Source organism: Chlorocebus sabaeus, chromosome 2 (assembly GCF_047675955.1).
Source record: "Chlorocebus sabaeus isolate Y175 chromosome 2, mChlSab1.0.hap1, whole genome shotgun sequence".
Classification (NCBI taxonomy): domain Eukaryota; kingdom Metazoa; phylum Chordata; class Mammalia; order Primates; family Cercopithecidae; genus Chlorocebus; species Chlorocebus sabaeus.
This window is the reverse complement of record NC_132905.1, coordinates 43172219-43316397: the sequence shown is the minus strand read 5'-3', so window position 1 is coordinate 43316397 and position 144179 is coordinate 43172219. Positions and strand designations below refer to the sequence as shown.

General features: G+C 43.2%; 2 protein-coding genes and 1 pseudogene across 16 annotated transcripts; 2 read left to right on the top strand and 1 right to left on the bottom strand.

Moving 5' to 3' along the window:
* The window catches only part of LOC140708620 (general transcription factor II-I-like), a 24265-nt pseudogene extending 11670 nt beyond the window's left edge, over positions 1-12595 (top strand).
* A 42998-nt stretch (positions 12596-55593) lies between these two features.
* On the bottom strand, positions 55594-56644 carry LOC119621511 (uncharacterized). The gene has a single exon (XM_037990886.2). The coding sequence runs from the start codon at positions 56197-56199 to the stop codon at positions 55594-55596; it is 606 nt and encodes a 201-aa protein (XP_037846814.2). The 5' UTR covers positions 56200-56644.
* A 17730-nt stretch (positions 56645-74374) lies between these two features.
* LOC103247538 (uncharacterized) lies at positions 74375-115811 on the top strand. 15 transcript variants are annotated; one of them, XR_012089943.1, is made up of 15 exons: positions 74375-76760; positions 77349-77446; positions 86553-86702; positions 97038-97167; positions 100591-100711; positions 103517-103637; positions 105539-105632; positions 106592-106695; positions 107031-107171; positions 107494-107557; positions 110192-111354; positions 111484-111590; positions 111702-112265; positions 113410-113472; positions 113844-114019. XR_012089943.1 is itself a non-coding variant. In XM_073008336.1 (12 exons), exons 6-12 carry the CDS (start codon positions 103576-103578, stop codon positions 114744-114746), a joined length of 693 nt encoding a protein of 230 aa, XP_072864437.1. In that variant the 5' UTR covers positions 74375-76760; positions 77349-77446; positions 86553-86702; positions 97038-97167; positions 100591-100711; positions 103517-103575; the 3' UTR covers positions 114747-115811. The 15 variants fall into 15 exon arrangements, 8 of the variants coding, with proteins under 8 accessions (XP_072864437.1, XP_072864429.1, XP_072864432.1 ...); XR_012089940.1 differs by having other exon boundaries at positions 106633-106695; positions 111484-112265; XR_012089945.1 differs by lacking the exon at positions 111484-111590 and having other exon boundaries at positions 112085-112265.
* The last annotated feature ends 28368 nt before the right edge of the window (positions 115812-144179 follow it).

The following is a 144179-nucleotide window of genomic DNA, read 5'->3' as shown; positions in this document are numbered from 1 at the left end:
GTGTGTGTGTGTGTGTGTGTGTGTGTGTGTGTTTAGATGCAGTCTCACTGTGTCACCCAGGGTGGAGTGCAGTGGTGCGATCTTAGCTCACTGCAACCTCCACCTCCCAGGCTCAAGTGATTCTCCTGACAGCCTTCTGGTAGCTGGAACTGCAGACATGCACCACCGTACTCAGCTAATTTTTGTATTTTTGCTAAAGATGGGGTTTCACAATGTTGGCAAGGCTTGTCTTGAACTCCTGAGCTCGAGTGATCTGTCTGCCTTGGCCTACCAAATGGCTGGGATTGAAGGTGAGAACCACTGAACCTGGCCACCTCTTTACTTTAAAAAAAGCCTATCATCTGCATAATTACAGTGAAATATTGAGTACTGATTATGTAGTTTTGTATTTTTATATTACTATCATGGCAGTTATACAATTAATTTACATTTTTATGGGTATATGGCTGGAACTAGTATTTATTATAAAAAGTATCAGGCTTAGGTATTTTCTATTTTTTTTTTTTTTTACTTTTTTTTTTGAGAAAGGGTCTTACTCTGTTGTCCAGATTGAAATGCAGTGGTGTTATCATGGCTCACTGCAGCCTGGACATCCTGGGTTCAAGTCTTCCCACCTCTGCCTCGGAGTAGCGGGGACTGTAGGCATGTCCTATCACATCTGGCTGCTTTGTTTTGCTTTTTAATGGGGATGAGGTCTTAATATACTGCCCAGCTGGTCTCTAACTTGAGCTCAATCAGTTCCGTCTCTGCCTTTCAAAGTCCTGGGATTACAGGCATGAGCCACTGTTCCTGGCCTATCTAATTTTTAAGATTTTTTAATAGAAACAGGGTTTCTTTATGTTGCCCAGGTTTGTCTTAAACTCCTGGGCTCAAGCAGTTGTCCTGCCTTGGCTTCCCAAAGTGTTGAGATTACAGGTATGAGCCACTATGCACGGCCTTAGGTATTTTCTGACATATTAAATGTAAACATTTTAAGCAGGAGGAGCTATGCATTTTCCTCCTCTTAAGTGGTTGAAAAGTATTAGGTGGTGCTTAAACTCACAGCTCTGTGTGACATAGTTTGTGGGTGCTTTTTTTTTTCTTTCATTTTTTTGAGACGGGATCTGACTCTTTCCGAATGGAGGGCAGTGGCATGATCATAGCTCAGTGCAGCCTTGACCTCTTGGGTTGAAGTGACCTTCCTGCCTCAGTCTCCCAAAGTGCTCAGATTATAGGCTTGAGTAACTGTGCTTGACCATCTTTTTTGTTTTCTTATTAGAGCATTAAAAGAAAGTTTTAAAAACTTTATAAAATTATCTCCCTAAAGAAATTTCAGAATGGTTTGTTATTAATCCATTGTTGTTTTATGAATGACTTGTTTCTTCCTTGATATCATAAAATCAGCCAAACTTTGTGACTGTAAATGCTAAATAAAAATTTGGAGATGAAATGCGGTTCTGTTGATAATAAAATCATTTTTTAAAATATTGATCTCTGCAAAGAGTACCATAGGGCCACGTAAGACCCAGTCACTTCCTTAGAATTTCTTTACAGTTCCCTCATCTTTGGCATAGTCATTCCACTATTCTTAGCCTTTATTTCTTCCTCCCCAGCATTAGTAAGACTATTTCTTCTCCTATTTCTACTTGTATATTACACACTATAAGTAAAGGTGTAGAAACTGCTGAGATCTTCACTGGCTTGAAGTGAGTGCTTCACTGGCTTGAGTGCTAAACAGATCCAGGCTGACTTTATCTCTTCCTTGGCTGGTAGACTTCCTTTAGCTAATCTGTGGATAGTACATGAATCTTGCTTTACTCTTTCACAAACATTGCCATTGTTAACAGGATTGTTTTAAGAGTGCGGATAGTGAAGCAAGAATGTACCCTCATTTACTGCAAGGTAAGTAAATAATAGTTCCTTACAGGAGAGTAGTCACAGCACATGTCATGTAAGTGCAATGGAAGGAAATTACTGTAGCCCATCATTCTTCACTCTGGGGCAACTGTCGGGCCACCTGCAGGTCAGAAGTTCTCTACCATGGCTTTATTATAGCTCAAAAGATTTCTGATCCCCTCACTAACTGCTAAATTAGTTACCGAAGATAACATTTTAAAGCAATATTATGCAGAAATAATCTCCATTTAAAAAATTAAAGGGCAATTATTGTACAAATCAAAAACAAATAGTGGAAAGCTTATAGTTTTCAACAATTGATACTGAGAAAATAGGCTATTTGGTAAAAAGTAAAAATTTTGGTAAAAACAAGCTTCAACAGTCTTCATTGTGTAATGAGTTAAATTCTAGATGAGCAAAAATAGTTTTACTGAGACAAATTTTAAAATCAAAACAAAATATATGTAATTATTATGTAATTATTTAATTCCATAAATGGCTTCTCTATGCCTAAAATAAGTGATGTATATTTATGGGTCAGTCAGAGATACACTAACACATTTGATAAATAGACAAAGGATATGGTAATTTGCAGAAAATTATGCTACGATGCTCTTTAATTTTGACACCAATCAGTGGAGTATGTTTATTATACTAAGATACCCTTTATCAAGAAAGCAAATTTTAGTGGATTTTGAGTGTTTGGAATATTGACTCTCAATGGTTTTTTTTTTTATTTTTATTTTTTAGTTATACAACTAATTATGTACTTACTTATTTTATTATACTTTAAGTTCGAGGGTACATATGCACAACATGCAGGTTTGTTACACATATACACATGTGCCATGTTGGTGTGCTGCACCCATTAACTCATCATTTACATTAGGTGTATCTCCTAAAGCTATCCCTCCCCCCATCCCCTCGCCACAATAGGACCCGGTGTGAGATGCTCCCCTTCCTGTGTCCAAGTGAATCTCATTGTTCATTTCCCACCTGTGAGTTGGAACATGCGGTATTTGGTTTTCTGTTCTTCCGATAGTTTGCTGAGAATTATGGTTTCCAGCTGCATCCATGTCCCTACAAAGGACACTAACTCATCCTTTTTTATGGCTGCATAGTATTCCATGGTGTATATGTGTCACATTTTCTTAATCCAATCTGTCACTGATGGACATTTGGGTTGATTCCAAGTCTTTGCTATTGTGAATAGTGCCACAATAAACATACATATGCATGTGTCTTTATAGCAGCATGACTTATAATCCTTCGGGTATATACACAGTAATGGGATGGCTGGGTCATATGGTATTTCTAGTTCTAGATCCTTGAGGAATCGCCACACTGTTTTACACAATGGTTGAACTAGTTTACAGTCCCACCAACAGTGTAAAAGTGTTCCTATTTCTCCACATCCTCTCCAGCACCTGTTGTTTCCTGATTTTTTAGTGATTGCCATTCTTACTGGTATGAGATGGTATCTCATTGTGGTTTTGATTTGCATTTCTCTAATGGCAAGTGACGATGAGCATTTTTTCATGTGTCTGTTGCCTGTATGAATGTCTTCTTTTGAGAAGTGTCTGTTCATATCCTTTGCCCACTTTTTGATGGGGTTGTTTGTTTTCTTCTTGTAAATTTGATTGAGTTCTTTATAGGTTCTGGATATTAGCCCTTTGTCAAATGAGTAGATTGCAAAAATTTTCTCCCATTCTGTAGGTTGCCTGTTCACGCTGATGGTAGTTTCTTTTGCTGTGCAGAAGCTCTTTAGTTTAATTAGATCCCATTTGTCAATTTTGGCTTTTGTTGCCATTGCTTTTGGTGTTTTAGACATGAAGTCCTTGCCCATGCGTATGTCCTGAATGGTATTACCTAGGTTTTCTTCTAGGGTTTTTATGGTTTTAAGTCTCACATTTAAGTCTCTAATCTATCTTGAATTAATTTTCGTATAAGGAGTAAGGAAAGAATCCAGTTTCAGCTTTCTACTTATGGCTAGCCAATTTTCCCAGCACCATTTATTAAATAGGGAATCCTTTCCCAATTTCTTGGTTTTGTCAGATTTGTCAAAGATCATATGGCTGTAGATGTGTGGTATTATTTCTGAGGGCTCTGTTCTATTCCATTGGTCTATATCTCTGTTTTGGTACCAGAACCATGGTGTTTTGGTTACTGTAGTCTTGTAGTATAGTTTGAAGTCATGATGCCTCCAGCTTTGTTCTTTTGGCTTAGGATTGCCTTGGCAATGCGGGCTCTTTTTTGGTTCCATATGAACTTTAAAGCAGTTTTTTTCCAATTCTGTGAAGAAAGTCATTGATAGCTTAATGGGAATGGCATTGAATCTATAAATTACCTGGGCAGTATGGCCATTTTCACAATATTGATTCTTCCTATCCATGAACATGGTGTGTTCTTCCATTTGTTTGTGTCCTCTTTTATTTCACTGAGCAGTGGTTTGTAGTTCTCCTTGAAGAGGTCCTTCACATCCTTGTAGGTTGGATTCCTAGGTATTTTATTCTCTTTGAAGCTATTGTGAATGGGAGTTCATTCATGATTTGGCTCTCTGTTTGTCTGTTGCTGGTGTATAAGAATGCTTGTGATTTTTACACATTAATTTTGTGTCCTGAGACTTTGCTGAAGTTGCTTATCAGCTTAATGAGGTTTTGGGCTGAGACGATGGGGTTTTCTAAATATACAATCATGTCATCTGCAAACAGGGACAATTTGACTTCTTCTTTTCCTAACCAAATACCCTTTATATCTTTCTTTTGCCTGATTGCTCTAGCCAGAACTTCCAACACTATGTTGAATAGGAGTGGTGAGAGAGGGCATCCCTGTCTTGTGCCAGTTTTCAAAGGGAATGCTTCCAGTTTTTGCCTATTCAGTATGATATAGGCTGTGGGTTTGTCACAAATAGCTCTTATTATTTTGAAATACGTTTCATCAATACCGAATTTATTGAGAGTTTTTAACATGAAAGGCTGTTGAATTTTGTCAAAGGCCTTTTCTGCATCTATTGAGATAATCATGTGGTTTTTGTCTTTGGTTCTGTTTATATGTTGGATTACGTTTATTGATTTGCGTATGTTGAACCAGCCTTGCATCCCAGGGATGAAGCCCACTTGATCATGGTGGATAAGTTTTTTGATGTGCTGCTGGATTCGGTTTGCCAGTATTTTATTGAGAATTTTTACATCGATGTTCATCAGAGATATTGGTCTAAAATTCTCTTTTTTGGTTGTATCTCTGTCAGGCTTTGGTATCAGGATGATACTGGCCTCATAAAATGAGTTAGGAAGGATACCCTCTTTTTCTATTGATTGGAATAGTTTCAGAAGGAATGGTACCAACTCCTCGTACCTCTGTTAGAATTTGACTGTGAATCCATCTGGTCCTGGACTTTTTTTGGTTGGTAGGCTATTAATTATTGCCTCAATTTCAGAGCCTGCTATTGGTCCTTGGTGCAGCTGCATCCTGTTCAGCCCTTTGCCTGTTCATCCATACCTGCCTCCCATTCCTGGGTGCTGTTATTGACAGTGGTCTCCAGCAAGCCTGCTTGAGAATCTGACCTATAATAGATTACAAGGGATTTGTGCATTTTTTTCTTATAAATTTTGTGTTGTCTTTTGTTTAAAATCAGGCAGAAATCTATTTAGAAAGAGTGATAACTTAAAAAATGGTATTAGTTTTTTTTTTTTTTTTTTTTTTTTTTTGCAGACAGAATCTTGCACTGTCACCCAGGCTAGAGTGCATTGGCATGATCTCGACTCACTGCAACCTCTGCCTCCCAGGTTCAAGCAATTCTCCTGACTCAGCCTCCCAAGTAGCTGGGATTACAGGCATGAGTCACTACATCTGGCCTTTATTTATTTATTTATTTATTTATTTATTTATTTATTTATTATTATTTTGCTTTTTTTTTTTTTTTTTTTTTTGAGATGGAGTCGCGCTCTGTTGCCCAGGCTGGAGTGCAGTGGCACGATCTCGGCTCACTGCAGGCTCTGCCTTCTGGGTTTACGCCATTCTCCTGCCTCAGCCTTCCGAGTAGCTGGGACTACAGGTGTCCGCCACCACACCCAGCTAATTTTTTGTATTTTTAGTAGAGACAGATTTCACCGTGGTCTTGATCTCCTGACCTCGTGCTCCACCCGCCTCAGCCTCCCAAAGTGCTGGGACTTCCAGCATGAGGCTTTCTGCCGAGGCTTGTGTTAGATTTTTTAATTCATCTAGCAGAAATGGTGCTTTTAAATGTCTGCCTTTAATATAATGTTTAAGCTGTTCTTATTGTAGTTTAAAGAACTGGCCAAGTTTAAGGTGAAAGTGACCTGCATCACAGATTATAAAGAGGAACTGAAGGACAGAGGACACAAGTTTTTCAATACCAGAAAGAATTTTCAAATAGACTTTGTAAAATATTGTAAGCATTGTATTTTTATCATTTTTATTTCATTAATTTTAAACCTAAATTTTTATAGATAAGACTAGTCATATTTTCTTCTAAAGCAGAAAGAAGTTTAAACTGTGTGTGTGTGTATGTGTGTGTACATATATATATATATATATTTTTTTTTTTTTTTTTTTGAGATGGAGTCTCATTCTGTTGTCTAGGCTGAAGTGCAGTGGTGAGGTCTCGGCTCACTGCAACCTCTGTTTCCTGAGTTCAAGCAAATCACCTGCCTCAGCCTCCTGAGTAGCTGGGATTACAGGCACGTGGCACCACACCCAGCTAATTTTGTTTTTCTTTTGTATTTTTAGTAGAGATGGGTTTTCACCATGTTGGTCAAGCTGGTATTGAACTCCTGACTTCAAATGATCCACTCACCTCGGCCTCTCAAAGTGCTGGGATTACAGGTGTGAACCACTGTGCACAGCCTAAACTATGAATGATTTTCTGAAATGTTTGTGAAGACATTTCACAATGCTCAAAAGGAATCACTGAGGTGGTAATATGTCAGGGTAGATACTGAAGAATTGAGGAAAATGGCAGGTGTTTATTGTGCGGGGCTCCTTGCTTGACTTCCCTCTGGATTGATGAGACACATGAGAGAGAAAGTAATGAAGGTCGGGAAATTGTGAATAGATTAAAAGTTCTTACTCAGATAAGGAGTTCTAGATAAAGATGGTGAACTGAAAACAAGAAATTCACTGTGCAAATGAGTTTAAGCATGGTACAGAATTAAACAGTTCTGAACTCACTGAGTGGAATCACCTTATCTGAATCTTCAGTGGGTTTTGTAATCCTCATTTAAAGCAGTGAGCTTATTTGACATTGGAACACAGTATTTACTATAGGGTGTTAACACTTACGGCCTTTCACAGCATGACAGGTTTCATATCTGTATGTAACCTAACACTATCGGTAGGTTTCATGTTAACTGAGTGATACAGCATTTTCTTAAAAACACTGAAAGGGAACAAAAAAAGGCGGGGCATCTATAGGCACAGAATACATATAGGCATAACTCATTTTTTTGAGCCCTGCAGATACTGCAGTTTTTACAATTTAAAGATTTGTGGCAATCTTGTGTCAAGCAAGTCTGTGGTGCCATTTTTCCAACAACACACACTCACTTTGGTTCTCGGTGTCACATTTGGTTACTCTTAGAATATTTCAGACTTTTTCATGATTATTATATGTGACCTCAGGTGACCTGAGATCAGTGAGCTTCAATGTAACTGTTGAATTTGTTTTGGACTCCCTGAACGCACCCATATAAGATGGCAAACCTCATTGGCAAATGTTGTGTGCTCTGACTGCTCCACCAATCAGGTGGTTTCCCATCGCTTCCTCTCCTGAGGCCTCCCTAGTCCCTGAGACACAATATTGAAATGAGGCCAGTTAATAGCCCTCCAGTGGCCTCTAAGTGTTCGTGTAAAAGAGAGTTGCAGTCTGCTCACTTTAAATCAAAAGATAAAAATGATGAAGCTTAGTGAGGAAGACATTTTGGCAGCTGAAAGCTAGGCCAGTTTGCCAGGTGGTGAATGCACAGGAAAAGTTATCAAAGGAAATGAGAAGTGCTGCTCCAGTGAACCCACAGATGATAAAAAAGCAAAACAGCCTTATTGCTGATAGAGAAACTTTGGTTTGGAGAGATCAAACCAGTCACAACATTCCAGTAAGTCAAAGCTTAATCCAGAACAAGGCCCTAACTCTTCAATTCTGTGATGGCCGAGAGGAAGTGAGTAAGCTGCAAAAGAAAAGCTGAAAGCTAGCAGAGGTTGGCACATGAGGTTTAAAGAAAGACACAGTCTCTGTAATATAAAAGTGCAAAGTGAAGCAGCAGGTGCTTGGTGTAAGAACTGTGAGTTCTTCAGAAGATCTCTCTAAGATAATTCATGAAGATGGCTACACTCAAAAAACAGATTTTTAATGTAGGCAAAACAGGCTTACATGCCATCTAGGACTGCTAGCTAGAGAAAATTCTATTACTGGCTTCAAGGCTTCAAAGGACAGGCTGAGACTCTTGTTAGGGGCTAATGCAGCTGGTGACTTTAATTGAAGCCATTGGTCATTTACTATTCCAAAAATTCTAGTGCCCTTAGCTATGCTAAATCTGCTCTGCATGTGCTCTTATCAGTGGCACAATAAAGCCTGGATGACGGCACATCTCTTTATAGCATTGTTCACTGAATATTTTAAGCCTACTTTTGAGACCGACTGCCCAGAAAAAAAAAGTTCTTTTCAAAATATTACTGCTCATTAACACTGCACCCAGTCCCTCAGAGCCCTGAAGGAGGTGTACAAAGACATGGGTGTCGTTTGCATGCCTGCTAATGCAACATCCATTCTGCAGCCCATGGATCTAGGAGTAATTTCAAGTCTTATGATTATTATTTTTTTCTTTTTTGAGAAAGTCAGCTCACTGTTGCTCAGGCTTGAGTGTAGTGGCACAATCATAGTTCACTGCAGGCTCAATCTTCTCAGGCTCAGGTGATCCTCCCACTTCAGCCTGCTTAATAGCTGGGACCACAGGTGGTGCACCAGCACGCCTGGCTAATTTTCGTGGGGTTTTTTTGTAGAGATATTTTGTTTCCATGTTGCCTAGGCTGGTTTCAAACTTCTGGGCTCAAGCAGTCGGCTCACCTCGGCCTTCTTCAGTGCTTGGGATTACAGGTGTGAGCCACTGCACTCAGCCTACAAGTTTTATTCTTTAGGAAGCATATTTTGTAGGTCAGGCGCAGTGTCTCATACCTGTAATCCCAGCAATTTGAGAGGCCAAGGCAGGCAGATCACCAAGTCAGGAGATCGAGACCAGCCTGGTCAACATGGTGAAACCCCATCTTTACTAAAAACACAAAAATTAACTGGGTGTGGTGGTGTGCACCTGTAATCCCAGTTACTTGGGTGTCTGAGGCAGGAGAATCACTTGAACCAGGGAGGCGGAGGTTCCAGAGAGCCGAGATCGCACCACTGCACTCCAGCCTGGCAACAGAGCAAGACTCCGTCTCAAAAAAAGAAAGAAATACATTTTGTAAGGCCATAGCTGCCAGAGATAGTGATTCCTCTGAAGGATCTGGGCAAAGTAAATCAGAAACCTTCTGGGAAAGATTTACTGTTCTAGGTGTCATTAAGAACATTTTTGATTCACGGGAAGAGAACAAAATATCATTAACAGGACTGGAAAAAGTTGATTCCATCTTTCATTGGTGAGTTTAAGGGGTTCAAGATTTTAGTGGAGGAAAGAACTGCAGATGTGGTGGAAATAGCAAGTGAACTAGAATTAGAAGTGGAGCCTGCTGGCTGGACACAGCGGCTCATGCTTATAATTCCAGGAGTTTGGGAGGCCGAGGTGGGTGGATCACCTGAGGTTGGGAGTTTGAGACCAGCCTGACCAACATGGAGAAAGCCCATCTCTACTAAAAATACAAAATTAGCCAGGCATGGTGGTGCATACCTGTAATCCCAGCTACTTTTGAGGCTGGGGCAGGAGAATCACTTGAACCCAGTGGGTGGAGGTTGTAATGAGCCGAGATCCTATCATTGCACTCCAACCTGGGCAACAAGAGTGAAATTCTGTCTCAAAAAAAAAGAGTGGAGCCTGCAGAGGGGTCTGAACTGCTGCAGTTTGATGATCAAATGTGAACAGATAAGGAGTTGCTTCTTACAGTGAGCAAAGAAAGGGGTCTCTGAAATGAAATCTACTCCTTGTGAAAATGTCGTGAATATTGTTGAAATGACAAAAGATTTAGAATATTCCATAAATTTACTTCATAAAGCAAAGGCAGGCTTTTGTAAGATTGACTCCGATTTGGAAAGAAGTTCCACTGTGTATAAAATGGTATCCAATAGCATCATACCTCCCAGAGATCTTTTGTGAAAGAAAGATTCAACATAACTTTTAAATGCATTGGGAAACGAAGACATTTGTGTAACTTCACTTTATACTTCCATGATTGTGGTGGTCTGGAATGAACCTACAGTATCTCCCACAGATGTCTATATGCCACTAAGGTTTAAACTTAAATTTCTGTCGTCAGATTAGATTCAATTCGTGATAAATTGAGCAGATTACTAGTGTATTAAAAATTTTGCCAATTCACTATTTGCCAATTCCTATTCTGTGTAGCATTTTTTGCCAATTCCTATTCTGTGTAGCATTTTTAGTTTCTTAAAAAAGCTATCCTTGCCACTGTAACCCTCCCCTCACCACCTGTGATACAATCTTCGAAGCTTTATGGTAGTAACCTATTTTTTAAATTTTGCCAATATTATAATTTTGAGAAATGTGAAGTCCGTGACTGTGTGTGTCTTTATACTAATAATGCTATTTTGATTGTGTATGTATCACCTGCCCTCTGACCCACAAATCCCACAGTCTCGCGGGCAGCTGTGCTTGCTCTCCTCTTCCTGTGCTCCATGGTTATACATGGTTCTCCATTGGTTAGAACTAAGCATTAGGGGAGTTGTTCTCGTTGCGAGTTGTAGTCCCGGTCTATTGGTATTTGTAATTTGTTTACATTGCTACTAATTTGATAGCATGAAGAATGGTTTTTGTACCTAATTCTCAAGTACCTTTTATTTATTTGCAATAGTGTTCTTCTGAAACATGATCAATAGGTTCATGAGGAAGTTGTAGAAATTCTTCAGGAGAATTCTGAGCCCTTCTCTGGGATTTAGTGAAGTGCTATTGAATAGAACTAAATATAATGTGAGTCATTCACATGATTTACAGCTTTCTAGTTATAATATTATGATATACAGGGAAACAAGTGAAAATCATTTTAGTGGCAATACTTTAAAATATTTCAATGTGTAATCAATATAGAAATTATTGATGGGATATTTGGAATACATTTTGTGCTGAGTTTTCAAAAGTCAGTGTCTGTTGTTCACTTACAGAACATCTGAATTTGGACTGGCCACATTTCAAGTGTCACGCGTGTCTAGTGGTTGTTGTGCTGGACTTCATAAACCTAGAATTTTTTTCTTGATGATAGTCTTCCCATATTTAAGTTTATAGCCAATAAATTACTCTTATGTTAGGTTTTTATTTTAAAAGCTCCCTTTAAAATCTTCCCCCTGCTTTTTTTTTTTTTTTAAACACAGGGTCTCTTTCTGTGACCCAGGCTGGAGTGTAGTGGTATAATTATAGCTCATTGTAACCTTAAATTTCTGGACTCAAGCAATCCTCTTGTTTCAACCTCCAGAGTAGTGAGGACTACAGATACGCACCACCACACCTGATTTTATTTGTCTTTTTATGTAGGGATAGGTTGTTTCTATGTTGCTCAAGCTGGTCTTAAAATCCTGGGCTCAAGCAATTCTACTTCAGCCTCCCAAAGTGGTGGGATTATAAGTGTGGGCCACCTCATTTTACTTATGTTTTGTTTGTAAAACAGATCACAAATATTGAAACACAGGAAATACTATTTTTATTAAAAGCCAAATAAATGCTAAGAGAATAGATATGCACCTTAATATTTTTTACAGGTGTTGAAGAAGAAGAAAAGGTTGCAGAGATGCATAAAATGAAGTCTACAACCCAGGCGAATCAGATGAGTGTAGAAGCTGTAGAAATGGCAACACTCAGAAAAAAGAGTTGAGGACGATTTCTGCTTTTGCTAGCTTAAAGGCAATTTTATAAAAGATACATGATATAATAGAGTTTTCTAATGTTATGCCATTGACTTAACAGTCATATAACACACATTTTCACAAAATGAATGGATGAGGAATAACCTTACTTTTTCCACTTCTAGTTAGGAGGAACCCAAGAAATACGCCACAGTAGGACCATCTTAAAGACAATAATGCAAGAAATCAGACATTTCTCTCCCTTTTGTGTGGTTTTAAAAGTCATATATTTAGTATACTTTTCTTTTCAGCCCTTTGGATCGGTGTCAGGTTTAGAACTTCTTACATGTGAATAGGGTGCTGTAGTATTAAGTAATTTTAAAATCACATATTACAAATGATCATGTATGTCTTTATTAAGCCATAATAAGGTAGTGATGGTTTTGTTTTTTAATCTTACAATTTAATGACATTTATCTGCTTTTCACCTGCCCCAGGGGAAGCTTTACAAAACCCCACAGAGGTGCCTGTACCATATGAGAAGATGCTACAAGACCAGTCAGCTTTGATAGGACGGGGCTTCCAGATGGTTTTGCCTTTAAACACCTTGAGAATTGTGATCTTGCAACCCTGAAATGGATTTTGCAGAACACAGTCGGGATTTCATTTATTATCCTTAGATATTTATATAAACCAAGAAGAGTTCATTGAGCTGAGAAAGTAGAGACTTGTTTTTTGTTTTCAGATCAGCTGCTTGTTTCCTATGTAAGGTCATAGATCTGCCCCACTTCCAAGCATTATGAGTAGGATTAATTGACCTCATGTCACTGAATAGGCATGGTGCTTTTGGGCACAGTTTTGGGTGTTCATGCACATGAACACACACATTTTGTTTTCTGTTAACCTTTGTTTTATTCTCATTGTAGTGAAAAGATTAATTTTTAGCAGCTTTATTGAGGTATAATTGATGCATCATGAAAATCACCCATCTGAAGTATTTAATTCACTGATGGTAAATTTACAGTTTTAAAGTTTTTAAAAAATGATTTTACAACCATCCTCACAATCTAATTTTAGGATGCTTTTATTACCCCTGTCTCTGAATTATGATACAGAAATTGAATATATAGTGTGTTTCTATTGAAATTAGTTTTTTTTCACTGAGCGTAATTCACCTCAGGCTCATTGGACTTGTTGCGTGTATCAGTAGCTCCTTTTTATTGCTGAGCATTAAGTATTCTATGAACATACCACCTGTTTATCTCATCATCACTTGATGATTCTGTTGTTTTCATTTTTTGCTGTTATGAATAATACTGCAGTGACCATACTTGAGCAAGTTTTTGTCTGGACATATACCTGAATATCTCTTGTATGTATACCTAGGAGTATAATTACCAGGAATAGGGTACATTTGCACTGAACTTTTGAGAAGCTGACTAGTTGTTTTCCCAGGTGGCTGTACCATTTTATATTCCATCAGCACATTATGAGCGTTCAGATTCTCCACGTCGCTGCCAACTTACTGTCTTCTTGATGTTAGCCATCGTAATAGGTGTGAAGTGGTATCTCATTTTGGTATTTTTTTCTTTTGTTTTATATTTCTCCAGTGACTCTTGATGTTGTGTTACCTTTCACTTTTTCTTTTTTAAACAAGGTCTCACTCTGTCACTCAGGTTAGAGTCCAGTGGCATGATCTGGGCTCAGTGCAGCCTCAACCTTCCCGGCTCAGGTGATCCCCCTGCCTCAGGTCTTGAGTAGCTGGGACTACAGATGTGTGCCATCATACCTGGCTAATTTTTGAAAAAAAAAAATTTTTTTTTGAGAGATGGGGTTTCCTCAACGTTGCCCAGGCTGGTGTCAAACTCCTGGGCTCAAGCAATCCACCTGCCTAGGCTTCCCAAAGTGCTTGGATTACAGGTTTGTGTTATCTTTCAGTGTGCTTATTGGTCATTTACGTATATTTTTTGGAGTAATGTCTATTTAGATCCTCTTCCCATTTTAAAATTGGGTATATCTTTTTATTATTGAGTCAGAAGAGTGTTTTACATGGTCTCGATATAAGTCCCTAATTGATTGATGATTTAAAAAAAAAATGTGTGTGTGAGACAGGATGTCACTCTTTCATGCAGGCTGTGGTGTAGGATTTGGGAATATTTTCTCCAATTCTAATAATTCTACATTATTCTTAATATATAAGTTGTCTTCTCTCTTTCTTGGTAGTATCGTTTTGAGGCAGAAAAGTTTTTAATTTTGAGAGAAACCAGATTATTCTCTTGGCACTTGTGCCTTTGACTTCACTTTTTTTTTTTTTTTTTTTCCTGAGACGGATCTCGCTCTGTCACCCAGGCTGGAGTGCAGTGGCGTGATCTTGGCTCACTGCAACCTCCGCCTCCTGGGTTCAAGCAATTCTCCTGCCTCATCCTCCCAAGTGTCTGGGACTACAGGCATGTGTCTCTATGCCCGGCTAAATTTTTGTATTTTTAGTAGAGATGGGGTTTCACTGTATTAGCCAGGATAGTCTCGATCTCCTGACATCGTGATCCACCTGCCTTGGCCTCCCAAAGTGCTGGGATTACAGGCGTGAGCCACCGAATCCAGCCTTGACTTCCTATTTAAGACACCATTGCCTAACCCAAAAGCATGAAGATTTTATTTTGTTTTACTTTTATTGTGTGTGACATGTCTATATAAGTGTCTGCCCATTTAAAAACTGTGTTCTTCTTTTACAAGTTATAGGAGTCCTCGATATATTCTGGATGCAAGTCTTTTATCAGAAATAAGAGTCTGCACATATTGTTGCTGTCTGGCTAGTTGTTTCATTTTCTTGGTGGTATCCCTTATAGCTCAAAAGCTTTTGCTTTGGTGAAATTCAGTTTTTCAAGTTTTCCTTTTATTACTACGCTCTTGGTGTTGTATCTAGAGAATCTTTGTCCAACCTAAGGTCACAAATGTTTAAACTCAGATTTTTTTCCTGAAATTTATAGTTTGATCTGTTATGTTTAGGGTAAGATCCATTGTAAGTTATTTTTTGCACATATTGTGAGGTAAGAGTTTAAAGTCATCATTTTGCACGTGATGTACCAGCAGCATCTGTTGAAAAGACCATTCCTTTTCCACTTACTTACCATAAAACCCTTTTCAGAAATCAACTCGTGGGCTCAAGTAATCCACTCAGCTTGGCCTCCCAAAGTGCTAGAATTACAAGCATGCAGCACCGTGCCTGGCACTAGTTTGTATATTAAGGGATTTATAGCTTATATGTTCCTTTAAGCGCTTTAACCTGTCTTTAGGTTATATGTGGGGTCCAAAAATTTTAATCTGTGAAACACAATTTTACATTGTTGAAAAATAGTTGATGTCTCTGGGCTTAACCTCTTGCAGAGGATGAGAGCCAGTTGTTGGTTGTGTTCTATCTGAATTTTCACTGTTGCAGATCCTGGCATCGTGGGGCTTTTAACTGTGCTTTCATATGAGTTCAAAAAATATCTTCCGGCTCAGTGTGATGACTCATGCCTGTAGTCTCAGCACTTTGGTAGCCTGTGGCATGTGGATGGCTGGAGCCAAGGAGTTAGAGACCAGTCTGGGCAATATAGCAATACTCCACCTCTATAAAAAGTACAAAAATTAGACAGGTGTGGTGGTGCATGTCGGTCACCTCAGCTACTCAGGAAGCTGAGATAAGAGGGTCACTTGGGTTCAGGAATTGGAGACTGAAGTGAGCTAGGATTACACTATTGCATTCCAGCCTGGGCAACAGAGCAAGATTCTCTCTTTAAAAAATAAAAATGTATATTCTACAGTGAATTTCAGGTTTAAGATTTATCCAGAAACACAGGATAATTTTATAAAAAATCTTAATTCATTTTCTCATATTATTGAACTAACTAGAAATAATGTATCATCTGGGTATCTCATGAAAGCAGCAGAAATCCTTAATATAATTGGTTGCAATAATATTATTGCAAATGCCAACCCATTATTGTCTAATAGTGAGCCACTAGAAGCATGCTTCATATGAAAAAGATACACATTCCCCTCAGGTACTCATCAGTTTCCTAGATGTTTAAACCAGTGCAGATTACTTGTAAATAATTAGAAAGTAAAGGGCACATCTTCTTTTGCAGGTTATATGATTATATATGTAGGAAACCAGTCAGAATCATTTAGAAAATGAATAAAATCCAAACATTTATAATCTGACATTACTACAAGAAATGTTAAAATCCAGATATAATAAGACTTTAGATTAAAAACAGGTGAAAAAAAATACACTTCAGTTTCTTTAAATGTATTCTGTGCACACATTTGACCAAAAATCTAAATGTTTTGTATGGCAAAACCAACTAAAATGTGTCAAAGGCCATGTAAGAGAAAGGGTAGGCTATTTGCAAGAAGATGACAAAGGGTTCGATTTACAAAGAACGAATCCAGGCTGGGCACAGTGGCTTACACCAGTAATCCCAGTGCTTTGAGGGACCAAGATGGGAGGATTGCTTGCACTCAGGAGTTTGAACCCAGCCTGGGCAACAAAGGAAGACCCCCTCTGTATAGTTTTTTAAAAGAAGCAATCCACAAAATAAATGAGAAGAGACTCAAGAAATTCTCAATCTAGTTAAAGAAGTGGAGCTAAAAATCTAAGAATTAAAATGTTTGACACCTAGTAGGTTGGCAGACGGTAAATTTTGCTTATGCTCAGTCTTGGCAAAGGGTTTGGATAAAAGGCAGGTGAAGACATTGTTTATGTGCATGTGGACTATAACTATCTTGTGGATGGTACTTTGATGAAATCTGTTATTTTCAAGATATATATATTCTTTAACCCATTGCTGCTTTATAAAAAAGATAATTAACCTATAGTTCCATTCTGGAAATTCTATTCATGTTGCCAGTAAACACGAAGTGATGGCTCTGTTTATATTCATATGGAAATACCTGTAAGATAGACTACAAGAGAAAAGCTTGATATAGAAGAGAGAAATAATATTGTAATTCTTTTACATTTTTGTTGTAAAATCAGTTAGTTTGAAACAATTTCAAGCAAACAGAAAGCCCCCAGAAAGCATCTATGTACATGGTGCAATAAACTTTTTCCTGTACTATTTGACAGTAAGCTGCCAGCACAATGCCCTATCTCTCAGCTACCTCCATGTGTAATTTTTATAAACAAGGACATTGGCCTGTGTAACCACAATACAGTCAGCACAATAAGGAAAATCATCTCGTGCATGCACACGTTTACATCTGTATTTATCTGTATTCTTACACAGGTTGAAGGCCAAAAGCTCATACTTGTATCTTCACTTCTGTTCTTAACATCCAGGGCTTGTTTTTTGTTTGTTTGTTTCTTTCTTTTCCTATTTATAATTCTTTCTTTCATAAAACCATACCACCCAGATATTCTCAGCCTGTTGATTTATTCCATCATTTCCGCAATGTTTATCTTGTGTACTAATGCCACCATCAAGCCTCCCGCTGCTTGACCTATGTCCTTTACTCACATGGAACACTCCTTGGTGGGCTGTTACCACCTTGCCTGCCCCTCATCTGCCTCTGTCTGCCCAGGGCCTTGGCAACTTCTCCTGCTCCTCCTGAACCTTCTCATCCTGCTGTGCTTCCTGGGGCAACCACCTGCCACACTTAGCACCATGTAATGGCATCTGGAATGAATTGCTGGGGAGAGGGGAAGGACTGTGATAACATGAGTGTGTGCATGCATGTGAATGAGCTTTTATGTATGTAAGTGTATTTTGGGAGAGCTGCAAGAAACCATAGAAGTATTATTATTTTTTGTTTTGTTTTGAAACAAACTCTCACTTTGTTACCCAGGCTAGAGTGCAGTGGTGCGATCTCAGCTCAGGGCAACCTTTGTCTCCCAGGTCCAAGTGATTCTCCTGCCTCAGCCTCCTGAGTAGGTGGGATTACAGGTGAGTGCCACCATGCCCAGATAAGTTTTATATTTTTAGTAGAGACTGGGTTTCACCATGTTGGCCAGGCTGGACTCATACTTCTGACCTCAAATGATCCACCTGCCCTGTCCTCTTCCAAAAAACTAGAATACTAAGGTGTCTTAAGGAACAACTCTAGGCCATGGCTGCCACTGTGCCCACTCTCCTTTTGACTTTGGAGGTGGGATACTGTGTGGCTGGCACTGGCGGCTTTGGGGCATAGTGAAGCTGTCGGTAGTGTCAGAGGCATTGCCAATCAGATGCATATCTTGTTATTGGAGGGCCTTCCTTCACCAGGCAGAATGAGGGTACCAAGGAGTGACCTTGATGGGATTAGGGTGCAGACAAGGAGACAAAAAGAAGGCACAGATCCCTCTGCCTTCTCTGGCCTGTTGTCTCCACATAGTGTGTTCTTGTGGCAGAGACTCACACAAAGCCAGTTGCTGTGCAGAGCGCAAGCTTCAACAGAAACCCAGAGGATGGGTTTGCAGCTGAGAGACATCAGCTTTGATGGCTAGCCACGGCTACCCTCTTTGGCTACTCAGGAAATATACACACCCTTCCCTGCACATGTGACTTTCTGTACAACACAACTGTTCCATCCAACAAAGTGCAACTTCCTAGAGATAAATCACTTTTTACCATCTACTCAAAATGAGGAGATGTAGTGTTCCAACAGCCACACCCATCTCTGGGAGACTGACTAGTCATGAGGCGTATCACGTACTCTTCAAATTCAATCCTAGCCTATTTGAGTAATCTCTCGTTTAATGGACAAATAGAAAAGAAACCTCCAATAAAACTTCTGTAAAATATTGCACAAAAGAAGGGAATAGTTAATATATGCAAATACATAATCTGCATACAAACACATTCATAACAGGAAAGGAAGAAAATATGTATAGTTGCTACAGCCTATGTTTCTGCAACTTCCAAGACTTTTTTTTGGATTTAACCTTTTTAATTCATACATTTGTACATATTTATAGGGTAACTGTGATATTTGTTGTATGTATCATCTGTGGCATGATCAAGTCAGAGTAGTTGGGGTGTCTATAACCTTGAGTATTTATGATTTCAAGTTCTGTCTTCTAACTAATTTGGAATGTATAATGCAATGTTGTTAACTATAGTCATTCTAATCTGCTGTCAATTGTCACAAAAATTTATTCCTTATTTAGTTTACTACCTTACATTAACATTTTTAGTTGTTTTTTTTTTTTTTTTTTTTTGAGATGGAGCCTCGCTCTGTCACCCAGGCTGGAGTGCAGTGGTGCAATCTTGGCTCACTGTAAGCTCCACCTCCCGGGTTCACGCCATTCTCCTGCCTCAGCCTCCCAAGTAGCTGGGACTATAGGCGCCTGCCACCATGCCTGGCTAATCTTTTGTATTTTTAGTAGAGACAGAGTTTCCCTAAGTTAGTGAGGATGGTCTTGATCTCCTGACCTCGTAATCCACCCACCTCAGCCTCCCAAAGTGCTGGATTACAGGCATGAGCCACCGTGCCCGGCTTTTCAGCTTTTTTTTTTTCTTTTGAGACAGTCTTGCTCTGTCACCCAGGCTAGAGTGCAGTGGCACAATCTCTGCTCACTCCAAGCTCCACCTCTGGGGTTCATGCCATTTTCCTGCCTCAGCCTCCCGAGTAGCTAGAACTACAGGTATGTGCCACCATACCCAGCTACATTTTTGTATTTTTAGTAGAGACGGGGTCTCACCATGTTGGCCATGCTGGTCTTGAACTCCTGACCTCAGATGATTTGCTTGCCTCAGCCTCCCAAAGTACTAGAATTGCAGGCATGAGCCACTACACCCAGCCTAGATGTTCAATAACAAGGATTTTGTTTGCCTATTTTGACTTTCAAATGAGAGACATTACCCAGTATGTACTCTTTTGTATCTGGCCACAAAAGTCCGTTTCAAATTACCTGTGCTAAGTGTGGACAAAGCTTTATGCAGAAAGATGTGCTTTGTCCTCTTGTTAATAAAAGAGATTTATGAGGAGGAAAAAAAAAAGCAACGTATCTCGTCATTGAAATTGCCAAAAATTATACCATCTCTACTCTGGAATATTGAGTTTTTTGTTTTGTTTTGTTTTTTGTTTTGAGACGGAGTCTCACTCTGTCGCCCAGGCTGGAGTGCATTGGTGTGTTCTCACTTCAAGCTCTGCTTCCTGGGTTCATGCCATTCATTTTCCTGCCTCAGCCTCCAGCCTCCCTAGTAGCAGGGACTACAGGCACCTGCCACCATGCCCAGCTAATTTTTTGTATTTTTAGTAGAGACGGGGTTTCACCGTGTTAGCCAGGATGGTCTCGATCTCCTGACGTCATGATCTGCCCGCCTCAGCCTCCCAAAGTGCTGGGATTACAGGCGTGAGCCACCACGCCTGGCTGAAATATTGAGTTATTAAAACTGATGTATATAAGGGTTTTTCAATGGTTTTAATAATAGTATTTTTAGTATTCAGTGAACGTGGATTGTGACTGAATTTTCTTTAATTCTAAAGATAAGAATTTGCTGGAGAAAAAAAATTAGCAAGTAATTGCAGAATATTAATATGTGGCTAAAACTTTGTCTTGGTTGGGACTGTAGGCGATTCCTACACTCTGCTACCTAGCAAACTTTTGTCCTTTCTAAGACTTTTAAAGTCTTTATTTAAAATGGGTATACATTGCTGTATTTATAGGGAGCATGGAGAGGAGTTCCCTACACAATCTAGCTGAAAGCCCTGACATGCAATCATATAATTTCATTTGCTTTTATAGGCATTTCCCTGGAAGTGGCAGCAGTGACAGTAAAGGAAGAATCAAGATCCTGATTATGATTTATACCACATTCAAGGTAATAAGGGTTAATGCAATTTTTTTATAAAAAATATTTGTGGTTAAAATTAAAGTTTATCAGTTGCTTTAACTTCTAAAGTAGTATTTTATCGATTAGTTCTTGATTGACATGTGTATTTGAAAATCAGTCACTGGGATAAAATATTTTTAAAATGTGGATATAAAGTCAACTCGCACAATTCAGAGGATATGTAAAATAGTCATTCATGTTTGTAAAAGTGTAAACAGAAGTTGTGGCACAATTTAGAATTCAATCCCAGTCTCTAGTGTTGCAAAATAAACCTATTAGGCAAATGCCGATATAATCAGCTTAATTTTTTGTCAATGCTTAATTATAGTAAATTAAATATTTAAAGTATAAAATCCAGTTAGTTTTGAGATGCACATACCTAATAAACCATCTTCATTGCAACCAAGATACTGAAATATCTATACCCCCAAAAGTTTTCTCATGTCCCCTTGTAATTCATGACCCTGCCCAGTATTCAGGCAACATGCTGATTTTCCATTTAAGCTTAGTTTGCATTTTCTAGAAAGTCATATATATGATATATGATATGACAAAATGTGGACTATTTTCATGGGGTGGAGATTATTGTGGCTTCTTTTACTTCACATAGTTGTTATGAAATTCATCCAGTGTTGCATGTATCAATAGGAGATTCCATTTTGTCATTGATTAATACACTGTTGTATACCTGGGCCAAAATTTTTTCATCCATTTGTCTGTTAATTGCCATTTGGGTTCTTCCAGTTTGGGGCTAATGCAAATAGAGCTACTATGAACATTTGTGTACAAGTTTTTGTGTGGACATAGGCCTTCATTTCTCTTGAGTAGATATCTGGAAATGGAACAGCTGGGGTCTATGGTAGGTATATAACTTTTGAAGGAAGTGCCAAACTGTTTATTTTACATTTCCATCAGCACGGTATGAGAGTTTTGGTTGACATTCTTGTGAATACTTGTATGGTTAATCTTATTTTTACCATCTTAAGTTGATATGCAGTGATTGCTCATTGTGGTTTTAATTTGCAATTGCCTAATAGGTTTATTTTCTCTCAAAGGATAGATTTATGAGGTCTAGAGAACACTGAAAGTGTTTTGAGTAAATCTGGCTCATAATTATGTGAGTATGTGTATAAACATATTAAGCCATGTCCAAGTGAATTTCATGTTTTTAGCAGTTTTCAGTAATTTACTGCTTGTGACATTAGGAATTAATTACATTCTTTTTAAAATAAGTTGGTAAAATATGCCAGTGAAACCTTCTGGGCCTTGAGGTTTCTCTGATAGTAAGTTTCCTAACTCCCTTTGTTACAAAAATTACCCTCATCTGGGTGTGCACCCTATTGTCCCAGCCACTCCCCAACCTGAGGTGGAAGAATCACTTGAGCCTGGGAGTTCTAGGCCAACCTGGGCAACATAGTGAGATTCCATCTCTTGGGAGGCTGAGGTGGGTGGATCATCTGAGGTCAGGAGTTCAAGACCAGCCTGGCCAACATGGTGAAACCCCATCTCTACTAAAAATACAATAACAACAACAACAAAAAATTAAACCAGCATGGTGGCAGACACCTGTAATCCCAGCTACTCAGGAAACTGAGGCAGGAGAATCACTTGAACCTGGGAGGTGGAGGTTGCAGTGAGCCAAGATCTTGTCATTTCACCCCAGCCCAGGCAACAAGAGCAAAACTCCATCTCAAAAAAAAAAAAAAAAAAAGTTTTAATCGATACAGGGCTATCAGTTTTCTCTTCTGTGAATCTTGTAATGAATCTCAAAATGGATACATGACACATTTTCCTATTTAAGGTAAAGTGCACATTTATACCTTAGAATAGTCAGAAGTCAGGTTCTTATTGTATGATTAGTAATGCAGATATTGATAAGGTCATGTTGATACTTAGTATTGAGAAGAATTCTGAAATATTCACTTGTTCATCTGTAAGTTTCATGAATTGATTACCTTTTTTGGAATTTTTCCTAGTGTTCCCAAACTTGATACTTACAGGCTATTTGTAACAGCTTTTACTTCGATCTGCTCTGGTTTTTAGCACATGAAATGGATTTTCATTAGGTTCAGCGTATAACATATATTCAGTTGTTTATTTCAGATTTTAAAAGAACAGAAAGGATCTATGGAATCATTGCTTACTTTGAAACCAGCCGGGTAGTCCCATAGGATAAACAGAAATTTAACCCTGCTGTTAAAGCTTGAAACTTGTATTTATCTGCCTTCCCTCAAAAAAAGACCTTCAGGAAGTATCAAAGAGCTGAAACTCACCAGATCACAGTGCCAGATGCTTCCTTGCTCTTCCCTAATTCCTGTTTTCTTATACAGTGTTACATTTCTTCCTTCCAAATAGACTCCCAGTTTTAGTCAGTGAAGGAGACGGATTTGAGACTGAGCTTCCCTCTCCTTGGCTGTACCACCCGGGTTACAGCCTTCTTCCTTAGCAATACTTGTCACTGGGTTTCTGTGTGGTGAGAAGCAGGACCCAGACCAAACCCCTTTTGTTTCGATAACAACATGAACGACCATCTTAACTGTTACTCTTTACTGAAAAATTTTACTTTTCAACTGCTGGCTCATTTTTCACTCTCTCTCCTTCCTTTGACCTCACATCTCTTTTTTCTTTTTGATTTTACAGTCCAGAATTTAATGCTCCATAAATTCAAATTTTAAGGTTAAAAAAAGAGGAATAACTAATTTACACTCCCAGAAAATGTAGTGCATATACACCATAGAATACTATGCAGCCGTAAAGAGGATGAGTTCATGTCCTTTGCAGGATGAAGCTGGAAACCATCATTCTCCACAAACTAACACACAAACAGAAAACCAAACGCTGCATGTTCTCACACAAAAGTGGGAGTTGAACAATGATAACACATGGACACAGGGAGGGAAACATCACACACCGGGGGTTGTGCGAGGTGGGGGGCTAGGGGAGGGATAACATTCAGAGAAATACCTAATGTAGGTGACAGGTTGATGGGTGCAGCAAACCACCATGGCACGTGTATACCTATGTAATAAACCTGCATGTTCTGCACATGTATCCATTTAAAAAAAAAAAATCTAACTCAGGAGATTGCTTTGAGGATTATATAAGATAATGCACATTAGAAAGGGAAAGAAAGTGTGTGTAGAGAAAGTATATTTTTTAATGAACTAAAGGTTGATTCATAGGTATATGTTTATAGATTTACCTAGAGTTTTGAGTTCATGTGCAGTTTTACAATGTAAGTGGAAAAGAATCTGAAGGTCATTGTGACATAATAAAGCTAGATATTGAAAGCCAAAAAGATTTGGCCTCAGTATGGCACTTTGAATACTAATCGCTGATTGACAGTTTTTCAGACTAATCATTGCTCTTCAAAAATTAAGAGGAAATATATTTATAACATTTGTATTACTTTTATCACAATTTCTGAATTTAGCTATCAGTAGATAAGACAAAATAGATAAGCATCTGCTTCCCTGCATTCTTACTAAGATGTAATATATTTTTATTCATACCTGAAGGCAATGTTTTTCAATCTTTTCCATGTTTGCAGCTCAGGTCTTTAAGGACAGAGGATGCATATTGGGGCAGCTTGCATTCTGAATCCTAAGTAGCTCTCTAATGTCTTAAGTTCTTTCTTTCCTATTTGTGAGAATTCGGGAGATAATGTATGCAAACTGCATGTTACTAGTATTGTTGGTTGTATTAAGAATCTGCTTTGTAATGTGAAAATCTCCTTTGTATTAAATAGTCCTGGCAGATGATCCTTGACCCTTATGTGGAAAGTACCCATTGTCTAGTGAAAACATGTACTGCGCGTTCCTAGCTGTGAGACTTTGAGAAAGATACTTGACCGTTTTGAGCTCCTACCTCACAGACATTCATGGAGCTCAGTGAGATAATGGCTATAATGTATCTAGCACAACTGATAGGTAATATATGCCATTCCATTTCTCTTTGGTTTTTAGAAAGGATTGACTTAAAATGTGTAAAATTCAGTGGCATTTAATTACATTCACAAGGTTTACAAGCATCATCACTATGTATTTCCAGAATTTTCCATCATCCCAAACAGAAATTCTGTACCCAATAAGCAATAACTTTCCATTCTTTCCTCCCTGACACCCTGGTAACTTCTTAATCTAATTTGCATTTCTGCAAATTTGCTTATTTGGGTACCTCACATAAAAGGAATCATGCAATACTTGCCCTTTTACGTGTGGCTTACTTCACTTAGCCTAATACTTTTGAGGTTCAGCCAGGTTGTAACAATATGTCTGATAGCATTGATCAGAACTTCATTCTTTTTCATGGTTGAGTAATATTCCATTGCATGTATATGTCACATTTTGTTTATCCCTTCATCTATGGATGGACACCTGGGGTGTGTCCACCTTTTGGTAATTGTGATTTAATGCTGCAGTGAATACTGTCCTCAGACTTCCCTTTTTTCTCTTGTCTCCAGCCAGCATCAGCAGTTGCATGTCAGCACTCAGCATGTTTCTGAGTTCATTTTTGCAGTTCTTTTGGGTATACACCTGGGAATGGAATAGTTTAGTCATACGGTAATTCTGTGTTTAACTTTTTGAGAAACTTCCAGACTTTCACAGTGACTGTACCGTTTTACTTTCCTACCAAGAATATTCAAGCGTTCTAATTTCTCCACTTCTTCGAACCAGCACTTGTTATCTTTTAATTATTATTATAGCCACCCTAGCAGGTATGATGTGATATCTCATTTTAGGATTGATTTTCTTCCCCTAATAATGAATGATTTTGAACATTTTCTTATATGCTTATTGGCCATTTATATATCTTTGGTGGAATTACTATTTAAGTCTTTTTTTTTTTTTTTTTTTTTTTTTTTTTTTTTTTTTTTTTTTTTTTTTGAGACGGAGTCTTGCTCTGTCACCTGGCTGGAGTGCAGTTGCTTGATCTCGGCTCACTGCAGCCTCCACCTCCTAGGTTCAAGTGATTCTCATGCCTCAGCCTCCTGAGAAGTACTGGGACTACCGGTACACACCACCACGCCCAGCTAATTTTTGTATTTTTAGTAGAGACAGTGTTTCACTATGCTGGCCAGGAATGGCCTCGATCTCTTGACCTCGTGATCCACCTGCCTCAGCCTCCCAAAGTGCTGGAATTACAGGTGTGAGCCACCATGCTTGGCCTACTATTCAAGTATTTTGCCTGTTTTAAAGTTTAAATCATAAACTCTGGTCAGCTATATGATTTCTAAATATTTTATCCCATTCCATAGAGTGTCTGTTCTCTTACATTTTAGAGACAGAGTCTTGCTGTATTGCTCAGGCTGGAGTGCAGTGGCACAATCATAGCTTACTGTAATCTCAAGCTCCTGAGCTCAAACAGTCCTCCCATATCAGCCTCCGGAGTCACTGGACCTACAGGCGCACACTACCCTACATGGCTTAATTTTGTTTGTTTTTGTAGAGACAGAACTGCCTCTTTCTTCATAGGTAGGGGAGTGTTCTGTAGTAAATATGACCTGGTGATGGATGGATCCAGCTCCCTATTGAATCCAGCAAACATTTGAGGGCAGTTGCCATATTGTGTTCTTTCTTCCAGTCTAAAGTGCTCCCAGTTCCTTTAGTCCAAGGGTTAACACATTAAAGGGCCAGATGCTAAATATTTTAGGCTTCAAAGACTAAGAGATAAAACCAAGAATAACATGTAGGTATAATGAGATAAAACAAATTTCCACAAAATTTTAGTGAATGAAATTCAAAATATAAATGAGTACAGCGTTTTGTAATATAGCTCCATTATGGAGAAGAATTGGGTTGTTTGTGGGGGATGGGGTAGGAAGTAGGGGGTAGGGAGATCTACAGGAAGATCTTGTGCTAGAAACCTAGGACTAAGACCAAATATTAAAACAAAAGATGCTCCTATCACTTCTATCATTGAGGACTTTATAAGAGCTTTAGAAGCTCTGTGCCAGGACCAGGGGCAGAGACCAAATGTGTCTTCCTCTTCGTTTGTTTTTTGTTTTTGAGACAGAGTCTCACTCTATCACCCAGGCTGGAGTGCAGTGATGTGATCATAGCTTACTGCAGCCTCAAACTCCTGGCCTCCAGCAATCCTCCTGCCTTAGCTTCCTGAGTAGCCAGGACTACAGGTGCATGCCACCTACGCCCAGATCATGTTTGTATTGTTTATAAAGATGCAGTCTTGTCAAGTTGCCTAGACTGGTCTCAAACTCCTGGGCTAAAGCAGTTCTCTCATCTCAGCCTCTCATGTAGCTGGGACTGCCTGTGCACATCACGACGACTGGCTAAATTCATTATTACTACCATTTCTGTAGAGGTGGAGTCTCACTATGTTGCCCAGGCTAGTCTTGAACTCCAGGCCTCTAGCATTCCTCCCACCTTGGCGTTCCAGAGTGTTGGGATTACAGGTGTGAGCTACCATGCCAAGCAATCACAAGGGTCTTTATGATAGCAAGAGGGAGGTAGAAGAGTCAGAATTGGAGGAGATGTGATAATGGAAGCAGAGGTGAGATGCTCCGCTTCTTGCTTTGAAGATAGAGTTAGGAGCCATGAACCAAGGAATGTGGGTGACTTCATGAAGCTGGAAAAGGCAAGGGAACACGTTCTCTCTAGGCCCTCCAGGAGAATGCAGCCCTGCTGACGCCTTGACTTTAGCCTTGTTATGCCTATTTTGGATTTCTGAGCTTCAGAACTGTCAGATAGTGGACTTGTGATGTTTTAAGCCACTCAATGTAGGGTAGTGTGTGAAAGAAGCAAGAAGAAATGAACACAAAGCCAGGCACAGTGGCTAATGCCTGTGATCCCAGCATTTTAGGAGGCTGAGGTGGGAGGATCAGTTAAGCCCAGGAGTTAAAAACCAGTCTGTACAACATGGTGAGACCCTGTCTAAAAACAAAAAACAAACAAACAAAAAACAGTCATGGTAGCACACACCTGTAGTTTTAGCTACTAAGGAGGCTGAGGCAGGAGGATTTCTTGAGCATGTGAGTTCAAAGTTGCAGTGAGCTGTGATTGCACCACTTCACTCTAGCCTGGGTGACAGAGGGAGTTCTTGTCTTAAAAAAAAAAAGAGGAGAGAAAAGAAAAGAAATGAGTAAGCATGGTGGGAATGGGGACAGATGACAATATTAAATAGAGTGTTCAGGGTTGTCCTCATAAGTGAAAACTGAACAAAGGCTTGAAGGAGGGAAAGGAGCTGGCCAAGGTGCTTAGGGAAGAGCATTGCAGGCAGAAGCAACAGAATGAAGATGTTAGGAGGGAACTCCTTGGTGTGTCTAAGGCTCAGGATGGAGTCCAGTGCAGCAGAGAGAAGGAGGAAGAGAAGTAGGGGAGGAGGCCAGGGAGGTGTTGGGCTGAGATGACTACAAGTTGTGTAAGCCCTGGGAGGTTATTGCTGGGGCTTTGACTTTTACTCTGACTGAGATGGGAACTACAGGAAGGTTCTGAGCAGAGAGGTGACATGATCTGTCTCCCTATTTAAAAGCACCCCCTGGCCGCTGATTTGGGAAAGACTATCGGGAGATTTTGGTAGAAGCAGGGAGGCCAAGCTGTCACAACATCCAGGTGGGAGATGATAGTGGTTCTGACCAGGGTCGTGGTGGCGGTGAGAGATGGTCAGAACCTGGATACATGTTGAAGACTATCAACAGGATTTCCTGAGAGACTGGACGTGGGGTGTAAGAGAAGGCAGGGGTCATGGTTGAGTTTGATTCAAATTGAATTATTAAGTAATTTAAAAAAACACTACTGCCTTTCCCAACCCTACTAAGTAAAGGATGCTAGATGAAAGAAATCTCATGTCAGGCCAGGTGCAGTGGCTCACACCTGTAGTTCCAACAGTTTGAGAGGCAGAGATGGGAGTCTTTTAAGGCCAAGAGTCAGCAGCCTTGGCAACATAGCAAGACCTCCTCTCTACAAAAATAAAAGAAATAAATTTAGTAAAATAAATGTAGCCAGGCTTGGTGGTATATGCCTGTGGTTTCAGTTACTCAGGAGGCTGAAGTGGGCAGATAACTCTTGAGGCTAGGAGTTTGAGGCCAGCTTGGGCAACATAGCAAGACTTCTCTCTCTACAAAAATTAAAAAAAAAAAATAGCCTGGCATGGTGGAACCTGCCTGCATTCCCAGGTATTAGGGAGGCTTAGGCAGAAGGATCTCTTGATGTCAGTTGGTCAGGGCTGTAGTGAACTGTGATTACACCACTGCACTCCAGCCTGGGTGATGGAGCAGAACCCTGTCTCAAAATACAAATACAAATAAAATGAAATCTCAAGTCAGACCAGTCCCATCTAGGCTATGCAGGCCTTTCAACTGCATAGCCACATGATTGGGTTTGTGTGGCTGTGGATGAGAAGACCGCTGCCCAATTATTGTTGACTGTATAATCAGTTTATTTTTAAATGTAGTAGTAATGGTCTTGATGGTCTCAGATATGTGTGGGTTTTGGAATTCTCCTTGGGACAAGTTTTAACATCTAATTGGTTCCATCATTTCATACTTTTTATCGGATCAATTTTTTGTGTTTGTTTTTTTTGAGACAGAGTCTCACTTTGTCACCCAGGCTGGAGTACAATCTTGTCTCACTGCAACCTCCACCTCCCAGGTTCATGCGATTCTCCTGCATCAGCCTCCTGAGTAGCTGGGATTACAAATATGCACCACCACTCCCGGCTACTTCTTTGTATTTTGGAGTTTTACCACATTGGCCAGGCTAGTCTCGAATCCCTGCCCTCAAATGATCCACCCACTTTGGCCTCCCAAAGTGCTAGTTTTATAGGAGTGGGCCACCATGCCAGGCACTTAACAATTTTTAATAAAATCAGAGTTGATATTACACTACCTAATCAGTTTAGATTAATGAAAAATGAAATTGTATTGTTTGCGCTTTATCCAAGATTGGGGTCATCATTGGCTAAATCAGATCAACGCTTGAAGAGAGGCAAAATTAGAGCTTCTTTATCACGCAACATTATGTTGTTCTTGAAGAAGATGCCATTTCTTTTTTGTAGTCTTTATAATAAACAGCTGCTATCATTGCAAACTTGCTGTTTAGGCACTTAGGAATTTTTCACTAGAAGGCATGTGAAGAAAGACCAAGACCATTTGTAATGAATTTAGCATTCATTGTTTGACTGCATGACTGCCCTGGAGCTGTAACTTTACTAATGAATTTTTCAGAACCCACTTGGCTAGCAACTGAGACTAACCAGTCACTCACCCTCATTATTCAGTGTTCTTTTATTCTTATCTATTCCTTCTCAGACTTGGCTACACTCACAAAGTGATAAAAACTTGCATTTCTTTTCTTTTTTATTTTTATTTATTTATTTATTTTGAGATGGAGTGTTGCTCTTGTTACCCAGGCTGGAGTGCAGAAGCGTGGTCTGGAATCACTGCAACCTCCGCCTCCCGGGTTCAAGCGATTCTCCTGCCTCAGCCCTCCTGAGTAGCTGGGATTACAAGAATCCACCACCACACCTGGCTAATTTTTGTAATTTTTAGCAGAGAAAGGGTTTCACCATGTTGGCCAGGCTGTTCTCAAACTCCTGACCTCAGACGATTCACCTGCCTCAGCTTCCCAAAGTGCTGAGATTACAGGCATGAGCCACCACACCCAGCCCGTTTCTTTTCTTTGTACAGACAGGGTCTTGCTCTGTCACCCAGGCTGCAGTATGGTGACATGATCATGACTTATTGCAGCCTCAAACTCCTGGGCTCGAGCAATCCTCCCACCTCGGTCTCCCAAGTAGCTGGGAATACAGACGTGTGCCACCATGACCAGCTGAATTTTTTAATTTTTTATTGTAGAGGCAAGATTTTGCTAGGTTGCTCAAGCTGATCTCAAACTCCTGACCTCAAGTGATCCTCCTGCCTTACCCTCCCATCGTGCGGGGATTACAGGCGGGCATGACTACCTGTGCCCAGCCCCTTATTATTATTTTTTTAAATAACGGCTTTATAAAAATATAACTCATGTGTCATGCAATTTATTTGCTGAAATCTGCAATTCGGTGGGTTTTAGAGTATTCACAGAGCTGTGCACCAATCACCACAGTCACTTTTAGAACCTTTCCTTACCCTGTAGAGAAATCCGCACTCCTTAGCCACTGCGTCCTACTCCCTGCCAGCTGCCTTTGCCCTCAGCCTTAAGCAACCATTGATTGGTTTTCTGTCACTGTATATTTGCCTAATCTGGACAAATAGAATTGTACAATACGTGATCTTTTGTGGCTGGCTTTTTTTCCTTCTTAGTTCAATGTTTTCAAAGTTCCTTCATGTTGTGGCTTTTATCAGTAGTTCATTCGTTCTATGGCTGAATAATATTCCATGGTAGACACACTGCGTTTTGTTTATCCGTTCATCAGTGGTGGACATTTGGGTTGTTTTCGTGTATTGGCCATTATGAATAATGCTGCTATGAAGATTCCTATACAGATTTTTGTATGGACATACGTATTTTTTTCCTCTGAGATACATGCCTAGGAGTTAAATTGTTGCATTATGGTGATGACTACACATTTAGGCTTTTGAGAAACTGCCAGACGTTTTCTAAAGTGGTTAGACCAGTTGGGTACGATGGCTCACACCTGTAATCCCAGCTATTTAGGAGGCTCAGTTGGGAGGATGACTTGAGCCCACGAGTTCAAGACTAGCCTAGGCAAGATAGGGAGACCCTGTCTTGATTTAAAAAAAAAAAAAATCAAATTAAAATAACAAGAAAAGAAATTCCCAGTGTGGTTATGCCATTTTATGTTCCCACCAGTAATGTATGTGGCTCCAATTCCTCTGCATCTTCACTGACATTATTTTTTTCTAGACAGAGGATTACTCTGTCTCAGGCTGGAGTGCAGTGATGTCATTACCGTTCTCTGCAGCCTTGAACTCCCAGGCACAAGTGAACCTCTCATCTCAGCCTCTTGAGTAGCTGGGAATTATAGATACACAGCACCATGCCTGGCTAATTTTTATATATATATTTGTAGTGATGGGGTTTTACCACGTTGCCCAGGCTGGTTTCATGCTCCTAGCCTCAATGATCTGGTCAGCTTAGCCTCCCAAAGTTCTGGAATTACAAGCTGAGCCCCTGTGCCTGGCCTTCACCAACATTTGTTATTATCTGCATTTTTTTCCTTTTATACCTTAAAGCAGTATAAGAACAAGTGTCTTCAATAATAGTAAACAAAAATATAATCCCAGAGCATTGGGAGGCTGAGGCAGGGGGATATCTTGATGCCAGGAGTTTAGATCAGCATAGGCCACCTAGCAAGACCTTGTTTCTACAGAATATTTAAAAATTAGCTGAATGTGCTGGTGCCTGCCTATAGTAGTCTCTCTCTCTCTCTCTCTCTCTCTCTCTCTCTCTCTCTCTCTCTCTCTAACTTTTTGAGACATGATCTGCCTGTGTCACACAGGCCAGAATGCAATGGTGCGATCATGGTTCACTGCAGCCTGAAACTCCTGGGATCAAGTGATCAGTCCTCTCACCTCATCCTACCAAGTACTGCGGACCACAGGTGCATGCCACCCGGGTCTTGCTATGTTGCCCAGGCTGGTCTTGAACTCTTGGCCTCATGTGATCCTCTCTCCTAGGCCTCCCAAAGTGCAAAGATTACAAGTATGAGCCACTGTGCCTGGCCCCCACTCTGCTTATTGAGAACCGAAAGAAGGAACTAAATTCTTCTTAGCTCAAGTCCAGCCATTTCCTGATTTCTTCATCAGGAAGGAACTGGTTATGGGGCTGTCCAGGTCTCTCAAGCAGCACGGGAATGAGGTGAGTGCGTTTTCCTGCTGCTCCACTCTGCAGAGAGTTGGAGTATGTTTACTCATTTGCAGAGAGAGATGCCGTGTAGGAACCTTAGGATGGAGAAAGCCCTGATTCCAATGTCCTATATGTATATATATATGTATACACATACACACACACACACACACACTTTATGTTCTAGGGTACAAGTGCACAACATGCAGGTTTGTTACATATGTATACATGTGCCACGTTGGTGTGCTGCACCCATTGACTCATCATTTACATTCAGAAACAGGGTCTTGCTCTGTCACCCAGGATGGAGTTCAGTGGAGCAATCACGGCTCTTTGTAGCCTCAAACCCCCAGGCTAGCAGTCCTTCCTCTGCCATTCGAGTATGTGGGACTACAGGTAAGCACCATGACGCTCAGTGAATTTTGAATTTTTTGGCTGTGTTGCCAGGACTGGCCTTGAACTCCTGCACTCAAGGGATTTTCCTGCCTAGGGTTCCCAAAGTATTGATATTACAAACATGAGCCATTGTGCCCACTCTCTCTGGTGCTTAACTTCCTGCCTCCCTCTTCCATATTTAAAGAACCCTTGTAATTACATGGGCTCACCCAGATACTCCAGGACAATCTTGTTTCAAGGACAGCTGATTAGCAACATTAATTCCATCTGCACTCTTAATATCCCCCTTCCTCTGTAACTGCGCTATGTAACACAGGACTTGAGCAATTGGTAGGAGGCATTACTTTGGCCACCACAGTGACTGAAGTGATTGGTGTGGGACATGTTAAAGATACAGGGAAGTTTGAGGAAGAACTGACAAGTGAGGTTCCAGAGAGGGTAGGAGAAGAGGATTCCCATAGGGGGATTAGATTAGCACTTTCTTTTCTTTTTTTTCTAAGACAGGGTCTCTCTCTATCACCACCACTGGAGTGCAGTGGTATGATCTTGGCTCACTGCAGCCTAGAGTTCCCAGGCTCAAGGCATCCTCCCACCCAGACTCCCAAGTTGCTGGTACTACAGTTGTGCACCACCACCATTCCTGGCTAACTTTTTTTCTTTTTTTGGTAGACACAGGGTGTCACCATGTTACCCAAACTGGTCTCCACCTCCTGGTACCAATTGATCCTCCTGCTTTGGCTTCCAAAATTGCTGGGATTATAAGCCTGAGTCACTGTGCCTGGCCTCTGCTAGTTGTATATTCTCTAGAGTTGTCTTTATTTGTGCTATGGTGTCCCTCATCGTGCTGATCCCCTGTTACAATTAATATTTCTTTATATTAAATTTTACATATATATTACATAATTAATTAATTAATTTTGAGACCAGGTCTCACTCTGTTACCCAGGCTGGAGTGCAGTGGCACAGTCCCGGCTCACTGCAACCTCCACTTCCCAGGCTCAAGCAATTCTCTTGCGTCAGCCTCCTGGGTAGCTGGGATTACAGGTATGTCCCACCATGAACGGCTACTTTTTGTGTTTTTTGTAGAGACGGGATGGGGGTGAGTTGCTGTATTTTCCAGGCCAGTCTCAGACTCCTAAGCTCAAAGTGATCCACCCACCTTGGCCTCCCAAAGTGCTGGGATTTCAGGTGTGAGCCACTACACCCATTCCAGTTTAAACATTTGAGAGGTTTATGTCTCCTGATTGAATTTGGGCCTAGGTTTTGTTATCCAAGGAGCAGTGCCCAGCTCCTTCCCAGCGGGATATGGAATGCTGGTGATTTCCAGGAAGTGACCTCACAGTGACTCAAGCTACCATGTGTTGATAGTGATGAAATGCCAGCTGAGGCATATTCCCTGGGAGCTACAGGGTGCTACACTTGACCACTGCAGCAGTAAAGATGACTCCGAAGAATGGCATGGGATGGATCCTTTCAAATGAACTTGAGCAGGGGTCTCCAGCCACAGGGCCACAGAGCTGGAGGTGAGCAGCAGGTGAGTGAGGGGAAACTTCATCTGTATTTACAGCCCCTTGCCATCACTCACATGACCACCTGAGCTCCATGTCCTGTCAGATCATCAGGGACATTAGATTCTCACAGGAGTGCGGGGCCTATAGTGCCCTGCGCATGCAGGGAAGCTAGGTTGCACAGTGTTTATAATAATCTAATGCCTGATGATCTGTCACTGTCTCCCATCACCCCCCCAGATGGGACAGTCTAGTTGCAGGAGAACAAGCTCAGGGATCCCACTGATGATACATTGTGATGAGATCTATAATTATTTCATTATATATTACAATGTAATAATAATAGAAATAAAGTGTATGATATAGGTAATGCACTTGAATCATCCTGAAACCATTCCCTCCACCCCCAGTCTGTGGAAAAATAGTCTTCCACAAATTCACTCTGGTTTTTTTGGTAGAGACAGGGTGTTAATATGTTGCCCAGGCTGATCTGAAGTCGCTGGCTTCGAGCAATCCACCTTTCTCTGTTGGGATTCACTCAGGATGGCGGCAGAAATGTTAAAGGGAAATATTAGGGAAAGTTAGAGGAAATGGTCACAAACCTTTAGGAAGGCCGAAAGGTTACCTAGCTTGTAATAATTGAACAGGCTGAAGGCAGCCAGTTCTTACCTTAGAGCATTAGGTCATAGAGTAAATACTAGGGATGGTAGAGGCTTCCCCAGTTAAGGCTGTTTACCCTACCTCCATTAACTAACCTTTGAGCCAAAAAGCCCTCTCAGGGGGAGGTCGACCCTGGAGATTGCCCCCTGATGGTATTTACTTTAAACCACTGTACCTGAGCTGTAATCATCCTTAGAACTACTCTCTTAACCATGTTAATTATCCAAAAGTGTGTTGACTCAGAGCTTCTGTTGTTAATCGTATACTAAATAAATGTCTGGAGTGTGAGCTGCTCAAGGCCAGCCACAGTGACAAACCTCTCTTGGTGTACAGGCGGTCAGACACTCAGCTGGACTGGCACAACAGAATATCTGTGTGTTGGTGTACGTTTTATTCATCTGTCGTTTGGGTCTGGGTCTGTGGAGAGAACCCCACAGCTAATACCTTACCTTCTGATGAGGAGCTTTACCTCAGCTGGTGCCCTGTGTGAGGAGAAATACAACACTTCTCAGCCTCCCAAAGTGCTGAAATTACAGGGATAAGCCACCTCACTCAACCAAGGCTGAGTTTCCTAAACCAAAGAAAAATTAGGTGAGATTACTTGAGCCCAGAAGATCGAGGCTGCAGTGAGCCCTGATTGCACCACTGCACTCCAGCCTAGGTGACAAAATGAGACTCTGTCGAAAAACTAAAATAAAATAAAAATTAACCTTCTATGGCATTCTAAGTAGCTCTTTCCCTTTGAAGTGTTCCCCAGAAGCCTTTGAATTTTGTTTCATTTTTACATACCAGTAAAAACTTTCAAGTACTGATGTTTGTCTGTGTCATTCCTTTTTTTTTTGTTTGTTTGTTTTTTAAGAATGTGTTTGTGTCCCTCCAGCTGGATCAACCATGAAATACTTCAGAGTCCAGGAAGAGAGACTGACTGGGCAGTATGTTATTCAGGTATTAAAAGACTTGGACAACAACTCAAAAATGGTCAAATAATAGTGTATGCACCAAATGCAACAGGAAGCTCTTCTGGAGTGTGAGAGAAGCTTCCAGATAAGGGGACATTGAAGCCGAGTCCTGAAAGATGAGGAAGAGTTGTATGAGAGTGGGGAGGGAAAGTGGCGGTAGAGGGTGGGGAATGGGCTGGGATGGAGTGAGCTGCCCAGGCAAGGAAACCAGCACTAGAAAGACCTGGACAATCAAGGTGGCACATTTTGTTCAGGGAATGATGAATTAAATGTGGCAGGAATGCTTTGCAGAGAGATTAATTTGCTTGTATGGAATTTCTCACGAGACCTCATTACAGTTTCTAATCTTTGATGTTATCATCCATCACCGTCCTTGTTAAATAGTTTGAAATAGTTATGATAATCACAATAACACCAAGTGTAATATTTCACTAATCCTCAAAAACACAGGTAGGGATCACAGTTAGCCCCATTGTATGAATGAAGTGATGAAGACTTGGGAGTGAAGAGTGATTTGCCCAAGCTCACATGGATACTAAGACTGAGTCAAACATTGGGTCTTGTCTGACTTTAATGCATGCTTTGTTCATGAGCACCATGTATTGTCTCTACTTTGCAGTTAAGCACGTAGACAGGTAAAAGAAAAGCCTGTATTTCTGTCTGGGCGCACACTTCTGACTGAATGTGTGTTTGGAGTTTCTACACGAAGTTCTCCAATGCTCTGGATATTAAGTGGGTATCCCCCAGTTTTCTTCTGATGCTACCTGGAGTTAGTGCAGACCACACCCATCAGGGGCTCAGTCCCACAAGACCACCCTCACTTCAGATGCCAATGGCAAGTCCTAGGTTGTCACCTGTACTTTTGACCAACCGGTTACAAGTCAGGGGTTCCCGTGACTCCCTTTTTGGGTTTCATCATTTGCTAGAACAGCTTACGGAACTCATAAAACAGTTTATTTTCTTTTTTTCTGAGGGACAGAGTCTCATTTTCTTGCTCAGGTTGGTATACAGTGGGGCAATCATAGCTCACTGCAGCCTTGACTGCCTGGGTTCAAGTGGTCCTCCCGCCTCAGCCTCCTTAGTAGCTGAGACTGTATGCTTGCACCAATGCATCTGGCTAATTTATTTTTTTTTATAGAGATGGGGTCTTGTTATGTTGCCCAAGTTGGCCTCAGATTCCTGGGCTCAAGCGATCCTCCCACCTTAGCCTCCCAAAGTGCTGGGATTACAGATGTGAGTTACCACATCTGGCCAGTTCATTTCCTATTACTGGTTCATGGTAAAGGATACATCTCAGAAACAGCCAATGAAAGAGACGTACATGCTGGATGCAGTTGCTCATGCCTGTAATCCCAGCACTTTGGGAGTCTGAGGTGGGCCTTACCTCAGGAGTTTGAGACCAGCCTGGGCAACATGGTGAAACCCTGTCTTTACAATTTTTTTTAAAAAAAATTACTGGACACAGTAGTGTGCACCTGTAGTTCCAGCTACTGGGGAGGCTGAGGTGAGAGGATACCTGCAGCTGGGGAGGCTTAGGTTGCATGAGCTGAGATTGTGCCACTGCACTCTAGTCTGCACAACAGAGCCAGATCCTGTCTTCATAAAAAAGAAAGATGCATAAGGCAAGGCATGTGGGGAGGGGCACAGAGCTTCCATGCCCTCTCTCAGGCTCAGCACCCTCCCAGCACCTTCTTGTGTTCAGTAACCCGGAAGCTCTGCAAACCCTGTTGTTTTGGTTGTTTATGGAGGAACAAATAAATGTGACCTTTTCCAGAGAACTTCAGATGATCCCACTGTAGGCATCAGATCTTGAAAACCCAATGCAAGAGGCTGTATTTTATGTCATTATCCTGGTGCACCCAGCAGGTGTGGGTGGCGTAGCACAGCGGGACAGCCACCCTTTCCATATACTGACAAGCAAGAAATGTTCCTGAGCCACCGTTTCTCTATCTAGAAAACTATTTCACACTATAGTTTACTATAATCAAACTGAAATACTGGGAGAGCTTGTTACCGAAATAAATCATGATGGATTTGGTAAAAATAAATATCCTACTCCTAAAACATTGGGAATCCAAGTGTATATTCATGTGTACAATTTACTTAAAGTAGTATTTACCCATAAACTAATTGTCTTATACTAAATGTTAGGACAAGAACTACCTACTTTCGTTTGCTGTGGATATGCTTTGCACTTGATTTTTCCTTTGGTTTGTTTTTTAGGTCTGTAGAAAAACATCCCATAGAGCTATAGTGACGATATGCCTGTGTTGTGGAAATTTTAAGGAATCAGAGAGACCAATGGGGTTCAGGAGGATATTTGTTTAGGTGCACCAGCCCAGTCGGATTAACATCCAAAAGACTGAGCCCCTAACAAAGAGCAAAGCTCCCTTTTAAGTGTTTCGTGGCGGGAGATACATGCAGGGGGAATTGCGCTAAAGAAGCAAGAAACAGGCAGTTAATCAATTGAGGCACGCATTACATCATTTCTTGTTTTCCAAGGAAAACATGTTTTGTGACTGAGGCTTATCTGTCTTGTGACATTTTAAATGTATAGCAAGGGAAACAGGGTCCTCACAGAATGCCTGGGAAGGGAGGAGAGATAAGGTTCACTAACTACAGAAAAACAGGCAGTTAATTTTTGAAAGACTTTAGCTCTCTCTCTCAGGGGGTTGGTTTCAACATGTAACTGAGTTTCTGCTGAATTTATGATTTATACACTTTTTAATTTCCTATTTCACCTGTAGTGGAGATCTTAATTCTGTTCTTCTACTGTTTCTATTCCTCTCTTTTTCTTTTTTTTTTTTTTTTTTTGAGATGGAGTCTCGCTCAGTCGCCCAGGCTGGAGTGCATTGGTGCACGGTCTCTGCTCACTGCAAGCTCCGCCTCCCAGGTTCATGCCATTCTCCTGCCTCAGCCTCCCAAGTAGCTGGGACTACAGGCACCCACCACCAGGCCCAGCTAATTTTTTGTACTTTTTTTGGTAGAGACAGGGTTTCACCATGTTAGCCAGGATGGTCTCAATCTCTCCTGACCTCGTGATCCACCCGCCTTGGCCTCCCAAGGTGCTGGGATTACAGGCTTGAGCCACCGCACCTAGCCTCTATTCCTCTCTTTCCCAGTACCTTCCACCAGTGGATACAGTATGTTCAGTTCAGTGTGTGGGGGGCTGGAGATGCTGGTGTGACTTCATATGTGAATGCTGTCTTCCAGCAGCTGCCTGTGCAACCTGGCCTCCCTGAAGGAATTTCCTTCATCTGTCCTGTTTGGTATGATAGATAATATATGTCTTGCCTGAAAATTGTTTTATGCTTTTTAATTGCTTTCAGAATTGGCTAAAACTTGCCATAACTAGAGGCAATTTAGTAGCTTCTCAAATCTATATAGATGTGTTGTTCATACTCACACATTTTAATAAATCTTCTGTTGTAATAAATTGCCTGTATTACAGATAGACTTGACCTAATGTGATTATTGAACTCCAGAGTTATTCTCAAATTACATTCCATAAAATTGCTAACATACTTGATATTTTAGAAATATGCTCCAGCCTGGGCAACACACTGAGACCTCATCTCTACAAAAAATACAAAAATTAGCCAGGCATGGTTGCAGGTACCTGTAGCCCAAGCTACTCAGGTGGCTGAGGCAAGAGGATTGTTTGAGCCCAGGAGTTCAGGTCTGAAGTGAGTAGGGATTGTGCAACTGCACTCCAGCTTGGGTGACAGAGCGACACCCTGTCTCCAAAATATATGTATATTCTATCTCAGAATTTCATAATAATGTGATAGTAGCTTATAATATGGCAGTAATTTTGAGAGTATACCATGTATAATATGTTGTACTTATTTGTTGTAGAGATCCTGGTATTGCTAGGCCAGTTTTTTATAAACAGGTTTAAATAGATGATTTGTTCGTAGTTACACAAGCAAGACAATATTGAAGCTGAGTATCTGTAGAATTGTAGCCATGTTCACACACACACAGTATTCTAAAATAGCAGTGTACACAAGGTGCTCATATGTACATCTGTCGAGGTTTGTGTGAAGCAGTAAAATGTTTCTAACAGTGTGTTTCTTTTCCTTCAGTACCATGCTGTTTTGGTTACTGTGGCCTTGTAGTATAGTTTCAAGTTGGATAACATGATACCTCCAGCTTTGTTCTTTTTGCTTAGGATTGTCTTGGCTATATGGGATCTTTTTTGGCTCCATAGGAATTTTAGAGTTTTTTTTTTCTTTTTTCTAATTCTGTGATGAGCAGTTTAATGGAAATAGCATTAAATCTATAAATTACTTTGGGCAGTTTGGCCACTTTCCGGGAAATGTCACTTCTGGGCATGGAGTTTCAGAGGCTGTACGTTTGTGTGTTTTGATCGAAGACTGAGAGTACTTCTTTTTTTTTTTTTTTTTTTTTTTTTTTTTTTTTTTTTTTCTTTTATTTTTTTTTTTTTTTTTTTTTTTAATTTATTTATTATTATTAAACTTCAAGTTGATACTTCACGGTATGGCCAGCTATGTTTCCACTAGTATTTAAGTGTCATGTTTGTGATTGGATGTGAGCTCTGACTCTGTAGTGACCAAATACAGTGGCAGCAGCTGAGGAGTTAAACCTGAATTTTAGGTGAGGTTGAAATTTCACATCCGATCCATTCACAGTGCCTTGCAAGGAGTGCACTGTTGGTCTGCATGGATAGAGAGCCAATTTATGCTTTACCTGTGGCACTTTAAAGAGCACAAATGTCCTAAAATCCCTTCACATTCTTGGAAGAAGCAAATTCACCATCATTGCTGAACATTTCTAGCAGCCTTTGCCCAAGTATTCAAAGTAGAATGAAACCCTTGAGATAGTATTGACCCAATCAGAATGCCGAATACTGCTTATAAGACAGCCATCATATCTTACCCAGAGCAGGAGTTCCTGATGGGAACTGATTGTAGAAATTGAATTAGGAGGACCCTCGTCAAATAGTGCTCTGTGCTTGAGCTACAATTCTTTAAGCAAAGCACAGTGTGGCATCCCACTCAGTCTCTGCATTGTCTTCATACAGTGTAATGGATCACTTAGCATTTATCAGCCTCTGAAGCTCCATGCCCAGAAGTGACATTTCTCTGGATTCAGAGCCTTTGAAAGCTTCGCGGAGTGCTCGATGAGATGGGTGGGTGATTTGTGAGACCTCTGGGCTATTTGGAGTTTCTTTGACTGTGGAGCAAATGTTACGTGGTGCCCTGGATGAGGAGAAATGATGGTCTCATAGGAGCTTAATCTCAGAGAAAGTCTGTCTCAGTTTGGTGAGCTGTATAAACTCTTTGGTGTTGGGCAAAGTTCTTAATATTTTATTTTTTGAGAGAGAGTCGTGGAACTCTTGAAAATTTGATAAAAGCTTTGGACTCTTGCAGTAGAAAAATGCATTTGCACATAATTTTTCGTATGGTCCCTCATAAACCCTTAAGTCCATGGGCTCCAGACTAGTAATTGCTAACATCGAACATGAATAATGCATATTGGAGGAACTAGGAGGCATCCTATGCCTAAGAGGCTTGTTGAATAATGCAGTTTCATGCCCTGCTTTTGGCTTTTCTGAGCATACATTCCACTGATACTGGAGAGGTGCCAAAGGCTGTGTATTCATGGTCAAAGCAAGTCAAAGTTTGTGCTCAGGCGAAAGGCCTGAGAATTTTTCTCATCTGTGGCATAGCCACATGGGTGATGTCTGGTGTTTTTCTATTTTATTACAAACATTGCCATGTAGCTTCTTTTTCTGTCACTGCATAGAAACCAGTCTTGTCAGATTTATCCACATCCTCAATATTTCCAAACCTGACATTTTATTCTTCCTCTTCCATGGCAGCTTAGCAGCATCTGACATAGTTCCTTCCTTGAAAGTCTTCTCATTCTTGGCTTCCAGTAGGGTTTCCCGCTGCTTCTCTGCCCTCTTCTCCTCAGTCGTCTTTGTAGGCTCCTCCTAAACTGCCTGCAACATAAAGGTTGCGGTGTCCCAGCCCTTTGACCTGAGATATTACTTCATCTCTATCTTTATTTATTCTTTAAATGGTTCCATTGCTGTGAAAATCTCCTGGATGCTAGTAATTCCAGCCCGGACGACTAAACCGAATTTTAACTCATATGTCCAGCCACTTACTTGAAAACACCACTTGAGTGAATAAGCATCTCAAAATTGATTTGTCCAAATGAAGTTCATGAGTGCCATTTTTGTGAAGTGCCATTTGGGGTTCAAGGAGAGAGGTGACAAGCTACCATCTAAACATTTACAGAACACCCTTGATATATTTTCCTGACTTTGACCATCCGATTTATCTGAAAATGCAGTCAGAGCTTCATCTCCAATATAGATCACCTTTGCATTGGCTTTCTCTGTTTTTGTTTTTGTAGACCACATTGCCTTTTGCTTTTTTTATCTGGTGTAAGGCAGTAGCTTCCTCAAGGGTCTCTCTGCTTCCTCTTTCACCCGTTCGTGTCATTCTTCCACTGGCAACTACAGTGACTTTTCAGGCTTTCATTTCCACCTAAACCCTATCGGGGGATTCTGACTTCAGAATGAATAGGCTCTTTACCATCTTTGGCCCTTCATTGGCTCCCTGTCTCCTACCCTCAGCTTCCACGCTATGTTGTAGCCAGGCTCAGTGGTTTTCTTTCTGTTTTCTAAATATGTGAAGCTCTTTCCTTCTTTGGAACTAGAGGAGGATTGTAGAGAAAATATGACACAAATTAATTTTTACATCTATGATTCATTATCTGACTCAGATTACAAGCTCCTTGAGAGCAGAGACCCAATTTAATGCATTTTGTCTCCAACATTCCTGCCTTTGTTTCCAGCCTCCTCCTCTGCTGTGTCTGGGACAGCAACTTGTACTAATTCATTTGACACTGTCTTCTCTTCTCCTTTACTCCCCTCCCCTCCCCTCCTCTCCTCTCTTTCCCTTCTCCCTCCCCCTCCTTGCCCTCTCCTTTCCTCCCCTCCTCTTCTGTTTCCTTTATCTTTTCTCTGTTGCCCAGGCTGGAGTTCAGTGGCATAATTTCAGTTCACTGCAGCGTCCACCTCCTGGGTTCAAGCGATACTCCTGCTTCAGCCTCCTGAGTAGCTGGAATTACAGGTGCACGTCACCATGCCTGGCTAATTTTTGTATTTTTAGTAGAGACAAGGCTTCACCATGTTGGCTAGGTTGGTCTTGTACCAACTTAGTGATCCACCTGCCTCGGCCTCCCAAAGTGCTAGGATTACAGGCATGAACCACTGCATCTGGCCTGACATTTTGTTTCCTGAGCTTTCTATGTATCAGGTTATGATTAAGTGCTCACAGTTTAATAGATGTTAGATTTTGAGGTTGCTTCTCTCTTAGTTTAGAATACAAGCCATCACCGGATGAGGATGGGAGTAAGGAGACACCTGTGGCGAAAAATGAGAGGTGTGTCTGTGCAGATTTCAACTTGGGTAGAACTTCATTGTTCTAATGAATTTTGAAAACTATTATGGGCTAACATTATTGCTTTGGATTAGTAATTGACTAAATAGTGCCTTCCTTGCTTGTGAGAGTAAATGTAATTTCCCAAAGTGATCAATTCAGTCCTAGTCTGTAGCTGAGAGAATCAAACCTAATGGAAACTAATGATATTCCTAATAGAGTAGACAGCAAGCAAGGTAAACCCTTACTAATCTTCCTCTCCCCGATAAACATCATCTACTAAGTTTTGTCTGAAATGCAGTAGAACAGTAAATCAAAGCACATTAAAGAGAGAAATACTACCCTTTTAGCAATAGACTACTTTCAGATTTAAACACAACTACTGCAAAGTGTTAGGTGTGAGGTTACGTCTGTTCAGGTGTTAAACTTAGATGTGGAGAATATACTGTTTATCCTTGCTTCAAGGCTTTGTCTCAAAAAAAAAAAAAAAAAAGGACCATTTAAAGCAAGTCTTGCTAGGTCATCACCGAAAGCTTCTTTGCTAACGCAAGTGGAATTAGGTACCAGATATAAACATTGCATAGAAACTTGGCTGTCAGAGTTGAGTAAGCAAGCTTAAACATTTCCTGTAAATTTTAAGTGATAAATTATAAAAGAGCAGAGCAACTTGCCATCTTAGGTGGAGTGAAGATATTGTATTCTGATTAAAAACCGTAAGGGGCTTACAGAAATGAGTGGCATGGTGTTAGTTATTTTGAAAAGTATGTGTTTTCGTTTTCTGCTAAAAAATGTAATCAGAGGAGAAAAATATTCAACAAACATGAGTTTTTTTATTTTGTTTTTCCTGTTAGAAGAGTGAAGACTGTATACCCAGGACCTTTCTCCCCCCCTACAATTTTTTAATTGTGGTAAAAATATATATAACATAAAATTTATTATCTTAGCCATTTTAAGTTTCCCATTCAGTGGCAATAAATACATGTATAATGTTGCACAGCCATCACCATCATCTATCTCCATATCTCTCTTCATTTTCTAAAACTGAAACTCTGTACCCGTTAAACAATAACTTTCCATTCCCTTCTCCCTCAGTCCCTGGTAACCACCATTCTACTTTCTGTCTCTGATTTTGACTAATGTTTTAAGTATCTAATATAAATGGAATCATAAAACATTTGTTTTTGTGATTGGTTTATTTTACTCAGCATAATGTCTTCAAGTTTCATCCATATTGTAGATGTGACGGGATTTTCTTTCTTTTTAGGATGGATGATCCATCGTCTGTGAAGACCACATTTTGCTTATCCATTCGTCTGTCAATGGACACTTGGATTGCTTCCACATTTTGGATATTGGGAGTAATACAGCTGTAAACGCGGGTGTACAAATAATCTCTTGAAGACCCTGTTTTCAGTTCTTTTGAGTATATACTGAGAAGTGCAGTTGCTGGGTCACATGGTAATTCTATTTTTAGTTTATTCGAGAAACAACATACTGTTTTCTACAATGGCTGTACCATTTTACATTCCCACTAACCATGCAAAAGGGTTCCAATTTCTCCACATCCTTGCCAACACTTGTTATTTTCTATTTTTATTTTATTTTATAGATGTCATCCTAATGGGTATGGAGTGGTATCTCATTGCAGTTTTGATTCACATTTCCCTAATGACTAGTAATAATGAATATCTTCTCATACTTATTGGCCATTTTCTGTCTTCTTTGAAGAAATATTCCTTTTAAGTCCTTTGCTTATTTTTGAATTAAATTGTTGTTTGTTGTTGAGTTTTAGAAGTTCTTTATATATTCTGGATATTAATCACTTTATTTGCGAGTATTTTCTCCCATTCTGTGGGCTGCATTTTTACTTTGTTGATAATGTATTTAGATGCACAAAATTTGTAATTTTCATGAAGTCTAGTTTGTCTGTTTTTAAAATTTTGTTGCCTGTGTTTTTGGTGTTATATTCGAGAAATCATTGCCAAATGCAACGTTGTGAAGTTTTTATCTTATCTTTTCTTCTAAAAGTTTCATACTTTTAGGTTTTACATTTAAGTCTTTGATCCATTTTAACTTTGTATATGGTATTAGATAAGGATCCAATTTTCTTCTTTGTAATGTTGATGTTTAGATTTCCCAATGCCATGTGTTTAAAAATGACATTTTCCCTATTATATGGTCTTAGCACTCTTGTTGAAAATCATTTTACCATATATGTAAGTATATATTTTGGGCTTTGTGTTCTGTTTCATTTGTCTATATGTCTGTCTTTATGCCAGTGTCACACAGTATTGATTATTATAACTGTAGAAGGTTTTGAAATCAGGAAGTGTGAATCTTCCAGCTTTGTTTTTTGGTGGTTTTGTTTTGTTTTGTTTTTTGTTTTTTGTTTTTTTTCAAGATTGTTGTAGTTATTTGGGGTTCCTTGAAATTCCTTATGAATTTTAGAATAGATACTTCTATTTCTGCAAAAACTCATTGTGATTTTTATGGGAATTGCATAAATCTGTAGATTGCTTTGGATAGTATTGACATCTTAACGATATTGTCTTCCAAGCCGTGAATGTGGATTGTGTCTCCATTTACTCATGTCTTCTTTATAGTGTTCATTATACAAGTCTTTCATCTTCTTGGTCAAATTAATTCCTAAATATTTTATTTTATTTTTGGGAAACCCTGTGATGAGTGGTGAACCAGGACTAGAGATCAGATTCCCAACTATTCGTTCCCACACCTTGACTGTTGCTTAGCTCAGTTGATTCACTAGATTCCAGTCACTAGCCACAAGTTTCTGTCAGATGGGTCAATTTTAAATTACAGGCAAAAAGCAGAAAAGAAAATTGGATAACTACTTTGTAGCAAGCGGGATTTTATTCATAGTTAGATTTATCTTTTCTTTGTATTTGCTTCTGTCTGTGAATTCTGTTTCAGTGGAAAGGAGCTGTATTAAGTTTTGACCTAGTGTCAGTATCTGAGTAATTGACCTAATGAGATTTGGATTTGACTGGGAGATTAGCTGCTGCACTAAATATGATGAACAAATAAAGGCAACTTTTCTCCTCCTGAAATTTCTAAAAACAATTTCCTCGCTCAATTTTTTTTTTTTTTTTTTTTTTTTGGTTTTCATGTTTCATTCACCATGTGAAAGGCTGTGACTCCAGTGTTATGAGGAACCCCTTGTCCGAAGCAGTTGTTGCTCATGGAACAGGCAGATCTCTATACAGGAGCACTCATTTCTACAGAGCAGCCTTGTCATTGCTGTGAAGGAAAATCCTAATGCTCAAACCAGGGGCTACTTAGGCTTTCCCAGAATGGCCCTTTCTTAGATTTTGTAATTAAATTGAAGAGGTAGATACTCTGTCCTTAAACTAGGAAATCACATCCTCTGAATTCTGTCTAACTTAATTGAGTCCTGCTGTGTTACTAATCCACGTTAATATGGTCTTTTTCCTTTAACATAGTTTCCCTGGATGCTGAACATGGAGCCTTACGGTTTCTAGAATGGCTTGGCAGAATTTCTCTTTGGGAATTGGTGAAGATGGGTGAAGTATAGATCCAGGAAGGGGAAGGGTCCCCACAAAAAAAAAAGAAAGTGCCCTCATAGAAGACTGTGCACTTCGTGTCCTTATATACAATGGGCAACGCACACAGGCCCCTGCTATTCTTTTATGAGGGACAGGTTGGGAGGGTCTCTGCAGGTGGTGCTTGCTCACTGGCCACCAGCCTCTCCCCTGCTCTCTCTGCCTCCCTTATCATCCACACTCACCTTCATGGTGCAGGACACGTTGACTTTGTTCTTTGACCTCATTTCATTCTGAATTTTTAAAGCTTAATGTAGCTGGCTTTATCCCTTCAATTTGAAAAATTATTTTAGAAATTGAAATAATTATTGCCACATTTTTCTTAGATGTTTAAGAACGTGGTTACCTGCTTTATTTGTAGACATTGTATAGAGATAAATGCTGGGGATGAGGGTGTTTGTTTTTAACCTTAATGTGTTTGTCTGATCTCTGAGTTCTAGGGGTTGTGGAAAAGGAAAGTGGTATAAAGTAAAGGACACAGTGACAGAAGAATTCGACCTAAATAATGAGATTCCGGAGTGTGAATGCTTTGGTGAAGAATATAAACCAAAATTTTATGATCAAGGTAAGGATATACAAATGGATAGCTTACATTAGTTTTGGTTTTTAATTTAATTTTCTACAAAATTGGAAGTAGGATTCTTTAAATTAAAAATAGAATAGACTTTTTCTGGTACTGCTGCTCTAGCTGTAGAACCGTGAGTAGGTGGGGGAGGGGAGGTGTACGGTAAAGTAATGAAATGAGTATCCAAGAGACACTAATAAATAAAGAAATCTAACTTTAAAACTAGTTTCAGAAGTGGTTGTCCACTAAAATCTTCAAATGTCTGTTTCACTTACATAGGAGCATAATTAATTAGAGAATGTATTTTTTAGCACCTGTACTTTTAACACCATATTCATTAGTGTGGCAAAGCAGTCTTTACCTCCAATCTCCCCACTCCCAGGGCAAAAAAATATATATATCAGGAAAAGTACATCAAAAACCCAATCACAGTTAGCTATTTGAAAGCATTTTGCAGAGATCTTAGCATTTCTTAGCAAATAATTTTGAGATATTCTAGGGGCATTTAGAAATTTCTTCCTGTATTAGATTCACGATATTAGAGTTCTATATTATATTATGCCACTGTAATCATGCATTCAGTGCTAATTTTTAAGGGTTAAATAAAGTATTATTGCCAGAATTCACCCTAATATCAACCTCCAAAGGAGGGATTGATTTTATCACCAGAACTGAGGTCCCCTAACTTCCACTCTAAGCAGTAAACTATAAAAAAACCCTCCTCGTTTTACTTACACTTTGCATTTAACACATTTAGTGAGTAGTTACTTGCTGGATTCTCGGGCCCTTTGTTTTAGATTGTCAAGACAAGAAAATCTTTTTTATTTAGACTTCTTAATGCTGTGCTGTAAAGCAAACACATACACTTGTGTATGTCAATGATATAATCCCGCATGCTCTTCCACCAGGAAGGTCTGATGAGAATGCCGGGGGTCACCAAAGAAGACTCGAGTTAGCTGTGTACAGCAGGAAGCTGAGGACTTCTCACTGTAAGTTGCTTTTCAATTGTGAATACAGAATATCGGAGACAGGTCTCAATGAATTTGGAAAGTTTAGTTTGCCAGGGTTATGGACGTGACACAGCCTATGGAGGTCCTGAGGACTTGTGCCCAAGATGGTTGGGGTACAGCGTGCTTTGATACATTGTTGGGAGTTGTGAGACATCAATCAATATGTGTAAGATGTACATTGGTTTTGTCCAGAAAGGTGGGACAACTCGAAGCATGGGTGGAGGCTTCCGGGTCATAAGTAGACAAGACAAATGGTTGCATTCTTTCGAGTCTCTGATTAGCCTTTTTCTGATTACACAATTTACATGTGAGAGGACGGTAAAAGAATCTTCACGTATGCCTTAGTCTAGCTTAGTGAAATGATACAGCAGAAGAAGCAGTGAGATGTGCATTTGTGTCAGGTGAGCAGAGAGATGGCATTGTGCTCTGTTCATCCTTTGCCCACAAGGAAATTCCCTCAGGGCAAATGGTGAGGGAGTTACGAAGCTTCCTTATCTTTGTAGCGTCTTATTTAGTAATATATTGGGAGCAAGTTTGCTGGATGCAGTTCCCAGCTGTCTTCCTTTTGGATTAGTGAAGATTTATTTTATTGCATACCAAAAACTTGCTGTGTGATTTGGTAGGTGTTAGTGTGATATTTGAGAATGTAGTCTTTGGGATTTGAAGATAATTAGCTAAACTAGAGAGAAATTCCTAAACTAATTCTAAAAGGAAAATAAATAAATCCCTTTTCTTTATTATTGCTTCCTGGTCATTATTTCCTTGGCAATAACTTACTTTGTATTTAGAAACATGCACATAAGTTAGTGCCTTCTAGAATTGAGATTTTAAAAAAGTGTACACTTGAGGTTCTTTTAAACATGTTGGTGTCATTTATTGAATTCCACTTCGTGTCCAAAACACAGCACTGTGCCGACACTCTCAGAATATTGTCGCTCTTTAAAGACCCTGCTGTCAGTGAATTTGCCTTTTAATATATTGTATCAGGAAAGTATCTGATTTACTTTTTCATGTAAAACTGTGTTTAAGTATAGGTTATTATGTTTGAAAACTTTGTTCAATAATTATTATGAGACTTTGCATGTGTGGCTCTAAAATGAGTTTCACTGCTCTTGAATGGTCGTAATGGCTGGAAAAGAAACCTCACAATAACATGCAGGAAGAATTGATTTTCCTGCTTCCTAAGTTATGGTACTCAGTTTTAAATCCCACATGCCAGTTAAGTTAAAATTTGTCCTGCAAAGTTTTAATTTTTTATAATGTTACTCGGTTCTCCAAAGTAATTGAAATATACTTTTTATTTATTTAATTAAAACATTATTATTCTGTATACTGGATGAGGTGCAGTTTGATGTTTTGACACAAGTAACACATTGTATCATGATCAAACAATTTAAGTCTCATATCCTGTTCATGTGAGTTTGGCAAGTTTTAAAACTACTAAAACAATAGCCAGTTTCTGTTAGACAAAGTTTTCTGATCCTATCTAGTCAGCTCCATCTTCAGCAATTTTTATGTCAGTCGTCTCCTTGGTCCCATGGGCCTGATAATGCCTGGATGTCTGTTCTAACCCAGCTGATTTTAAAAGGCAAGAAGAAATGACTATTTGGAGAAAATGCCTGTTGGAATATACTAGGTAAGAATCCTGTGAAAAATTCTAAAGGGGAGAATTCAGGTAGATGTCAGAGTGTATCTGGTAGATCTAGAGGTACTCCCACTGGTCTTTTTCTGGATTAGTTGTAGGCTGCAGAGATAGGTGTAGAGCTAGTGCTAAGGACACAGATGCGAATCCACACCAAGATTGGCCAGCACCATCACTGAACCGCTGTGTGATGTGAGATGACACCAATAAACAGAGGCATGGGGACTAGGCAGTAAGGAAGTACCTTGGTGAAACTAACTTATCTGGTGAGAAGAACAATTGAACACTCATAATCATTGGGTAAAGACTAACATGGTGATGATAGACATTATTTATTGTATACCTCCTCTGAGCCACATGCTTTAAGCAAATCTTCAATTCTGAAAAGACTCGTGGAGTGGTGGGTTGTTATTTCCATTTTTCGGATGGAAAAACTGCAGTTCAGAAAAGAAGTGAACAGCCCGTGTCATAGAGCATGCATTTAAATTCAGAACTATATACCCAGTCTAGACTTTATACCCTAATGAAACAAAAGCTGAAAAGCAAGAAGCAAATAATTAAAATACATATATACACATATCTGGCTGGGTGCAGTGGCTCACACCGGTAATCCCACCACTTTGGGAGGCTGAAGTTGAAGTGGAAGGATTGCTAGAGGCCATGAGTTGGGGTTGGAGTTGGGAAAAAAATAGCCAGTTTTGGTGGTGTGTGCCTAGAGTGCCAACTACTCCAGAGGCTTAAGTGGGCTGAAGTTCAAGGCTGCAATGCGCTGTGATCACACCACTGCAATCCAGCCTGAGTGACAGAGTGACACCTCATCTCAAAAATAATTTATATAAATAAATAGAAATGCAAGTGGAAAGGTGGAGGGGAGTATGTGGTGAATCCAGGCAGGAACCAGAGCCAGGCCCAAAGGTGCCATGTGTGCTGATTGATTTAAGCTCAGGAGCTGTGAGGGCCATGGAGAGACCTTACATGGGGTTTGATGTGATCTAGTTGACCTACTGACATAGCCCTGACTAGCAGGGCCGTGGAGGGGATGGGCAGGAGGGAAAGAGAGTAGTTGAAAAGCCCATCAGACTAATCCAGGGAGGAGAGAGGAGGGCCCTGCTGAGGCTTTGGGAGTGAGGATGGGGGTGAGAGGCAGGTTTAGGTGCTGCTTGGAGGGTGAAACGCTGTGAGTGGAGGTACAGATGCTTCCACATGCATAGTGGAGTCTTACACTGAGGGAGGAACAGGTGAGACAAATGTGAAGGAATCAACAGGACTTGTGCCTCCCTACATGTGTGGAGTGAGGGAGAGACTTTGGGGATGACTCCTGGGCTTCTAATGTGGGAGAGAGGATGACTGTGTTGCCTTGTGCTGAGACACAAGACTGTCTAGAGGAGCAGAGGGTGTGGAAGAAGGTACAGGGTAACCTGGCTTTCCACCCAGTGAGTGTGAGGTGCCTGTGGGTTGTCCAGGGAAGGGAGATGGGAGGTGGTTTTGTGCATGGTTCTGAAGCTTCATTTAAGGCCCAGTAGCCAAGGGGGAGCTGATGTGGCAGGCCCGGATGTGACCGCCCATGGAACGTGCACAGTGATGAGAAAGGAGGGCGGGGCTGACTCATCAGGGGAACACCATGGGCCCAGAGGCTTCCACAACCCTGAGCTTTTGAAAGCTCTACGAGGTCAGAAGCCTAAGTAGAAACCTTTAGCTTGTTAGAAAGAAACCAAAATAGCAACAAAACCAAAACATAACAATCCTGCAAAATAGTTATGTTTCAAAAACAAAATTAGAAAATGATATTCAACCTCTCATTTCTACAGTGAAAATGTTCCATGAGGTGTGGATGTGTTTTAATATATTTAATACATCTGATGTGATGTAGGTGAGCCCCCTCCAAAGACATCGCTCCTAAAGTCTATAAAAGGAGGTAAGGTGTGGGAGGGTATCTTCTCCTTTAATGAGCCCCATGCCCCACTCTGGCATTTCCTCCATCCTGCAAGCATCCCCTCCCCCTTGCAGAGGGCATCCATGTGATGCTGCATGCAGTGTTTGTGGGTTTGCAGCACTTTGAAGTGCGGTTCCCACAAGATCTGGTCCTGATGGATGTCATCTGGGATTGTTCTCTCCAGTTCCCACAAAATCTGGTCCTAATGAGCCTCATCTGGCTTCGCCTTCTCCCTCAGGTGTCTCACCATGGCCTCCGTGCTGCTTGGTCTGGTCACGCAGTTCCCACAGTATCTGGTTCTGCTGAACCTCATCTGGGGTCACCTTTTCCTTCGGGTGTCCCCCTGCGGCCTCCATGCTGCTCTGTCTGATCAGGAGCACTCTGGGTGCCCTTGTGCTGCCTGCCTGCTCCTGGGTCTTCTGCCGACTCTAGGCAGTGGCATCCCACCCTGTCTCCTGACAAGTGTCCCATGATAACACCCTGCTGGAGTAGATCTCGGTGTTGTCACCCATTCCCCTGCATCCACCCACCCTGCCCACTCCCCTCCCACCTCTCAGGATCTTATTTCACACCCCACCTCCTTCCATCACTCAACTCACCTGCCTGTGCTTCTCAGCACCTGCCTGGTCACTGGAACCGCCTCTGGACACCGCCCACAAAGGACTCACAGCCAGGTGGCAGGCCAGGAGGTAGTGGACATACGATTGAATCTCATCTTGGCCAATCATTCCCTAAAAGAGATTTTGTAAGGTGTCAGAAACCTCTCCCCACTTAAAAGCAGATGTCCTGAATCCAAACTGTGTGTATCTCAGGCGGAGTAGCTCTCCATTGTAAGTAACGTGGTGACTTGAGAGTTTTATAAATGTTCGTTATAAACTACACATAAAACTCACCATCTTAGGCATTCTTAAGTGTATAGTACAGTAGGGCTAAGTATATTCACATTGTGTGAAACCAGTCTCCAGAATGTTTTCTTTCACACACATTAAACAACTCTCCATTTCCCGTCCCTCCAATCCCTGGCAGCCACCATTTTACCTTTTGTTACTATGAATGACTCTTCTAGATACTTAATGTAATACTGTTTACTTTAAAAGAACCAAAGTATGCCTAGCATTGAGAAATTAGCCACCCCCTAGATTTAGCCAGTGCCTAAACACTGACTTTAAAGCCTGTGCTCTTCCCCACCATGTGTTCCTTCATTCATTCAGGACACAGTGTGCTTCAGGATGCGTTTGGGTGTCTGGGAGACAGTGTTCAATGTGTTTTACTATTGACTGGTTTTCTGTTTATTAGTTTGTTGGAGTTTATTATTTTGAGAATTGTGTGTGCTACAAATATCTTTTCTCTCCTTGTGGCTTGCCTTTTTAGTCTCTTAATGCTGTTTTTTTGAGACCAAAAATTTAAATGCGGTCTAATGTATTAGTCTTTCCCTTTATGGTTATTGTTTTGTAAATGCCATTCATGACATCTTTTCTTGATTTGATGTCCTGAAGATAAATTTCTGTGTTACCTTCTAGATCACTGCCATCCAATAAAAATTATGAAGTGAGACACATACTATCTAGACTAAATATTATCTAGTATCCATATTGAGAGAGAAAAGGGAATCCAATAAAGCTAAGTTTAATAATGTTTGATTTAACTCAGTATATACAAATTATAATTTCAAACTTTCAATATAAAAATTACTGAGATATTTAACATTGGTTTTTCCTACTGTTTAACATTCCAATGCAAGTGTTCCGCTTATTGGCACATCTCAAGTATTCAGTAACCATGCATGGGCAGAGCAGTTGTAGAATATTTATTGCTTTTACTGTTTCACATTAGACCTGTCTTTTACTTAACTGATTTTTGAGTGTAGTGTGAAGTGGGAATCTCGCTTGATTTTTTTTTTCCAAATGAGTAACCAACTGACCCAGCACCACTTAGTTGAAAAGACAATCCTGTCCCCACTGTTCTGTCTGGTGCAGGAGTCTTATTTTTATTTATTTATTTATTTATTGAGATGGAGTCTCGCTCTGTTACCCAGGCTGGAGTGCAGTGGCACGATCTTGGCTCACAGCAAGCTCCGCCTCCTGGGTTCCCGCCATTCTCCTGCCTCAGCCTTCTGAGTAGCTGGGGCTACAGGCGCCCGCCACCACGCCTGGCTGAAATTTTTTTGTATTTTTAGTAGAGACAGGGTTTCACCATATTAGCCAGGATGGTCTCGATCTCCTGACCTCGTGATCTGCCCGCCTCGGCCTCCCAAAGTGCTGGGATTACAGGCGTGAGCCACCGCGCCTGGCCTGCTGCAGGAGTCTTAAAAGAAAGTGTCCACATGTGTGTGAGTGTCGTTCTGGTCTCAATTCTGTGCCACTTGTCTACTTGTCTATGCTTTCACCACTCCTATGCTATCTTAATTACTGTAATTTTCATGCTAAGTTCTGATATCTGGTAGGGAAAATGTCTTTTTACGAGAGTGTTGGATAACTTTGGCTTTTTGCATTTTCATATAAATTTCAATTGTCAAGTTCTCAAAAATATAGTGGGATTTTGATTGAGATTCTAGATGTTGTCTGATGGAGAATCTAGATAACCAGTGGAAGAGAGGCCTTTTGTAAGCATCATCAGTGAATGTCCTGCAGGCATCTGAGTGGGATCTAGATGTGCTCTTGCTTTGCAGACTGTGTTCCCCTCCCCATTGTGAGGTAGAAGCAGCTGATGAAAGAGGCTCAGCCCTTTGTGCTGTGATAAGGACACAGTGGAGGGCCCCACCCCCTACTGCAGTAGACATTTCTCAGGGACAGAACATCTCTACCATGGGTCTAGAATCCTAGGGTGAATACAAATAAATTCTGGGATAAGCCAGGCAGCAAATACATAAACAAAACCAACACTGAGTTTCCACCGATAGTGGGGGCCTTGTGCCCTGTGAGCTCTCAGGGGTCACTGTTATTGCACTCAGTTTAACCCAGGGCAGGACTTACCTTCCTTGAGAACAGGTTAGGTGTTTCCCACTCCTCACTGCCCTCTGCCGTCTCGGTCACTGGCCCCGTGGTTTGCTTTGTGGCTTTGACTGAGTTCCATGGAGAAGCAGAAACAAATACAGAGGCTCCTGCAGGCTGGCTGATCAGGCAGGGGAGGAAAGGAGCAGACTGTTGAGAGACAGAAAATTGTTAGCAGTATGTCTGGTCTCTGAAGAGGATTCACAGGATGGGAATAAAGGCGAAATACAGAGGACAGTAGGGTGACCAGGGCCTGGTCATGGAGAAGGACTCTTGTGACTTACTGAGGCTGAATGCTGGTTTCCACGGTCTCGCGTTTCCTTTGTCCACCAGGCCAGGCTGCTGAGAACCCACAGTCCTGGCCATCCTGGCCTGTACCAGAACTGCCCCAGGAGCAGGGAAACCATCTCCAAGATGAGATTTGTGAACTGTCAGGTCTGGTGGAGATGGCGGGGCTGGGGCTGGGGACTAGAAAGAAGTAGGGCTAAGGAGGAGGGGTAGAGGCATAGGTAGAGGCATCCCAGGAAACAGCTCTGGGATGACAGTGTTTGCAAGCAGGGCTAGGAGGAGGAGTAGGGGGACAGATAGGGGAGTCACAGAAAAGAGTTCTGGGACCAGAGTGTTGGCAAGGAGGGCTAGGAGGAGGAATAGGGGAACAGATTGGGGAATCACAGGGAAGAGTTCTGGGACCCCAAAGTTGACCAGTAGGGCTAGGAGGAGGGCTAGGGTGATGGATAGGGGAGTTTCCAGAAAGAGTTCTGGGACCAGAGCAATGACAAATGGATGGTTTGTAACTAATAGCAGAAGAGCAGGGCAGGTAGAGTATTAGGGTAGGGTAGTGGGGAGGGCAGGTATGAGCCACAGTGGGATAACAGTTAGGGCAGAAAACTGAAAAATCCACATGCTTCTGGAGAGGAGGAAGGGGCTTGGCAGATTGAAGAAGAGGGAGGGATTTGTGGGCACAAGAGTAGGATGGCTTATGAGAGTGGGATGTATTAGGAGGGCGGGATGGATCAGGAGGGTGTGGAATCATAAAACCAGGTACCAGGCGGGGTGGAAATTGAGAAATTGGAGGGAGCTTTCCTGTCATTTCTTCCAATGAGAATTCTAGTTAATCCCTTCTCCCAGTGAGTCCAAATGAGTAAGTGGGATGTGCCCAGACCTACCCCAGCATTTATAACATGCCCACCCCTTGCATCATACCATGTCTGAATGCCCATTATGATGCCTGTGTGCCCCTCTCTTTTGGTCTAGGGAGAGGGACCCACCAACCAGAGAACGGATCCCAGTTTCTAGATGTAAGAGCGATCATGGAAAATAGCAGAGAAGAAATGGGGGCTGTAATATTAGTCCCTTTTCTGGGGATACCATGTAGTTATGCCCCTCAGTAGGCAAAGTTTGATCAAAGGTCCAAGATGGAGTTAGGGGCTGGGGGCCTAGGAGAGTGGCTCTGAAGCAGGACTTGGGAAAATGGGAAGAAGTCAGTGCCCTTTCACTACAATTTTCAAAGCTCTTTCACATCATTTATACTTCTGCATGAATATATGTGATTAGAGGAACGATGTGTATTCATTAGATCAATGAGGACACTGAAGACCACAGAGGAAGCTGCCATAAACAGGCAGTGGGTGACAAAGCAAGTGGGACTAGAACTTGGGCCAAAAGGAGGGGCAGGTGGGAGGGAGCCAAAAATAGCCCAGAATGCTGACCAGCGGCCTCCCTCCTCCTGGCTCTCTGGACAGGATCCTGCCTGCAGGGGGTGCTTCAGAGCACAACTGTACTTTTCATAGTAACCTCTTGATCCTTGTGCCCCTGTGGTTTTATGCCTTACTCTTAATGGGAACCATAAACATAGTTCTAAGGAGGCTGGGAGGTCTGGACTGTGTGGAATTCACCCCAGCATAGCAAAGCGGCTGTGGCCAGACTACTTCTCTAGATTCCTCCTCACTGGACAGGGCATCTCTGAAGGAAAGGCCCCAGTCAGGGGCTTACAGATAAAACTCTCATCTCCCTAGGACAGAGCACCTGGAGGAAGGAGCAGCTGTGGGCGCAGCTTCAGTGGATTCAAACTTTCCTGCCTGCCGGCTCTGAAGAGAGCAGCTGATCCTGACAAGTGGGAATCTCCCAGCACAGCGCGCAGCTCTGCTGTGGGACAGACTGCCTCCTCAAGTGGGTCGCTGACCCCTGAGCCTCCTGACTGGGAGAGACCTCCCAACAGGGGTTGAGAGACACCTCATACAGGAGAGCTCTGGCTGGCATCAGGTCAGCGTCCCTCTGAGATGAAGTACCCAGAGGAAGGAGGAGGCAGCAATCTTAGCTGTTCTGCAGACTCCGGTGTTGATACCCATGTGGACAGGTCTGGAGTGGACTTTCAGCAAACTGCACCAGACCTGCAGAAGAGGAGGGGCCTGACTGTTAGCATAAAAGCTAAGAAACAGAAAGCAACACTATCAACATCAACAAAAAAGACCCCCACACAGAAACCTCTTCCAAAGGCCATCAACATCAAAGATCAAAGGTAGATAAATCCATGAAGATGAGGATAAAACAGTGCAAAAACGCTGAAAATTCCAAAACCAGAATTCCTCTTCTCCTCAAATGATAGCAACTCCTATCCAGCAAAGGCACAAAACTGAACAGAGAATGAGACTGACTAATTGATACAAGTAGGCTTCAGAAGGTAGGAATAGCAAACTCCTCTGTGCTAAAGGAGCATGGACTAACCAAATGCAAGGAATCTTAGAACCTTCATAAAAGGCTACAGTAACTGCAATCTAGAATAATCAGTTTATAGAGGAACATAAATGACCTGATGGGGCTGAAGAAACCCAGCACAGGAACTTCGTGAATCATACACAAGTACCAATAACTGAATTGATCAAGCTGAAGAAAGGATATCAGTCATTGAATATCACCTTGCTGAAATAAGACATGAAGACAAGATTAGAGAAAAAAGGAATGAAAAGGAATGAACAAAGCCTTCAAGAAATATGGGACTATGTGAAAAGGCCAAACCTATGATTGATTGGTGTACCTGAAAGTGATAGGGAGAATGGAACCGAGTTGGAAAACACACTTCAGGATATTATACTGGAGAACTTCTCCAACCTAGCCAGACAGGCTAACATTTAAATTCAGGAGATAGAACCACTACTAAGATAATCCTTGAGAAGAGCAACCCCAAATCATGTAATCGTCAGATTCTCCAAAGTTGAAATGAAGGAAAAAATGTTAAGGGCAGCCAGAGAGAAAGGTCAGATTACCTACAAAGGGAAGTTCATCAGACTAACAGCAGCTCTCTCTGCAGAAGCCCTACAAGCCAGAAGAGAGTGGGGGCCAATGTTCAACATTCCTAAAGAAAAGAATTTTCATCTCAGAATTTCATATCCAGCCAAACTAAGCTTCATAAGGAAAGGAGAAATAAAATCCTTTTTAAACAAGGAAATACTGAGGAATTTTGTCACCACCAGACCTGCCTTACAAGAACTTCTGAAGGAAGCACTAAATATAGAAAGGAAAAACTGGTACCAGCCACTGCAAAAACACACCAAAATATAAAGACCAAGGAAACTATGAAGAAACTACATCAACTAATGTTCAAAATAACCAGTTAGCATCGTGATGACAGGATCAGATTCACACATAACAATGTTAACCTTAAATGTAAGTGTGTTACATTCCCCAATTAAAAGACACAGACTGGCAAATTGGGTAAAGAACCAAGTCCCATCAGTGTGTTGCATTCATTCAGGAGAACATCTCACATACAAAGACACACATAGGCTCCAAAAAAAGGGATTGGGGAATATCTACCACGCAAATGGAAAGCGGAAAAAAAAAAAAAAAAAAAAAAAAAAAAAACCAGGAGTTGCAATCCTAGTCTCTGCTAAAACAGGCTTTAAACTAACAAAGATCAAAAAGACAAAGAGGGTCATTACATAATTGTAAAGAGATGAAGGAAACAAGAAGAGGTAACTATCCTAAATATATGTGCACCCACCCAATACAGGAGCACTCAGCTTCATAAAAGAAGTTCTTAGAAACCTACAAAGAGATTTAGACTCCTACACAATAATAGTGGGAGGCTTTAACACCCCACTGTCAGTATTAGGCAGATCAAGGAGACAGAATATTAACCAGGATATTCAGGACTTGAACTCAGCTCTTAACCAAGCCGACCTAATAGACATCTAGAACTCTCCACCCCAAATCAACAGAATGCATTCTTCTCAGTGCCGCATAGACTTATTCTAAAATTTACCACATAATTGGAAGTAAAACACTCTTCAGCAAATGAACGGAAATCATACACAGTCTCTCAGACCACAGTACAATTAAATTAGAACTCAGGGTTAAGAAACTCACTCAAAACCACAGCCTGTTCCTAAATGACTACTGGGTAAATAACGAAATTAAGACAGAAATAAAGAAGTTCATTTTCACGATATTGATTCTTCCTATCCATGAGCATGGTATGTTCTTCCATTTGTTTGTGTCCTCTTTGATTTCACTGAGCAGTGGTTTGTAGTTCTCCTTGAAGAGGTCCTTTACATCCCTTGTAAGTTGGATTCCTAGGTATTTTATTCTCTTTGAAGCAATTGTGAATGGAAGTTCATTCCTGATTTGGCTCTCTGTTTGACTGTCACTGGTGTATAAGAATGCTTGTGATTTTTGCACATTAGTTTTGTATCCTGAGACTTTGCTGAAGTTGCTTATCAGCTTAAGGAGATTTTGGGCTGAGACAATGGGGTTTTCTAAATATACAATCATGTCGTCTGCAAACGGACAATTTGACTTCTTCTTTTCCTAACTGAATCCCCTTGATTTCTTTCTCTTGCCTGATTGCCCTAGCCAGAACTTCCAACACTATGTTGAATAGGAGTGGTGAGAGAGGGCATCCCTGTCTTGTGCCAGTTTTCAAAGGGAATTTTTTCAGTTTTTGCCCATTCAGTATGATATTGGCTGTGGGTTTGTCATAAATAGCTCTTATGATTTTGAGGTACGTTCCATCAATACCGAATTTATTGAGCGTTTTTAGCATGAAGGGCTGTTGAATTTTGTCAAAAGAGGACACAAACAAATGGAAGAACATACCATGCTCATGGATAGGAAGAATCAATATCGTGAAAATGGCCATACTGCCCAAGGTAATTTATAGATTCAATGCCATCCCCATCAAGCTCCCAATGAGCTTCTTCACAGAATTGGAAAAAACTGCTTTAAAGTTCATATGGAACCAAAAAAGAGCCCGCATCTCCAAGACAATCCTAAGTCAAAAGAACAAAGCTGGAGGCATCACGCTACCTGACTTCAAACTATACTACAAGGCTACAGTAACCAAAACAGCATGGTACTGGTACCAAAACAGAGATATAGACCAATGGAACAGAACAGAGTCCTCAGAAATAATACCACACATCTACAGCCATCTGATCTTTGACAAACCTGAGAGAAACAAGAAATGGGGAAAGGATTCCCTATTTAATAAATGGTGCTGGGAAAATTGGCTAGCCATAAGCAGAAAGCTGAAACTGGATCCTTTCCTTACTCCTTATACGAAAATTAATTCAAGATGGATTAGAGACTTAAATGTTAGACCTAATACCATAAAAATCCTAGAGGAAAACCTAGGTAGTACCATTCAGGACATAGGCATGGGCAAAGACTTCATGTCTAAAACACCAAAAGCAACGGCAGCAAAAGCCAAAATTGACAAATGGGATCTCATTAAACTAAAGAGCTTCTGCACAGCAAAAGAAACTACCATCAGAGTGAACAGGCAACCTACAGAATGGGAGAAAATTTTTGCAATCTACTCATCTGACAAAGGGCTAATATCCAGAACCTACAAAGAACTCAAACAAATTTACAAGAAAAAAACAAACAACCCCATCCAAAAGTGGGCAAAGGATATGAACAGACATTTCTCAAAAGAAGACATTCATACAGCCAACAGACACATGAAAAAATGCTCATCATCACTGGCCATCAGAGAAATGCAAATCAAAACCACAATGAGATACCATCTCACACCAGTTAGAATGGCGATCATTAAAAAGTCAGGAAACAACAGGTGCTGGAGAGGATGTGGAGAAATAGGAACACTTTTACACTGTTGGTGGGATTGTAAACTAGTTCAACCATTATGGAAAACAGTATGGCGATTCCTCAAGGATCTAGAACTAGATGTACCATATGACCCAGCCATCCCATTACTAGGTATATACCCAAAGGATTATAAATTATGCTGCTATAAAGACACATGCACACGTATGTTTATTGCAGCACTATTCACAATAGCAAAGACTTGGAATCAACCCAAATGTCCATCAGTGACAGATTGGATTAAGAAAATGTGGCACATATACACCATGGAATACTATGCAGCCATAAAAAAGGATGAGTTTGTGTCCTTTGTAGGGACATGGATGCAGCTGGAAACCATCATTCTTAGCAAACTATCACAAGAACAGAAAACCAAACACCGCATGTTCTCACTCATAGGCGGGAACTGAACAATGAGATCACTTGGACTCGGGAAGGGGAACATCACACACCGGGGCCTATCATGGGGAGGGGGGAGGGGGGAGGGGGGAGGGATTGCATTGGGAGTTATACCTGATGTAAATGACGAGTTGATGGGTGCAGCACACCAACATGGCACAAGTATACATATGTAGCAAACCTGCACGTTGTGCACATGTACCCTACAACTTGAAGTTTAATAATAATAAATAAATTTAAAAAAAAAAAAAAAAAAGGTAAAATGTGTTTCTGTGAACCTAAAATGTAAGAAGCTTAATGTATACTCCTCTGTAGAATAAAGAGAGTTAAACTAGTATAAAAAAAAAAAAAAAAAAAGAAAAGAAATAAAGAAGTTCTTTGAAACCAGTGAGAACAATGTACCAGAATCTCTGGGACACAACTAAAGCAGTGTTGAGGAAAATCAGAAAGCTGGAAAGATCTGATATCGACACCCTAACATCACAATTATAAGAACTGGAGAAGCAAGAGCAAACAAATTCAAAAGCTAGCAGAAGACAAGAAATAACTAATATCAGAGCAGAACTGAAGGAGATAGAGACCCGAAAAACCCTTCAAAAAAAATCTATGAATTCTGGAACTAGTTTGTTGAAAAGATTAACAAAGTAGATAGACTGCCAGCTAGACTAATAAGAAAAGAGAGATGAATCAAACAGACATGAGAAAAAATGATAAAGGGAATATCACCACTGATCCCACAGAAATGCAAATAAACTAGAAAATCTAGAAGATACAGATAAATTCCTGGACACATACACCCTCTGAAGATTTAACCAGGTAGAAGTCAAATCGCTGAATAGACCAATAATACATTCTGCAATTGAGGCTGTAATTAATAACCTAGGAATGAAAAGAAGCCCAGGACCAGTCAGATTTACAGCGAGATTCTACCAGAGGTACAAAGAGGAGCTGGTACCATTCCTTGTGAAACTATTCCAAACGATAGAAAAAGAAGGGCTCTTCCCTAATTCATTTTATGAGGCCAGCCTCATCCTGATACCAAAACCTGTCAAAGACACAACATAAAAAAGAAAATCTCAGGCTGATATCCCTGATGAACACTGATGCAAAAATTCTCAATGAAATACTGGCAAAACAAATCAGCACATCAAAAAGTGTATCCACCATGATGAAGTTGGCTTCGTACCTGGGATGCAAGGCTAGTTCAATATATGCAAATCAATAAACATAATTCATCACATAAACATAACCAATGACAAAAACCACATGATTGTCTCAAGAGATGCAGAAAAAGCCTTTGATAAAATTCACCATTCCCTCATGTTAAAAACTCTCAGTAAACTAGGTATTGATGAAACATATCTCAAAATAACAAGAGCTATTTAAAACAAGCCCATAGCCAGTATCATGCAGAATGGGCAAATGCTGGAAGCATTCCCTTTGAAAACTGGCACAAGACAAAGATGCCCTCTCTTATCACCCCTATTCACCATAGAATTGGAAGATCTGGCCAGGGCAGTCAGGCAAGAGAAAGAAATAAAGGGTATTCAGATAGGAGGAGAGGAAGTCAAATCGTCTCTCTTTGCAGATGGCATGATTATATATTTAGAAAACCCCATCATCTCAGCCCAAAAACTCCTTAAGCTGATAAGCAACTTCAACAAAGTCTCACAAAATCAATGTGCAAAAATCACAAGCATTCCTATGCCCCAATAATAGACAAGCAGAGAGCCAAATTATGAGTGAACTCCCATTCGCAGTTGGTTCAAAGAGAATAGAATACCTAGGAATACAACTTAAAAGTGATGTGAAGCACCTCTTCAAGCAGAACTACGAACAACTGCTCAAGTAAATAAAAGAAGATATAAACAAATGGAAAAACATTCCATGCTCATGGATAGGAGGAATCAATGTCATGAAAATGGCCATACTGCCCATAGTAATTTATAAATTAAATGCTATTCCCATCCTGCTACCATTGACTTTCTTCACAGAATTAGAAAAATACTACTTTAAATTTCATATGGAACCAAAAAAGAGCTTGTATAGCCAAGACAGTCCTAAGCAAAAAGAACAAAGCTGAAGGCATTGCACTACTTGACTTCAAACTATACTACAAGGCTACAGTAACCAAAGCAGCATGGTACTGGTGCCAAAACAGATACATAGACCAATAGAGCAAAACAGAGAACTCAGAAACAATACCACACATCTACAACCATCTGATCTTCACCAAACCTGACAAAAACAAGCAATGTGGAAAGAGTTCCCTATTTAATAAATGGTGATGGGAAAGCTGGTTAGCCATATGCAGAAAACAGCAAGTGGACCCCTTCCTTACACAGTATACAGAAATTAACTCAAGATGGGTTAAAGACTTATAAATATAAGACCCCACCAAAAAACAAAACAAAACAAAACAAAAAACCCTAGAGGAAAACCTAGGCAGTACTATTCAGGGCATAGGCATGGGCAGAGACTTCATGACTAAAACACCAAAAGCAATTGTAACAAAAGCCAAAATTGACAAATGGGATCTAATTAAACTAATGAGCCTCTGTACAGCAAAAGAAACTATCATTAGAGTGAACAGGCAGCCTACAGAATGGAGGAAAATTCTTTGCAATTTCCCTATCAGGCAAAGCCCTAGTATCCAGAATCTACAAGGAACTTAAACAAATTTACAAGAAGAAAACTAAAGCCCCATCAAAAAGTGAGTGAAGGATATCAGCAGACACTTCTCAAAAGAAGACATTTTTGTGGTCAACAAACGTGAAAAAAAGCTCATCATCTCTGGTCATTAGAGAAATGCAAATCAAAACCACAATGAGATACCATCTCATGCCAGTTAGAATAGCGATGATTAAAATGTCAGGACACAACAGATGCTGATGAGGCTGCAGAGATACAGAAACGCTTTTACACTGTTGGTGTGAGTGTAAATTAGTTCTACCATTGTGGAAGACAGTGGGGCGATCCCTCAAGGATCTAGAACCACAAATACCATTTGAATCAGCAATCCCGTTACTGAGTATGTACCCAAAGGATTATAAATCATTCTTCTAAAAAGACACACGCACACATATGTTTATTGCAGCACTGTTTACAATAGCAAAGACTTGGAACCAACCAAATGTCCATCAATGATAGACTGGATAAATAACATATGGCATATACACACCATGGAATACTGTGCAGCCATTGAAAATAATGAATTCACATCCTTGAGAAACTAACACAGGAATAGAAAGCCAAACACTGCATGTCCTTACTCATAAGTGGGAGTTGAACAATGAGAACACATGGACAGAGGGAGGGGATCATCACACATTGGGGCCTGTCGGGGGGGGGGTGAGGGGCAAGGGGAGGGAGAGCATTAGGACAAATACCTGGTGCGTGTGGGGCTTAAAACCTAGATGAAAGATGGGTAGGTTCAGCAAATCACCGTGGCACCTGGATACTTATGTTAAAAAGCTGCATATTCTGCACATGCATCCCAGAACTTGAAGTTAAAAAAATATATATTCTGTATTTTTAAGTTTTCTTTTAATTGATATATAATAATTGTGCATATTTATAGGATACAGTGTGATGTTTCTTTACATATGTGCCGTTGCACAATAGTCAAATCAGCTATTTAGCAGATCTCTCATCTCAGCATTTCCTTGTAGTGAAAACATAGTCTTTTATTTGAGTTATTGTGAAATTTTTCTCATATATTTGGAGCATTATTCCCCTTTGTTACATGCATAGTTTGCGTTTTGTCACCAAAGTTCATCACCTACATTCTAATCCCTTTCATTCCTCAAGAATTATCCCACTTCCGAAATCAGTGATTCAGACATGCTCTTCTCTGACCGTTACCTCATGTCATTAGAGTATAATCACTTAACTGCTGTCTCTTCACTGGGGCCTCCAACTCACTGAACATTTTTGGTTTTATTGAGACAGGGTCTCACTTTGGCACCCAGACTGGAGTCAAGAATTGAAGTTTGGTAACCTCCCCCTAGGTTTTGGAGGATGTATGGAAATGCCTAGTTGTCTAGGCAGAGGTTTGCTGCTGGGGCAGGGCCCTCATTGAGAACCTCTGCTAGGGCAGTGTGGAAGGGACATACGGGGTTGAGGCACCCACAGATAGTCCCCACTGGGGCACTGCTTAGTGGAGCTGTGAGAAGAAGGCCACCATCCTCCAGAGCCCAGAATGGTAGATTTCCCAACAGCATGCCCTGCGTGCCTGGAAAAGCTTCAGACACTCAACACCAACCCATAAAAGCAGCTGGGAGGGAGGCTGTACCCTGCAAAGCGACAGAGCTTCCCAAGACCATGGCAACTCTTGCATCAGGGTGACCTGGATGTGAGACATGGAGTCAAAGGGTATTATTTTGAATCTTTAATATTTGAATGCCCCACTGGATTTTTGACTTGCATTGGGCCTGTAGCCCCTTGTTTTGGCCAATTTCTCCCAATTGGAATGGGGATATTTTCCCAATGCCTATACCCTCATTGTATCTAGGAAGTAACTAACTTGCTTTGGATTTTACAGGCTCATAGGTGGAAGGGATTTGCTTTGTCTCAGATAAGACTTTGGACTGTGGACTTTTGAGTTAATGCTAAAATGAGTTAAGACTTTGGGGAACTGTTGGGAAGGCATGATTAGTTTTGACATGTGAGGACATGAGATTTGGGAAGTGCTAGGGGTGAAATGACATGGTTTGTCTATGTCCCCACCCAAATGTCATCTTGAATTGTAGCTTCCATAATTCCCATGTGTTGTGGGAGTGACCTGGTGGGAGATAATTGAATCATGGGGTGGTTTTTCTCATACTATTCTCCTGGTAGTGAATAAGTCTCATGAGATCCGATGGTTTTATAAGCTGTTTCCCCTTTTGCTTCACTCCCGTGCTCTCTTGCCTGCTGCCATGTAAGAAGTGCCTTTCACCTTCCACCATGATTGTGAGACCTTCCAAGCCGTGTGAAACTGTGAGACCGTTAAACCTCTTTTTCTTTATAAATTACCCAGCCTCAGGTATGTCTTTATTAGCAGCATGAGAACAGACTAATACAAGTTGTTAAACCATTTCACTGATGAGAATTGAGAGATTCATATCGGGATAATTTGCCCATCACCACAGTGGATAAGTGGCAGAACATGGGTGTTCCTTCTATTGGTTAGCCTGTAGATTTCATTAAGATTGGAGAGGAGTAGAATTTATAAATTTCCTAGTACAAATTTTATGATCACTCTGAAGTAGAATTGGCACTTTATTGTGGAGTTGCCAGGTTATTTCACACTGCAACTCCTGTGGCATGACCTGATAATGAAGTTATTATTTATAAGAGTGTATCTCTATATGTATCGAAAAGACATCTGCTGAGTCAGCCCAGGGGAACCAAACCATGGCCTGGTCTCTGACGGAGTTTGACATTTTCTCTTCTCATCTCATCTGCTCTTGTCTCTTTCCTTTTTTTTCCCTCCTCTCCATCTCCCTCTCTCTGTCCTTGTCTCTGTCCCTCGAGTCTGGTTCTGTCACCTAGGCTGGAGTACAGTGATGCAGTCACAGGTCACTGCAACCTCTGCCTCCCAGGCTCAAGCCATCCTCCCACCTCAGCCTCCTGAGTAGCTGGGACTACAGATGCCCGCCACCACACTGTGCCCAGTCAGTTTGAGCTTTTCATACACGCATTCTCAGGGATGTCATCCTTGACTGCAGCCTGTGGATGCTGATGGGGAGTAGCACAGTCTGGAACCATGATGTCCTTTAAAAAGTCGGTGTCCTTCAAGGATCTGGCTGTGGACATCACCAGGGAGGAGTGGGCCCTGCTGGGCACAGCCCTGAGGAAGCACAGAGACATGATGCTGGAGATCTTGAATCCTGTGGCATCTGTGGCTGAATCAGTCAACATTCCTTTACTTCATCAAATACTACCCAGAATAGCTTCCCCACATTCCACTCCATCTCTGCCCTGGTGCCTATGCAGTAGTCCCCACCTCATCTGCTTTAAATACATTCCCAGACCCTCAGTGGATGCCTGAAATGAGAGAGTATCTCTATGCTGTTTTTTCCTGTACATTCATACCTATGATAAGGTTTAAATTAGGCGCACGCAAAAGATTAACAGTAAAAATTAATAATACAATCGAATCATATAAAAATACACTACAATCAAAGTTATGTAAATGTGGTCTCTTAAAATATCTTACTGCGTGATACTTAATTTTCAGACCACAGTTGACTGCAGGTAACTGAAGCCACAAAAGCATAACCTCAACTGAGGAGGACCACTTTGCACCCCTATAGCATTCAGAACTAACTGGACAGAATTTGCTTGTTTATTCACTTACGTGTAGTTTGTCATCTCATGAGAATGCCCAGTTCCTGACCACGAATTTATAGGTTTTATGCTGCTCCATATCTAACACCCAGAACCATGCTGGACGCTCAATGGATATTTGTTAAAAGGAGGAAACACTGTGTTAAGTATTTACTAACAACTGTTCTGCTCGGTGAACGGTGGTGGAGTTTGACACCCCAGTAGTAAACATGGCAGAGACTATTACTCGAAAATAGACCTCTCAGTGTTCTGATTGAGCTTATGCCTATTAGACATCTTTTGAAAATAAGATCTAATCCACTGTGGAAACAATACCATCCTGGTTGTAAAAAAGAGAAGGTATAGCAGCCTGTCAGAGACAGTGTCTCATTCTGTCACCCAAGCTGGAGGGCAGTGGCACAGTCGGCTCACTGCAGTCTCAAATTTCTGGGCTCAAGTGAGCCTCCTGCCTCAGCTTCCTGAGCAACTGGGACTACAGACATACACCACGATACCTGATTTTTAATTCTTTTAGAGACAAGGTCTCTTTGTTGCCCGGACAGGCCTTGAACTCCCGGCCTCAAGTCACAATCTCCCATGGTGCTGCAATTATAGTTAGAGGCCTCCATGCCTGGCCATGCAGTCTATCTTTAGCCCTGGGCACGAGCATCAGCAAACAGCTCCCCAGTCTCTGAGCTCAAGGCCAGGTGCCCTTCCTGCTCTGGGCGGGGCCTCCCATGTCTCTGGTATTCAGGGCGCTCTTCCTGGCATTGCCCTTTCGTGTGTGCTGTGTTCCTCCCCTCCGCGCCCTTGATGACCAGTCACAGATCTCAGCACAGAACTAAACGTTCAAGCCCATGTTTTCTGCAAACAGGATATCAGGTCTCCAAATCAGATGTGAGTGCTCAGAGCCAGGAGAGGAGAAGCGGAGGGAAGGAGGAGGTTGCCCCAAATCCTGAGTGCAGGTGAGCTCCAGGCCTGTGAGCTGGTGTGAAGAGCCGCCCAGGAGGGCCAGGACTGGGGCCATGTCAACCTCAGATGTCCTTGAGGGAGTGGCTTTTCCAACGTCGTATTGAGGCCAATGTAAAAATGCCTGTCCAGTGGTGTCATAATTCTTCAGACGTGTCCCTCTCTCTTCATCTAGCCTTCAGCACGTTCCTTGGCCTCAGAGGGAGGCGTCTTCCTTCCGTGCATCTTTGACGGGAGTTAAACTTGATACAGTACCGTTTGTTTTTGGCCCTCCTCTTGTTGATTTCCCCTGTCTCAATCTCCCAACATCCATCTTTTAATTTTCCCTCTCATTTTGGTCTTAACAATATTCTCTAATTGTTGATGTCCTATAATGTTCTTCTGATCGCTGGTATATTCCTTTATTTCATGTTTTCACACTTTGTTGAAGATCAATATTTGAAACATACTTGCTTGCTTTTGTAAAATGTTCCTTCCCCTAATGCCACTATAGCTGTTTCTTTTCTCAAAGAAACATCTTTTCACATCTTCTCAGGTGTGGAAAGTGAACTTACAAGGCATGAAACAATAGTCACACAGGAGATCTTCAGGAAATTCCCGTTCATCCGTGCGTCAGTTGTAAGTCTCAGGGAAGGACCCTGCCTGTCCACATAAGGGACCTGGGAATGGGATGAGTGAGAAACTCGGTGCAAACACCTGCCTGAAAATAAGAGATGAACGTAGGTGCTGCCCCAGCAGCAAATGTTGCATAATTTGAATTTTGGAATTGACCTAAAGTCAAACTTTAGTCTGAGTTTCTGTGAAATGGAGGCTGCTTAATCATACCTCACATATCTAGCATTTGGAACATAAACAAGATCTAAAACTTAACCAGAAAGCAATGCAGGTGACGGGCCGAAGTTTAGAAACTGGATGCGAATGTAAGAAAGTAACACTCCATTTGAAGATAACTGACTCAGGGAGACAAGCTGGAGAGGATCACTGAAGGGCCAACTCAGAAGTAATATGCAAAGGAATGAATGAAGGAATGTATGTGAGCAAGCCTCCCACAGCCTCTTCCTTCCATGCCAAGAGCAGAGATTTCTTACCAGAGTGGAGCTTTTTTAATGTAATGAGCCCGGGGAAGGTTTCACATACAACCCAAACTTCCGTCCTTCTGGCCTGGCCTTCTGCATTCTGGCCTCCGGTCATTCAGGCCTTCTGCCTTCTGGTCTCTGGCCTTCTGTTTTCTAGCCATGTGGCCTACCGCCATCTGGCCTGGCCTTCTGCATTCTTGCCTTCTGGCATTCTGGAGCACTGTCATGATGTCTTCCTTTTGGTGTTCTGTCTTCTGGCCTGGACTTGTGCCTTCCCGCATTCTGGCTCTCTGGCCTGGCCTTTTGTTTTCTGGCAGTCTTCTCTCTGGCCTGGCCTCTGGTTTTCTGCCTTCTGGCTTTCTGCCCATCTGGCCTGGCCTTTGGCCTTCTGTCCTCCTGTCCTTCCTTCTAACCTCCTTGGCCATCCTCCTTTCTGTGTTCTCCATTTGGTGTTCTGCCCTCTGGCCTGGCCTTCTGCATTTTCGCCTGGAGTTCTATTTTCTCACCTACTGACCTTCTGACCTTTGTCCCTGGTCTTCTGCCTTCTGGCCACGTGGCCTGGCCTTCTGCCCTCTGATCTTCTGGCCTGGCCTTCTTCCTTCTGGTCTTCTGCTTTCTGGCCTGACCTTCTGTTTTCTGTCCTTCTACCTTCTGTCCTTTTCCCTCCTGGCCCTCTGCCTTCTGGCCTTCTGGCTTTTGTCCTTCTGGCCTTCTGCTTTCTTGTCATTTGTCCTTCTGCACCTGACCTGGCCTTCTGCATTCTGGCCTCCTGGCCTTCTGGCTTATGGCCTTCTGCCCTCTGGTCTTTTTTTTGTGTGTGCCTTGTAGCCTTCTGCCTTCTGGCCTGGCCTTCTGACTTACTGGCCTTCTGCCTTCTGCTCATCTGGCCTGGCCTTCTGGCTTTTTGGCGCTCCGGCCTGACCATCTACTATCTTTCTGTTGGTGTTCTGGCTTCTTGCTTCGTCTTCTGTGTTCTTGCCTGGCCTTCTGTATTTTGTTCCTGCCTACTGACCTTCTGGCCTTCTTCCCTGGCTTTTTGGCCTTCTGTCTTCTGGGTAGCTGGCTGGGCCTTTGACCTTCTCACCTTCTTGTTTCCTTCCTGGCCTTCTGCTGGCTGCTCTTCTGGCCTTCTGCCCTCTGGCCTGTGTTTCTGCTCTTGCCTTATTTCTGACTTCTGGCCTTTTCTGGCCTGGCTTTTTCTTTCCTGGCTCTCTCTTTTCTAGCTTGGCCTTCTGTGTTCTGCCCTTCTAGCCTTCTGACTTTCAGCCTGCTCACCTCTGTCCATCTGGCTTGGGCTTCTGCCTTCTTGCCTGACCTTTGCTTGCTGACCTTCTGGCCTTCTGCCGTCAGGAATTCTGGCCTTTTGGACTGGCCTTATGTTTTTCTGGCCCTCTTCTCTCTGGCCTGGCCTCTGGCCTTCTGCCTTCTGGTCTTCTGCCCATCTGGCCTAGCCTTTTGCCTTCTTGACTTGTCTTTTGTTTTCTGGCCTCTGACCTGCTGTCTTCTGACCTTCTGACCTTGTGTCTTGGCCTTCTGGATTTCTTCCCTGGTCTTTTTGCTTCTGGCCTTTTTCCCTGGCCTTCTGGCCTTCTGGTCTTCTGCCTTCTGGCCTGGCCTTCTGTTTTCTGGCCTTCTGGGCTGTTACCTAGTAACCTTCTAGCCTTCTTCCCTGGCTTTCTGCCTGCTGGCGTTCTGACCACGTGACCTGGCCTTCTACTCTCCGGCCTTCTGGCCTGGCCTTTTGCCATCTTGCATTCTGTCTTGGTCTTCTGCCCTCTGGAAGTCTGACCAGGCCTTTGGCCATCTCACCTTCTTGCTTCCTTCTTGGCCTTCTGCTTGCTGGTCTTCTGGCCTTCTGCCTTCTGGCCTTCTTGCTTCTTGGTGCTCCGGCATGGCCGTCTGTCTTCTTTTCAGTGTTCTGTCTTCTGGCTTGGCCTTCTGACTTTTGGCATTCTTGCCTTATGTCCTGGTCCTTTGTTTTCTGGCCTCCATCTCTCTGGCCTGGCCTCTGGCCTTCTGCTCATTTGGCTTGGCTTTCGGCCTTCTGTTCTTCTTTCTTCTGGCCTTCCTCCTTCTAACCTTCTGGCCTTCTGGCTTTCTGGCACTCTGGCTTGGCCTTCTTCCTGTTGGTGTTCTCTCTCGTGGTCTGACCTTCTGCCGCCTTGCCTCGTTTTCTGTTTTCTGGCTTTCTTCCCTTGTCTACTTTCTTCTGGCCGCCTTCCCTGGCCTTCTGCATTCTTTCCTGGTGCTCTGCTTTCTGGCCTTCTGGTCTGCTGCCCGCTGACCTTCTAACATTCTTCCCTGACTTTCTGCCTTCTGGCCTTCTGGCCTGATATTTTGCCTTCTGGCTATCTGGCCAGGCCTCCAGCCTGCTCACCTTCTTGTTTCCTTTCTGCCCTTCTGCTTGCTGGTCTTCTAGCTTTCTACCTTCTGGCCTTCTGGCCTGGCCTTTCCTTTTCTTCCCTCTGACCTGGCCTTCTGGCTTTCTGCCTTCTGGCCGTCTGGCCTGGCATTCTGTCTTCTAGCATGGCTTTCTGCCGTCTGCCGTTCCGGCCTCTGTCTTCTCTCCTGGTCTTCCGCTTTCATGCCCTTTGTAGGTTCTGGCCTTTTGGCCTGGTCTTCTGCCTTCTTACCTTCTGGCTTTCTGCCTCCTGGCCTTTGGCCTTTTGCCTATTTAGCCTTTTTGTTTGTTTTCTTTTTTACTTTTTTTTTTTTTTTTTCTTCTGGCTTTCTGCCTTTTGAATTTCTGGCTCTCGGACTTTTGGTCTTCTGGACTGGCCGCCTTCTTATCGCCTTTCTAGCCTCCTAGCTTTCAGCCTGCTGACCTCTGGCCACTAGGCCTTGGCTTTTGCCTTCTTGCCTGGCCTTCTGCTTGTTGGCCTTCCAGCCCTCTGACTTCTGGCATTCCTGCCTTCTTGCCTGGTCTTTTGTTTTCTGGCCTTCTTCTCTCTGGCCTGGCCTCTGGCCTTCTGGCTTCTGTCGTTCTGCTCATGTGGCCTGGCCTTTTGCCTTCTGGCCTTCTGGCTTTGGCTTTCTTTTGGCTTTGGCCTTCTTCTGCTTTCTGGCCATCTGGCCTGACCTTCTGCCTCCTGGTCTTCTGCCTTCTTCCTTTTGGCCTTTGGCTTAATGGTGCTCTCGCCTGGCCTTCCTCCTCCTGTTCTGCCTTCTTGCCTTGCCTTTTGCTTTCTGGTCATCTGGCGTGCTGTTTTCTGGCCTCCTGTTTTCTGACCCAGTGCTCTGTTTTCTGGTCTTGTGGCCTGCTACCTTTTGTTCGTCTGTCCTTCTTCTGGCCTTCAGGCTTTCTGGCACTCCAGCTTGGCCTTCTCCCTTTCAGTATGTTGTTTTCTGGCCTGGCTTTCGCCCTTCTTGCCTGGCCTTCTGTTTTCTGGCCTTGTGGCCTGCTTCCTATTTACCTTCTGGCCTTCCTCCCTGGTCTTCTGCCTCTGGCCATCTTGCCATCTGCCTTCCGGCTGTCTGGCCGGGCCTTTGGCCTTCTCACTTCCTTCCTTCCTTCCTCTGCTTGCTTGGCCTCTGCTTGCTGGTCTTCTGGCCTCCTGCCTTCTGGCCTGTTCCTCTGGCCTGGCCTTCTGCCTTCTGGCCTGCTGACTTTTGTCTTCTGGAATTCTATCTTCTTGCCTTTGCCTTTCTGGCTCACTGGCCTGGCCTTCTTTCTTCTGGTCTTCTGCCTTCTGGGCTGGCCTTCTGCTTTCTGGGCATCTGACCTGCTGCCTTCTGGCTTTGTGTCCTGGCCTTCTGCCTTATTCCCTGGTCCTATGCCTTCTTATTATTTGCCTTTTGGCTTTCTGACCTGGCCTCCTGCATTTGGACCTTCTGCCCATTGGGCCTGGCCTTCTGACTTTGACCTCCTGGCCTTCTGTCTTCTTGGCTCTGGCTTTCTGGCTCTCTGGCCTGTCCTTTCTTCTGGCCTTCTGTCTTCTGGCCTCCTGACTTTCTGGAACTCCGGGCCTTCTTTTGTTCAGTGTTCTGTCCTCTGGCCTGACTTTATGCTTTCTTGCCTTGCCTTCTGTTTTCTGGCCTTCTGGCCTGCTGTCTTCTGGCCTTCTGGTCATGTGGCCTGGCCTTCTGCCCTCTTGCTTTCTGGCTTGGCCTTCTGCTTTCTGGCATTCTGTCCTGCTCTTCTCCCTTCTGGCCATCTGGCCTTCTGCTTGCTGATCTTCTGGCCTTCTGGCTTCTGGTTTGGCCTTCAGGCATTCTGGTCTTCTGGCCTGACCTATTGTTTTCTGGCCCTATTCCTTCTGGCCTGGCCCCCTGGCTTTCTGCCTTCTGGCCTTCTTGGCAAGCCTTCTGGCCTGGCCTTTTGCCTTCTGGCCATCTGGTCTAGCATTCTGCCTTCTATCATGGCTTTCTGCCATCTGGCCTTCTGCCTTCTATTCTGGTCTTCTGCCATCTGGCCTTCTGCCTTCTATTCTGGTCTTCTGCCATCTGGCCTTCTGTACTTGCTGCCTTCTGGCCTCTGGCCTGGTCCTCTGCCTTCTTTCCTGCTGACCTTCTGTCTTTTTGGCCTTCTGCATTCTGACTTTCTGGTGCTCTGGCCTGGCCTTCATTTTTTCTGATATTCTGCCTTCTGGTCTGGCCTTCTGCCTTCTGTCCTTCTGTGCTTTCCTTTTGCCTTTCTGGCCTCAGGCCTTCTTCTTTCTGACATTTCTAGACTGAGTCAGGGCTAGAGAGGGCTGTGGCATTAAAGATACATCATCCAAGAATGTGTCCCCACACCCCATCCCCAGGCTATATCCCTTTGGGGAGAAAGAATGCTAAGGCTTCTCTGTGAGGCTGCCCCAAGTCTTTCCAGGCTGGGCTCTCTCTGACTCCACCCCACTTTCTGGCCTTATCGTCTGCCTTCTGGCCTTGCCTTCTAGTCATTGCTTTTTCTCCCTTTGGCTTTCTGCCTTTTTTGCCTCTGCCTTTCTGGCTTTCTTCCTTCTGGACTTCTAGCCTTCTGGCCTGGTCTTCTACCTTCTGGCCTCTGGCCTGCCCTTTTGGTTTTCTGGTCTTCTGTGTTTTGGCCTTGTCTTCTCCCTTCGGGCCTTTAGCCTTTTGGCCTTCTGCCCCTCTACCTTCTGGCCTTCTATCTTGGACTTCTGTATTCTGGCTTTCCATCCTGGTCTTTTTCCTTCTGGCCTCTGTCTTCTGTCCATCTGGCCCTCTGCCTTCTATGCTTGCCTTCTGCCTTCTAGTCTCCTGCCTTCTGTCCTCTGGCCTTGTCCCTTCTGGCCCTCTCTCTGGCCTTCCAGCATTCTGTCTTTTTGGTGTTCTGCCCTCTGGCCTGACCTTCTGCCTCCTAACATTCTGGCCTTCTGACCTGGCTTTCCTGCTCTTTCTTTTGGTACAGTACCTGTTCAGGTCTTTTGCCTATTTTTTTCCCCATTGGGTACTCTACCTTTTTCTTATTGGTTAGTAGGTGTTCTTTATATATTCTGGATATTAGTTCTTGGTTGAAGATATTATTGCTAATATGTTCTCCATTCTGTAGGTCGCTCTCTCATTCTCCTAATGGTGATATATGTTGGACAGATATTCTCATTTATAATATTATACATTTTATTTCTTTTTTCTTGCAACAGAATAGAATTTTCTTAAGGATAGTTAAATGAAGAAAGCAGCATTTTCCAGTGGATGAAGGGGTTTGAGCAGAGGGAGGGAGGTGGGAATGTCAGGACCTTGGAGGACACGGGTGTCACCTGACCCTCAGGGATGTGTAAGAATCTAGAGCCGGGGGGAGGCTGCACGAGTTTTGGGTGGGACAATCATGGAGGCTTTCTAAAACCATGCTGTGGAGTTGGTCTTCCTTCCTGAAGTCCACAGAGAGTTGAATTTTTGAGCAAGGGCTGTCAAGACCAGAGCTGGGGTTAGGATTATTAATTCAACAGCAAATGCCTGATGTGGTGAAGTGGAGTCAGAGAGAGCCCCGCCTAGAAAGACTTGGGGCAGCCTCATAGAGACGGCTTAGCATTCTTTCTCCCCAAAGGCATATAGGCTGGGGATGGGGTGTGGAGACACATTCACGGACGCTGTGTCTTTAAGGATAATGCCACAGCCCTCTGGCTCTGACTCAGTCTAGAGCTGTCTTTCCGCTCTATGTAAAAGCTCAGAGAACAAGCAGATGAGTCAGAGGTCACAGGGCAATCCTTCATCCATCAGTGCTCTGGCAGCATTGGAGGAGATGGGGCACGTCTGCCAAACTCCTCCCGCTGAAATCTAAACATCCCAGAACCCAGACAGGGACATGGAAATCATACGTTTTATTTTGAAAAATATTATCACTCTTCTAAAAATATTTAAGGTGACTAACAAAATAATAGCAATAACATCTCTACTGTATCCTTAGGCCAGACCCCATACTGGTCATTATGGTAGGAGACGCACTTGGAGCTGTGCACAGAGAGGATGCCAAAAGCAGAGGCCTGTGATGGAGAATAAGGCAGGAGCTCAAAGAGCCTGTGGTGGGGAGTTGTATGTGTCCACCTGGCCAGGCTATAGCACCCAGTTACTCAATCCAACACTCATCTAGGTGTTGCTCACGAGGGATTTTGTAGATGGGCTAACATCTACTATCAGTTGACTTGAGATAAGGAGATTACCTTCAGTTCAGTACCCCATTTGATCAGTTAAAAGGCCTAAAGAGTAGAATTGAGGTTCCTCTGAGGAAGAAGAAATTTTTCCCCAAGACTGCAGCATCATCAGCTCCCGCCTGAGCACTTGCAGCCTGCTGACCTGCCCTGAAGATGTCGGAATTGGCCAGCCCCACAATTTCATGAGCAGATATGTTAAAGTAAGTGTTTTTTAATTTCTCTATTTCTATGTCTCTCTCAACCTCTGCCTCTACTTCTACCTCTTTATCTCCATCTCTACCTCCATCTTCGTCACCATCTCTATTATCTCTATCTCTGTCTCCATCTCTATCTGTAAGTGTGCCTTCATATCTCTGTCTACATATCCTGTTCATCCTGTTTCTCTGGAGACTGCAGGCGAATACTTAAAGCCAAGGTCAGTGGAGCAGTGGACAATGAGGACCAGTTCTCTGACCTTAGTGTCTTCTTTAGTTTCTCTCTCTTAACTCTGCTGTAGCTACAAGACCCTCTTTCTAGTCTTCAAATGTTCCAAGCATGTTGTAGCTGCCAGACTTTGGCACTTGTTCCCTTCACCCAGACAGCTCTTCCTCACAGCCTGAGCGTCTGCTTCATCTAGGGGTCTGCATAGAAGCCACCTCGGGGAGAGGTCTTCCCTGATGGCTCGAACCTACAATATCCATCACCATCATCCTGTCTTTACTCAGGTAGTTTTCTTCCCAGTGCTTGTCACTGCTGGCTAGTAGATAGCTTTTATTTATTTATTTATTTATTTATTTATTTATACCCAGGCTGGAGTGTAGTGGCATTTTCTTGGCTCACTGCAGCCTCTGTCTCCCGGATTCAAGTGATTCTCCTGTGTCAGCCTCCTGAGTAGCTGGGATTATAGGTGAGTGCCACCATGCCAAGCTAATTTTGGTATTTTTATTTTTATTTATTTTTTGTTGTAATTTAAGTTCAAGGGTACACATGCACAATGTGCAGGTTTGTTACATATGTATACATGTGCCATGTTGCTGTGCTGCACCCATTAACTGGTCATTTACATTAGGTATCTCCTAATGTAACATATCTCCTAACATGTCTCCTAATGCTATCCCTCCCCTCTCTCCCCACCCAACGACTGGCCCTGGTGTGTGATATTCCCCAACCTGTGTCCAAGTGTTCTCGTTGTTCATTTCCTGCCTATGAGTGAGAACATGTGTTTCGTTTTCTGTCCTTGTGATAGTTTGCTCAGAATGATGGTTTCCAGCTTCATCCATGTCCCTATAAAGAACATGAACCCATCCTTTTTTATGGCTGCATAGTATTCCATGGTGTATATGTGCCACATTTTCTTAATCCAGTCTGTCATTGATGGGCATTTGGGTTGGTTCCAAGTCTTTGCTATTGTGAACAGTGCCGCAATAAACGTACGTGTGCATGTGTCTTTATAGTAGCGTGATTTACAACCCTTTGGGTATATACCCAGTAATGGGATGACTGGGTCAAATGGTATTTCTAGTTCTAGATCCTTGAGGAATCGCCACACTGTCTTCTACAATGGTTGAACTAGTTTACAGTCCCACCAACAGTGTAAAAGTGTTCCTATTTCTCCACATCCTTTCCAGCACTGTTGTTTCCTGACATTTTACCATCTGACTGGTGTGAGGTGGTATCTCATTGTGGTTTTGATTTGCAATTCTCTGATGGCCAGTGATGATGAGCATTTTTTCATGTGTCTGTTAGCTGTGTAAATGTCTTCTTTTGAGAAGTGTCTGTTCATATCTTTTGCCCACTTTTTGATGGGCTGTTTTGATTTTTTCTTGTAAATTTGTTTAAGTTCTTTGTAGATCCTGGATATTAGCCCTTTGTGAGATGGATAGATTGCAAAAAATTTCTCCCATTCTGTAGGTTGCCTGTTCACTCTGATGCTAGTTTCTTTTGCTGTGCAGAAGCTCTTTAGTTTAATGATCCCATTTGTCTATTTTGGCTTTTGTTGCCATTGCTTTTGGTGTTTTAGACATGAAGTCCTTGCCCATGCCTATGTCCTGAATGATATTTCCTAGGTTTTCTTCTTGGGTTTTCATGGTTTTTGGTCTAACATTTAAGTCTCTAATCCATTTTGAATTAAGTTTTGTATAAGATGTAAGGAAGGGATCCAGTTTCAGCTTTCTACATATGACTAGCCAGTTTTCCCAGCACCATTTATTAAGTAGGGAATCCTTTCCCTATTCCTTGTTTTTGTCAGGTTTGTCAAAGATCAGATGTTTGAGATGTGTGGTATTACTTCTGTGGGCTCTGTTGTGTTCCATTGGTCTATATCTCTGTTTTGGTACCAGTACAATGCTGTTTTGGTTACTACAGCCTTGTAGTATAGTTTGAAGTCAGGTAGTGTGATGCATCCAGCTTTGTTCTTTTGGTTTAGGATGGTCTTGACAATGGGGGTTCTTTTTTGCTTCCGTATGAACTTTAATGTAGTTTTTTTCCGATTCTGTGAAGAAGGTCATTGGTAGCTTGATGGGGATAGCATTGAATCTGTAAATTACCTTGGGCAGTATGGCCATTTTCATGATATTGCTTCTTCCTTTCCATAAGCATGGAATGTTTTTCCATTTGTTTGCGTCCTCTTTTATTTCATTGAGCAGTGGTTTGTAGTTCTCCTTGAAGAGGTCCTTCATATCCCTTGTAAGTTGTATTCCTGGATATTTTATTCTCTTTGAAGCAATTGTGAATGGGAGTTCACTCATGATTTGGCTTTCTGTTTGTCTGTTATTGGTGTGTAGGAATGTTTGTGATTTTTGCACATTGATTTTGTATCCTGAGACTTAGCTGAAGTTGCTAATCAGCTTAAGGAGATTTTGGGCTGAGACTGTTGGGTTTTCTAAATATACAATCATGTCATCTGCAAACGGGCAATTTGACTTTCTCTTTTCCTAATTGAATACCCTTTATTTCTTTCTCTTGTCTGATTGCACTGGCCAGAACTTCGAACACTATGTTGCAATAGGAGTGGTGAGAGAGGGACTCCCTGTCTTGTGCCAGTTTTCAAAGGGAATGCTTCCAGTTTTTGCCCATTCAGTATGATATTGGCTATTGGTTTGTCATAAATAACTCTTATTGTTTTGAGATACATTCCATCATTACCTAATTAATCGAGAGTTTTTAGCAAGAAGTGCTGTTGAATTTAGTCAAAGGCCTTTTCTGCATCTGTTGAGATAATCGTGGTTTTTGTTTTTGATTCTGTTTATCATGGATTACCTTTATTGATTTGCATATGTTGAACCAGCCTTGCATCCCAAGGGTGAAGCCAACTTGATTGCGGTGGATAAGCTTTTTGATGTGCAGCTGGATTTGGTTTGCCAGAATTTTATTGAGGATTTTTGCACCAATGTTCATCAAGGATATTGTTCTAAAATTCTCTTTTTTTGTTGTGTCTCCACCAGGCTTTGGTATCAGGATGATGCTGGCCTCATCAAATGAGTTAGGGAGGATTCCCTCTTTTTCTATTGATTGAAATAGTTTCAGAAGGAATGATGCCAGCTCCTCTTTGTACCTCTGGTAGAATTCAGCTGTGAATCTCTCTGGTCCTGGACCTTTTTTGGTTGATAGGCTATTAATTATTGCTTCAAAATTTGAGAGCCTGTTATTGGTCTATTCAGGGATTCAGCTTCTTCCTAGTCTAGTCTTGGGAGGGTGTATGTGACCAGGAATTTATTCATTTATTCTAGATTTTCTAGTTTATTTGTGTAGAGGTGTTTATAGTATTCTGTGATGGTAGTTTGTATTTCTGTGGGATCAATGATTATATCCCCTTTATCTTTTTTTTATTGTATCTATTTGATTCTTCTCTCTTTTCTTCATTATTAGTCTTGATAGCAGTCGATCAATTTTGTTGATCTTTTCAAAAAACTGAATCCATTGATTTTTTTGAAGGGTTTTTTGTGTGTCTATCTCCTTCAGTTCTGCTCTGATCTTAGTTATTTCTTGCCTTCTGCTAGCTTTTGAATGTGTTTGCTCTTGCTTCTCTAGTTCTTTTAATTGTGATGTTAAGGTGTCAATTTTAGATTTTTCCTGCTTTTTCTTGTGGGCATTTAGTGCTATAAATTTCCCTCTAGACACTGCTTTAAATTTGTCCCGGAGATTCTGGTATATTGTGTCTTTGTTCTCATTGGTTTCAAATAACATCTTTATTTCTGCCTTCATTTCGTTATGTACCCAGTTATGTACTTCAGAAGCAGGTTGTTCAGTTTCCATGTAGTTGAGCAGTTTTGAGTGTGTTTCTTAATCCCGAGATCTAATTTCATTGCACTGTGGTCTAAGAGACAGTTTGTTATAACTTCTGTTCTTTTGCATTTGCTGAGGAGTGCTTTACTTCCAACTATGTGGTCAATTTTGGAATAAGTGCGATGTGGTGCTGAGACGAATGTATATTGTGTTGTTTTGGGGTGGAGAGTTCTGTAGATGTCTATTAGGTCTGCTTGTTGCAGAACTGAGTTCAAGTACTGGATATCCTTGTTAACTTTCTGTCTCGTTGATCTGTCTAATGTTGACAGTGGGGTGTTAAAATCTCCCATTATTATTGTGTGGGAGTTTAAGTCTCTTTGTAGGTCTCTAAGGACTTCCTTTATGAATCTGGGTGCTTCTGTATTGGGTGCCTATGTATTTAGGATAGTTAGCTCTTCTTGTTAAATTGATCCCTTTGCCATTATGTAATGGCCTTCTTTGTCTCTTTTGATCTTTGTTCCTTTAAAATCTGTTTTATCAGAGTCTGGCATTGCAACCCCTGCTTTTTTTTTGCTTCCATTTGTTTGGTATATCTTCCTCCATCCCTTTATTTTGAGCCTATGTGTGTCTCTGCATGTGAGATGGGTCTCCTGAACACAGCACACTGATGGGTCTTGACTTTTTATCCAATTTGCCAGTCTGTGTCTTTTAACTGGAGTATTTAGCCCATTAACATTTAAGGTTAATATTGTTATGTGTGAAGTTGATCCTGTAATTATGATGTTAGCTGGTTATTTTGCACGTTAGTTGATGCAGTTTCTTCCTAGCATTGATGGTCTTTACAATTTGGCATGTTTTTGCACTGGCTGGTACCAGTTGTTCCTTTCCATGTTTAGTGCTTCCTTCAGGAGCTCTTGTAAGGCAGGCCTGGTGGTGACAAAATCTCTCAGTATTTGTTTGTCTGTAAAGGATTTTATTTCTCCTTCACTTATGAAGCTTTGTTTGGCTGGATATGAAATTCTGGGTTGAAAAATTCTTTTCTTAAGAATGTTGAATATTGGACCACCCTCTCTTCTGGCTTGTAGAGTTTCTGCCAAGAGAGTCACTATTAGTCTGATGAGCTTCCCTTTCAAAGGAACTTTGAACTTGTCAAAGTCATTCTCTGTCCAACTTTGTTCCATCACTGGTGAGGAGCTGCATTCCTTTGGAGGAGAAGAGGTGCTCTGATTTTTAGAATTTTCAGCTTTTCTGCTCTGGTTTCTCCCCATCTTTGTGGTTTTATCTACCCTTGGTCTTTGATGACAGTGACGTACAGATGGGGTTTTGGTGTGGATGTCCTTTCTATTTGTTAGTTTTCCTTCTAACAGTCAGGACCCTCAGCTGCAGGTCTGTTTGAGTTTGCTGGAGGTCTACTCCAGACCCTGTTTGCCTGGGTTTCACTAGTGGAGGCTGCAAAACAGCAAATATGGCAGAATGACTAATGTTGCTGCCTGATCCTTCATCTGGAAGCTTCGTCTTTGAGGGGCACCCAGCTGTACGAGGTGTCAATCAGCCCCTACTGGGAGGTGTCTCCCAGTTAGGCTACTCGGGAGTCAGGAACCCACTTGAGGAGGCAGTCTGTCCATTCTCAGATCTCAAACTCCATGCTGGGAGAACTACTACTCCCTTCAAAGCTGTCAGGGATGTTTAACTCTGCAGAAGTTTCTGCTGCCTTTTGTTCAGCTATGCCCTGTCCCCAGAGGTGGAGTCTACAGAGGCAGGCGGGCCTCCTTGAGCTGCAGTGGGCTCCACCATGTTTGAGCTTCCTGGCCGCTTTGTTTACCTACTCAAGCTTCAGCAATGGTGGACGCCCCTCTCCCAGCCTCGCTGTCACCTTGCAGTTCGATCTCAAGCTGCTGTGCTAGCAGTGAGTGAGGCTCCATGGGCATGGGGCCCTCAGAGCCAGGTGTGGGATATAATCTCCTGGTGTGCCATTTGCTAAGATCACTGGAAAAGCTCAGTATTAGGGTGGGAGTGTCCCGATTTTCCAGGTACTGTCTGTCACGGTTTCCCTTGGCTAGGAAAGGGAATTTCCCAAACTCGTGCCCTTCCCGGGTGAGGTGATGCCCTGCCCTGCTTCGGCTCACACTCCATGGGCTGCATCCACTGTCCAACAAGCCCCAGTGAGATGAACCCGGTACCTGAGTTGGAAACGCAGAAATCACCCATCTTCTGCATCACTCATGCTGGGAGCTGTAGACTGGAGCTGTTCCTATTTGGACTAATTTTTATATTTTTAGTAGAGTTGGGGTTTCTCTATGTTGGCCAGGTTGGTCTTGAGCTCCTGACCTCAAGTGGTCCACCTGCCTCAGCCTCCAAAAGTGCTGGGATTACAGGTGTGACCGACTGCACCACACCATAGCTTTGTTTTAATTGTCTCTTGCTCACTGGAATAGAAGCTTCACAGGAGCAGAGATACACTTTTTATCTCTCACCTCCTAGATCTCAGCACAGTGCCTGCCACAGAGTGGGCCCTCAGTGAGTTCCAGATTGTAGTGGGTTTTGACTGGTGGGCTCAGTAATTGTAAGGAGTTTAAAGCAGATTAACCTCCTGGCAGCCATGGACTCCTGGAGAGAGACCTTGGAGGGAACCTGCAAAAAGAGACCAGCAAGAAACAACTTGGAGGTACCTGACAGTTTTCCCTTATCTCTGATCCACATTGCCTGGCCACGTTGTTCGTAAAGAAGGCCTTATGACACATCTCATAAAAGCAACCCTAGCCTCTCGATCGCTCAGCAATTTGGGGGAGGAAAATCAGACCCTGAAAATGAAAGTGCACAGTGGTAATATATGGTATCAGATCCATCATTCTTTACAGCAACAAGAATGATGGCCTTTGGGAAGCAGTAGTTGCACCTGAAAGACAGGCAGTTTAGACATGTCTTGACAGAGAAGAATTACCCATCTCACCCTCATCCCCCCACATCCCCATCCTGATTCCAAGGAATGGCAGAATTACAAAGAAATCAAATGCAGGGCAGATTTAGTACGGATTCAAGGCTTTGGTGATAATAACAAGACGAAGTTTTAGTCTACCAGGTATCACCATATTCTCAGTCTGGGCGAGGGTGTGGCTGCCCATTAGATCGGACTTGGTGGGATATGGGAGGACTCACTTGCCTCTAATAGCGCTCAATAATTTGTCCAGCGTGCTGAACTGGGACCATGCAGGCCTAATTAGTGTTGACAAATAGCAGTCACAGGTGATGGTTCTTACACTTGGCTTCTGTGTGAGAGTGAGTTTATTTTGGATTAATGAAGCTGGAGTGGGAATAGATATTTAGAAATTATAAACATAAGCTCACGAGAGCCCGTTGATAACATAAGCAAGTGAAGCAAGGTTTAAAGCAATAGGGAGTAGTGGGGATTGTGGTTAACCTGAAGGTGCAAACCCCACCTAAAGCAAGAAGCCACCACTCAGTTTCAGCTGTTTGAGGCCAAGTGGGAGTGTGAGACTGGTGTTTCCAATCAGAATTTATGGGAGGAGGTAAAAAAAAAAACCTCTTTTATGTGGGATCTCTTGATTTTAAATATTGGCAGCTAATTTTAAAATGTCCTACACTAATCCCTTATCTTAAGATGGGGAGTTGCAGGCCAGGCCAGAAAGGGGACGAAACTTGCTCAAAGCAGTTCAGCAACTTTGCCACAAGATAGGGATTGTAATTTCATTGCCTGACTCCTAGTTTAGTGCTCTTTCCTTTTCACTTCAGCTTGCTTTCCTCTTTAACAAAAGTCTTTAGTCTCTCATCCCTGGACCCAGAAAAGACAGGGTAAGGAAGAAATTGGCTGGGTCGGGGGATGTCTAAGCAAACAAGTCCTAAATTTTACAAGAGCACGAGATAAAGACAATTATTTTAACACACTCTAACTCAGCAAAGTTCTGGATTTAGGGTACAGAAGCCAGGGACTGAGGATATTAGGATTGGGGAGTCAGGGGTGCTTTGTAAAGATGTGTGCTCCTCCTGGACCATCTTCAGAGTTCTGGGGCATCCCTCGTGGAGCACCTCTGAGCTCTGAGCCAAATGCGTCCCTTTTACTTTTATGCTAACCAAGTTTCACAAGAACAGATCCTGTGGCCTCTGACTTAAACCACAGTAGTTGCAAGCTGTCATTGTAGGAGTTCTCTGGAGCAGAATAATCACGCAGACCATGGAGAAAAATCCATCAAGATATATCTGGTCTAGCCACCTATCATAACTCAACGCCATCCTCCTTCTGCTCCCTGGCTTAGACTCCCCGAGCCCTTATCCTCCAAAGCTGGGCAAATCTTTCACCTTTGGCAATATGGGGGACACAGTTTGCATTACATAAATCAACAATGTCATCTCGGAAGAGACCAAATAGGAAATAAGAGGCTTAATGGGATTTATCAATGACTGTCTAGGACCATATTTCTTTGAGAAGTGATTGTTTCACAGAATCTAATGTCTCATAGTTTCAGATTACTTCCAACTAGGACAGCCTACAAGATAGCAGTACAATTACTTCCAACTAGGACAGCCTACAAGATAGCAGTACAATCGGGAGAATTGGGCAATGTAATTATAGTATGGAAATGATGTTGATCACTCAAGCAGAGTGTAGACCTTGAATCTAAAACCTTGCTCTGTCTTCCCACCCATTTTCCATGGCTCGCACTTGAAGCTGTAGCCACCACACCCAGGAAACCTGGAGGTAAGCTCACTCCTACTTGGAAGCTAGAAGGTGGTCAAGTCCCTGTGTAGGGTGTAATGAGGTGTGGGGCAAGGGATCAGGACTAAGCAGGGACTGAGCAGTTGGGGCTAACAGGAACACCTCAGGGGTGACCCATTGCCCTAGTTTATGATGGTAACAATTTTCCAAGTACTTAATTTCCCAAGCATACACATATGTGTGTGTGTGTGTATGCATATGTATATAACTCCTAATTCTTGTTACATATTAACAAGACTATGTATATGTATATGTATATATGTGTGTGTATGCACATATATATACACCTTCCTCCCTCCCATCTCCTTTTCTCCCACTCATCCTTTCTTTCATCCATTCATCTATCCATCATCCATCCATTATTAAATATTTTCTTACTATTTTCCTTCCTTTTCTCCTTCTTTCATTTGTTCATTCCTTCCTTCTTTCCTCCTGTGCATCCTTAATTTCTTTCACCCATCCATTCATCTATACATTATTCACTCATCTGTTACTAAATCTTTGCTTCCTTCTTTTCTCCCACCCATCCTTGATTTCTTTCATCCATCCATCTATTCATCTATACATTATCTACCCTTTGTTATTAAATCCATCCTTCCTTCCTTCCTTCCTTCCTTCCTTCCTTCCTTCCTTCCTTCCTTCCTTCTTCCCTCCCTCCCTCCCTCCTTTTCATCCATTTATTTACTGAGTACCATCTCCACATGAGACAATATGTAAGGCTTTTGAGGATATAAAGATGAATTATTTCAACTACTCATTGAGTGTATGCTATGTGCAAACATACCTATACGTAGCTTCCAGGTATAGAAAAACTCATTATTCATATTGTTCATCAAATATTTGTGGATGATTGATAAGTTTTTTGGACTTACTACTGTTCGTCAAACCCATTTCCACTTTTACTTGAGCACACAGTTTAAGCTACATTTTCCAGCCTTCCCTGCAGTGAGGCGTGACCAAGTGACTGAATTCTAGTTAAAGGAATGTGAGCAGAAGTGATGTGGGGTAGTTCCTGGCCTGGCCATAAAATGTTCCTGCTTTTTCCACAACCTTCCAGCTAGGTTTCAACACCAAGGATGACTCTGGAAGGTCACTTGTTGAAACTGGCAGAGCCATCAGGAGCCTGGGTGCTTGAATGAACCAGTGGAGCAGAGCCCTCCTTCCCTCCCCCATCCTCTGGTGCCCTGAACCTGCATTGCATCATCAGGTAAGGTAAACCTGCACTGATTGAGTTGAGGAGAAACATGAGCATTGTCAATTGCAACAGTTAGATAAACTCTATAACAGGTGCTGGGGGAACGAACATTCATGCAAACCTTTTTTTGACACCTACTACAGTCCAGGAAACATAGTGAGTGGCCAGAGTGAGGCACAGTTCACTCATTCAAACAACTCTACTAGGCTTTGGGGCTGCAGAGATAGATTCATAACAATTTACACAAGCATTCATTAGGTAATTAGTATGCCCCAATCTTGGACTTAAACTTTGAGGACACAAAGAATAATTCATTCAAACATGGATTAAGTTTACTAGTACGTGCTTGACACTGGGTTGAGTATTAGGGAATCAAAGATAAACATAACTCTTCTCTTCAAGGGGTTCACAGTCTGGTGGAAGAGCCACATCACGTCCTGGTGTTGCAAGTATGGGAAGTGTTCAAATAGAACTTTTCATGAGATTCCATGATGACCCAGGAAATTATCTCTGCTTGAGGCTGAGGGAGAAGAGGAGGGAGCATGGAAGGCTGCAATAAATGGTGGTTTTAGATCTCAGCTTTGAAGGATGAATATAAGTTTTCTAGGCAGAGAATAGGTGGAAGGGAAATCCAGGCAGAGGACACAGCATGTGCAATGGGCGTGTGTCCTGGGATCAATGAAGAGTCCTGTGTGTCTGGAGCTCAGGGACAGGGGCAAGGACAGAAGTAAGTGAACAGGGTGGCAGCCTGACTGTATGGCAGATGCTCTCCTCTTTCTCCCTGCAGGGTTTGTGTGATTGGACTTAGCAGGGCTAACAGGCTGAGATTAATTCCATCTTGGACTGAGGCAGGAGTAGACATTCTGTCTGATGCCTCTCCCACTGGACAAGGACTGGGGTTCATTTTAAAATGATACCTTAATGAGGAACCTCACGATGTCATCCAGCTAATATCATCCCCATTTTATGAATGAGTAAATTACTCATTCAGATGACACGGCTGTTTGAGCCCAGGTTAGCACTTAAGCCTCCAAGTGAGATTGCATTTATAATGTGCTTGTGGCCCCGGTAGAGTAGGAAAGGGGTTTCCAGATCAAACAACGAGGCAGAGGCTCTGAAAATCTCGGGGTGATTGACTATATTTGGCAGAGGCCAAGGAGGTTCCCCTTCCAAACACTAACCAGAACTAGTTCCACCTGGCACTCGTGTGTGTGTGTGTTCATGTGCACGTGCGCACGCCTGTGTGTGTGCATGCATGTTTGTGTGTATGTGTAGTGTAGTGAGGGGTGTAAAGATGGGAGAGTCGTAGCTGAGCCAGGTACAGCCTGTGCTGTGCTAGGAAGGAATAAATCTCTCCCTGAGCCAACGTTAATATAAACTTGGCAGGTTTTGTGCAGGCCCCCAGTTGATTATGCCAGTGGATGCTGGGGAGGAAAAGATTAAGCTGCCATAGTGGGGTATGAATACACATTACACAGGGTGACCACACACACACCCACACAGCCACACACCAACCCACACAGCAACACACCGACCCACACAACAACACACCGACCCACACAGCAACACGCCAACCCACACAGCCTCACACCAACCCACACAGTCACACACTGACCCACACAGCCATGCAGCCACACACCCACACAGTCATACGTCCACACACCAACCCACCCACACAGCCACACACTGACCCACACAGCCATGCAGCCACACACCCACACAGTCATACGTCCACACACCAACCCACCCACATAGTCACACACTGACCCACACAGCCATGCAGCAACACACCCACAGTCATACACCTACACACTAACCCACACAGCTGCACACAGACCCACATACCTACACAGCCCCACACACCCACACAGCCATACACTGACCCACATGGCCGTACCAAGGCGATCAGAGTCTGGAACACTCTTTCTATAGACTGACCGCAAATTGGATTTCCTGTCAACTCTCGCACTTGGAGTCACAGCTCAGGGTATTTGAAGAACACACTTGGTGGGACTCACAGAGCCATCTCGCTAATTTGGGGCAGCCCAATCTATAGAGTTATAAAGTGTTGCTTTTCACAAGGTTACTTCGCTGGATGGGTTTTGTGCAGCTTTGAAAATAAGACTTATTCCTAACAGAGCTTTCCTCTGGGGCTGTTGTTCCATTACTGTTTTTATTATTTATTTGTATGGGTGTGACGTGGTCGGGGGAGGAGAAGGGGCGTGTGTGTGTGTGAGAGAGAGAGACAGAGAGAGGGAGAGACCATGGAAGCTGGTTGGCCCCATCTAAAGCATTTGTATGAAGTCCCTTCCAGAAATGTGTTTACATGACAGACTGTCTCAGATCCAGCAAGGAGAGGCTGCTTTTTGGCATATATTATCAATTCCAAAATGTGTAATAAATACACATTTCACAAAAGCAATATGTGTTTTAAAATATAATATGTGCAGACGATCTTATAAATCACTAGCTTGACACTTTTGTGTCTACCTTTATGTCCCTTACCCTCTCCCACTCGTAATACAATTGTCTTAAATTGTTTTATAAACAACATCAGATAGCAGTATAATTTTGTTGCATCCATAAAACATAATTTAGAGAATTGAAGGTGAAGGAAAGTCTTTTGTATTTATGTGTAATTTCACTATGTTCTTTATTCCATCCTGATGTCTTTTTTTTTTTTCTTCTTTATTTTATTTCAATAGGTTTTGAGGGAACCGGTGGTGTTTGGTTATACGAATAAGTTCTTTAGTGGTGAATTCTAAGATTTTGGTGCACCCATCACCCGAGCAGTGTACACTGTACCCAATGTTTAGTCTTTTATTCCTCACTTCCCTCCCACCTTTTCCCCTGAGTTCCCAAAGTCCATTGTATCATTCTTATAACTTTGTGTCCTCATACCTTAGCTCCCACTTACGAGTGAGAAAATACGATGTTTGTTTTTCCATTTCTGCGTTTCTTCACTTAGACTAATGGTCTAATTCCATTCAGGTAGCTGCAAATGCCATTATTTCCAATTATTTTATTCCCTTTTATGGTTGAGTAGTATTCCCTGGGGTGTGTGTGTGTGTGTGTGTGTGTGTGTCACATTTTCTTTATCCACTCATTGATTGATGGGCATTTGGGCTGATTCCATATTTTTACAGTTGCAAATTGTGCTGCTATAAACATACATGTACAAGTCTCTTTTTTGTATAATGACTTCTTTTCCTCTGGGTAGATACCCAGAAGTGAGATTGCTGGATCAAATAGTGGATCTACTTTTAGTTTTTTAAGGAATCTCCATACTCTTTTCCATAGTTGTTGTAGCAATTTACATTCCCACTACCAGTGTAAAAGTGTTTTCACCACATCCATGCAGACATCTATTTTTTTTATTCTTTTTTGATTATGGCCATACTTGCAGGAGTAAAGTGGTATCACATTGTGGTTTTGATTTACATTTCCCTGATAATTAATGTTATTGGGCATTTCTAATATGTTGGTTGGCCATTTGTATAACTTCATTTGAGAATTGTCTCTTCATGTCCTTAGCCCACTTTTTGATGGGATTGTTCGTTTGTTCGTTGCTGATTTGTTTGAGTTCCTTGTAGATTCTGGTTATTAGTCCTCTGTCAGATGTATAGAGCACAAAGATTTTCTCCCACTCTGTGGGTTGTTTACTCTGCTGCTTCTTTTTTTTTTTTTTTTAATTTATTTATTATTATTAAACTTCAAGTTGTAGGGTACATGTGCACAACGTGCAGGTTTGCTACATATGTATACTTGTGCCATGTTGGTGTGCTGCACCCATCAACTCGTCATTTACATCAGGTATAACTCCCAATGCAATCCCTCCCCCCTCCCCCCTCCCCATGATAGGCCCCGGTGTGTGATGTTCCCCTTCCCGAGTCCAAGTGATCTCATTGTTCAGTTCCCGCCTATGAGTGAGAACATGCGGTGTTTGGTTTTCTGTTCTTGTGATAGTTTGCTGAGAATGATGGTTTCCAGCTGCATCCATGTCCCTACAAAGGACACAAACTCATCCTTTTTTATGGCTGCATAGTATTCCATGGTGTATATGTGCCACATTTTCTTAATCCAATCTGTCACTGATGGACATTTGGGTTGATTCCAAGTCTTTGCTATTGTGAATAGTGCTGCAATAAACATACGTGTGCATGTGTCTTTATAGCAGCATAATTTATAATCCTTTGGGTATATACCCAGTAATGGGATGGCTGGGTCGTGCAGAAGCTTTTGAGTTTCATGAAGTCCCATCTCTTTATCTTTGTTTTTGTTGCATTTGCTTTTGGGTTGTCGGTCATGAAGTTTTTGCGTAAGCCAATACCTAGAAAGGTTTTTCCAATATAATTTTCTAAAATTTTTATGATTTCAGGTCTTAGATTTAAGTCTTTGATCCATTTTAAGTGGAGTTTTATATAAGGTGAGCGATGAGGATCATTCTTCTACATATGGCTTGCCAATTATTCCAGCACCATTTGTTGAATAGGGTGTCCTTTCTACGCTTTATGTTTTTGTTTGCTTTGTCAAAGATCAATTGGCTGTAAGTATTTGGGTTCATTTCTGGGTTCTCTATTCTGTTCCATTGGTCTATGTGCCCATTTTTATACCAGTATCATGCTGTTTTGGTGACTATGGCCTTATAGTATAGTTTGAAGTCAGGTAATGTAATGCCTCCAGATTTGTTCCTTTTGCTTAGTCTTGCTTTGGCTATGTGGGCCCTTTCTTTGTTCCATATGAATTTTAGAATTGTTTTTTCAAGTTCTGGGAAGAATGGTGGTATTTTGATGGGAATTGCATTGAATTTGTAGATTGCTTTGGTAGTATGGTCATTTCACAATATTGATTCTTCCCATCCAAGAGCATGGGATGTGTTTCCATTTGTTTGTGTTGTCTATAATTTATTTCATCAGTGTTTCATATTTTTCCTGGTAGAGGTCTTTCACCTCCTTTGTTAAGTATATTTCTCAGTTTCTTTTTTTTTTAATTGAAGCTATTGCAAAAGGGGTTGAGTTCTTGATTTGATTCTCAGCTTGGTTGCTGTTGGTGTATAGCAGGGATACTTACTAGTATACATTAGTTTGATATCCTGAAACTTTACTGAATTCATTTGCCAGTTGGAGGTTTTTGGATGAGTCTTTAGGGTTTTCTAGTTATATGAGTATGTCATCAGCAAACAGCAACAGTTTGACTTCCTCTGTACTGATTTGGAAGTCCTTTCTTTCTTTCTCTTGTCTGATTGCTCTGTCTAGGACTTCCAGTGCTATGTTGAATAGAAGTGGAGAAAGTGGGCATCCTTGTCTTGTTCCAGTTCTCAGAGGAAAAGCTTTCAACTTTTCCTCATTCAGTATAATGTTGGCTGTGAGTTTATCATAGATGGCTTTTATTACCTCCTTCTATTTTGCTAAGGGTTTTAATGATAAGGAGATGCTTGATTTTGTCAACTGCTTTTTCTGCATCTTTTGAGATGATCATGTGATTTTTGTTTTTAATTCTGTTTATATGGTGTATCACATTTTTTGACTTGTGCATGTTAAACCATCCCTGCATCCCTGGTTTAAAACCCACTTGATCATGGTGGATTGTCTTTTTTTATATGTTGTTGGATACTGTTAGCTAGTATTTTCTTAAGAATTTTTGCATCCATGTTCATCAGGGATATTGGTCTGTAGCTTTCTTTATTGGTTATGCCCTTTCCTGGTTTTGGTATTAGGGTGATATGATACTGGGTTAATAGAATGATTTATGGAGGATTCCCTCTTTCTCTGTCTTTTGGAATAGTCTCAATAGGACTGGTACCAATTCTCCTTTGAATGTTTGATAGAATTCAGCCATGAATCCATCTAGCCCTGGACTTTTTTTGTTGGCGTTTTTTTTTTTTTTTTTCTCTTTTATTACCATTTCAATCTTGCTGCTTGTTATTGGTTTGTTCAGAGTTTCTATTCCTGGTTTAATCTAGGAGGATTGTATATTTCCAGGAATTTATTTTTATTATTTTTTTATTATACTTTAAGTTCTGGGGTACATGGGTACAATGTGCAGGTTTGTTACATATGCATACATGTGCCATGTTGGTGTGCTGCACCTATTAACTCATCATTTATATTAGGTATATCTCCTAATGCTATCCCTCCCCCTCCCCCACCCCACGACAGACCGCAGTGTGTGATGTGCCCCTTCCTGTGTCCAAGTGTTCTCATTTTACAATTCCCACCTGTGAGTGAGAACATGTGGTGTTTGGTTTTCTGTTCTTGTGATAGTTTGCTGAAAATGATGGTTTCCAGCTTCATCCATGTCCCTATAAAGGACGTGAACTCATCCTTTTTTATGAATGCAGAGTATTCCATGGTGTATAATGTGCCACATTTTCTTAATCCAGTCTATCATTGATGGACATTTGGGTTGGTTCCAAGTCTTTGCTATTGTGAATAGTGCCACAATAAACATACGTGTGCATGTGTCTTTATAGTAGCATGACTTACAATCCTTTGGGTATATATCCAGTTTTTGTTTATAAGCCTCGTCTGGGTTTTCTAGTTTATGCACATAAAGGTGTTCATAGTACCTTTGAATTATCTTTTGTGTTTCTGTAGTACTGGTTGTAATACCTCCTGTTTCATTTCTAATTGAGCTTATTGGGATCATCTCTTTTCTTCATCAGTCGCATGAACAGTATATCAATTTTATTTTTCTTTTAAAAGAGCCAGCTTTTTGTTTAATCTTTGTATTTTTTTGTTTCAATTTCATTTCATATGGTTCTTGGTTATTTCTTTTCTTCTACTGGGTTTGAGGTTGGTTCTGATTTTTCTGGTTCCTTGCTGTGTGACCTTAGATCATCTGTTTGCATTTTTTCAGACTTTTTGATGTTGGCATTTAATGCTAAAAACTTTACTCTTAACACTGCCTTTGCTGTATCCCAGAGGTTTTGATAGTTGTGTCACTATTATTCAGTTCAAATAATTTTTTAACTTCCATCTTGATTTTATTGTTGACTCAATGATCATTCAGGAGCAGGTTTGGTTTCTGTGTAGTTGCATGGTTTTGAGGGTTTCTTTTGGAGTTGATTTCTAATTTTATTCCACCGTGATCTGAGAGAGTACTTGATATAATTTCAGTTTTCTTAAATTTATTGAGACTTGTTTTGTGGCCTATCACATGATCTACCTTGGAGAATGTTTCTTGTGCTAGTGAATAGAAGGTATATTTTACAGTTTTTGGGTAGAATGTTCTATAAATGTCAGTTAAGTTCATTTGTTCTAGGGTACAGTTTGAGTTCATTATTTCTTTGTTGACTTTCTGTCTTGATACCTGTCTAGTGCTGTCAGTGGAGTACTGAAGTCCCCCACTAGTATTGTGTTGTTGTCTGTCTCATTTCTTGGGTCTAGTGGTAATTATTTTATAAATTTGGGAGCTCCAGTGTCAGGTGCATATATATTTAGGAGTGTGATATTTTCCTGCTGGACTAGTCCTTTTATCATTACACAATGTCCCTCTTTGTCTTTTTTAACTGCTGTTGCTTTAAATTCTGTTTTAAATTCTGAAGGTATTCATGCATTGAGGGGAGATCATCTCAGTTTAATGAAAGTAGTTTTTAATTTAATGTATAATCATTAAAATATTTTTTGAAGTTTTTGTCTCTAGTACACAGAAACACACAGTAATGTCATGGGTATTTAACCTTAATGTGTTTATGCACAAAGGTAGTTATTCAAATATTTTCTTATCTCTGAAGAATCTTCATTATTAATAAACAAATTTCTCATGGAAAACAAAATGTATAGTAGACATCATTGAGTGATTCAAAGGAAATTGTCGTAAATACCAAAAGCTTAGAACAAAGTGAGAGATTTTAGTTAAGTAAACTTGTCTAACAGCAATTACAGGACTTGTAAAATACATTAGACCATAAAGAAGTAGTGTGTTTGTGGGGGTAGAGGACAATACGGTAGTGCTTTAGTGAAGAAATAAATTTTATACTTTATTACAATTTGCATTACTATTTACATTGTAATAAATAAAAACTTTATTTTCAGATAGTTTAGATTATATTTCTGCTACTTCAACCATCAATAGTAAGACTTCTCAAAAACATGAGAAGCTGGGAGTTGATGATAAATATTGCAATCAGTGATCAAAACCCAGAGAGCAACTAGACTTTGGACATAAGAACTTCATAGTTAAAGAAACTTTTTGTGTTAGTATCATCACTGGAGTATAATGTGAATCAAATAAGAAAGGAAAATCATGAATTAGAAGAAGAGGCAACTGGGTATGGTTTTCATATTGTAGAACAGGTTAATCATTCATTAATCAATTTAACTCTAATTTTACTTGACTAAAATTGAGACACAAATTTATTTTATGTCCGCATTTTCATAATTAAACAAATTCTATTTTAAAATATATTTCAGAAACTCACAACTCAACTTTATAGGTATGTGTGTCATTGGGGCAGGAGTCAGCTGAGCTGCTGGGGCAATGTTGGGATGAAAAAATTTATGTTAAAAATATGTATAAAAGGGAAACAACATAACCTGAACGTTTTTTAGAATGCCAAAATATTATACTTATTTTCTTTTTATTTACTTTTTTTTTTTTTTTTTTGAGACAGAGTCTGGCTCTGTCTCACAGGCTAGAGTGCAATGGCGCCATCTCGGCTCACTGCAACCTATGCCTCCAAGCAATTCTCCTGTCTCAGCCTCCTGAGTAGCTGGGATTACAGCTACTCAGTACATGTGCCACTACGCCCGACTAATTTTTGCATTTTTAGTAGAGACGGGGTTTTGCCAAGCTGGTCAGGCTGTTCTCAAACTCCTAGACTCATGATCTGACCACCTCGGCCTCCCAAAGTGGCATGAGCCACCGTGCCTGGCCACTTATTCTTTAATGATTTTGAAAACAATGACAAAGCCTTGGACATATAATGTCAAGTGCACTTTTCATTATCTAGTTTGAATTTTTATTTCTGAAGGTATTTTTGCTGTCTGTGATCATCTTTTCTTCCTTTTGTAGTATCTTCTGCTGCATTCAAATTCTTTAAAGAAGACCTATTTGTGTCATTCTTTAACATCAAAATTTTTCTTGATATGTAGCTTCTATTTTGTTTCCACTTCTTTTTCTTTTACATATAAAACACGGAAATTTACTCATTTTACACAGATAACTCCATTGTATACATGAAGTATACATGTTATTAAACTTCTATTTTACAGAAATAAATTTCATATATATAAAAATATTTGTAAAACTTAAAAGTAAAATGAGCATTCATGTTTTGGTCACAGATTTTTTATGTTTTAATGGAATGTGTTTTTGAAGCCCTGAACACAGCTACTTTTCTATTTATTTCCTGAACCCTTAAGTTGGTTTTCTGATTTCTGTCATTTCCTTTCTCTATGTGGTTTTGTATCTCTTTCATTTTGTTGACATTATGTCACCAAAGATCTTTAGATCTCTTCTTCAAAGTCTTTAAATCATCACACAACTCTCTGCCCCTTTCCTTTTTTCTAAAACTGCCTGTTTCCATTTTCTCCTTAACTCAGATATTAAAGATGTTTTCTTCTCTTTTTCTACATTGAATAATGTCCTTGATGCTTTTTGTGTGTACTTTTTTTTCTTCTTATAGACGGTGGTCAATGGGTATCAAAATGTATTTTTGTGTCTTTTTCAAACATATGTGTGTTACTTTTATATCTTGGTTACTCATCTCTGGATTATGGCTTATATTTAGTAATAGGTTATTTTATCTTAGTATACCAATATGGATATGAATAGTTTATTTACAAAAAGTTATGGTTAGACCAGGTGTGGTGGCTCACACTTGTAATCCCAGCACTTTGGGAGGCCAAGGTGAGTGGATCATTTGAGGTCAGGAGTTCAAGACCAGTCCGACCAACATGGTGAAACATTATTTCTACTAAAAATACAAAATGATCCCAGAGTGGTGGTACACACCTGTAATCCCAGCTACCTGGGAGGTGGAGGCAGGAGAATCACTTGAATCCAGGAAGCAGAGGTTGCAGGGAGCTGAGATCACACCATTGCATTTCAGCCTGGACAAAAAGAGTGAAATTCCATCTCAAAAAGCAACAACAACAACACAAAAACTGTATGGTTATAATGTCACTTTATCTGCCATATTTGCCATAACATTGTTCTTTGTATTATTTATCTAAGATTATAATTTCATATAGAATGCTTCCAAAGTATGGTCAGTTGAAACTGAAAGGATCATAGTTTATAGATTTGTTTCTTTGATATGCCATAGCACAATATCTGTTTAAACGATTATTAAATATTTACTCTTAAAAATACTTTATTTACTAATTCTGTGCACTTCTGCAGGTATAAGAAACTCCTGGAAATGTCAATAAATTTGTTAAGTGCATTTGGAAATGAAGACTTCGGTTGTCATGGAGACTTAAAAACAGATCAACTGAAAATGGATATTCTGATTAAGAAGCTAAAACATAAGGTAATTTTTTTAAAAAAAATTATCTTAAGGATTTGATTACATGTGTGAGACGTGCAGGTTTGTTACATAGGTAAGCGTGTGCCATGATGGTTTGCTGCACCTATCAATCCATCACCTGGATGTTAAGCCCCACAGGAATTAGCTATTGATGTTGATGCTCTGCCTCCTGACTCCATTAGGCCCCAGTGTTTGTTGTTCCCCTCCCCAATTCCATGTGTTCTCACCGTTCGGCTCCCACTTATAAGTGAGAAAATGTAGTCTTTGGTTTTTTGTCCCTGGATTAGTTTCCTGATGATAACAGCTTTGAGTTCATCCACGTCCCTGGAAAGTGTTTGATCTCATTCATTTTTATGACTCCATGGTGCGTATATACCACTTTATCTTTATCCCATTTATCAGTGAGGGACATCTGGGTTGATTCAATGTCTTTGCTATTGAGAATAGTGCTGCAGTGAACATACAAATGCGTTTATCTTTATAATAGAATGATTTATATTCCAATGTACAATAATTTTAAATCAGTTTTGGGCTTTAAAATCATGTAATTTGGGAAAATATTAATAATGGAAAAACCCAAATTCTGCCAAAATATGTTGAGAAAATAGAGGGTAATTATATATTTTAATACTTTAAATGCATCAGGCTGTTAGTTATTTCCCAGATCTGGGAATACCTAGAAGGGGAGAGACTGGCTTACATTAATGAGGGCCATTTCAATCTCTTGTCTCTGCAGCAGCCATTTCAAAATATGTCAAAAAAAAAATATTTGGGGTTAAATATTTTGATTTCCTTCAGCTTCTTCTCTCTGTGATGCTGTACCAGAATCAGGGTAGAAAGTAAGCCACATTATGGCCGGGCGCGGTGGCTCAAGCCTGTAATCCCAGCACTTTGGGAGGCCGAGACGGGTGGATCACGAGGTCAGGAGATCAAGACCATCCTGGCTAACCCGGTGAAACCCCGTCTCTACTGAAAAATACAAAAATCTAGCCGGGCGAGGTGGCGGGCGCCTGTAGTCCCAGCTACTCGGGAGTCTTGAGGCAGGAGAATGGCGTGAACCCGGGAGGCGGAGCTTGCAGTGAGCTGAGATCCGGCCACTGCACTCCAGCCTGGGTGACAGAGCGAGACTCCGCCTCAAAAAAAAAAAAAAAAAAAAAGAAAGTAAGCCACATTATAAGTGTTAAAAATATCCATCTGATGAGATTTTATAGTTTGAAGTGTGTGATTCCCAGGCCCTTTAGATAGAAATTGGGGCCAAAGAAAACAGGGTCTTATTCCTCAATGTAAATCTCTCAGTGCTTTAAAGAGTGAAAGAAAGATTTTTCATTTAATTTTACAGACTTCATACTAGTGAAAAGGATAGTTTTCAAAATATAAATCTTGTTTCTATAAAAAGGACACACTGTTGTTTCTCTCATGTCTTGAACTCTGGCCAGTGATCTGAAACCAAGCAGTACCTGTCTCCAGATCACTAGTACCCAATTAATGTGTGGTGGAGGGGGGTGGTGGGTAACGGGTTTATTGAGAAATAATGAACCCACCATGCAATTCACTCATTTAAGATATACAAGTCACTGACTTTAGTATTTTCAGAGAGTTATGCCGTCATCATTACAATCAATTTTAGAACATTTTCATCACCCTAAAAGCAAACCCCACATCATTTAGCCATCTTCACTAGTTTTCCCTTCCTCCCTAAGCCTTAGGGAACCACCAACCTTCTTTGTATAGATTTGCCTATAAGACTCTGAAATATAAAACAAGTGATCTACTGCGACTGGCTTATTTCACTTAGCATAACTTTTCATGCTGCATCTGTGTTGTAGCAGGTATTGATGTGGGGTTTTTCTCCTTAGTTCAGCTAAATCTGGATTATTCTTTCATGATTAGGAAAAATTAAGCACGCAGACACATTGAAGGGTGAGGAGGACAGACTTTATTATGTGAAAAGGATATCTCTCAGTAAAGAGAGGGGTCCTGCCAACAGATTTCCACCTCACAATTGAATGCCAGGAACACATTAGCTGAAGTGACCAGTCTCCTCCCCTGCATAAGGCACGAATTCCTGGTGGCTCCACCCCATCCCACCAGTGTATGTGGGCCTCTGGTCCACTGCTGGCATGTGCAGGCAAGACAAGTCCGGGTCACCTTCTCTGCACATAGCATCTGGTGTAAACACTTGTGGGCTGGTTGGAGATTCTCCAGGGACCCTTCCATATCTGCCTAGGCATTTTGCTGTCTCCTCCTAAGATCAGGATCAGTGCTTAATTTCTTCTTATTGCCGAGTAATACTCCAGTGTATGGATGCATCAAACAGTTATTTATCCGTTCACCAGGTGATGGACCTTTGGGCTCTTTCCCACCCAAAGGTGATGGACGTTTTGATTCCCTCCACTTTTGGACTCCTATTAATAATGTTGCTGTAGACATTTACATATGAGTTTTTGTGCTTGCATATCTTTCTATTTTCCTGGAGTATATCTTTATGACTGGAAATTCTGAGTCATATGGTGACTTCATACTTAACCTTTTGAGGAGCTGCCAATTTGTTTTCCAAAGTGGTTGTGCCACTTTACATTCCCAGCAGCATGGGATAAGGGTTTGAATTTCTTTACATTTTTCCTAACACTTTCTCTTTTTTATTGAACAAAGATTTTTATCCTGTGGTGTGAAGTGATACCACATGTGGTTTTGATTTACATTTTCCTAATGACTCATTACATCTAGCATCTATCAATGTGCTCATTATCCATCTTTATATCTTCTTTGCAGATATATCTGTTCAGAATCTTTGCCCATTTTTTAAATTGAGTTATCTTGTTACTATGAATTGCAAAGTTTCTTTAAATATCCTATATATGTAAGTTGCTTATCAGATATATGCTTTTCAAATACTTTCTTCTACTCAGTGTCTTGCCTTTTCACTTCTTGATACTGTCTTCTCAGACACAGCACTTTTCAATTTTGAAGTCCATTGAATCCGTTTTACCTTTGGAGTCATAGCTAAGAAAACACTGCCAAATGCAGTCACAAAGGTTTTCTTCTGAAAAGTTTTAAAACTTTCTTCTGAAAGTTTTATAGTTTCAGCTGTTACAGTTAGCAGTTCAATTGTGAGTTAATTTTTAAATAAGATATTTGCTCCAAATTTATTTATTTTTTGCATATGAATACCCAGTTGTCCCAACACCATTGGTTGAAAAGACTATTCTTTTCCCATTTTGTTCTTTTGTTATCCTTATGTAAAACCAACTGACTGTAAATGTGCAGGTTTATTATGAGATTATAAACTCTTAGTTTATTTATCTATACTCTTAGGCCAAGGCCAAATTGAATTTACTGAGAAGTTTTTTCAATTATGTTGCCTATTACCAGTTGTCTTATGTCATAATAAAAATGAAATTTAGTGGAATATCTTTATCTTTACAGGTGTCTCACCATCCTTCCCTCAAACATCATCTTCCCATCAGGGGCCTTCTCTGTGCCTTGTGGTAACCTACCTGGCCCAAGACGCACCCGGGGTTCGAACCAGGGACGCCAGTTTCTTCAGGTACCAGCACAGAGGATCATGGGAAGGCACTTTTGTCCATGGAGACCCAGGAAAACTTCTTGGCAGCACGGGTTATTTTTTCCTGCCACATATGCCCAACCTCCCCTCTCTCCAACCTTACTATCCCCTCAGGAGCCTCTGGCCCTCTTTGTGGTATCCCTAACAGGCCCGATAGGCACACTGGGTTCTAACCAGGGAACCCAGGGTGCCCAAAGAGCAGTGCTATGGCTGATGGAAGGCACTTTTGTCCCTGGGGAGCGCAGGAACACTCCTCACTGGCATCCATTTTTTTCTTTTTCTGCCACAGGAGCCCCATACGCCCTCCTTCTAACCTCACCTTCCCCCAGGGTCTTTTCTGTCCTTTATGGAGTACCCTTGCAGGGCCCGAGACGTGCCCTGATTTCAAATCATGGATGCCACTTTCCCCAGGGGCCAGTGCAGGGCCTGTTATGAAGGCACTGTTGTCCATGTGGGACTCAGGAATGCTTCTAAGCGGTGTGATTTTGTTTTATTTTTTTCTGCCACAAGTGCACCAGCTCCCATTCCTCAATGCTTAACTTCCCCTCCGGTGCCTTCTTCCTTCTTTGAGGTACCCATAGTGTTACCGAGACACACCGTGGTTTTGAGCTGGTTTGGCCATGGTCCCCGGGGCCCAGTGTAGGGGCTGTCGGGAAGGCACTTCCTTCCTTGGGGGAAAAGGAATGCTTCTCGATCACCTGTTTTTATTTTTTGTTGTAATACCACAGGTAACCCAGCTCACAAACACTCACACACTAACTCACACTCACACAATCACACTCACCCATTCATACACACATACATAAGCAGCCTCACTCACACACTCAAACTCACACTCATTCACTCATACACTCACACTCACTTTCACTCACACACACACTCATGCACACTCACACTCCCACTCTCACACCCTTGCTCACAGTCACTCACATTCTCACTCGCAAACTCACACTCAATCCCACTCACACCTACACTCTCACACTTTCACTCACACTCATGCTCACACACACGAACGCTCAGTCGCACACTCACCCACGCTGTCACACTCAGACACTAACATTCAAGGTCACTCACACTCACACTCTCACTCTCACACAAACTCACACACTTTCACTTATACACATACACCCGCCCTCACACTCATTCACACACACACATGCACATTCACACACACACACTCACATTCTCACAAATTCAAACTCACACACAACTCCACTCACACTCTCACACTTTCACACTCACCATCACACACACACGCACACTCATGCTCGCATACTCACCCACTCACACTGTCACACTCAGACACTAACACTCATGATCACTCACATTCTCTCACACTCACAATTGCGCACGCGCACACACACACTTACATAAACTTACACACACTGACATACAGTCATACCCACTTTAATTCACACTCACTCATAGTTTATTTTTTCTCCATCAGGAGCTTCACCTTCCTTCCCTCAAACTTTATCTTCCCATCAGGGGCCTTCTCAGTGATTTGTGGTATCCTATCTTGCCGGAGACACACCCTGGGGTCGAACCAGGGCCGCCAGGATCTTCAGGTACCAGCGCAGGGGCTCATGGGACGGCACTTACATCCGTGGAGTCCCAGGAACACTTCTTGGCAGCACGTTTTATTTTTTCTGCCACTTATGCCCCACCACCCCTCTCTCCAACCTTACTATCCCCTCAGGAGCCTCCGACCCTCTTTGTGGTGCTCCTAATGGGCCCAGTAGGCACACTGGGTTCCAACCAGTGAACCCAGGGTGCCCACAGAACTGTGCTGTGTCTGATGGGAAGGCACTTTCGTCCCTTGGGAGCCCAGGAATGCTCCTCGCTGGCTCCCATTTTTTTCTTTTTCTGCCACAGAAGCCCCATGTGCCCTCCTTCTAACCTCACCTTCCCCTCAGGTTCTGTCAGTTTTGGAGTACCCCTGCAGGGACCGAGATGCACCCTGATTTCAAACCAGGGATGCCACGGTCCCAAGGGGACAGTGCAGGGTCTGATATGAAGACACTGTTGTCTGTGTGGGACCCAGAAACGCCTCTAAGTGGTGCGATTTTCTTTTTATTTTTTCAGCCACAAGTGCACCAGCTCCCCTTCCTCAAAACTTAACTTCCCCTCTGGTGAATTCTTACTTCTTTGGGGCACCCATAGTGTTACAGAGAAAAACCCTGGTTTTGAGCCAGTTAGGCCACGGTCCCCGGGGCCCAGTGCAGGGTCTTTTGGGAAGGCACTTTCTTCCGTGGGGGACAAGAAATGCTTCTCGATGGCCCTTTTTTATTTTTTGTTGTAATACTACAGGTCACCCAGCTCACAAACACACAATCACTCACACAGTCACTCACACTCACATTCAGACTCACACAGGCACCCTCACAGTAATACACACCTGCACTCACACATTCACCCTCACACTTTCTCATACTCTCACTCTCACTCTCACACACTCATTTTCACTTACACACTCTCCATCATGCACATTCACACTCACACACACCCACGTGCACACTCACACACTCAAACACTGTTGCTCACAGTTACTCTCACATTCTCATTCAGAAACTCACACTCACACACATTCAACCACACTCACACTCTCACACTTTCACTCACACCCTTACACTCACCCTGACTCACATGCACAGACTCACACACTCACACTGTCACACTCACAGACACACTTATAGTCGCTCACACACACAGTCACAAACACACACACAAACTCACACACACTCTCACACTCAAACTCACACTCACAGTTTTCTTTTTCTTCAACAGGTGCCTCACCATCCCTCCCTCAAACTTTATATTCCAATCAGGGGCCTTCTCTGAGATTTATGGTACCCTACCTGGACCGAGATGCACCTTGGGTTCGAACCAGGGATACCAGAATCTTCAGGTAGCAGCGCAGGGGCTCATGGGAAGGCACTTTCTTCCGTGGGGGCAACAAATGCTTCTTGATGGCCCGTTTTCATTTTTTGTTGTAATACCACAGGTAACCCAGCTCTCAAACACTCATTCACTCGCACTCACACAATCACTCACAGTCACTAACACACATTCATACTCACATGCAAGCACCCTCACACAGTCATATACACTCACTCTCATTCACATTCACTCTCATTCACACTCACACTCACACTTTCACTCACACACTCACACTGCCTCACACACACTAACCCACTCACAAACTCATCCACACTCACACACACTTGCTCACACTCACATTCTTACACATTCAAGCCCACTCACACCCACACGCTCACTCTCACCTTCACTCACAATCACCCTCTCACATGCTGACTCACACACTCGAACACTCATACTCTCAAAGTCACAGACACACGGTGACTCACACACTCACACTCATTCTCACACAAACGCACTCATTCACTCTCTTACACACTTTCCCTCTTGCACACAAACTCACATTCACACACACGCACTCACACTCTCACTCACATTCTCATGCACAATCTCACATTCTCATGCACAATCTCACATTCTCACACTCAACCCCACTCACACATTCTCACATTTTCACTCACACACTCACGCACACTCACACTCGCACACTCACACTATCACACAGACTAACACGGTCATACTCTCACACACTTACTTTCACACACGTTTACACACTCCCTCACATATACACTCACAAACTCACCCACATGCACACTCACCCACACACTCGCTCACACACACTCAGACTCTCGCTCAAGTCACTCACCTTCTCACTTTCAAACACACACGCACTCAACCCCTCACACCCATACACACACCTTCACTCACACCCTCACACACTCAAAGACACAGTCGCACACCCACTCACACTGTCACACTCATGGACACACGATCACTCACACAACACACACTCTCTCACTTTCCCTTACACACACACTTACACTCTCCCTCTCACACACAAACTCTCACACTCACATTCACACACTCACACTCTTGCTCACACTCACATTTTTCACTCACACACTCAACACTCACTCAACCCCACTCTCACACACTCATCCTCACCCACTCGTCCACACACACACTAGCACACTCAACACACTTGTAATCACAGACACTAACACGTACTCACAGACACTAACATGGTCACTCACACACACATACACAAACTCACACTTGCAAACACACACTCATTTTCACTTACACTTGTTCTCACACTTTCCCTCATGCTCACACGCACTCACACACACTCATACACACTTGCTCATAGTCACTCACATTCTCACCCACAAATTCACACACTCAAGCGCACTCACTTTCACTCACACCCTCACACACTCACCCTCACATGCACACTCGCACACTCACGCTGTCACACTCACAGACACTAACACTCATGGTCACTCACATTCACTCACACTCACACTCTCACACTCACACTCACACTCACACAAACTCACGAACCGGGTTGGCCACTGTACCTGGGGCCCATCGCAGGCACTGACGGAAGGCACTTTCTTCCATGGGTGGCAAGGAATACTTCTCAGCAGCCCTTTTTTTCTTTTTTATTCCACAGGTAACCCACCTATCCACCCTCGAACCTTAACTTCCTCTCAGGGGCTTTGTCCTGCTTTTGGGTACCACTAGCATGTTTGAAACGCAGCCTGTGGTCGACCCAGGGACTCCAGTGTTCCCGGGGCACAGTTCTGAGGGCTGATGGGAAGGCACTTTCATCTGTGGGTGACCCAGAAGAGCTTCTCGGCATTGCAATTATTTCTTTCTGCCACTGGTGCACCACCTCACTTCCCTCACTATTTATCTTCTCCTCAGGGGACATCTGCTCACTTTGGGGTACCCTTCGAGTTCTCAAGAATCTGCTCACTTTGGGATACCCTTCGAGTTCATTGGAACCACAGACTGCAAGGTACCCATGACCCAGCGAAGGGGCTGAAAGGAAGGCATTTTGGTCCGTGGCTACCCATGCCCCACTTCTCAGCTTGGCGTTTTTTTTTCTCCAACAGATGCCTTACCATCCCTCCCTCAAACCTTATGTTCCCATCAGGGCTTTCTCTCTGATTTGTGGTAGCCATACCTGGACAGAGACTCACCCTGAGTTTGAACTAGGGATGCCAAAGTCTCCAGGTACCAGCGCAGGGGCTCATGGGAAGGCACTTCCATACATGGAGACCCAGGAATGCTTCTTGGTGGCATGGTTTTTTTTTTCTGCCTCATGTGTCCCACTTCCCCACACTCCCAACTTACTATCGCCACAGGAGGCTCCTTCCCTCTTTGTGGTACACCTAATGGGCCTGCAAGTCACCCTAAGTTCGAGCCAGGCACCACAGTGTACCCATGGCCCAGCATTGGGTCTGATGGGAAGGCACTCTCGTACCTGGGAAGCCCAGGAACACTCCTTGCTGGCGTGTTTTTCTTTCTTTTTCTGCCACAGAACCCCATATGCCTTCCTTCTAAGCTCACCTTCCCCTCAGGGTCTTTCTGTCCATTTCAGAGTACCCCTGGTGGGCCCGAGATGCACCCTGCTTTTGAACCATGGACGGTAGGCTTCCCAGGGCCCAGTGCACAGACTAAAGGAAGGAACTTTCCTCTGTGGTGGACCCAGGAACCCTTCTCTGTGGCGAGATTCTCTTTCTTTTCTTTCTGCCACTGGTGACCCATCTCTTCTCCCTCACTGTTTACCTTTCCCTCAGGGGAGTTTTACCCACTTTGGGGTACCCTTTGTGAACCCAAGATGCACCCTGTATTCGAACCAGGGATGCCAAAGTCCCTGGGAACCAGCACAGGGGCTGATGGGAAGGCAGTTTCTTTCCTGGGGGATGCAAGAACGCTTCTCAACAGTGTGTTTTTGGACTTTTTGCCACACAGCTGAACTGCATAATCTTCCTCAAATCTGACCTTCCCCTCAGGATTCTTCTGTCCCCTTTGGGGTACCTCTACTGGGACCAAGACACACCCTGGGTTTGAACCAGGTATGCCATTGTCCCTGGGGCCTAGCGCAGGGCCTTATTGGAAGGTAATGTTTTCCATGTAGGACCCAGGAATACTTCTCAGTGGTGCGTTGTTTTTTTCTTATTTGTTGCCACCAGTGACACAGCTCCCCTCACTCAAAAGTTGCGATCCCCTCTGGTGCCTTGTGCCTGCTTTGGGGTACCCGAAGTTGGCCCAGAACACACCCTGGGTTCAAACTGGGAAGGCCATGGTCCCCGGGGCCCACCGGAGGCGCTGATGGGAATGCACTTTCTTCCATGCAGTCAATAAACTCTTTTCAGCGGAGGTTTTTTTTTTTTTTTTTTTTATTCCACAGGTCACCTGCCTCCCTGCCCTCAACCTGACCTTCCCCTCAGGGGCCTTCGTCCCTCTTTTGGGTATCAATAGCATGTCTGAAACACTCCCTGCGTCGAATCAGGGTCTCCAGTGTTCTCGGGGCCCAGTGCCGGGGCTGACGGTAAGGTACTTTCATCCGTGGGGGACCCAGGATAGCTTCTCGAGGTCGTGATTACTTTTCTCTACCACTGGTACACCTCCTCACCTCCCTCACTATTTTCCTTTACCTCAGGGGACTTATGCTCGCTTTGGGGTAACCTTCGCATTCCCGCGATTCACCCTACATTTGAACCCGGGTCTGTAGGGTCACCAAGGCCCAGCGAAGGGGCTGATGGGAAGGCATTTGGTCCGTGGCGACCCATGCCCCTATTCTCGAGGTTGCAAATTTTTTTTCTGCAACTGGCGCCTCACCATACCACCCTCCAACCTTATATTCCAAGCAGGGGATCTTCTCTCTGATTCGTGGTACCACTGTCTGGACCGAGACACAGCCTGCGTTCAAACCAGGTATGCCAAGCTCTCCAAGTACCTGTGCAGGGACTCATGGGAAGGCACATTCGACTGTGGAAACCAGGAACGCTTCTTGGCGGCATGTTTTTTTTATTCTTCAACATGTGCCAAACTACCCTCGCTCTAACATTACTACCCTCACTCCAACCCTCTTTGGAGAGAGGGTAGTTGGCACATGTTGCAGAATAAAAAAACGGATGGAGGCTCCCCTCAGGAGCCTCCAGCTCACTTTGTGGTACCCTTAACGGGCCTGAAAGGCACCCTAAGTTTGAACCACGGACCCCAGGGTTCCCTCTGCCCAGCGATGGGGCTGATCAGAAGGCACTTTTGTCCCTCGGGAGCTCAGGGACACTTCCCGTCTGCAAGTTTTATTTTTCTTTTTCTGCCACAAGAGCCCCATATGCCCTCCTAAACTCAATTCCCCTCTGGGTCTCTGTCCGTTTTGGAGTACTCCTCTAGGGCCCATAACACACCCTGATTTTGAACCATGGATGCCAGGGTCCCCAGGGAATGACCCACAGACTGGTGATAAGGCACTTTTACCTGTGGTGGACTCAGGAACGCTTCTCAGTTGCACGATTTTCTTTCTTTTTTTTCTTCCACCAGTGCCTCAACTCCCTTCCCTGACAGTTTACCTTTCCCTCAGGGGCCTTTTGCCCACTTTGGGGTACCCCTAGCGAACCCAAGATGCACCCTGTATTTGAGCCAGGGATGCCAGAGTCCCCGGTTCACAGCATAGGGGCTTATTTAAGGCACTTTCATATATGGGGGACACAGGCCCCGTATCTCAGTAGAGCATTTGTTTTCCTTTCTCTCAGTTGCCTCATCTCCCGGCACCTTACCTTCCACTCAGGGGCCTTCTGCCAGGGTTGTGGTACACCTAGTGTGCATGAGAAACAACCAGGATCTGAACCAGGGACATAAGGGTCAACAGGTAGTGCAGGGGCTGATGGGAAGACACATTCGTCCAGGGATGACCCAGGAACGCTTCTTGGTAGTTTGTTTTTTATCTTTTCTGCCACAGGTGCCCCAACTTCCCTCCCTCAAACCTTAATTTCCCCTCGGGGGCCTAATACCCTCTTTGTTTTACCACTACCGGGTCCAAGACGCACCCTGGTCTGGAAACAGGGAAGCCAGGTCCTTGGGACCAAGCACAGTGGCTGATGGGAAGGCAGTGTCTTTCCTGGGGGATGCAGGAACGCTTCTCGCCAGTGTGTTTTTGGTTTTTTCCCCATGCAGCTGACACACATCCCCTTCCTCAAACCTTACCTTCCCCTCAGGGTTCTTCTGTCCACTTTGGGGTACCACTAGTTTGTCAGAGACTCACCCTGGATTTGAAGCACTTACGTGAGGGTCCCTGGGGCCTAGCACAGGGCCTTATGGGAAGGTAATGTTTTCCGTGTAGGACCCAGGAACACTTCTCAGTGGTGCATTGTTTTTTTCTTATTTGGTGCCACCACTGCCCCGGCTCCCCATGCTCAAAAGTTCCGATCCCCTATGGTGCCTTGTGCCTGCTTTGGGGTACCCCAAGTCGGCCTGAGACGCACTTGCCACTTCTGCTCGCTTTGTGGTACCCTTCACGTTCCTGTGATTCACCCTACATTTGAACCCGGGTCCGCAGGGTCACTGAGGCCCAGCACAGGGGCTGATGGGAAGACATTTTGGTCCATGGTGACCCATGCCCCTATTCTCGAGGTTGCGATTTTTTTTTTCTCCAACTGGTGCCTCACCATACCACATTCAAACCTTATCTTCCAAGCAGGAGTCTTCTCTCTGATTTGTGGTACCCCTATCTGGACCGAGATGCACCCTGGGTTCGAACCAGGTATGGCAGGCTCTCCAGGTACCAGCGCAGGGACTCACGGGAAGGCACATTCAACTGTGGAAACCCAAGAACCTTCCCAACAGTGTTTTTTTTTTTTTTTTTTTCTTCCACAACATGTGCCCAACTCCCCTCACTGCAGCCTTACTATTCCCTCAGCGACCTCCAGCGCACTTTGTGGTACTCCTAAAGGACCTGAAAGGCACCCTGGGTACAAACCAGGGACCCTGGGGTACCCACTGCCCAGCGATGGGGCTGATGTGAAGGCACTTGTGCCCCTGGGGAGCTCAGGAACGCTTCTCTCCTGCACGTTTTTTGTTTTTTTTTTTTTTTTTTCCTGCCACAGGGGCCCGTATGCCCTCCTAAACTCACCTTCCCTTCAGGGTCTTTCTGTCCGTTTTGGAGTACCCCTAGTGGGCCTGTGAAGCACCCTGATTTTGAATCATGGACGCCAGGGTCCCCATGGAGTGGCCCACGGACTGATGGGAAGGCACTTCACCCGTAGTAGACTCACGAACCCTTCTCAATTTTGCGATTTTCATTCTTGTTTTTTTGCCACTGGTGCCCCACCTCCCCTCCCTGACAGTTTACCTTTCCCTCAGGGGCCTTTTGCCCACAGTGGTGTACTCCTTGCGAACCCAAGACACACCCTATAATCGAACCAGGGATGCCAGAATTCCCCAGGACACGGTGCAGGGGCTGATTGTAAGACACTTTTATATGTGGGGAACACAGGCTGTGCTTCACAGTGGCGTTTTTTTCTCTCTCCCTCAGTTGCCTCATCTCCCTGCATCTTACCTTCCATTCAGGGACCTTCTGTCGGGGTTGTGGTACACTGAGTGGGCAAGAGAAACCACCAGGATCCGAACCAGGGACATAAGGGTCACCGGGTAGCAGCGCAGGGGCTGATGGGAAGACACATTCGTCAGGGGATGACCCAGGAACTCTTCTCGGTAGTGCATTTTTTACCTTTTCTGCCAAAGGTACCCAAACTCCCCTCACTCAAACCTTACTTTCCCATCTGAAGCCTTATGCCCTCTTTGTTGTACCAGTACCAGGACTGAGATGCCACCTGGTCTGGAAACAGGGACGCCAGGGTCCCTGGGGCCGAGCGCATAGCCTTCTGGGATGGCATTGTTTTCCATGCAGGAGCCAGGAACGCTTCTCAGTGGTGCATTGCTTTTTTCTTTTTTGGTGCCACTACTTCCCCAGCTCCCCTCTCTTGAAAGTTATCATACCCTCAGCAGCCTTTTGCTTGCTTTGGGGTACCCCAAGTCAGCCCAAGACGCACCCTGAGTTCGAACGGGGAAGGCCACGGTCCCTGGGGCCCCCAGCAGGCGCTGACAGAAGGCACTTCCATGGGTATCAAGGAACACTTCTCGTTGGCACGTTTTTCTTTTTTTATTCCACAGGTAACCCACCTCCCCGCCCTCAAACCTTACTTTCCCCTCAGGGGCCTTTTCCTGCTTTTCGGTACCACTAGTGGGTCGGAAAGGCAGCCTGCGTTCGAACCAGTGATTCCAGTGTTCCCGGGGCAGAGGGCCAGGTCTGATGGGAAGGCACTTTCGTCCAAGGGTGACCCAGAATAGGTTCTCAGCCTCGTGATTATTTTTCTCTGCCACTGGTGCACCACCTCACCTCCCTCACTATTTACCTTCCCCTCAGGGGACTTCTGCTAGCTTTAGGGTACACATCGTGTTCACGAGAGGCCACCTTCATTCAAACCAGGGACTGCAAGGTACCCGTGGCCCAGCACAGGGGCTGAAAGGAAGGCATTTTGGTCCATGGTGACCCATGCCCCACTTATCAGCTTTGTGTGTGTGTGTGTGTGTGTGTGTTTTCTCCAACAGGTGCCTCACCATCCCTCCCTCAAACCTTATCTTCCAATCAGGAGCTTTCTCTCCAATTTGTGTTAGCTGCACCTGGTCCCAGACTCACACTGCGTTCGAACCAGGGATGCCAGCATCTCCAGGTACCAGCACAGGGGCTCATGTAAGGCACTTCCATACGTGGAGACCCAAGAACGCTTCTGGGTGGCTCGTTTTTTTTTTCTTCCTCATGTGCGCCACTTCCCCACACTCCAAACTTACTATCCCCCCAGGAGCCTCTTGCCGCCTTTGTGGTACACCTAACAGGCCTGAAAGACACCCTAAGATCAACCCAGGCACCCCTGTGTATCCGTGGTCCAGCACTGGGGCTGATAGGAAGGTACTTTCTTACCTGGGGAGCACAGAAACGCTGCTCGCTGGCACGTTTTTCCTTCTTTGTCTGCCACAGGAGCCCCAATATGTCTTCCTTCTAACCACACCTTCCCCTTAGGGTCTTTCTGACGTTTTGGAGTAGCCCTAGTGGCCCCGATATGCACCCTGCTTTCGAACCACGGACACCAGGCTTCCCGGGGCCCAGCACGCAGACTGATTGGAAGGCACTTTCATCCGTGGTGTACCAAAGAACGCTTCTCTGTGGAGCAATTTTCTTTCTGCCACTGGTGACCCACCTCTCCTCCCTCACTGTTTACCTTTTCCTCAGGTGACTTTTGCCCACTTTGGGGTTCCCTTAGTGAACCCAAGATGCACCCTGTATTGGAGCCAGGGATGCCAGAGTCCCCGGTTCACAGCATAGGGGCTGATATAAGGCACTTTCCTAAGTGGGGGATACAATTCCCCCTTTTCAGTGGTGCATTTTTTTTCTCTCTCCCTCAGTTGCCTCTTCTCCCTGCACCCCTTACCTTCCATGCAAGGGCCTTCTGCCAGGGTTGCAGTACATCTAGTAGGCACGAGAAACATACAGGATCCGAACCAGGGACATAATGGTCACCGCGTAGCAGTGCAGGGGCTGATGGGAAGGCACATTCGTCTGGGGATGACGCATGAACACTTCTCGGTACTGCCTTTCTTATCTTTTCTGCCACAATGTTCCAACTCCCCTCCCCTCAAACCTGACTTTCCCCTCAGGGGCCTTGTACCCTCTTTGTTGTACCACTGTCGGGCCCAAGACACACCCTGGTCTGGAAACAGGGATGCCAGGTCCCTGGGACCCAGCACAGGGGCTGATGGCAAGGCAGTTTCTTCCCTGGGGGACGCAGGAACACTTCTCATCAGTGTGTTTTTGGTTATTTTCCCACACAGCTGAACCACATCCCGGTCCTCAAACCTTACCTTCTCCTCAGGGTTTTCTGTCCTCTTTGGGGTACCACTAGTGGGCCCGAGACGCACCTTGGGTTTGAACCAGTTACACCAGGGTCCCTGGGTCCTAGCGCAGGGCGTTATGGGAAGGTAAAGTTTTCCGTGTAGGACCCAGGAACGCTTCTCAGCGGTATGTTGTTTTTCTCTTATTTGGTGCCACCGCTGCCCCGGCTCCGCTTGCTCAAATGTTACGATCCCCTCTGGTGTCTTGTGCCTGCTTTGGGGTAACTCAAGTCTGCCCGACATGCACCCTGGGTTCAAACTGGGAAGGCCCCGGTACCAGGGGCCCACCAGAGGCGCTGACGAGAAGGCACTTCCTTCTGTGGGGAAAATACTCTTTTCAGCGGAGTTTTTTTATTATTATTATTATTCCACAGGTAACCCACCACCCCGCCCTCAACCTGACTTTCCCCTTAGGGGCCTTTGTCCGTCTTTTGGGTATCAATAGCATGTCCCAAATGCTCCCTACATTCAAACTAGGGTCTCCAGTGTTCCCAGGGCCCAGCACCGGGGGGGATGGCAAGGCACTTTCGTTCGTGGGGGACCCAGGATAGCTACTCGGGGTCGCGATTATTTTTCTCTTCCACTGATGCACCACCTCACCTCCCTCACTATTTACCTTCCCCTCAGGGGACTCCTGTTCGCTAGAGGGTACCGTTTGCGTTCCGGTGATTCACCCTCCATCTGAGCTTCAGTCCGTAGGGTCACCGTGGCCCAGCGCAGGGGCTGATGGGAAAGCACTTTGGTCCGTGGCGACCCATGCCCCTATTCTCAAGGTCGCAATTTTTCTTTCTCAAACTGGCGCCTCACCATACCTCCCTCAAACCTTATCTTCCAAGCAGGGATCTTCTCTCCGATTTGTGGCACCCCTATCTGGACAGAGATACACCCTGACTTCAAACCAGGTATGCCTGACTCTCCAGTTACCAGCGCAGGGGCTCATGGGAAGGCAGTTTTGTCCATGGGGGACCCAGGAACGCTGCTCCCTGGGGTGTTTTTGGTTTTTTTCTGACACTGGTGTCCCACATTCTCTCCCTGAAAACTTACCTTCCCCTCAAGGGTCTTCTGTCCGCTTTGGGGTAACACTAGTGGGACTGAGACGCACCCTGGGTTTGAAGTAGGGACACCAGGGTCCCTGAGTCCTAGCGCAAGACCCTATGGGAAGGCACTGTTTTCCTTGTGGGATCCCAGAATGCTTCTCAGTGTTGCGTTGTTTTTTCTTATTGGGTGCACCAGTGCCCAGTCTCCACTCCCTCAAAAGTTACCATCCCCTCAGGTGCCATCTGCCTGCTTTCGGATACCACAAGTCATCCCGAGACACACCCTGAGTTCAAACTGGGAAGGCCACTGTCATTATTTTCATCAATCTCTAGCTGAAATTTAGCACTTCCTCCAATTAGGAGTGTAAGCAACACACGGCAGAGTTTGTTGTGACTTTGTACCAGGAGAAACCACAGATGTCTTCACATCACATAACAGCTGTTGATGGTATCTTAAAATATTGTTTATGCTCATCACTACTTTAAAAATGCAAACCCAAATGTTAGTTACTATTTAATGTCTTAAAGTAGCCCATATATTTCTATATTATGACTTTTAATATTTCCAAAGTTCTATTTCAATATATTTGATTCATCTTTTAAGCCTCTGTATTTTATTATATACATTTAAGGACACTATTCCGAGACAGGGGCTGTGGCTCTAAGAAGGTGAGGTTCCCTACCTGGCGTTGTGACATGTTGTCCATCTGGCCAGCACCTCCTTCCCACCCAGCTCAAGGCCTTTCACCAAAGCCTTTCCAGGGGCTTGCACCCCTCCTCCACCAGCATCCCCCCAGCTCCGCCTTCGGGGATTTTAATTCAAAGGAAACTGAAGCTCCCATTCCAGACAGGGCCGAGATCATGTTGCCAGTACAAGGATGGGCCAACTTGCCTTCCCTCAGGCAGTGAAAAGCCTGCCTTCTGCACTCTCAGCCACCTCAGGGCCCAGGTTTCTGGGTTCAGCAGGAGAAAGCGCAGAATCTGATTTGTGGAGAGCAGCAGCAGCTCCCAGGAGAAGGTGCAAGGAGGTCCCGGCAAGACGGAGCAGAAAGGAGCAGGTGCAGGGGGTGAGGCAGCTGCACAGGGCTGAGGCAGCTGGACGGGGCTTCAGCCTTCACACCTGGACAGCAACTGGCTGAGCCTGGAGGAGAGAAAATTGCCTGCTAGCTTCGCTGTTTGCTGCTGCTGTGATGCCCAGCTGCTGCTCGTAGGGTATGCACTTCCCAACCCTTCACTAAGCTACTGTTGCCACACAGGGTGCCGGCACTGAGGACACAGCACAGAGCAGGACCAAGGCCCTGTCCTTGTAGGGTTTGAAATACCAGGCCAGGTAGCAGAGCCCCGGCCTGCTACCTTCAGGGTGCTGACCTTCAGAGTGTGGGCCAAAGAGGTGGCTTCAGCGGCTTCTGGAGGTATCTGTCCCCTTCCACGGCCCTCCGTGGCATCCGTGTACTCTCAGGCCTCCCCCTTCTCCTGTAGCTGCTTAGGTCACTCAGGAGGTTTACATAACAGACACAGAAAATTTACCCGATGTGATAGGTGGGCCGAGAAGAGGTGGCCACCTGGATGCTGTCCCCAGGGTTCTCCCACAGCACAGGGCCTGCACCCCATCGCGTGGCTCTGCAAGGGGCTGCTCACCCTCCAGCCATCCCCACCGAACCTCCATGTTCCTGGCCCGCATCCTTCCTCTCCCTCACCTCCTAAACTCAGTCACTGACTCTGCCCCATCAGGACACCCTCCTCTCTGCTGCCCTGTCACCTCCCAACCGGTTGACTGGGGCACAAAAGGGGACCCGGCACTACTCTGAACCCAGGAAAGCTGGGAATGGACTTGCGTGCCTTCCTCACAGTCACAGCTGCACCCTTTGGAGGTGCAGCAGCAATGCCTGTAAGACCAGACCTTTAATGAGCTTCTAGACACTGCCCGCCTGGTGCTCCTGAGAACTGAACTTTATAAGAGCCACCTCCTTCTCCGAAAGGATCCCAGACATAGGCAACCCACTTCACCCTCAGACTCCCCGGCCAACACGGCAAGGCCTGGGGGTGCATTTTGCCCTCTGAGATTTACCACAAGGAAGCCCCCCAAAAGGGCGGGCAAACCCAAGACCTTCCCCACTGGGCTCCTGGCCAAGGAGAGCCCAGGGGAGGCTGAGGGAGAGCTCAGGAAAGGGGATCCTGGGGGGAGGGTCTGGGAGAGGAGAGACACTGGGAAGGGGGTCCTGAGGGAGGGTCTGGGAGTGGGGAGAGCCCAGGAAGGGGGGTCCTGGGGGAGGGCCTGGGAGGGGAGAGAGGCTGGGGAGGGGTTAGAACCCGGGAGCAGGGAGAACCTGGAGAAGAGGGAGACCCCAGGGATGGGGGAGAGCCTGGGGAGGGGCAGACCCCTGGCGTGGTGGAGCGGGAATCCCAGGGAGTGGGGAGAGCCTGGGGAAGGGGGATGCTGAGAGAGAGCCTGGGGAGAGGGGAGAGCCTGGGAAGCAGGAAGAGCCCAGGGAGGGGGGTCCTGAAGCAGAGCCTCGGGAGTGGGGAGTGCCCAGGAAAGAGGGAGACCCTGGGGAAGGGGAAGAGCCTGAAGAGGGGTAAGAGCCCGGGAAAGGGGGAGAGCCTGGGGAGGGGGGAGAGCCCAGGGAGTGGGGAGAGTCCAAGGAGGGGAGTCCTGAGAGAGCCCGGGGAGGGGGGAGAGACCGGAGGTGGGGAGAGTCCGGGGAGGGGTGTCCTGAGGGAGAGCCTGGGGAAGGGGGAGAACCCGGGGATGGGGGAGAGCCTGGGGAAGGGGGATCCTGGGAAGGGTCCAGGGAGGGGGATTCTTTACCATCTCTGGGAGGCAGAGCACCTGTCCTCCTGGGCACCATGGGGCTCAGCCTCTCCTTCTCTTGCGGGGTCATTTCTGACCAGGCAAATTGTGTCCCGACGAGCCTCCTATTCTGCCAACCCAGAGGAGTATTCTCCTCTATACTCCAAGGAGAAAAAGACATCATCCCAACAGCAGCTTCATTCGCTTTATATTTTCCTCTCATCTTTTGAAGCTAGAAGAAGAGGTTCTGTGTTAAAAATGTTCCTTCCCACTGTGCATAATGCTAATGTCCTCCACATATTAAAGCTAATGGAATATTTTACACCCTGAGAATAGCCGCTGTGACCTTTTCTTCTTTTGGATGAGTCTCTTATTTTTTTTCTCTCTTACCTCTTCCCCTCCATGTGACTCTTTTTCCTTTCTTTGTTTTTTATTTTATTTATTTTGTGGTGGTGGTTGTTATTTCAGACATGTAACTACTGTAGCCAAGTGACCAGGGCATTAGGGCTTGTATTTCCTTAATTGCAACAACAAATAATATCATCAAATAATATACAGGGAGACAAAATGCACCTGTTTTATTCCAGGTATGGTCTCTGCAGAACCTCCCGCTCTTATATGCGAAGACTGAGGTTTACAGTCTCCTTTGCAGGGCGAGAGTGCTGAAGCCTCCTGGAATTTAAAACTGCCAAAAGGGTTAAAGAGAAGCTGTGGTCTTGGGTCTATCTCACTGTTTTAAATGCTGGAAAAATGAAAATGCCTATGATAAGCCTGTGAGTCTGACTTAGTGGAACCCTCAGCTCTCAGCCAAACTTGGCTGGTGTTACACCTCAAGGATCCTTTAATCGGATGCGTAACGAGGATCTGGACTGGCTGCGCAGTGTGTACACATAAGCTCCTAAGGCCTTCGCTGCAGCTGCTCTGAAGAGTGGGGACCCAGGGCCATTCCTCCTGGGCCCAGTGGTCATTGTCATCATCAAGTCTGTTCTCTTTAAATGTTGCTGTTATGAAAGGAGCTGGAGGGTAGCCAGTCATTTGGACAACACTAATTCAGTCTTGTTTAACTTCTCAATATTTGCGAAGTGATAAGAGAGACAAGTCTGCCATCTTCGTGTTCCTGTTCGTAGATGATTGTCAGGGGTGCTGGTATTTATGTGCCATAAACAAGAGCATGCATTTGCAAGTGCACGCACACACATAATTCAAGAACCTTGCTTCTACATTGTATTTATTTTTAACGTTTATAAGTAAGATAAATGTAGTGTTGCCACTATATAATAGCATAGCCCAGACTGACTACATTATCTTCATGATATTATTAGTCAACAAAGCTCCAGCCATTAAAGAAAAGTCATCTTTTAGTAACCAGAACATACTGTATCACAGACCCCATGTGGCATGACCCAGTCTAACTTTCATGTGCAAAATCAGGATTCAGTGTCTTCCATTTGAGTGGCATTGAGGGAGAGAAAGGGTGACGCAGAGGCTTCCAGGTTCAGACCCTGCGTGAGGCAAAGCATGTTGTGGAGTTCTGCACGTGAGGAAACTGAGGCCCTGGGAATTTATGGACTCAACTGAAGAGGTTCAAAATCCTGGCCGCCCTGGAGAGCTTCCCTAAGACTCTACAGGAGAAGGTAAATTCTTCTTCAGGATAACCTTGTATCAGTTGCTGCAACCTTCAAGCCACAGTCTATGTGATTCTTATTGGTTTCAAAGGAAAGTATTTCATACACAACTCCAGCTCCCCGTTGTCTGATAAATCTCAAAATTTTATTTACGACACTGATCTATTTATTGCTGCTACCCATACATGGTGGCATAAACAACTTTTTCATTATGCTCGTGATTTCTGTGATTGAGAGTTCAAGAGTCACCATGAGGATGGTTTGTCTTTGCAACATGATGTCTGAGACCTCAACTAGGAAGACCCAAAGCTGGGGGTGACCAGACAGTATGGTCTGGAAACACCTGGAGATGTCTTTACTCCCACATTTGGTCATCAGTGCTGGCTGCTGGCTCATACTTTAAACCAGCTATCCATAGGAGGCCCATCTCAGTGCCTTTCCATGTGGTCTCTGCACATGGGCTAATTTGAGCTTTCTCACAACACAGTAGCTGGGTTCCTCAAGCAAACATCCTACATCAGGGTGGAACACAAGATCTGGTTATGATCCAACCTTCAAAGCCAGGCAGCATCACTTCTGCTGGACTCTACTGGTCAAGGCATTCATGGGAGAAGACATAGATGTCAATGCTCCAGAAAATTATAAAGGATGGGGAAAATTGCAGCTGCTATTCTGGGACTATATAGTCTGCCACAGCTGTATTTCCAAGCATGAAAGAAAATTATACACATAACGTATTTGTATTAATAGGTTCACAGGAAAATGAATAATGACAGAACAATTATTTTCCTAAATACTTTATTCAAAAACAATATATCAAATTAACAAAATATCTTTGACTTAAAATGCCTCCTGTCAGTTCTTGTAAGTTCATGGCATTATTTCAGTAAAAGGTAAAAGGCATTTTGACTGAGATGCTATTATACATGGCAGATGCCCGTTGGCATACATAGCAATGATGATAAACACATTACCTGATGGAGATAAAAGGGCTAAGAATCTTGTGAATCTTCAATGAGCAAAGCAAACAGCATTATGTTGATAATGCTAAATGATAGCATTAAATATTTTGAGAGTGTTAAAAAATAAGCTAAGTTAGCATATTCCATCAAATATGTGCAGCCTGATGTTTTGTATGTGTACAAGAAAGGAATAGAAACTGTCTCAACAAAAGAGAGCAACCTTAAAGCATTTGCTAATCTTCCACATGCATCTCACTTGTTATTCTAAAAACAAAGTGTTGGGAAAGCTTCTCTATTTACTTTTGCTACTTAAGTAAATAATTTATCACATCATAAGTGCATAGCACTTTGAAGGTTTCAGTTGGTTGGCTTAGCACAATTTGGCATTCTCTCTTGTTAAGTGGCCATTTGCAAAATGTCTTATTTCAGATTTGCTGAAATACTGCATTTCTAAGTTTACACTCTGCTTATTCATATTTTTAAATAACTCTTTTGCCATTTCGTCCCAAACCCATGTGCTGATATGTCTGCCAGGTCTCATTTCTTCCCCTGTATTAGTATCTGAAGCAGTGGTATGCTTTTGTTATGGGGGAAACTCTACCCTGGGAAGAAACAGAAAGATTTTAAAGTCATGCCTTTTTCTGGAGTGCACCCCAAGCCAACTATGCACTCCAAAGAATGATACTTGATCAAATCAGAGAACATTTCCTTCCCTATGCCCTACCACCATGTGAATGAGCATAAAAGGTTGGCAACCACTAGTGTAACATATGAAAATAACCATGAGTTGAGCTTGAGAAACCACAAGACATATATTCTGACTTAGGTGCCACATATAGAGGAGCCCAAATGCCAAGAGAGGAGGCAAAAATAAGGACATTAGAAGTTTCTGACACATAAATCTACACCAAACATCTAATACACTTCAACTCCTGGCCAAATTAACATCAATTCTCACTTGAAAGTCTTATTTAACTCAGTATCTTCTGCCCTATACTATATGTCTATATTTCAACAAAATATTACAAGGCAGGCCAAAAGTCAGGAAAACACTGATAAAACAAAATAATCATCAGAACCAAACTCAAATATGACTCAGATGTTGGAATTGTCAGACATATAATTCAAAACAATTATGATCAATATGTGAAAGACTTTGATGGAAGAGGTAGACAACACATAAGAAAATGGATGTCAGCAGAAATATGAAAAGAAATGCCAGTAATACAAAAAAGACAAATAATTTTTTATTGGGCTCATACATAGATTTGACATGGCTGAAGAAAGAATCAGTGATCTTGAGGGTAGGTGAAAAGAAATGACCCAAACTGAAACACATTGAGAAAAAAGAATGGAAAATGAAACAGAGCAGGACAGAAAGTCCAAGAATGTGGAACCATATGAAATGGTGTAACACAGGGGTCTCCAACCCCCAGGCCGTGGACCAGTACTGGTTTGTGGCCTATTAGAAACTGGACCGCACAGCAGGAGGTGAGTGACTGGTGAGCAAGCATTATCAGCTGAGCTCTGCCTCCTGTCAGATCACTGGTGGCATTAGATTCTCATAGGAGTACAAATGGTATTATGAACTGCACATGTGAGGGATCTAGGTTGCATGCTCCTTATGAGAATCTAGTGCCTGATGACCTGAGATGGAACGGTTTCATCCCGAAACCATCCCCTCTGCACTGATCTGTGGAAAAATAGTTTTCCACGAAACTGGTCCCTGGTGCCAACAAGGTTGGCAGCCACTAGTGTAACATATGAAAATTGGAATACCAGAAAAAGACACAAGAAATATTTTTTTAAATCGTGGCCAAGAATATTCCAATATTAGTCATAGACACCAAGCTGCAGTCCTAAGAAGCTGAGAAAACATCAAGCAGAATTAGAACAAAAAACAAAAACAAACCAACAACAACCAAAAGTAACTGAGATATATCCTGTTAAAACCATGGAAAATTGAAACCAAAGAGAAAATCTTGAATACATCTGAAAAGAATGAAGACGTTCTCTTTAGAGAAACAAAGATTAAAACTACAGCAGACTCATCAGAAACTGTGCGACTCTGTAATCCCAGCTACTCGGGAGGCTGAGGCAGGAGAACCACTTGAACCCGGGAGGCGGAGGTTATGGTGGGCTGAGATCACGCCCCTGCACTCCAGCTTGGGCAATAGAGCAAGACTCCCTCAAAAAAAAAAAGAAAAGAAAAAAGAGACTGTGCAACTAAGAATGCAGCTTACTGTAATCTTTAAAAATTTGAAGAAACAAACAAAAAATACTGGCAAGTTAGAATTGCATATCCAGTAAGAGTATCCCTCAAAAGTCAAGGATAAAGTAAAAACTATCTCAGATAAACAGCTGAGGGAATTCATTGCCAGCAGGGCTGAAGTCTATAAGAAATAGCAAGGAAATTCTTCAAACAGAAGGAAAATGTTACAGATCAGAAATCTGGATCTACATAAAGAAAAAAAGTACAGCAAAAAAGGAATGACTAGAAGTGAAATAAAATATTTTGTTTTTCTTGATCATAATTTATCTAAATGATCCATTTAAAGCAAAAATAGTGACACTGCCTTTGGTGATTATAGCACATGTTCAAGTGAAAAATGAAAACAGCATCCCAAGAAATGAGAAGGGCATCCGAAAAACTCTGTTGTGAGGTACTCGCATGACACATGGAGCAGTAAGGTATTATTCAAGGGTAAATTTAGATTCGTTTAAGATGTATACTGTAAACCCTGGGCACTAAACTATACATTAAAAAAGAAGTATAAATAATAAGTTAATAGAGGATAATATAAGTCAATAATAAGTCAATAGATTCCATCTTACATGGAATCATGTAAAGTGTTCAGTTGAAACTACAGGAGGCTGAAAAAGAGGAAAGAAAAAAACCAAAAAAAAAAAAAAAACAGAACAAATGCAACAACCATGTAAAGATGCAGCCATTAACCTGACTGTATTATCAGTTATATATGACAGTTAAAAGACAGATTGTCAAACTGGAGTTTTAAAAATGAGACCCAACTGGCAGGGTGCGGTGGTTCACACCTGTAATCCCAGCACTTGGGAGGCCAAGGCAGGCGGATCACGAAGTCAGGAGATCGAGACCATCCTGGCGAACACGGTAAAATCTCGTCTCTACTAAAAATGCAAAAAAAATTAGCTGTGTGTAGTGGCGGGCGCCTGTAGTCCCAGCTACTTGGGAGGCTGAGGCAGGAGAATGGCGTGAACCCGGGAGGTGGAGCTTGTAGTGAGCCGAGATCCCACCACTGCACTCCAGCCTGGGTGTCAGAGCGAGACACCTCTCGAAAAAAAAAAAAAGAGACCCAACTGAATGCTGTTTATAAGAAACCTACTTTAAATATAAAGATTCAGATGTATTAAAACTAAGGAATGGGGCCTGGCGCGGTGGCTCAAGCCTGTAATTCCAGCACTTTGGGAGGCCGAGACGGGCGGATCACGAGGTCAGGAGATCAAGACCATCCTGGCTAACACGGTGAAACCCCGTCTCTACTAAAAAAAAAAATACAAAAAACTAGCCAGACGAGGTGGCGGCACCTGTAGTGCCAGCTACTTGGGAGGCTGAAGCAGGAGAATGGCGTGAACCCTAAAGGCGGAGCTTGCAGTGAGCCGAGATCCGGCCACTGCACTCCAGCCTGGATGACACAGCAAGACTCCATCTCAAAAAAAAAAAAAAAAAAAAAAAAAAAAATTAAGGAATGGAAAAAGATGTACTACACTAACACTAATCAAAATAAAGCTGAAGTGGCTATATTAATTTCAGACAAAGCTGACTTCAGAAAACAAAGATCATCATAGATAAAGAGGCTCATTGGATATGATGAAAGGTTCAAGTATCCAAGAAGATACAACAATCCTAAACATGTGTGCTCCTAACCACAGAGAGTCAAAATATGAGAGGCAAAAACTGATAGAAATGGAAGAAGATACAATGGTAGTTAGAGATTTTCATGCCCATTTGTCAGTAATTGATAGATCAAGCAGAGAGAAAATTAGTGAAGACATAAATCATAAACGATGACCTGAATAGCACTATCAATCTACTTGACCTTATTAACATTAAAAGAAAATTTCATTCAACAACAGCGTAATATACATTCTTCTCAGGGGCACACAAAGCGGTCACAATATAGGCCATATTCTGGGTCACAAAACAATCCTCAAAAGATTGAAAACAGTAGAAAAAATAAAAAGTATGTGACAGACAACAAAATAATTAAGATAGAACTAAAAAACAGAAAGATACAGGTTATTTCTCAAATATTTGGAACTTAGAAAAAAACCCTTCTCAATAACACATGGTCAAAGAATAAATCTCAAGGAAAACTTAAGAATATTTCAACTAAGAGTACACGGAAATATAATTTAAAATTTGGGAGATGTAGTCAAAGCAATGATTAAAGGGAAATTTATAGCATTAAATGCACATCTTAGAAAAAATGAAAGATTTAATATCTGTAATCTAAACTTCTATCTTAGGGCACTAGAGAAATAACAAATTAAACAAAAGGAAGGAAATAACTACAATTAGAGAAGAAATGAATAACATTATAAACGGGAAAATGTAGAGAAAACAACAATACCAAATGTCAGTTCTTTGAAAAGAAAACATAAAATTTGCGGAGATCAACACAATTAAACCTCTAGCTAGGCTAACCAGGAGATAAAGACAACACAAATTATCAACATCAGGAATGAAAAAGGGGCCATCACTCCTGATGCCTGGGACATTGAAAGGAGAATAAGAGAATGCTGTGAACAACTCTGTACCTGTAAATCCAGTAACTTAGATGAAAGTGACCAGTCCCTTGAAAATACAAATGACAAAGCTCACTTCAGGAGCAAGGGATAACCTGATTGCTCTACCGCAATGAAAGCAATGGTTCTCAGTCTTATCTACCTATGGAATCTGGAAAACTTGAAGGACGGTTGATGCCTGGGCCCTTCTGCTGGTGAATTTTATGTGATTGGTCTGGGGTGAGGCCTGGGTGCTCTGGTTTTGAGAACTCCTCCCCTGACTCTGATGATCTACCAAAGGGATCATGCTGCAGTCTCCGCATTCGGATGTCCTTTGAACAAAAGGATATTTTTCCTACACTTCAGAAAACATTCTCCATAGTGCCTCTTTCAAAGGCTAAAAGACATGAAGCCTTCTCCAGTTCCCGGGACTGGAACTGGCGCTGGTTTGATTCCCAGTCTCAGAAATGCCCATCAATCAATTCTCAGCAACAACAAAATGCTTTGCTACCGAACTAAAAGGGAACGCTCTTCTGAGCTTGTTTGACGACAGGGTCCCACTGTCAAGTGGAGAACAAGGCTGGGGGAACCCTAAGAATAAGCCCCCCTCTTCAGCACTTCTTAGCGCTGCCCTGGAGCAAGGTTGCCTCTGGAGGTTGGAGAATCAAGTGCTCAGTCACTCCGCGGAGATCCTCAGGCTGGAGAGTAGCGTGGTGATGAAAACTTGAAGAGTAAGCTCTCTGAGCTGTGGCAGTATCTTTCCATCTTTTATTCATGTCGTTGGTGTGCAGCGTGGATGTTAAATCATTTTTGATCGTTCGTAATTAGGGCACTTAGAGGAGAGCAGGATGATCCCCCGCTAGGACAGAGGAAGGCGGAAGCTGGCGAGCTGTGGGCACGGCTCGCTCTCCGGGGCATCCCCAGCGTGCTCAGCCCCCTACTTCCTTATGTAAAAATTATCTGGGAAGAAAAGAAAAGAATTGGCAACCATTGCCAGGAAGCAGGTCGAAAGCTTCCTGGCACTGCCAGAGCCCGTGTCCGTTAAGTCTACACTCTTCTGAAGCCAGTACCAGGGGAGCCCCGCAAACTTGGACATCTGCAGCAAAGCACTCCTCTGCAGTCAGTAGCTCTGACACCTTCCATTGTGCAGCTCTGTGCTCCCCACCCTGCCAGCCTCTCTGCTTATTCATCCTCTGATGTATTTATTGGTGTGTGGACCATCAATTGAGGTGGCCTCACTAAGGGCTTCATAGCAGAGAAAATGAAAAGATTTCCAAGTGAAGAAGGTCATTATTACTGACTGGAGGAAGGCCTGGCATGGACCCTGAGCAGAATTTCCACTTCAAGAAAGGCAGTATCAGTGCATAATGATATACGTTTGTCCTCTAAGTGATGGACCTTGAAATTTCTTTTGTATTTTCTGCTCCCCATCCAATCAAAACACATTGAGAATGGCAGCGGGGCCAGCAGGACTCGTGGGTAGGGGAGTCTGGCTGCAGCCAAGCTGGCAGTCCCCAGGAAGCACACACCCTTGCTCCACCCTTTCCCTTCTGCCAAACACACTGCGCTAGGGCTCTGTCACCATTATCCGGAGTTGCATCCTCTGCCTGCCCTTGATCCTTCCAGAACAGGAAGTGAAGGTCAGCCTTGCTTTTCAGTCTCCACGCTTTGCAGATTGGGTGGGAGAGAAGGCAAGCAAGTCTGTAGGCTTTCCAAAGCCCCCATATGGATTCTAAGATCTAGACCCTGAAAGGCAGGAAGATGATGATTTTGAGGGCATAGTGGTCTTCATGAGAAAGGCAGCCACAGCTACTCTGTATCTGTCCACGTTAGCCCCATGCAAATGGCTTTGTTTCAGGCAGAATGAATGCAGAGCTTGGACAGTGGAGATGGATGCTCAGCTGAGAGGCTGCAGATAGAACATGTGAGCCAGAAAGGCCAGCTCTGGCCTGCTACACATAAGACACGCCAAGGGCAGGCCCAGGAGCCCACACACTCCTCTGTGACAGACGTGGACATGTCGGCTCCCCGCTTATGCTGAAGTGGCCTCCCAACAGTGAGGCGAGTGTGCCTCTGGGGTTCTCGGATTGGTCTTGCTACTGCCCTTGGGGAGACTTCCTCGGCAGTGTCTTGGAGGAAGGTCCTAGGTGGAAATTCTTAGGCAAGAGAATCGAAAGTGACTGCTTTGACTTCAGGGCCTTTCAAAAGTCATGGCAATTAAATAAACAATATGCCAAAGAGAAATCAAGACAGGAAGAAGAGGAAAGGAGGGAGGCAGAGGAGGAAGGAAACTGACAGGAAGCCAAATGAGGACCACAGAGAAAGGCACTTGCAGCCACCTGAGCCCACACAGCAGTCAGCGGCTCTGTTGTGTCAAGACCATATAAATAAACCAAGGAAAAGAAGCCCACCACTGCCTGTGCCATGCTGTGCTGTAGGAACACGGAGAATTGGGGCCCTTCCACATGTTTATATACCACTGAGGCTTCAAAGCTGAAAGTGATTTACAAAGCTAGCCATGGTTTACCACCAGCAAGGAGAAGTAAATGTAATGCAGGTTTTGTGAAATCATTTTACAGCACCATTGCCAGGGAGGGTGGACCAGAGTGAGGAGCCCAGGCAGCTTCCGGAACTGAGATAGTATCAGCTGCCGTGATAACTGCTTGAAGACAGGCAAGTGGTTGTGTGTCTCTGCCTCCTGCTGCCAAGTGGCCTTTCTGCTGCCACTCAGGATATTCTATACTTTGAGGTCGTGCACAAGTGCCTGGTGTCAGGAGCCGAGTCCAAGCCCAACCCTGCAAGGACCACATGCGTGACTGCACAGGAGATGCATCATCTATAAAGTGAGAGATTCTGCCGGTGGTGGTGAAGAATGCCAGAACTCTATGATAAAAAGACAAAGACCTGAATAGTTAATTCACAAAGCAGATATGCAAAAATCAAGAAGCACAGAGAAGGTGCCCATGATCGTGTATCATCAGAGGAGTGCAAACGGAAACCTCATGAGCTGCCTCTGCACACACCCACTGGAGTGGTCCATATTCAACGTGCTGAGACCCCTGGGGATTGGCTGGGACCTAGAGGACTGGGACACTCACCCTCTGCTGGTGTGAGGGTAAAATGCTCCAAACACTGTGGAAATGATCTGAAGTTTCCTTAGAAACATAAACACATGTATCTCCCTTATTCCCACCTAGATATTTTCCCAAGAGAAACAAACTCAGAAATGTCTACAAAAAGAGATATACAGGATTGTTCATGATACTTTATTTATCAGGGCCCCAAACTGAAAACAACCCAGGAGAGCAGAGAAACAGCCAGAGTCTATCTCAAGGGTCCTTTGAATCCAGGATGGTTCACCAGGCAGCTCCATGTGGTGGGGTGGGCCTGAGTCCCTCTGTTTCAAAGGCAGCAGAATCCCTTACATGGTTGCAGCGACATCCACACTCCTGAGGTCCTGGGTCCTGGGAGCCCTCATGCTGCATCCTCAGGACTCGTCAGACCTTGGTCCACTGTCACCTGGCTGCCCTTGGGCTGCCCCTGCTGGGAACCCTGCCTCTCTGCCATTGCCACTCTACAAGAACCCCGAGTTATAGAATGTCCCGTCCAGAGGGAAGGTGACACTGAAGTAGTCAGTGGTGAGATTAATACCGCACAAAGAGAAGTGAAGACAAATGCCTTCGGAGCAATAAAGAACACTCTCTAAAGAAAGGAGGACAACAGGATCACGTGATGATTTGGGTCTGGAAGATGAGCTGGCTTGGCTGCTGATGGGAAGTGAGGGAGAAGGTATTTAACTGAGGTGGTCATAGACGCCCTTGGATTGTCCACAGGGCGTGTTGTTATGGAGGGCAATGACAGGAAATCAACACTGCCTCAAAAGTCCCAGCTGGGGAGCCTCTACTTTGTGATGTACAAGGGAGACCGTGGAAATCAAGGAAGAGGCTGTGGCCTAGAAAGCTTCAAAGTGAAGTCTGAGGAAATTAGAGAACAGACTCATAGAATGTCCTGGGAGCTGTGGGCCCAGACAAGGTTGGAAACCGTGGCCTGGCATCTTCCCTGCCCAGCTGTAGAAGTAGAAGATGAAATGGTGGCTCCTGCGGCGGGCATCACCGTGCATGGGGGTGAGCTCCGGGACAGGTGGAGGCAGCAGAGGCCTCTGAGGACTGTGGAAGGGCCTCGTCAGCCACCACATCCCCACCTGCGAGCACAACAGCCTCATCATCTCCTCCGGAAAGCAATACTGTCAGCCACACATCAGGAACTGTCAGCCTCAAATTCAACATTCCTCATTCTTGAACCAATTTACCAAAACTTTTATTTTCACAAAAAGGTGAGATTTTTGTATTTGGAATCAGGAGGACCTTTGTAGTTTATTGGGGTACACTGGGAAGGACTTCCAGAGCAGAGCTTTATCACATCAAATCTGCTGAGGCATCTGAGCATTGAGGAATCTCTCCTGAAAACACACACATTGGAAAAATTTCAAAAATTCCTCCTGCTGAGAGCACCCTTCGTGGTATGTGTGTGTGTATCTAATCAGTATATACATGTATATGCAGAACCATATCCTGTGAAGCTAGCTTTATTTTCAAAGAGTTGCAATAAAATAAGTTTCTGTGGCTAGTTCTATACTCTACTATCACCTAGCTTTGTTTTAAATGGTAGATTTGCAGTGTTGGTGACTTTTGAAACCAAGGATCCAACATTTTGATAAAAGCTTAGATTGCTTATAGTTACATCAACCAAGACTCAAAAACGTGAGCAAAGCATCACTGCTGTCCAGTTAGGCATGTCCCTGTAGCCTCATCCTCTGCTCCATCCTCTGCTCCTGTCTTCAGAGGGTGGCACAGACTAGACCAGAACTAGATTCATTCATCTCCCAGATGTCTTTCTGTGTAAGTGGGGGCTGTGGGCCAAGGCGGTGGCAGGGGAGGGCAAGCAGGAATTTCGGAAGTTAGCCTATCTGAGACCTTTCCAGTTCTGTGAATTCCCTGCTGCTTAGATTTCACACCTAATTCACTTATTTATTTTATTTTATTTGAAACAGTTTCACTCTGTTGCACAGGCTGGAGTGCAGTGGTGTGATCATGGCTCACTTCAAACTCTGCCTCTCAGGTTCAAGTGATTCTCACGCCTCAGCCTCCTAAGTAGCTGGGATTACAGGTGTGTGCCACCACGCCTGGCTAAATTTTGTATTTTTAGTAGAGACGGAGTTTCACCATGTTGGCCAGGCTGGTCTCAAACTCCTGACCTTAGGTGATCAGCCCGTCTTGGCCTCCCAAAGTGCTGGGATTACAGGCGTGAGCCACCACACCTGGCCAGATCTCACACATAATAATAACACCAGTGAAAATAAGCAGGCTGCCTCATTTCAATGAGATTTTTTCAAAACTCCTGGTCCCAGGACCACAGGGCTCCCTTTTTTTGTTCTTTGTCAGGAGTCCAGGTAACAAGATGATAACATGGCCCTGCTGCCATGAGCAGGGAAACAGCAGGAAGTCCTGCTTCCCTTCAGGTGTTTAGTGCCAGCTGGAGGGACAAAGAGACCTGTAAACAACTGTGGCTTTGCAAGGAAACAAGGGAAAGTCATAGGGGCTTCCAGACACAGGGATGACAAGCTGTTTTCCCCCCTTCTGGAATAAATTTGCAAGAAGCTGTAACAGAACTTGAAATGAACTTATTTTATGAAGGCCCTGGAGGGATACTGTCATGGATTATGTGAAGTTTTGTTTTGTTTTGTTTTGTTTTGTTTTGTTTTGGTCAATAAAGTTACCACAGGCTTTCATATCATTGAATAACCTTTCCCATAGTTTCCAGTGGTTCTTTATGCTCCATTCTGTACCTCCTTCCCTGAGGAAAATCAGAGGCGATGGGCAGACCATGTCGAATCTGAATATGATGTGCTTGCTGCGGCAAGCTTACTGCCATGCTCAACACTGAGTGAGGAGGCTTGCCTGGAAACTGTCCCACCGGTCAGAGTGCCTCCAGACCCAGAATGGCCTGGCCCGGATCATTCAGGCTCATGTTACTGTCCTGAGTACAGACGTAGGGTCTGAGCCCTCGCTGGTTGCAGGGCCACACTGCCCACCTGGCCAAAGAACCCCTCTAAGTTGGCCCCCTTTTGATTCTAGTTGATCACCCTGGAAGGAATGACAGCATTCAATTCTTCCATCCTTTTCTCCAGTTCTCAAGGGCTGGTTCCCTGGACCAGTGGCATGAGGGTCATCTGGGGACGTTTTAAGATCCTGAACTCCCCTCAGCTCCCCAGAGCTGCTGGCTCAGAAGCTCTGGGGGCGGGGCTGGCAGTCTGGGTGTGAATACCCCTCTGAAGTTGCTGTGGAGACTCCTGGGCTAGCACATGCTGAAATCAGCCTGTCCTGATGTTCCTCTTGGTTAGGAACCCCAGCACCTAGAGGAGGCCATGGTTCAGGGTTGTTGGGGTGCGGGCACAGCACAGGACACCCTCACCAGCCACTCTCACCTTTTCACTCCTGCCCTCCCGGGTCACCTGCATCCGCCAAACTCCGCCTGGGTTCCCTTCATTATCAGCGGAGTACATAGGCACACGTCTGGATTTGTTCATTCGTTGTCTTTTCAAATATAGTGTACTCAATGTGGAAAACAGAAGGAGGAGGAAGAGAATGGAGAAAGAAAGCATAAAAAATGAACCTCTCCTCCATGCCCCTTTCTCAAAGCCACCCCTCCAGGAGGACCCCGTCTTTCTGTGCCTTTATCAAGGTGTGTGTGGCCAGTTTTGATTTACACATAGAAAAGGATCAAAGTGCATTGCAGCTTGCTTTTTCACATAATGTAAATGCTTCTGATATCTGCATATAAACACCAGCATTGACATTTTTAATGATTCTGTAGCATTTTCATGTAGGAATTGCAATAATTTCATTACAGGAATGTTTTCCCTAAAAAATGGACATATTAATTGTTTTCAACTTCTCCTTTTGCAAATATAGAATATCCACAAGTGAAATTCGGGCAAGTCAAAGGTTATTCACATGTAAATGTACCTACATACTGTAACTTCTCCTCCAGAAGTCTGTACCAGTTTTCATTCCCATTAACAAAATGCAAATGCCTGTCTTTCTCACCTGGGCTCAGTGTTCCATTTTCAACAATCTGATAGATAAAAGATATTGTCAGTTTCACTTTGTATGTCATTGGTTACTATAATGCTGAGCATCTTTATATGTGTTATTTTTTTCCTGTTTTTATTATTTCCTGTATAAATTTCTAGTTCTACGTTTATCATTTTGTACTGGGCTTTCACATTTTATTAATTTGTAGACCTTATTTTTCTGACACAGTTTTTAGTCTGCTGCTTGTGAGCTTTATTGCAAACATGTCCTCCTGCCAGACTTGGCTGTCAGTGGTGCCATTTGTTGTAGAAAGGAGTCCTGGAGTACCTTCAGTGGTTGCTGAGGGGAAGCTTCCAGGGCACTACAGTTCTTTACAGCTGCTGAGCATTGGTCTTGTGGCGTCTCACGGTGACTCAGCAGAAGACGGAGCCTGTGCTGGTGTCTCCCGGGCACCATCGGATCCTGTAGCTCCCACGCGGCAGTCCCAGGAGCAGCCTGGCTGTGTGACTCAGCAGCTTTCCTCCCCTGTTCTGAGGGGGCGCAGCTGGGGACAGCACGGGCTTCTGCCCACTCCTCATCCCGCCAGCGGGAAGCCTCCAAGACTTGGGAAGGAAAGGCAGTGAAGACCTCACTTGTCTCCTGCTGGGCCATGGGCCCGGGTGCTGGCTTCACCGTGGTGACTCATGAACACAAGAAGAATTGGGTGTGCAGAGGAGGAGAAATCATGCAGTGAAGAACCCCATCATCCTGTCACAAAATCCGCTGCTCACCTTTTATTTCTACACCTATCTCCTCGTGCTTCACAGAGCCTCTGACCAAGGCAGCTTCCTCTTATCATTGGCAGATTTTATAACTTTCTGCCTTTCTGAACAGGCTCTTCATTCCTGGTCATCTTGCATAATTTCCCACCTGTGATTCTAAAGAAGAGAAGCTGTCGCTATGATAAAAGCTCTGCAGATTCAGGGACATTGTGCCTTATCCCACAGACACCAAGGGTCCCTGTGCTAGTTGGGTCTTGCCCCCAGTTCTCCTCTTTCTTATTAAATACTTAAGTTTCTAAACTGGAGACTTTTCTTGATGAGGAGGCCAACTAAAGGAGTACCTTTCCATAACCTTTTTTTTATTATTACATTCACATCACAAAACACATAGTTTTACAGCAGCGCAGTTATTCACACATGCCTCTTGTTTTTCAGAGCACCATGTTCTCCCCCTCTGTGTTGAGGGTGGATCTCACGGCCACACAGGTAACCTACGTTAACCACCTCGACTGCCCTTCCAGGTTCCTCCACACTCAACCATTTGTATATGCACACACATCTAGCACCTGGTGACCAAGCCACCTACCACTGTGGGGACCCTCTCTCTGGTTTATTCTCATGAGATTAAACACATTTTCTGTATCTCACTGTTTTCACTGACAATACTTTCCAATATTCTGGAAATTTTGTAGTTATTGTCTTTAGCATTCATGAAATACCTGCATAACGATGACTGTCGTTGACCCAGCTGTCTTTCCAACACTGCTTGTTCACTGTTGTCTGGGCTTTGGGGGGTTCTATGAACAATGTTCTAATCAATTGTAGGTTTTGGTGAAAGTTTATATCCATATTTGCTGGTATATAAGACTGGGGTGCAAATAGGATACTTCAGTTTTCATGAGAAAGCTTAACTTATTTTCATCATACATCAGTTGAAAGTGATTTTCATCTATTATTGAAGCTGCGTCATTTTTCGGGTAAATACCCGAGGATCATTGTCTCATGCGAAGGGAATCCAGGAAATGGACACACAAGAAGTGTGTTTAAGAGTGGAGGTTTAATAGGCAAAAGAAAGAGAAAAGAGAATAGCTCTGTCTCCTGCCGAGAGAGAGGGGCGCCTGAGTGGGTCTTGTGGTCCATGGCAGAGTACATGGGGTTTTACAGACTGGGTTGAGGAAGCGGTGTCTGACTTACATAAGGCCCAAAGATTGGTCGGACCAAGTGCCAGGTGTGCCATTTACATAGCACACGAAGAAGCTGGACACCTCTCCCTAATGTTCTACTATGCAGATGGGGTCTCTACCTGGCCAGTACCATGTTGTCTGCTCCTTACTGTGCACGTGGTTGACAAGGAAAGGAGATGATGGAGTGCCATGTTGAACCTGCCTGGCTGCCAGGTAGCCTTTTCCTGTTGGCACAGCTACTGGCATTCACTCGTGCAAACTTCCAGCTTATCTATGTCTGCAGCTCAATTTTACAGGCTGCTGTTTGTTAGAAAAGAAGTGATTTGGGGGCTGCTTTTCATTAAAAAGAAAACCTTACCAAGGACTCTCTTACCCTCACTATCTGCCTAAAGAATTTCTTTTTAACTGCCATATCATTATTATAAGATAAAATCTATATTGATCATGTAAACAAACCTAGGTTGTGCCTGGGGTGCAGTAGGAAATCACAAGTTGCAATTGAGGCATTGCAGACCATCCAAGGGGTGAGAATTTTCCCCTGCACATGGGAAGTCACTGCTTGGCCCTTTCCCTGTAGGGGATCCTGCAAGGCAGTTCCCTGCAGACACAGGCAGGGCCTGGGGAGGGCGGGCTGCTGCATCCTCAGTAGCCTGCCCTCCCGGCAGCTGAGGAGGGGACACTGGCTAGGAAGAGGGGTCTTAGTACAGCTCATACAGAATCCCACATGGAGCTACATGCAGCATAGATGCCAATTACATAGTGAACAGACAAGTGAATGATGAACAAGAAACCCAATACTCTGTGGTGTGTCTCATGTGGTAATTACAAGCCACGTGGTAATTTACGATTCCTTCCCTTCAGAGCAACATTTTTCTCAAGTCCCTTCTGCGTCCCCTCCCTCCACTCTAACAGCCTCTTCCCTGTGAAAAGCAGTGGCATCGGAGAGACAAAAGGAATAGGCCCATAAAGACAACCCTCTCATTCAGAGACGTCAGCCCTCAGAGGTCCCACCTGGGCATCGGATCTTCTTCATGAAGCCTCTTGCTAACCTAGAAAACTCCAGCAAAATGTGGGCTCTCCAGACTTCTGCCACAGAGAAGACCCTTTTAAAACGCTGATATTCCTAGATGTGATACAGGGCAAGTCACTAAAGTCCTAAATTCAAATCAAGGAAAGAAGGGGGCAGATGATGCCAGAAACAGAACAGGCAAAGAGCAGAGCAGGTGCTCTGCCAGCAGGCACCGGTCAAAGGTCCAGCAGCAAAAGATGTGTAGGTGTCACCAAGAGCCGCAGGCACCACAGCAGGGTAGAGGCAGTGGGCTGCACCCACCTAGCTGGCTGATGTAGACCACCCTGCCTCCCTTTGAGGCTCCCCAGCCCCAGAACACCCCTCAACTACCTGTAGACTCCTCTGTGTAGTTGAGACTTCTTGGAAGAAATCCAGGACTATCCTAGAAGCATCTTAGAAACTGCTGTGACCTGGAGGGGTTAAATGCCTTGACCGAGACCACAGCTAGTTAATGGCCAAGCTGGCACTAACATCCAGTCATCCAGTGTCCAAGAGAGTGTTCCTTCCAAACATTGCATCACTTAGCCTCATGCAGTCCTAAAAAGTGGAGGTGAGTGAGTCGCCCAAGCAAAGCAGGCACTGATCACCTCTCACTCACAGAGGAAAAGCAGTCAGCACAAAGCTGCACTGTCAACTTCTACCAAAGCTGGGCACCCCAGTGACAGTGCAGGGCTGAGAAGGACAGAAAAACTAAGACGGATGCTGCAGGTGCAAAATTGGATTTTTGAAAGAAGAGACTATAACTGACAAGTTTGCATATATGTTAAGAACAGCCAATATGGTGGCAGGTAAAAATAGAAATTGTTTTATTTATTATTTATTTAGAGACTCTGTCTCCAGAGGGTCTCACTCTGTCACCCAGGCTGGACGGCAGCGGCACCATCAGGACTAACTGCGTCCTCCACCTCCTGAGCTCAAGCGATGCCCCCATCCCAGCCCCTTCCCGAGCAGCTGGAACTACAAGCATGTACCACCATGCCCGGTGAATTTTTTGTATTTTTAAAATAGAGACAGGGTTTCACAACATTGCCTAGGCTGGTCTCAAACTCTTGGACTCAAGCAATCCCCCGCTTTGACCTCCCAAAGGACTGGGATTACATGAACCACCATACTCAGCCTGGAATTTGTATGTTTTTAAATATGTCACTGGATGAATATCTGTGAATGTGATTGCTACTGAAAACAAAAGGGAATGGCCGTTGTCACGATAAATGGCATATTAAATGTGGAAGCAGAGGCTCGGGCTCTGATTTGAAAGTCTGTGCATGACTCAGCTTGGGCATGTGACAGCGTCTGATTCTAGGCTCAGAGAGTGAGCATGCTGCACTGTTTAAGATATAAACACAGGGGCAGCCCAGGGGTGCCAAAGGTCATAGGCCTGCCATGCAGGACTTGTGGTGAGATGGCAGCCTGGACTGGAAGGCAGCATGCTTGGCCTCCCTGCCAGCATGGTGGGTGCAGCTGACATCAGCAGCAGGTGACAGACATGGGGGCCCAGGAAGCAGAGCTGAGGAGGTGCTGTCCCTATGACAAGACTCACAAAGGCCACACACATTATTATAATACAAAGCACTGCGTGCAGCCTGAAATGTGGAGACTGGAGGGGTGCACACAGAGGGCATGAAATGCACCCAGGGTGAGGTAAGACACAGGCAGGGAGAGCGTGACAGGCTCAGGGGAGGGTTGTCAGATGGCCAATAGGGGAAGCACATCTCAACAGGGCATGAACCAGATGCATGTGCCCACTGGCTCCAGTGCTACTGGGGGCTTCGTATGTGACAGTGATGATGAAGGTTTATCAGCCTGCAGAGACAGCAGTCCCTGCCACTGCAGATCAGAGCCCAGTGAGGACAGTAGGGTGAGGCATGTTCCCCACACAGGAGGGCTTTGTCAGCAGCGTCCCAGAATTCTAAAAGGCATCTCAGCATCTCTGGGGCTGGGAGACAGCCTGCTGTCCCTGCCCTTCAGCTCCCTAGTCTGAGTGACGGGAACACTGCCACCACCCTAGCTGCTCACACTTGGAGGAATAAATTGAGTTGTCAGTGTGATGCTGACCAGGACAGAATGGCATCCTGCCGTATCAGTATGTTTTGCTTGTTGTTGTTGTTGTTGTTAACATTAACACAATGGAAATTTTGGACATTGTGATAAACTATGAAAAAACAGGGGGAAAACATCAGAAGAAATTACACTGATGAGTTTAGCCTGTTTCTTTCCGGCCCTGTTTTCTAAACATTATTCTCTATATAGGTAAGATTAAATTGTAAAGTCTGCCTTTTTGTAACCAATACCATGAGCATTTTCCATGTGATTAGCACTGTCTCATAAGCATAATTGTCTGTGAGTACCAGATATCTCACCATATGGACACAACATGATTATTTAACTATTCACAAATACATTTTAAGGCATTTAGATTGCCCCCCAAATTTTCATTCTAATAAACAACACTACATGTTTTTTTCAGTTTTTTGCTTAAATCTTTATTCTTGTTTCTTAAGAAATAGGCTTTTCTGGCCAGGTGCAATGACTCATGCCTGTAATCCCAGCACTTTGGAAGGCCAAGGTTGGTAGATCACTTGAGGTCAGGAGACTAGCCTGTCAACACAGTAAAACCCCATCTCTACTGAAAATACAAAAATTAGCTGGGTGTGGTGGGGAGCGCCTGTAATACCAGCTACTCAGGAGGCTGAGGCAGGAGAATCTGGGAGGCAGAGTTTGCAGTGAGCCAAGATCATGCCGCTGCTCTGCAGCCTAGGTGACAGAGTGAAACTCTGTCTCAAAAAGAAAGAAAAGAAAGAAGGAATGAAGGAAAGGAAAGGAAAGGAAAGGAAAGGAAAGGAAAGGAAAGGAAAGGAAAGGAAAGGAAAGGAAAGGAAAGGAGGAAGGAAGGAAGGAAGGAAAAGAAAGAGGGAGGGAGAAAAAAAGGAAGGAAGGAAGGAAGGAGTTTTTCTTCAAATAATTAAAGGGTTAGATTTCATGGTTATCTAGTGGCCCCAATGTGGGAAGACCTTGTAAACAAATGTGTTTTGTTTTACCATGTAATTGCTTTTCTATGAAATTGACTGGAAACAGGAGATTTCAGACGAGAACAAGAGGACTAGTATGTCACCCATAATACAGCAAAACTTGCAGAAGCTCTCTGGACACAAAAACACAGGAGTCCTAGGGGTGCTTCTGCAGATAGCATGGGATGGATCCACACAGCCTCTAGAGGTACCAAACTAGCAACCCAATAGCATTTCGCAGGCACAAAACAGCCACCACCCACATATCAGGGAGAGGGTGCACACAGAGGGCACATGGGCAGGTGCCTGCCAGCCTGCATGCACACAGCTGGTCACTCCACAATGTCCATGCATTTTGGTTGCTAAAAATTGCTCTTCATCCCCAATGAGTGTTTAACAAGAAAGATCTGCCCTTCCTCTCATAACTCTTAAAACCTTAGACCTCCTCATTTGTTCCCAGGAACTTTTGCTTAGAGAATGAAATTGATGATAGTAGTTTCTATTCATGAGCACTTACTACAATCCGAGAGTTAGAAGCTGTTGCTCACTAGCTATGTGATCTTGGATAAAGTTCACCTTCCTGAACCTTAATTCCTCATTTTTAAAGTAGCATTAATGGTTTCACATGCAGACATGTTTAGGAGAACTTATGTTGAAATACATTTTTGAAAAAGAAGATAATGGATGAATGGATTGATGGATGGATGGATGGATGAATGGATGGATGGATGGATGGATGGATGGATGGATGGATGGATGGATGGAGAGTTGGGTAGATACATAAACATAGCAAAATGATAATGGTACACCAAAGTGGTGAGTATATGGGTGTTGACTGTAGTTTCTTTTAACTTTTCCATATCTTAACATAAAACATTGCTTAGGAAAACAGTATTGATAATGGTACCTACTAGATGGTGTTGTGCAGTGGAAGAAATGAGATGAGGCAAGTAAAGTGCTGTCTGTATGGTGTTCGACATAAAGCTGTAAGTCAGTGTGTTATTGTTGTTAATATTTGTCACAACCAGCAAAATAGGTATTATAACTCTATTTTAGGGAGAAAAATGAAACTAGACACTCAGATAAAATGGTAACAGGATGTAAACTAGTTAACATTCATGCTAAACTTGAGCTGGGCCAGCCTATCCCAAAGCTGTGCCCTGCCCACCTCGCCACCAAGCAGCCAAGGATGGAGCATGGGGTGTGCAGCAGGGTCTGCAGACCCACAGCTCCTGGTCTCTCACCTTGTCCCATGCCATGCCCTGATGTTTTTAAAGTCAGCTTTTTATTTTAGAATAGTTTTAGGTTGACAAAAAATTTACTAAGACAGTACACAGAGTTCCCATGTATTCCTTACCTGGTTTCTCCTTTCCCTAACATCTTACGGTGTGACATATTTGTCACAATTCATCAGCCACTATTAACACATTATCAAAAACTACACTCCGTGGACTATCTAGGCTCTATGGTTGAACAACAAACAAAAACAAAATACAAAAGAACCATAGTCCATAATGGATTCCTTCAGGATTTACCTAATGTCCTTTTTCTGTTCTGAGGTCCCATCCAAGAAACCATATGGCATTTAGTAGTTATGTCTCCTTAAGTTCTTCTTGGCTGTGACAGTTTCTCAAATAAGTTTCCTTGTTTTTGATGGCCTTGGCAATTTTGCAGAGCACTGGTCAGATACATTATGAGAGACTCCACTGTTGGGATTGGTCTGATGTCTTTACCATGATTAGACTGAGGTTATAGACTTGGGGTCACATCAGGGGCACCTGCTATCGGTGTGACTTGTTGCCGTTGATGTTAAACTTGCACCTGGTGAGAGAGCGATTCTCAGGGCCTCCCCTGCAGAGTCACTCTTTCCCCCTTCTCATGTTGTCCTCTGTCATAGGAAGTCACTGCACAGCCCACACTTGAAGGGTAGGGGGAAAAATGCTTTATCACCTTAAGGGCGGAGCACTTAGGTAAATTTTTTGGAATTTGTCTATGTGGGAGATTTGTCCATTCTCCATTAATTCGTTCACCCATTTATTTGTGTCAGTATGGGCCCTTGGATATTTATGTTATACTTTGGTTTCTAATCCAAAACTACATAATTTATTTGCTGCTTTGACCCTTGGGAGCTCTTTCAGATTGGTTTCTGTATCCACTTGACATCCTTTTGTTTTTTGAAGCACTTCCTTACTTTTTTGCACTGCAAGATGCTGCTTCAGGTTTATCTTGCATGTTTCTTGTCCACGTCCTAGAATCAACTATTTTCCTACGGAGCTCTGGTTCCTTCATTAGAGAATGATGTTTGAAACCAAGATCTGGGCACTGGATGTGCTTGTGGCTTCTGGGGTGTCATTGAATCTAGGCTATCTCAGTAACAAAGCTAGGAAATAAATATGTGTATCCTCATGCCATTACTATTAGGTTAGTTGCATTTTAATGGCAAAACTGCAATTACTTTTGTACCAATCTAATTAGTTCTATATGTAGAGTGTTTCTACTTGTTTATATATGTAGAAATATTTATATATGTATAATTATTTATGTACATATATATATATCCATCTGTATCTGTATTAAGCTAAATGTGAGTTCATACTGATGCCTCCAACTCTAACTCGTTGTCACACATCACTGCAGCCTTCTTCCCTTACTTCTCTGTACCCTCCTACTCCAACAATGAGAAACCCAGCTCCAACCATCCACTATTCACTTACTTAATTGTTCATTTCCAGTCTAAGTGTATAGCATCAGATTTGTCAACCTGTATCTTCATGGGAAGTAGCTTTATCAGCTAGAGTGCCTTGCTTATGTGCAGTTCTTGCTGCCTTTAGTCCTATAGTCTCATTTCCAGAGTTACTTCAGTCAACACCCACCTCACCTCCTTCAGTGAGGTTGTTGCATAAATTTGTAACACAGTTAGATTCATCCATCATAATCTGCATTCCTTCCTGGCATCCCCTGACTTCCTAATCAATTTTTTAATTTGAATACCATAAGGTTTCATCTTTGTGTTGTAAAGTCCTGTGGGTTTTGACAAATGCACAGTGCCACATATTTACCATGACAGTGTCATACAGAATAGTTTCAGACATGCTCTAAGAAGAAACACAGCTTTGTGGAAAGAGCTTTAAATATGTGATTTCCAACCCACTTACGTGATGCTGACTTCTCCCTGTTGCCCCACAACTAGGTCCCAGATTTCTCAATAGAAAAACAGGCACATCATCAAAAAGAGAAAACTGAGCCCTAGCAATAATTAGCTTGCAGCTTCATATATTTTGAAATGCAAGAAGTAGACTTTCTATGTCAAAGAAGAAAAAGTGAATCATGTAGACTAGCTAACGCGAACACCCACACCTTATTCCCAGGGAAGGAGGAAAATCAATGGATTCCAGGATACGACAGCTTCCAAACACACTTTGATTTATTGATTATGAGCCTGATTATGAGCAAACTGGTCTGCTCTACTGAATCTCCACGTGCTCATCCATGGAGCAAGGCTACTGTTAATCTTCAGCCCTCTGTTGCTCACATAGATGATGAGGCAGAGGCTAATTAAAATGACAGTTAAAACGTTTTGTTCACTGTGGCAAATTTTACCTCCCAAAGATGGCCACAACATTTCCCAGCACACATGCTCTTCTGCAATGTGGCCTTGCCCGTGCTCCATTAAGGCATGGAATTTCATTCACCTCTTGACTTAGTGCTTTGCACAGCACTGGGATGCACTGAGTGCCTTGTTTGTCGCAGTGGAGTGCAGGAAGAGGGCTCTGTGTGGCCTCAGAAGCCAGGAATCACCAAAGCCTTGCTGCTTCTGCCTCACTCACTGGGACACTTGCTCTTGGAGCCCTGAGCTACAATGTAAAAAGTCTTCCTGCCTGAGACCGCCATGCTTTGGGGAAGCCCAAGTCACATGGAAAGGCCACTTGTAGGTGTTCTGGTCAACAGGCTTAGTCTCTGAGTTATCTCAGCCTAAGAACCAGATATCTGAGAGAAGTTACATTGGACCTCCAGACCAGCGCATTATCCAGCTGAGTGCTGCCTGAATTCTTGACCCCAGGATTCATAAGCACCCAGTGGTGGTTGTCTTAAGCCACTGGGGTACTTAGCTACAGAGCAGTAGATCACCAGAACACTCACTACCGTGTCCTAGGTACTGTTCTAAAGACTGGTGTATATTAACACCCTAGTACTCTCAAAGACCCCATGACACAGTGACTCATTATCTTCAGCTTACAGACGAGGAAACTGAAGCACAGAGAAGGAAAGAAACTTGTAGAAAGTCACAGTACAGTGAAGCAATGGGTTTGAAACCAGTCAGTCTGACCCTGAAAAAATGCTCTTACATGAGCAAAAATGCTTGAGAGGCACTTCGGGAAGGAACTGTTAGAGAAATTAAAGTTACCAAGCGTGCCTTCTGGGATCCGTCTGCAGCCAGATGAATGATGTGGAGGTGTGCAGCTCTCTCCTGGTGGTGAAATGAGCCTCCTGTTAGAATGAGGAAGCCAAACTGTCTTCAAGAATCTTGCCACATTCCAGGCAAAACACCCACGTTAATTAATTTTTTCATAATTATTTCAATGGGAAGCATCTGCACCCAGTTGGGCATAGATAATCTGAGTAGGAATGCGGCTCGTTTACCCACAACTCGAGATGAGCAGACCAAATAGCTGGTTTTCCAACCATTAGACGAGAGCCCACACTGCCAGGTAGGATGCGGATGGCCACATTGGTGCCATCTGTTCCTGTGGCTGTGGCTCCCACTGAAACAGCTCAGCAGAGAGAACCAGCACAGGGCTCCAGAGAAAAGAGGGAGAGAGGGCAATGGAGAGGGAAAGAGGGAAGTGAGGGGGAGACTGCCTCGGTGTGTGCCAAGAGCTCACAGCCTTGAGCCCTCTGGGTGAATACACTGTCTGGACCAGCAGATGATCCTGCTGTCCTCTCTTCACCAGCTGCAGGTCTGCACCCAGGCTACACCTGGGCTGAAAGAGGCAGAGGCTGGGCTAGGGGGAACCTCATGCCACCAGTATATGTGGCTACCATCTGATTAATCTTGTATTCAGAGGCTGAAAATGCTCAGCAAATCTTCATTTGATATCATCTCAACAGTCCTAAGAACCAAAATATTCGAATCTTGGTTCTCTCCTCCCTAATATAGTGGACTCTAGAGAGAACACCTGGTGCTGGCCAGCTCCAGCAATGGCTTGCAGGAGTCAAGGCACCCTTCTCACCTGGATAGAAGCCAAGCTTGTGCTTCCCGTGGGAGTGTGGTCATGTAACCTTGTCCCACACAGAGCCGCCTCCATCCACCTGGAGAGAGGAGAGCTGGAGCATGCACTTGCCCAGGAAGCCCTCAGTTCACATACGAGCCCCTCTTCAGTCAGATTTTATGTCAGGGTAGAGACCTGCCCTTTCAAGTCTAGCATCTCATTTTGAAGCCCCACATGCAGCTCTGAGGAAGCCATGCATGTTCCTCCAATACCTAGAGGACTGTGGACAGACCAGGGAACGTGCACACATTGCAGTAAGCAACACTGCCTATACACAACGGTAATTTCCCAGTGACTGCTCCAGGGACTGCTATGGCTTAGGTGTTTGTCACCTCCAAACCTCATGCTAAAATTTGATCTCCAGTGTGGCAATACTGGGAGATGGGACCTGGTGGAAAGTGTTTGGGTCCAAGGGGCAGATCTCTCATGAGTAGATGAATTCCCTCCCCTGGGTGTGAGGGAGTTCTTAGCTCCTTCGATAGCTGCCTGTTAGAAAGAGTCTGGCACACCCCACTTCCTCTCTCACCACATGATCTCTGTGCGTGCATACCACTTTCAAGGCTCTCCTTCCACTTTTTGCAGTGAGTTGAAGCAGCCTGATGTCCTCCTCACCATATGCAGATGCTCAGTCTTTTTTTTTTTTTTTTTTTTTTGAGACACACTCTCACTCTGTTGCCGAGGCTGGAGTGCAGTTGCATGATCTCGGCTCTCCACAATGTCCGCCTCCTGAGTTTAAGTGATTCTCCTGCCTCAGCCTCCTGAGTAGCTGGGACTACAGGTGTGCACCAACACTCCAGGCTAATTTTTGTATTTTTGGTAGAGATGGAATTTCACCATGTTGGCCAGGTTGGCCTCAAACTCCTGAACTCAGGTGATCCACCCACCTCAGTCTCCCAGACTGCTGAGATTACAGACATGAGCTACCACGCCTGGCTGATGCTCAGTCTTGAATTTTCCAGCCTCCATAGTTATGAGCCAAATAAACCTGTTTTCTTGATAAACTATCCATGCTCAGGTATTCTGTGATAGCAACACAAAATGGACTAAGACAGCGACCCTCATATAGTCTTTTGAATCTTTTTCTTTTGAGTTCAGTACAAGAGAATTTCCTATCTTTCCTTTGGAATTCATTCCAAAGAAGCAGATTCTTGTTAGCTTGCACCTGACAGTTGACCCTTCATTAGAAGGTCTAAGTAAAGAAGTCGATGTAGATATGCTTTTAATTTTGCATCTTGCTCCCAATCAGAGAACCCAGGAACTAAACAGTTGAGAGCCATATGAACACACAGGCAGGGCAGGGTAAATGGCAGCACTTTCTCGATGACTTGAAACTTGCTTCCCTGGAGTTGACACAGGGCAGTGCATGCGGCAGAATCAAGGGAATCTGTTTTGGGTATATATGCCATCAATTCACGCTTCAGAGGCAAGTTTCTTCTCACTAGGGAAAGAAAAAGCAGTATGATATGAACATCCTCTTTGAGCCAAACACTTTCTTTGGGAAGGGGAATGATGGATATCCCAAAGTGCAGTGCAGGGTATGTGGGCTCACAGGCATCTGTGGAAAAGGAGAGGCACTTGTCAATTTCATATGGAAATACCAGGATAGCCCTGAAATGGCAGCTTGCAAGGAACCAGATGGAGCAGGCGATACCATGCCACAATTCCGAGAATAATCCCAGTTAAGAAGGCCCAGCAAGCTGGAACCTGTTTTCCAAAGGAAAGTGCCCTTTTTCATTTGAGATAAAAAACTCAGGAAATGGGTGGATTTTTTTTCTAGCAATTAGATACATGCAAGGGAGTATTGTGAAAAGCTGGGGATAGACTGAGCAGCACATCAGTCAGACTGGGCTGCTGTCACAAGTTACTGTGGACTAGGTGGTTTAAACAGCAGCCATCTGTTTCTCACAGTTCTAGAGGCTGGACATCTGAGATCAGGGTACTAGCATGGTCAGGTTCTGGGAGGGCTGTCTTCCAGGCTGCAGATGGCCACCTTCTCCCTGTGTCCTCACTGGTTTGCAGAGAGAGAACTCTTGTGTCTTCTCTT

Excerpts from the sequence above, each read along its gene's own strand:
- LOC119621511 (XM_037990886.2), bottom strand. The coding sequence starts at position 56,199 with ATGACAGGAAAGCTCCCTCCAATTTCTCAATTTCCACCCCGCCTGGTA.
- LOC103247538 (XM_073008327.1), top strand. The coding sequence starts at position 103,576 with ATGGTACCCTACCTGGACCGAGATGCACCTTGGGTTCGAACCAGGGAT. Across the intron at positions 103,638-105,538 it reads AGGGATACCAGAATCTTCAG|GGGACATCTGCTCACTTTGG; the intron begins GTAGCAGCGCAG and ends TCTTCTCCTCAG. Across the intron at positions 105,633-106,632 it reads TTGGAACCACAGACTGCAAG|GATTCTTCTGTCCCCTTTGG; the intron begins GTACCCATGACC and ends CCTTCCCCTCAG.